General features: G+C 48.6%; 1 protein-coding gene and 1 long non-coding RNA gene across 3 annotated transcripts; one reads left to right on the forward strand and one right to left on the reverse strand.

Moving 5' to 3' along the window:
• The first annotated feature begins 28955 nt into the window (after window positions 1-28955).
• pstpip1a (proline-serine-threonine phosphatase interacting protein 1a) lies at window positions 28956-112639 on the forward strand. 2 transcript variants are annotated; one of them, XM_070869955.1, is made up of 16 exons: window positions 28956-29200; window positions 48028-48128; window positions 49005-49079; window positions 75802-75836; window positions 78842-78948; window positions 82102-82164; window positions 83484-83582; window positions 86363-86408; window positions 94591-94670; window positions 96304-96402; window positions 97277-97373; window positions 101058-101148; window positions 102914-102946; window positions 106460-106536; window positions 108534-108616; window positions 110666-112639. In XM_070869955.1, the coding sequence occupies exons 1-16, from the start codon at window positions 29168-29170 to the stop codon at window positions 110795-110797; spliced, it is 1251 nt and encodes a 416-aa protein (XP_070726056.1). In that variant the 5' UTR covers window positions 28956-29167; the 3' UTR covers window positions 110798-112639. The 2 variants fall into 2 exon arrangements, with proteins under 2 accessions (XP_070726056.1, XP_070726058.1); XM_070869957.1 differs by lacking the exon at window positions 102914-102946.
• On the reverse strand, window positions 87690-90620 carry LOC139241349 (uncharacterized). Its single transcript, XR_011588861.1, has 2 exons — window positions 90304-90620; window positions 87690-87844 (listed from the first exon to the last, which is right to left on the reverse strand). It is a non-coding gene; the product is annotated as an uncharacterized lncRNA (long non-coding RNA).
• Window positions 112640-122129: the final 9490 nt, after the last annotated feature.

A 122129-nucleotide genomic window follows, 5' to 3' on the forward strand; every position in this document is an offset into this window, starting at 1 on the left:
GCGGGCCGGGATGAGGGGCGTACACGTTCACGAGATGGAGCGTCACGTCCCCCAGGCGAACCGTTACGTGCAGCAAGCGGCCTGGCACGGGCTCCTCGACCCCCAAGATCTCCGGCTGAAAATGCGGGCCCAGCAAGATGGCCACCCCACTAGAAATGGCGGTGAGGTGGCTCATGCGGACCTCTCCTTGCCATTCCAGGAGCCACGTGGCTTCGTCTCCCGGAACGGTGTGGGTTTCTTGCAGGAAGCACACCGCATATTTCCCCTCCCGCAGGAGCGAAAAATTGTCAAATCTACGGCGTGCCCCTCTGCCGCCGTTGATGTTGAGGCTGGCTATGGTTATCTTCATGACAAAAGCATAGTGCAACCTCTACCTTAACCTATTGTGGGGGAGGGAGCGGAGTCTTTTGTTGAACTCCGCTCCCTCCGCAGCCCAGCGAGGAGTCCCTCGAGCTCGCGCAGCTCAAGGTGCTGCTCCTTTGTCAAGGGCCCGCCCGCGGCCAAGGTTTTAACGGCGGCGCGGACGGACCCCTTGATCAGCTCCGGCTCGGACCATTTTTCCAGGGCCAGTCGGGCTTGGTCGCGGCGACCCCGGCTCTGGGCCAAAAAGTCCCGGAGTTCCTTTGCAGGAACGAGGAGGGCCTCAGCGGCGGCCGCGAGCAGATCCACCGCCTCCCTGGCGGTGGTCTCTAGGTCTTCACCCGCGTCCCCACCGAGTCCCCGTCCTCCTCCGGGAGGTGGCCGCCAGCAGCCGGCCCATCGACCGCACAAGGTACGGCAAATGAACCGGCCGCTCCAACCGGCCCTGGCACTGCCCCGATCCCACCCCCAGGATCGTCGGCAGAGGAGTCCCCACTGGGCTCTTTTAAAAATGGTGCTGGGTCGGGAAATGACAGCGGAAGGGGTTCCCCCTCCGCCCCAGGAACCGGAGAACAAGGAGAGACCCGGCCATAGGAAATCCCAGGCCCTCCAAGTGCTCCAGCTCCAAAGTAAGGGGCGAGGGTGGGTGTTCCTCCCCCTCCCCGCTGCCACCCCCCGGCCCAGCATCTACAGTATCATTAAAATCAATTGTTTCATTCTCTGCCGGGTCGAGCAAATCCCAGGGGAAGTTGGGTAATAGCTGGGCGGGCTCAGGTTCGGCCTTTTCGGCCTCGCCCGCCTCAGTCCCCGGGGACGCCCGGCCCGGCGGCTACGCATTCCTCCGCGGTCCCCACGCCCCCCACGACAGGCAGATCTTCCCACTCCATCCCCGGGAGGCAGAGGCTGGGCAGCCTCAACTGTCTCACCCTCCCCGGGGAAAGACTCCTCGCGCCTGCAGCGCAATTTGGGGGCGCTGGTGGGGGACGCGGGACACGCGGCGGGCACCGCCTCCTCCGCGGAGGGATGTTGTTCCCCCTCCGCCTCATTGGGGCGGTGCCTCTTTTTTGTTCCTGGGGGCGCGCGGAGTCAGGGAGACCTCCATGTCTGCCGAGACCTCCCGCTCCGCCCCCCCCTTTTCCTTTTCTTGCCCGCGCCTGGGCCCCTCTGTGGTGGTATTCAAGGGCCCGGGCACGGGCTCGGGGCACCCCGCGCTCGCCGGTGACTGGGTTGGGCTGAGCGCGGTGGTCAGACTTTCCGGCGCACCGAGGGGACCCGCCTCTAGATGTTTCTCCTTCTTCCGCGCCTTCTTTCCGCTCGGACGCTCTCCCTCCCCCCCGCCGGAGGCCCTGAAAACAAAGGCCTCCGACGATGCCCGCGCACCCATGGCTCCCGGCACGCGGACGCAACTAGGGGGAGGGGTGGCGGCAGCGCCAGCCTTGGCCGCCTTCGGTGGTTTGGCGGCCTTGGAGGCGGGGCAGTTCTTGCGAACATGCCCCACCTCCCTGCAGGCATGGCACCGCACGCCGTCCGACGTCCAGAAGACGCGGTAGGCAGTCCCCTCGTGCACCACATTAAAGTGCCCTTCTGTCACGTCCTCCCGCGCCAGCCGGACAAAGAGCTGGCGGCGGAAGGAGAACACGTGGCGCAGGCTGTTCTCCCTGAGGCCGAGCGGTATGGGGTTGATCCCTGACCTTACCTCCCCCAGTTGTTGTAGGTGAGGGAGGAGGAGCTCAGCGGGAACAAAGGGCGGGACGTTCGACACGATGACCCTCTGCGCGGTGGCCTCGAGAGGATCCACCGGCAGGAACGTCCCGCCCACCGTGAGCCCCTTTTCGAGGGCCAGGGACACCGCCCGCTCCGACCCCAGGAAGAAAACAGCCTTCCCAGACATCTTGGAGGCTGCGACAATGGCCGAGGGGCCGACTACCCCAGCCATCGCCCGCACGCACTCCTCAATGCTCATTGTGGGGTGAGTGTAGCTCTTGACCCCGTGTTTTCTAGTAATTAATCTAAATGGTGGCAGGGCAGCGGGTGGCGCAGGAGGTGCTGTGGAAGCGGTTGCCACCTGCGCATACGTCCTTGCTGGCCCTGCCACCGGCGTGGATGGGGTCGCCATCACGGGGTCCCTTTAAGGGCTACACCCACCCCAAAGTCACAGGCCTTAATGGTCTTTAATGGCCTCTTATGTTCACTGAGCAGAGGAGCCCTTAACGAGGCACCTCTCCCCTCGTTGACAATTGGGGAGAGGCCTTGCTCCCTCTGCTCAGTTGTCTTAATTGGTTTTTTTTTTTTTTTTTTTTGCAAATTTGGAAGGAAGAGGCCTCAGAGAGAGAGGGGAGAAACAGAGTAGCAGAGAAAGAGAGAGGGGGGTGGGAAGGGGGGGGGGGACTGCGAGGGCAGGTCTCCCCTCGCAGCTGTGGGTGGGTGCACTCCCCAGATGGCAAAAACACAAAAGTCCTTGGGGTGGTCTTCAGGTGGGGGGAGAAGATGTCTTCACCTGGGGTAGCTGGAGCCACCAGGCACTCCTAACGATCTTTAATTGGGTGAATAAGAAAAACAACAATCTTCAGCCTGGTAGCTCCAGCTATCCCAGGCTAGGCAAATGTGGGGGGGGGTGGGGGGGGTTCCAATTGTGGGGGGGGCCTAGTTGTAAGCAAGGCCCCCACACACACTTCCACACACACACACACCCCCCGCGATGTTCCGGCCCTCAGTGGTCTTCTTTCCTCCCCCCACCGATATAACAAAGTCTTTTTTGGGAAATGCACCCACACCCACCTGTAGAATGTTGAGTCTCCCTCCTTCCACACTGGATGTTGTTGGTTGTTCCCCCTCTCTCCAACTCTTTGCAGAAATGATAAAGATGTTTAAAAGTTTTCTTTTCTCCTCCTCTCCCTCTGGATAGAAGTTGGTGGTGAAGCCCCTTCCTTCCTTCTCTTCCTGGCTGGTCTCAGGGCTCTCCAGGCAGGAGCTCAAGTTGATAGCAGCTTCCCTCACTGCTCACAGCTCCAACTGAGCAGGACACGCCTCCACAGCTCCACAATTGGTCCTTGTGCATGAAACTCTTTTAGAGTCTACCTGTGAAAACATAAAACAATAACGGTGCCACCCAACCTGGGTGACACTCCAGACATTTACAAGGCCCTTTTTTTCCCCCCTATTTTTTTTGTTTTTTTTTTTGTGTTTTTCTTTTTTTTGGTTTTTTTTTTTTGGGCACTAAAATCACAATTTTCCTTAGTGCCCCCTATAAAAGGGAAGGGGGACACTAAAATCACCGGCAATTAAAACAAATTAAACTTAAAAAACGTAAAATCAAATTAAAATTTGGTTGCCGGGCGTGATGATGCACTCCAGTCCCTCCGGTGCCCACCTCTCGCGGAAGGCCGCGAGCGTACCGGTGGACACCGCGTGCTCCATCTCCAAGGACACCCTGGACCGGATGTAAGAGCGGAAGAGAGGCAGGCAGTCAGGTTGAACGACCCCCTTGACCGCCCGCTGCCTGGACCGGCTGATGGCACCCTTGGCCGTGCCCAGGAGCAGTCCTACGAGGAGGCCTTCGGACCTACCCGCTCCCCTCCGCACAGGGTGCCCAAAGATCAGGAGAGTGGGACTGAAGTGCAGCCAGAATTTCAGGAGCAGCCCCTTCAAATAATAAAACAGGGGCTGCAACCTCGTGCATTCCATAAAAACATGGAACACGGACTCCTCCAGACCGCAGAAATTGCAGGCGGCCTGGGAGTCCGTGAACCGGCTTAAAAATTTGTTGCACGGCACTGCTCCGTGCACCACCCTCCAGGCCAAGTCCCCGATGAATAGTGGGAGGACCCCTGCGTAGAGTGCCCTCCATCGGGGACCCCCGCCTCCTCCGGACGGCAAGATGGTACGCCATGGCGTGTCCGGACGGCCGGCGAGGATGGCAAAGTTGAGGGTGTGCAGGAGCAGCCCGTACAGGAAACCCCTCCGCGCGGAACTGAAAGGCACGGAGGGGATTTCCCCGAGGCGGCTCAAGTTGTGAGGCGCCGGCCCCCGAGGGAGGTTCCGGGGTTTGGCGCCGATGAGGAATTCCGTCCGGACGGGGGTCAGTTCGGACGGGATCTCCCCACGTGCTTGAGCCTCCTCGATACACCTAACGGAGTCAGGGCCCAGAGCTGTTTTTAGCGACTCGATGGCATCGGCCGCGCGGCGGACGTTGGCAGAATTTAGGCGCCGCGCCAGCGTGACTGGCGCCATCCAGCCCGCTCCTCCGCCATCGAGCAGGTCCCTGACCCTGGTCACCTCACCAGCCACAGCCCTCTCTTCCGACCGCCACATGAAGCCTCGGCCGTGGAGGTACGGATTCCCGAGCAGCGGTTCCTGCAGGACGGCCGCCACTCCAGCCGGCGGAGAGCTGCGCTTGGTGGAGACTTTGTTCCAGACCCTGATGAGTTCCCTGTAAAAGACAGGCAGCTCCCGGAGGGCGGTCCTGGCACCCCCCAAGTTCACAAACAGGAGCTGCGTGTCATAATTGAGGTCGAGCTGCTGGCGGAAGAAATACCTCGCCAGAGCACACCACCTAGGAGGGGGCTCGACGTAAAGGTATCTCTGCAGGGTCTGAAGACGGAAAGTCGCGAGCCGGGCGCTGACGCACACCAACGACTGACCGCCCTCCTCAAGCGGGAGACTCAAGACCGCGACAGAGACCCAGTGCTTCCTGTTGTTCCAGAAGAAGTCCACCAGCTTCTTCTGTATCTTGGCGACAAACGCAGGGGGAGGGGTCAAAGTGACCAGCCGGTACCACAGCATTGCGGCCACCAGCTGGTTTATGACTAGCGCTCGACCCCTGTAGGACAGCACTCGGAGCAGTCCTGTCCAGCACCCTAGGCGAGCGGCGACCTTGGCCTCCAGCTCCTGCCAGTTCGCCGGCCAGGCTTCCTCGTCGGGGCTAAGGTAGACTCCCAGATAGAGGAGATGGGTCGTGCTCCAGGCAAAAGGCCTGAGCTCCTCCGGCAGGGAGTCCACCCGCCACTGACCCACCAGGAGTCCGGAACATTTCTCCCAGTTGATCCTGGCGGAGGACGCGGCCGAGTAAATCTCCTGGCACTCACGCATCCTCCGCAGGTCAGCGGGATCCTCTACCGCGAGGAGCACGTCATCGGCGTAAGCCGAGAGGACGACCTCCACGCCCGGCCCTTGCAGAGCCAGTCCCGTCAACCTCGTCCGCAAGAGGCGCAGGAAAGGCTCCACGCAAACGGCGTATAACTGGCCGGACATGGGGCATCCCTGGCGCACCCCTCTCCTAAAGCGAAGGGGCGCCGTCAAGGACCCGTTAACCTTAATCAGACACTCCGCGGCGGCGTACAAAAGTCGGATCCGGGCGACGAAATGCGTCCCGAACCCGAAAGCGCGCAGAGTTCCGAGCAGATAGTCGTGATCCACCCTGTCGAACGCCTTCTCTTGGTCGAGGGATAGGAAGGCGACCGACAGACCAGCCTCCTGGGAGCAATGGATGAGGTCCCGGACCAGATGGATGTTGTCGTGGATTGTCCGGCCCGGGACCGTGTAGGACTGGTCGGGGTGGATCATGTGGTCCAGCACGGCACCAAGGCGAGCAGACATCGCCCTGGCGAAGATTTTGTAGTCCGTGCTGAGGAGGGAGACCGGGCGCCAGTTCTTAAGGAGGCGGAGATCGCCCTTCTTAGGCAGCAGGACGATGACTGCCCTGCGCCAAGAGAGGGGCATCTCCCCGGTCGCCAGACTTTCCCCCAGGACCCGCGCGTAGTCGCTCCCCAGGACGTCCCAGAACGCCCTGTGGAACTCCACGGTCAGCCCGTCCAGCCCCGGGGATTTTCCCCTCGAGAGCCGGGCGAGGGCACCGGTCAGCTCCGCCAGGCTTAGCGGAGCTTCCAGATTTTCGGCGCCCTCCGGGCTGACCTTCGGCAGGTCCTCCCACAAAACTCTACGCGCTTCCTCGCTGGACGGATCCGGAGAGAACAGAGCCCCGTAATATTCACGGACCCTGTTGTTGACGCCCTCCGGATCCGAGACGAGAGAGCCGTCGTCGGCCAGCAGCGTCAAGAGCTGCTTACGGACACTCTGCCTTTTTTCCAGCGAGTAGAAGAAGGGGGAGCCGCGGTCCAGATCCCGCAGGAACCGGATCCGCGACCTCACGAACGCGCCTCGGGACCCGACGAGCTGCAGGTCCTTCAGCGCGGCCTTCTTCGCTTCGTACACCGTCCGCAGGGCCGGGTCCTGGACGACTTGACCGAGACGGGCTTCCAGGTCGAGCACCTCTTTTTCTAGGCGCCCGACTCTGGCCGCCCGCCTCTTGGTCGACCCCCTCGCGTACTCTTGACAGAAGACGCGGACGTGAGCCTTGCCCACGTCCCACCATAGCCTCAAGGAGGGGAAGCCCCCCTGCTTCCTTCTCCAGTCGGACCAGAATCGACGGAACGAGTCCTGGAACCGCACGTCCTCCAGCAGCCGGTTGTTAAAGTGCCAGTACGCGGACCCCGTCCTCGCGCGGAGCGAAGCGAGCTCCGCCCACACCAGGTGGTGGTCCGAACACGGCACCGGCCGCATGGAGGCCGCCGGGACGCAGGAAACGTACGCCCGAGACACGTAAAGGCGGTCGACTCTAGACCATCCAACTCCAGGCCTCACCCAAGTAAAGGCGCTGGAGTCGGGGTGGAGATTTCGCCAGACGTCCACCAAGTCGAAGGACCCGACCAGGTCCCTCAACTTCTCCATCGCCGTCATGCACTGCGGGGCACCGGAGCGGTCCCTCGCCTCGAGGGTGCAGTTAAAATCCCCCCCGAGGACAATGCAGTCGCCGACGTCGACGGAGCCAAGAAGAGCGGACACCTCTTCAAAGAAGCGCGTTTGCTGCGGGCCGGGATGAGGGGCGTACACGTTCACGAGATGGAGCGGCACGTCCCCCAGGCGAACCGTTACGTGCAGCAAGCGGCCTGGCACGGGCTCCTCGACCCCCAAGATCTCCGGCTGAAAATGCGGGCCCAGCAAGATGGCCACCCCACTAGAAATGGCGGTGAGGTGGCTCATGCGGACCTCTCCTTGCCATTCCAGGAGCCACGTGGCTTCGTCTCCCGGAACGGTGTGGGTTTCTTGCAGGAAGCACACCGCATATTTCCCCTCCCGCAGGAGCGAAAAATTGTCAAATCTACGGCGTGCCCCTCTGCCGCCGTTGATGTTGAGGCTGGCTATGGTTATCTTCATGGCAAAAGCATAGTGCAACCTCTACCTTAACCTATTGTGGGGGAGGGAGCGGAGTCTTTTGTTGAACTCCGCTCCCCCCGCAGCCCAGCGAGGAGTCCCTCGAGCTCGCGCAGCTCAAGGTGCTGCTCCTTTGTCAAGGGCCCGCCCGCGGCCAAGGTTTTAACGGCGGCGCGGACGGACCCCTTGATCAACTCCGGCTCGGACCATTTTTCCAGGGCCAGTCGGGCTTGGTCGCGGCGACCCCGGCTCTGGGCCAAAAAGTCCCGGAGTTCCTTTGCAGGAACGAGGAGGGCCTCAGCGGCGGCCGCGAGCAGATCCACCGCCTCCCTGGCGGTGGTCTCTAGGTCTTCACCCGCGTCCCCCACCGAGTCCCCGTCCTCCTCCGGGAGGTGGCCGCCAGCAGCCGGCCCATCGACCGCACAAGGTACGGCAAATGAACCGGCCGCTCCAACCGGCCCTGGCACTGCCCCGATCCCACCCCCAGGATCGTCGGCAGAGGAGTCCCCACTGGGCTCTTTTAAAAATGGTGCTGGGTCGGGAAATGACAGCGGAAGGGGTTCCCCCTCCGCCCCAGGAACCGGAGAACAAGGAGAGACCCGGCCATAGGAAATCCCCAGGCCCTCCAAGTGCTCCAGCTCCAAAGTAAGGGGCGAGGGTGGGTGTTCCTCCCCCTCCCCGCTGCCACCCCCCGGCCCAGCATCTACAGTATCATTAAAATCAATTGTTTCATTCTCTGCCGGGTCGAGCAAATCCCGGGGGAAGTTGGGTAATAGCTGGGCGGGCTCAGGTTCGGCCTTTTCGGCCTCGCCCGCCTCAGTCCCCGGGACGCCCGGCCCGGCGGCTACGCATTCCTCCGCGGTCCCCACGCCCCCCACGACAGGCAGATCTTCCACTCCATCCCCGGGAGGCAGAGGCTGGGCAGCCTCAACTGTCTCACCCTCCCCGGGGAAAGACTCCTCGCGCCTGCAGCGCAATTTGGGGGCGCTGGTGGGGGACGCGGGACACGCGGCGGGCACCGCCTCCTCCGCGGAGGGATGTTGTTCCCCCTCCGCCTCATTGGGGCGGTGCCTCTTTTTGTTCCTGGGGGCGCGCGGAGTCAGGGAGACCTCCATGTCTGCCGAGGCCTCCCGCTCCGCCCCCCCCTTTTCCTTTTCTTGCCCGCGCCTGGGCCCCTCTGTGGTGGTATTCAAGGGCCCGGGCACGGGCTCGGGGCACCCCGCGCTCGCCGGTGACTGGGTTGGGCTGAGCGCGGTGGTCAGACTTTCCGGCGCACCGAGGGGACCCGCCTCTAGATGTTTCTCCTTCTTCCGCGCCTTCTTTCCGCTCGGACGCTCTCCCTCCCCCCCGCCGGAGGCCCTGAAAACAAAGGCCTCCGACGATGCCCGCGCACCCATGGCTCCCGGCACGCGGACGCAACTAGGGGGAGGGGTGGCGGCAGCGCCAGCCTTGGCCGCCTTCGGTGGTTTGGCGGCCTTGGAGGCGGGGCAGTTCTTACGAACATGCCCCACCTCCCTGCAGGCATGGCACCGCACGCCGTCCGACGTCCAGAAGACGCGGTAGGCAGTCCCCTCGTGCACCACATTAAAGTGCCCTTCTGTCACGTCCTCCCGCGCCAGCCGGACAAAGAGCTGGCGGCGGAAGGAGAACACGTGGCGCAGGCTGTTCTCCCTGAGGCCGAGCGGTATGGGGTTGATCCCTGACCTTACCTCCCCCAGTTGTTGTAGGTGAGGGAGGAGGAGCTCAGCGGGAACAAAGGGCGGGACGTTCGACACGATGACCCTCTGCGCGGTGGCCTCGAGAGGATCCACCGGCAGGAACGTCCCGCCCACCGTGAGCCCCTTTTCGAGGGCCAGGGACACCGCCCGCTCCGACCCCAGGAAGAAAACAGCCTTCCCAGACATCTTGGAGGCTGCGACAATGGCCGAGGGGCCGACTACCCCAGCCATCGCCCGCACGCACTCCTCAATGCTCATTGTGGGGTGAGTGTAGCTCTTGACCCCGTGTTTTCTAGTAATTAATCTAAATGGTGGCAGGGCAGCGGGTGGCGCAGGAGGTGCTGTGGAAGCGGTTGCCACCTGCGCATACGTCCTTGCTGGCCCTGCCACCGGCGTGGATGGGGTCGCCATCACGGGGTCCCTTTAAGGGCTACACCCACCCCAAAGTCACAGGCCTTAATGGTCTTTAATGGCCTCTTATGTTCACTGAGCAGAGGAGCCCTTAACGAGGCACCTCTCCCCTCGTTGACAATTGGGGAGAGGCCTTGCTCCCTCTGCTCAGTTGTCTTAATTGGTTTTTTTTTTTTTTTTTTTTGCAAATTTGGAAGGAAGAGGCCTCAGAGAGAGAGGGGAGAAACAGAGTAGCAGAGAAAGAGAGAGGGGGGTGGGAAGGGGGGGGGGGACTGCGAGGGCAGGTCTCCCCTCGCAGCTGTGGGTGGGTGCACTCCCCAGATGGCAAAAACACAAAAGTCCTTGGGGTGGTCTTCAGGTGGGGGGAGAAGATGTCTTCACCTGGGGTAGCTGGAGCCACCAGGCACTCCTAACGATCTTTAATTGGGTGAATAAGAAAAACAACAATCTTCAGCCTGGTAGCTCCAGCTATCCCAGGCTAGGCAAATGTGGGGGGGGGTGGGGGGGGTTCCAATTGTGGGGGGGGCCTAGTTGTAAGCAAGGCCCCCACACACACTTCCACACACACACACACCCCCCGCGATGTTCCGGCCCTCAGTGGTCTTCTTTCCTCCCCCCACCGATATAACAAAGTCTTTTTTGGGAAATGCACCCACACCCACCTGTAGAATGTTGAGTCTCCCTCCTTCCACACTGGATGTTGTTGGTTGTTCCCCCTCTCTCCAACTCTTTGCAGAAATGATAAAGATGTTTAAAAGTTTTCTTTTCTCCTCCTCTCCCTCTGGATAGAAGTTGGTGGTGAAGCCCCTTCCTTCCTTCTCTTCCTGGCTGGTCTCAGGGCTCTCCAGGCAGGAGCTCAAGTTGATAGCAGCTTCCCTCACTGCTCACAGCTCCAACTGAGCAGGACACGCCTCCACAGCTCCACAATTGGTCCTTGTGCATGAAACTCTTTTAGAGTCTACCTGCGAAAACATAAACATTAAACTGTGCCACCCGACCTGGGTGACACTCCAGACATTTACAAGGCCCATTTTTTTTTTTCCCCCCTTTTTTGTGTTTTTTTTTTGTTTTTTCTTTTTTTTTTTTTGTTTTTTTTTTTTGGGCACTAAAATCACAATTTTTCCCCAGTGCCCCCTATAAAAGGGAAGGGGACACTAAAAGCACCGGCAATTAAAACAAATTAACTTTAAAACGTAAAATCAAATTAAAATTTGGTTGCCGGGCGTGATGATGCACTCCAGTCCCTCCGGTGCCCACCTCTCGCGGAAGGCCGCGAGCGTACCGGTGGACACCGCGTGCTCCATCTCCAAGGACACCCTGGACCGGATGTAAGAGCGGAAGAGAGGCAGGCAGTCAGGTTGAACGTCCCCCTCGACCGCCCGCTGCCTGGACCGGCTGATGGCACCCTTGGCCGTGCCCAGGAGCAGTCCTACGAGGAGGCCTTCGGACCTACCCGCTCCCCTCCGCACAGGGTGCCCAAAGATCAGGAGAGTGGGACTGAAGTGCAGCCAGAATTTCAGGAGCAGCCCCTTCAAATAATGGAACAGGGGCTGCAACCTTGTGCATTCCATAAAAACATGGAACACGGACTCCTCCAGACCGCAGAAATTGCAGGCGGCCTGGGAGTCCGTGAACCGGCTTAAAAATTTGTTGCACGGCACTGCTCCGTGCACCACCCTCCAGGCCAAGTCCCCGATGAATAGTGGGAGGACCCCTGCGTAGAGTGCCCTCCATCGGGGACCCCCGCCTCCTCCGGACGGCAAGATGGTGCGCCATGGCGTGTCCGGACGGCCGGCGAGGATGGCAAAGTTGAGGGTGTGCAGGAGCAGCCCGTACAGGAAACCCCTCCGCGCGGAACTGAAAGGCACGGAGGGGATTTCCCCGAGGCGGCTCAAGTTGTGAGGCGCCGGCCCCCGAGGGAGGTTCCGGGGTTTGGCGCCGATGAGGAATTCCGTCCGGACGGGGGTCAGTTCGGACGGGATCTCCCCACGTGCTTGAGCCTCCTCGATACACCTAACGGAGTCAGGGCCCAGAGCTGTTTTTAGCGACTCGATGGCATCGGCCGCGCGGCGGACGTTGGCAGAATTTAGGCGCCGCGCCAGCGTGACTGGCGCCATCCAGCCCGCTCCTCCGCCATCGAGCAGGTCCCTGACCCTGGTCACCTCACCAGCCACAGCCCTCTCTTCCGACCGCCACATGAAGCCTCGGCCGTGGAGGTACGGATTCCCGAGCAGCGGCTCCTGCAGGACGGCCGCCACTCCAGCCGGCGGAGAGCTGCGCTTGGTGGAGACTTTGTTCCAGACCCTGATGAGTTCCCTGTAAAAGACAGGCAGCTCCCGGAGGGCGGTCCTGGCACCCCCCAAGTTCACAAACAGGAGCTGCGTGTCATAATTGAGGTCGAGCTGCTGGCGGAAGAAATACCTCGCCAGAGCACACCACCTAGGAGGGGGCTCGACGTAAAGGTATCTCTGCAGGGTCTGAAGACGGAAAGTCGCGAGCTGGGCGCTGACGCACACCAACGACTGACCGCCCTCCTCAAGCGGGAGACTCAAGACCGCGACAGAGACCCAGTGCTTCCTGTTGTTCCAGAAGAAGTCCACCAGCTTCTTCTGTATCTTGGCGACAAACGCAGGGGGAGGGGTCAAAGTGACCAGCCGGTACCACAGCATTGCGGCCACCAGCTGGTTTATGACTAGCGCTCGACCCCTGTAGGACAGCACTCGGAGCAGTCCTGTCCAGCGCCCTAGGCGAGCGGCGACCTTGGCCTCCAGCTCCTGCCAGTTCGCCGGCCAGGCTTCCTCGTCGGGGCTAAGGTAGACTCCCAGATAGAGGAGATGGGTCGTGCTCCAGGCAAAAGGCCTGAGCTCCTCCGGCAGGGAGTCCACCCGCCACTGACCCACCAGGAGTCCGGAACATTTCTCCCAGTTGATCCTGGCGGAGGACGCGGCCGAGTAAATCTCCTGGCACTCACGCATCCTCCGCAGGTCAGCGGGATCCTCTACCGCGAGGAGCACGTCATCGGCGTAAGCCGAGAGGACGACCTCCACGCCCGGCCCTTGCAGAGCCAGTCCCGTCAACCTCGTCCGCAAGAGGCGCAGGAAAGGCTCCACGCAAACGGCGTATAACTGGCCGGACATGGGGCATCCCTGGCGCACCCCTCTCCTAAAGCGAAGGGGCGCCGTCAAGGACCCGTTAACCTTAATCAGACACTCCGCGGCGGCGTACAAAAGTCGGATCCGGGCGACGAAATGCGTCCCGAACCCGAAAGCGCGCAGAGTTCCGAGCAGATAGTCGTGATCCACCCTGTCGAACGCCTTCTCTTGGTCGAGGGATAGGAAGGCGACCGACAGACCAGCCTCCTGGGAGCAATGGATGAGGTCCCGGACCAGATGGATGTTGTCGTGGATCGTCCGGCCCGGGACCGTGTATGACTGGTCGGGGTGAATCATGTGGTCCAGCACGGCACCAAGGCGAGCAGACATCGCCCTGGCGAAGATTTTGTAGTCCGTGCTGAGGAGGGAGACCGGGCGCCAGTTCTTAAGGAGGCGGAGATCGCCCTTCTTAGGCAGCAGGACGATGACTGCCCTGCGCCAAGAGAGGGGCATCTCCCCGGTCGCCAGACTTTCCCCCAGGACCCGCGCGTAGTCGCTCCCCAGGACGTCCCAGAACGCCCTGTGGAACTCCACGGTCAGCCCGTCCAGCCCCGGGGATTTTCCCCTCGAGAGCCGGGCGAGGGCACCGGTCAGCTCCGCCAGGCTTAGCGGAGCTTCCAGATTTTCGGCGCCCTCCGGGCCGACCTTCGGCAGGTCCTCCCACAAAACTCTACGCGCTTCCTCGCTGGACGGATCCGGAGAGAACAGAGCCCCGTAATATTCACGGACCCTGTTGTTGACGCCCTCCGGATCCGAGACGAGAGAGCCGTCGTCGGCCAGCAGCGTCAAGAGCTGCTTACGGACACTCTGCCTTTTTTCCAGCGAGTAGAAGAAGGGGGAGCCGCGGTCCAGATCCCGCAGGAACCGGATCCGCGACCTCACGAACGCGCCTCGGGACCCGACGAGCTGCAGGTCCTTCAGCGCGGCCTTCTTCGCTTCGTACACCGTCCGCAGGGCCGGGTCCTGGACGACTTGACCGAGACGGGCTTCCAGGTCGAGCACCTCTTTTTCTAGGCGCCCGACTCCGGCCGCCCGCCTCTTGGTCGACCCCCTCGCGTACTCTTGACAGAAGACGCGGACGTGAGCCTTGCCCACGTCCCACCATAGCCTCAAGGAGGGGAAGCCCCCCTGCTTCCTTCTCCAGTCGGACCAGAATCGACGGAACGAGTCCTGGAACCGCACGTCCTCCAGCAGCCGGTTGTTAAAGTGCCAGTACGCGGACCCCGTCCTCGCGCGGAGCGAAGCGAGCTCCGCCCACACCAGGTGGTGGTCCGAACACGGCACCGGCCGCATGGAGGCCGCCGGGACGCAGGAAACGTACGCCCGAGACACGTAAAGGCGGTCGACTCTAGACCATCCAACTCCAGGCCTCACCCAAGTAAAGGCGCTGGAGTCGGGGTGGAGATTTCGCCAGACGTCCACCAAGTCGAAGGACCCGACCAGGTCCCTCAACTTCTCCATCGCCGTCATGCACTGCGGGGCACCGGAGCGGTCCCTCGCCTCGAGGGTGCAGTTAAAATCCCCCCCGAGGACAATGCAGTCGCCGACGTCGACGGAGCCAAGAAGAGCGGACACCTCTTCAAAGAAGCGCGTTTGCTGCGGGCCGGGATGAGGGGCGTACACGTTCACGAGATGGAGCGGCACGTCCCCCAGGCGAACCGTTACGTGCAGCAAGCGGCCTGGCACGGGCTCCTCGACCCCCAAGATCTCCGGCTGAAAATGCGGGCCCAGCAAGATGGCCACCCCACTAGAAATGGCGGTGAGGTGGCTCATGCGGACCTCTCCTTGCCATTCCAGGAGCCACGTGGCTTCGTCTCCCGGAACGGTGTGGGTTTCTTGCAGGAAGCACACCGCATATTTCCCCTCCCGCAGGAGCGAAAAATTGTCAAATCTACGGCGTGCCCCTCTGCCGCCGTTGATGTTGAGGCTGGCTATGGTTATCTTCATGACAAAAGCATAGTGCAACCTCTACCTTAACCTATTGTGGGGGAGGGAGCGGAGTCTTTTGTTGAACTCCGCTCCCTCCGCAGCCCAGCGAGGAGTCCCTCGAGCTCGCGCAGCTCAAGGTGCTGCTCCTTTGTCAAGGGCCCGCCCGCGGCCAAGGTTTTAACGGCGGCGCGGACGGACCCCTTGATCAGCTCCGGCTCGGACCATTTTTCCAGGGCCAGTCGGGCTTGGTCGCGGCGACCCCGGCTCTGGGCCAAAAAGTCCCGGAGTTCCTTTGCAGGAACGAGGAGGGCCTCAGCGGCGGCCGCGAGCAGATCCACCGCCTCCCTGGCGGTGGTCTCTAGGTCTTCACCCGCGTCCCCCACCGAGTCCCCGTCCTCCTCCGGGAGGTGGCCGCCAGCAGCCGGCCCATCGACCGCACAAGGTACGGCAAATGAACCGGCCGCTCCAACCGGCCCTGGCACTGCCCCGATCCCACCCCCAGGATCGTCGGCAGAGGAGTCCCCACTGGGCTCTTTTAAAAATGGTGCTGGGTCGGGAAATGACAGCGGAAGGGGTTCCCCCTCCGCCCCAGGAACCGGAGAACAAGGAGAGACCCGGCCATAGGAAATCCCCAGGCCCTCCAAGTGCTCCAGCTCCAAAGTAAGGGGCGAGGGTGGGTGTTCCTCCCCCTCCCCGCTGCCACCCCCCGGCCCAGCATCTACAGTATCATTAAAATCAATTGTTTCATTCTCTGCCGGGTCGAGCAAATCCCGGGGGAAGTTGGGTAATAGCTGGGCGGGCTCAGGTTCGGCCTTTTCGGCCTCGCCCGCCTCGGTCCCCGGGACGCCCGGCCCGGCGGCTACGCATTCCTCCGCGGTCCCCACGCCCCCCACGACAGGCAGATCTTCCACTCCATCCCCGGGAGGCAGAGGCTGGGCAGCCTCAACTGTCTCACCCTCCCCGGGGAAAGACTCCTCGCGCCTGCAGCGCAATTTGGGGGCGCTGGTGGGGGACGCGGGACACGCGGCGGGCACCGCCTCCTCCGCGGAGGGATGTTGTTCCCCCTCCGCCTCATTGGGGCGGTGCCTCTTTTTGTTCCTGGGGGCGCGCGGAGTCAGGGAGACCTCCATGTCTGCCGAGACCTCCCGCTCCGCCCCCCCCTTTTCCTTTTCTTGCCCGCGCCTGGGCCCCTCTGTGGTGGTATTCAAGGGCCCGGGCACGGGCTCGGGGCACCCCGCGCTCGCCGGTGACTGGGTTGGGCTGAGCGCGGTGGTCAGACTTTCCGGCGCACCGAGGGGACCCGCCTCTAGATGTTTCTCCTTCTTCCGCGCCTTCTTTCCGCTCGGACGCTCTCCCTCCCCCCCGCCGGAGGCCCTGAAAACAAAGGCCTCCGACGATGCCCGCGCACCCATGGCTCCCGGCACGCGGACGCAACTAGGGGGAGGGGTGGCGGCAGCGCCAGCCTTGGCCGCCTTCGGTGGTTTGGCGGCCTTGGAGGCGGGGCAGTTCTTGCGAACATGCCCCACCTCCCTGCAGGCATGGCACCGCACGCCGTCCGACGTCCAGAAGACGCGGTAGGCAGTCCCCTCGTGCACCACATTAAAGTGCCCTTCTGTCACGTCCTCCCGCGCCAGCCGGACAAAGAGCTGGCGGCGGAAGGAGAACACGTGGCGCAGGCTGTTCTCCCTGAGGCCGAGCGGTATGGGGTTGATCCCTGACCTTACCTCCCCCAGTTGTTGTAGGTGAGGGAGGAGGAGCTCAGCGGGAACAAAGGGCGGGACGTTCGACACGATGACCCTCTGCGCGGTGGCCTCGAGAGGATCCACCGGCAGGAACGTCCCGCCCACCGTGAGCCCCTTTTCGAGGGCCAGGGACACCGCCCGCTCCGACCCCAGGAAGAAAACAGCCTTCCCAGACATCTTGGAGGCTGCGACAATGGCCGAGGGGCCGACTACCCCAGCCATCGCCCGCACGCACTCCTCAATGCTCATTGTGGGGTGAGTGTAGCTCTTGACCCCGTGTTTTCTAGTAATTAATCTAAATGGTGGCAGGGCAGCGGGTGGCGCAGGAGGTGCTGTGGAAGCGGTTGCCACCTGCGCATACGTCCTTGCTGGCCCTGCCACCGGCGTGGATGGGGTCGCCATCACGGGGTCCCTTTAAGGGCTACACCCACCCCAAAGTCACAGGCCTTAATGGTCTTTAATGGCCTCTTATGTTCACTGAGCAGAGGAGCCCTTAACGAGGCACCTCTCCCCTCGTTGACAATTGGGGAGAGGCCTTGCTCCCTCTGCTCAGTTGTCTTAATTGGTTTTTTTTTTTTTTTTTTTTGCAAATTTGGAAGGAAGAGGCCTCAGAGAGAGAGGGGAGAAACAGAGTAGCAGAGAAAGAGAGAGGGGGGTGGGAAGGGGGGGGGGGACTGCGAGGGCAGGTCTCCCCTCGCAGCTGTGGGTGGGTGCACTCCCCAGATGGCAAAAACACAAAAGTCCTTGGGGTGGTCTTCAGGTGGGGGGAGAAGATGTCTTCACCTGGGGTAGCTGGAGCCACCAGGCACTCCTAACGATCTTTAATTGGGTGAATAAGAAAAACAACAATCTTCAGCCTGGTAGCTCCAGCTATCCCAGGCTAGGCAAATGTGGGGGGGGGTGGGGGGGGTTCCAATTGTGGGGGGGGCCTAGTTGTAAGCAAGGCCCCCACACACACTTCCACACACACACACACCCCCCGCGATGTTCCGGCCCTCAGTGGTCTTCTTTCCTCCCCCCACCGATATAACAAAGTCTTTTTTGGGAAATGCACCCACACCCACCTGTAGAATGTTGAGTCTCCCTCCTTCCACACTGGATGTTGTTGGTTGTTCCCCCTCTCTCCAACTCTTTGCAGAAATGATAAAGATGTTTAAAAGTTTTCTTTTCTCCTCCTCTCCCTCTGGATAGAAGTTGGTGGTGAAGCCCCTTCCTTCCTTCTCTTCCTGGCTGGTCTCAGGGCTCTCCAGGCAGGAGCTCAAGTTGATAGCAGCTTCCCTCACTGCTCACAGCTCCAACTGAGCAGGACACGCCTCCACAGCTCCACAATTGGTCCTTGTGCATGAAACTCTTTTAGAGTCTACCTGCGAAAACATAAACATTAAACTGTGCCACCCGACCTGGGTGACACTCCAGACATTTACAAGGCCCATTTTTTTTTTTCCCCCCTTTTTTGTGTTTTTTTTTTTGTTTTTTTCTTTTTTTTTTTTGTTTTTTTTTGGGCACTAAAATCACAATTTTTCCCCAGTGCCCCCTATAAAAGGGAAGGGGACACTAAAAGCACCGGCAATTAAAACAAATTAACTTTAAAACGTAAAATCAAATTAAAATTTGGTTGCCGGGCGTGATGATGCACTCCAGTCCCTCCGGTGCCCACCTCTCGCGGAAGGCCGCGAGCGTACCGGTGGACACCGCGTGCTCCATCTCCAAGGACACCCTGGACCGGATGTAAGAGCGGAAGAGAGGCAGGCAGTCAGGTTGAACGACCCCCTCGACCGCCCGCTGCCTGGACCGGCTGATGGCACCCTTGGCCGTGCCCAGGAGCAGTCCTACGAGGAGGCCTTCGGACCTACCCGCTCCCCTCCGCACAGGGTGCCCAAAGATCAGGAGAGTGGGACTGAAGTGCAGCCAGAATTTCAGGAGCAGCCCCTTCAAATAATGGAACAGGGGCTGCAACCTCGTGCATTCCATAAAAACATGGAACACGGACTCCTCCAGACCGCAGAAATTGCAGGTGGCCTGGGAGTCCGTGAACCGGCTTAAAAATTTGTTGCACGGCACTGCTCCGTGCACCACCCTCCAGGCCAAGTCCCCGATGAATAGTGGGAGGACCCCTGCGTAGAGTGCCCTCCATCGGGGACCCCCGCCTCCTCCGGACGGCAAGATGGTACGCCATGGCGTGTCCGGACGGCCGGCGAGGATGGCAAAGTTGAGGGTGTGCAGGAGCAGCCCGTACAGGAAACCCCTCCGCGCGGAACTGAAAGGCACGGAGGGGATTTCCCCGAGGCGGCTCAAGTTGTGAGGCGCCGGCCCCCGAGGGAGGTTCCGGGGTTTGGCGCCGATGAGGAATTCCGTCCGGACGGGGGTCAGTTCGGACGGGATCTCCCCACGTGCTTGAGCCTCCTCGATACACCTAACGGAGTCAGGGCCCAGAGCTGTTTTTAGCGACTCGATGGCATCGGCCGCGCGGCGGACGTTGGCAGAATTTAGGCGCCGCGCCAGCGTGACTGGCGCCATCCAGCCCGCTCCTCCGCCATCGAGCAGGTCCCTGACCCTGGTCACCTCACCAGCCACAGCCCTCTCTTCCGACCGCCACATGAAGCCTCGGCCGTGGAGGTACGGATTCCCGAGCAGCGGCTCCTGCAGGACGGCCGCCACTCCAGCCGGCGGAGAGCTGCGCTTGGTGGAGACTTTGTTCCAGACCCTGATGAGTTCCCTGTAAAAGACAGGCAGCTCCCGGAGGGCGGTCCTGGCACCCCCCAAGTTCACAAACAGGAGCTGCGTGTCATAATTGAGGTCGAGCTGCTGGCGGAAGAAATACCTCGCCAGAGCACACCACCTAGGAGGGGGCTCGACGTAAAGGTATCTCTGCAGGGTCTGAAGACGGAAAGTCGCGAGCTGGGCGCTGACGCACACCAACGACTGACCGCCCTCCTCAAGCGGGAGACTCAAGACCGCGACAGAGACCCAGTGCTTCCTGTTGTTCCAGAAGAAGTCCACCAGCTTCTTCTGTATCTTGGCGACAAACGCAGGGGGAGGGGTCAAAGTGACCAGCCGGTACCACAGCATTGCGGCCACCAGCTGGTTTATGACTAGCGCTCGACCCCTGTAGGACAGCACTCGGAGCAGTCCTGTCCAGCGCCCTAGGCGAGCGGCGACCTTGGCCTCCAGCTCCTGCCAGTTCGCCGGCCAGGCTTCCTCGTCGGGGCTAAGGTAGACTCCCAGATAGAGGAGATGGGTCGTGCTCCAGGCAAAAGGCCTGAGCTCCTCCGGCAGGGAGTCCACCCGCCACTGACCCACCAGGAGTCCGGAACATTTCTCCCAGTTGATCCTGGCGGAGGACGCGGCCGAGTAAATCTCCTGGCACTCACGCATCCTCCGCAGGTCAGCGGGATCCTCTACCGCGAGGAGCACGTCATCGGCGTAAGCCGAGAGGACGACCTCCACGCCCGGCCCTTGCAGAGCCAGTCCCGTCAACCTCGTCCGCAAGAGGCGCAGGAAAGGCTCCACGCAAACGGCGTATAACTGGCCGGACATGGGGCATCCCTGGCGCACCCCTCTCCTAAAGCGAAGGGGCGCCGTCAAGGACCCGTTAACCTTAATCAGACACTCCGCGGCGGCGTACAAAAGTCGGATCCGGGCGACGAAATGCGTCCCGAACCCGAAAGCGCGCAGAGTTCCGAGCAGATAGTCGTGATCCACCCTGTCGAACGCCTTCTCTTGGTCGAGGGATAGGAAGGCGACCGACAGACCAGCCTCCTGGGAACAATGGATGAGGTCCCGGACCAGATGGATGTTGTCGTGGATTGTCCGGCCCGGGACCGTGTATGACTGGTCGGGGTGGATCATGTGGTCCAGCACGGCACCAAGGCGAGCAGACATCGCCCTGGCGAAGATTTTGTAGTCCGTGCTGAGGAGGGAGACCGGGCGCCAGTTCTTAAGGAGGCGGAGATCGCCCTTCTTAGGCAGCAGGACGATGACTGCCCTGCGCCAAGAGAGGGGCATCTCCCCGGTCGCCAGACTTTCCCCCAGGACCCGCGCGTAGTCGCTCCCCAGGACGTCCCAGAACGCCCTGTGGAACTCCACGGTCAGCCCGTCCAGCCCCGGGGATTTTCCCCTCGAGAGCCGGGCGAGGGCACCGGTCAGCTCCGCCAGGCTTAGCGGAGCTTCCAGATTTTCGGCGCCCTCCGGGCCGACCTTCGGCAGGTCCTCCCACAAAACTCTACGCGCTTCCTCGCTGGACGGATCCGGAGAGAACAGAGCCCCGTAATATTCACGGACCCTGTTGTTGACGCCCTCCGGATCCGAGACGAGAGAGCCGTCGTCGGCCAGCAGCGTCAAGAGCTGCTTACGGACACTCTGCCTTTTTTCCAGCGAGTAGAAGAAGGGGGAGCCGCGGTCCAGATCCCGCAGGAACCGGATCCGCGACCTCACGAACGCGCCTCGGGACCCGACGAGCTGCAGGTCCTTCAGCGCGGCCTTCTTCGCTTCGTACACCGTCCGCAGGGCCGGGTCCTGGACGACTTGACCGAGACGGGCTTCCAGGTCGAGCACCTCTTTTTCTAGGCGCCCGACTCTGGCCGCCCGCCTCTTGGTCGACCCCCTCGCGTACTCTTGACAGAAGACGCGGACGTGAGCCTTGCCCACGTCCCACCATAGCCTCAAGGAGGGGAAGCCCCCCTGCTTCCTTCTCCAGTCGGACCAGAATCGACGGAACGAGTCCTGGAACCGCACGTCCTCCAGCAGCCGGTTGTTAAAGTGCCAGTACGCGGACCCCGTCCTCGCGCGGAGCGAAGCGAGCTCCGCCCACACCAGGTGGTGGTCCGAACACGGCACCGGCCGCATGGAGGCCGCCGGGACGCAGGAAACGTACGCCCGAGACACGTAAAGGCGGTCGACTCTAGACCATCCAACTCCAGGCCTCACCCAAGTAAAGGCGCTGGAGTCGGGGTGGAGATTTCGCCAGACGTCCACCAAGTCGAAGGACCCGACCAGGTCCCTCAACTTCTCCATCGCCGTCATGCACTGCGGGGCACCGGAGCGGTCCCTCGCCTCGAGGGTGCAGTTAAAATCCCCCCCGAGGACAATGCAGTCGCCGACGTCGACGGAGCCAAGAAGAGCGGACACCTCTTCAAAGAAGCGCGTTTGCTGCGGGCCGGGATGAGGGGCGTACACGTTCACGAGATGGAGCGGCACGTCCCCCAGGCGAACCGTTACGTGCAGCAAGCGGCCTGGCACGGGCTCCTCGACCCCCAAGATCTCCGGCTGAAAATGCGGGCCCAGCAAGATGGCCACCCCACTAGAAATGGCGGTGAGGTGGCTCATGCGGACCTCTCCTTGCCATTCCAGGAGCCACGTGGCTTCGTCTCCCGGAACGGTGTGGGTTTCTTGCAGGAAGCACACCGCATATTTCCCCTCCCGCAGGAGCGAAAAATTGTCAAATCTACGGCGTGCCCCTCTGCCGCCGTTGATGTTGAGGCTGGCTATGGTTATCTTCATGACAAAAGCATAGTGCAACCTCTACCTTAACCTATTGTGGGGGAGGGAGCGGAGTCTTTTGTTGAACTCCGCTCCCTCCGCAGCCCAGCGAGGAGTCCCTCGAGCTCGCGCAGCTCAAGGTGCTGCTCCTTTGTCAAGGGCCCGCCCGCGGCCAAGGTTTTAACGGCGGCGCGGACGGACCCCTTGATCAGCTCCGGCTCGGACCATTTTTCCAGGGCCAGTCGGGCTTGGTCGCGGCGACCCCGGCTCTGGGCCAAAAAGTCCCGGAGTTCCTTTGCAGGAACGAGGAGGGCCTCAGCGGCGGCCGCGAGCAGATCCACCGCCTCCCTGGCGGTGGTCTCTAGGTCTTCACCCGCGTCCCCCACCGAGTCCCCGTCCTCCTCCGGGAGGTGGCCGCCAGCAGCCGGCCCATCGACCGCACAAGGTACGGCAAATGAACCGGCCGCTCCAACCGGCCCTGGCACTGCCCCGATCCCACCCCCAGGATCGTCGGCAGAGGAGTCCCCACTGGGCTCTTTTAAAAATGGTGCTGGGTCGGGAAATGACAGCGGAAGGGGTTCCCCCTCCGCCCCAGGAACCGGAGAACAAGGAGAGACCCGGCCATAGGAAATCCCCAGGCCCTCCAAGTGCTCCAGCTCCAAAGTAAGGGGCGAGGGTGGGTGTTCCTCCCCCTCCCCGCTGCCACCCCCCGGCCCAGCATCTACAGTATCATTAAAATCAATTGTTTCATTCTCTGCCGGGTCGAGCAAATCCCGGGGGAAGTTGGGTAATAGCTGGGCGGGCTCAGGTTCGGCCTTTTCGGCCTCGCCCGCCTCGGTCCCCGGGACGCCCGGCCCGGCGGCTACGCATTCCTCCGCGGTCCCCACGCCCCCCACGACAGGCAGATCTTCCACTCCATCCCCGGGAGGCAGAGGCTGGGCAGCCTCAACTGTCTCACCCTCCCCGGGGAAAGACTCCTCGCGCCTGCAGCGCAATTTGGGGGCGCTGGTGGGGGACGCGGGACACGCGGCGGGCACCGCCTCCTCCGCGGAGGGATGTTGTTCCCCCTCCGCCTCATTGGGGCGGTGCCTCTTTTTGTTCCTGGGGGCGCGCGGAGTCAGGGAGACCTCCATGTCTGCCGAGGCCTCCCGCTCCGCCCCCCCCTTTTCCTTTTCTTGCCCGCGCCTGGGCCCCTCTGTGGTGGTATTCAAGGGCCCGGGCACGGGCTCGGGGCACCCCGCGCTCGCCGGTGACTGGGTTGGGCTGAGCGCGGTGGTCAGACTTTCCGGCGCACCGAGGGGACCCGCCTCTAGATGTTTCTCCTTCTTCCGCGCCTTCTTTCCGCTCGGACGCTCTCCCTCCCCCCCGCCGGAGGCCCTGAAAACAAAGGCCTCCGACGATGCCCGCGCACCCATGGCTCCCGGCACGCGGACGCAACTAGGGGGAGGGGTGGCGGCAGCGCCAGCCTTGGCCGCCTTCGGTGGTTTGGCGGCCTTGGAGGCGGGGCAGTTCTTGCGAACATGCCCCACCTCCCTGCAGGCATGGCACCGCACGCCGTCCGACGTCCAGAAGACGCGGTAGGCAGTCCCCTCGTGCACCACATTAAAGTGCCCTTCTGTCACGTCCTCCCGCGCCAGCCGGACAAAGAGCTGGCGGCGGAAGGAGAACACGTGGCGCAGGCTGTTCTCCCTGAGGCCGAGCGGTATGGGGTTGATCCCTGACCTTACCTCCCCCAGTTGTTGTAGGTGAGGGAGGAGGAGCTCAGCGGGAACAAAGGGCGGGACGTTCGACACGATGACCCTCTGCGCGGTGGCCTCGAGAGGATCCACCGGCAGGAACGTCCCGCCCACCGTGAGCCCCTTTTCGAGGGCCAGGGACACCGCCCGCTCCGACCCCAGGAAGAAAACAGCCTTCCCAGACATCTTGGAGGCTGCGACAATGGCCGAGGGGCCGACTACCCCAGCCATCGCCCGCACGCACTCCTCAATGCTCATTGTGGGGTGAGTGTAGCTCTTGACCCCGTGTTTTCTAGTAATTAATCTAAATGGTGGCAGGGCAGCGGGTGGCGCAGGAGGTGCTGTGGAAGCGGTTGCCACCTGCGCATACGTCCTTGCTGGCCCTGCCACCGGCGTGGATGGGGTCGCCATCACGGGGTCCCTTTAAGGGCTACACCCACCCCAAAGTCACAGGCCTTAATGGTCTTTAATGGCCTCTTATGTTCACTGAGCAGAGGAGCCCTTAACGAGGCACCTCTCCCCTCGTTGACAATTGGGGAGAGGCCTTGCTCCCTCTGCTCAGTTGTCTTAATTGGTTTTTTTTTTTTTTTTTTTTGCAAATTTGGAAGGAAGAGGCCTCAGAGAGAGAGGGGAGAAACAGAGTAGCAGAGAAAGAGAGAGGGGGGTGGGAAGGGGGGGGGGGACTGCGAGGGCAGGTCTCCCCTCGCAGCTGTGGGTGGGTGCACTCCCCAGATGGCAAAAACACAAAAGTCCTTGGGGTGGTCTTCAGGTGGGGGGAGAAGATGTCTTCACCTGGGGTAGCTGGAGCCACCAGGCACTCCTAACGATCTTTAATTGGGTGAATAAGAAAAACAACAATCTTCAGCCTGGTAGCTCCAGCTATCCCAGGCTAGGCAAATGTGGGGGGGGGTGGGGGGGGTTCCAATTGTGGGGGGGGCCTAGTTGTAAGCAAGGCCCCCACACACACTTCCACACACACACACACCCCCCGCGATGTTCCGGCCCTCAGTGGTCTTCTTTCCTCCCCCCACCGATATAACAAAGTCTTTTTTGGGAAATGCACCCACACCCACCTGTAGAATGTTGAGTCTCCCTCCTTCCACACTGGATGTTGTTGGTTGTTCCCCCTCTCTCCAACTCTTTGCAGAAATGATAAAGATGTTTAAAAGTTTTCTTTTCTCCTCCTCTCCCTCTGGATAGAAGTTGGTGGTGAAGCCCCTTCCTTCCTTCTCTTCCTGGCTGGTCTCAGGGCTCTCCAGGCAGGAGCTCAAGTTGATAGCAGCTTCCCTCACTGCTCACAGCTCCAACTGAGCAGGACACGCCTCCACAGCTCCACAATTGGTCCTTGTGCATGAATGACAGAAGGATAGTTTGCAGGTGAAGCAGGCAATCAGGAAGGCGAATGGAATGTTGGCCTTCATTGCGAGAGGGATGGAGTACAAAAGCAGGGAGGTCCTGCTGCAAATGTATAGGGTGAGGCCGCACCTGGAGTACTGCGTGCAGTTTTGGTCAAGTTACTTAAGGAAGGATATACTGGCTTTGGAGCAGGTACAGAGACAATTCACTAGGCTGATTCCAGAGATGAGGGGGTTACCTTATGATGATAGACTGAGTAGACTGGGTCTTTACTTGTTGGAGTTCAGAAGGATGAGGGGTGATCTTATAGAAACATTTAAAATAATGAAAGGAATAAGCAAGATAGAGGCAGAGAGGTTGTTTCCACTGGTCGGGGAGACTAGAACTAGAGGGCACAGCCACAAAATACCGGGGAGCCAATTTAAAACCGAGTTGAGAAGGAATTTCTTCTCCCAGAGGGTTGTGAATCTGTGGAATTCTCTGCCCAAGGAAGCAGTTGAGGTTCGCTCATTGAATGTATTCAAATCACAGATAGATAGATTTTTAACCAATAAGGGAATTAAGGGTTACGGGGAGCGGGCGGGTAAGTGGAGCTGAGTCCACGGCCAGATCAGCCATGATCTTGTTGAATGGCGGAGCAGGCTCGAGGGGCTCGAGGGTCTACTCCTGTTCCGAATTCTTATGTTCTTATGTTCTTATGTACCACTCTGTCCATCTTCCCCCAATTTATTGATTCGTTCATGGGATGTGGGTATCGCTGGCAGGCCAACATTTATTGGCCATCTCTAATTGTCCTAGAGAAGGTGGTGAAGTGCTGCCTTCTTGAACCGCTGCAGTCTACCGTACGTAAACTAGAGGTGATCCAAAACTCGGCTACCCATGTCCTAACTTGCACCAAGTCCCTCTCATCCATCGCCCCTGTGCTCGCTGACCTACATTGGCTTCCGGTTAAGCAATGCCTCGATTTCAAAATTCTCATCTTTATTTTCAAATCCGTCCAAGGCCTCGCCCCTCCCTTTCTCTGTAATCTCCTCCAGCACCACAACCCCCTGAGATAGAAACACAGAAATCTACAGCTTAAAACCATGCCCACTTGTAATTACATAGAAACAAAGAAACATAGAAAATAGGTGCAGGAGTAGGCCATTCGGCCCTTCGAGCCTGCACCGCCATTCAATAAGATCATGGCTGATCATTCAATAAGACCTCCCCTGCTCCGATACTCAAATCCCCTAGCTATGAAGGCCAACATACCATTTGCCTTCTTCACCGCCTGCTATACCTGCATGCCAACTTTCAATGACTGATGTACCATGACACCCAGGTCTCATTGTACCTCCCGTTTTCCTTATCTGCAGCCATTCAGATAATATTCTGCCTGCGTGTTTTTGCCACCAAAGTGGATAACCTCACATTTATCCACATTATACTGCATCTGCCATGCATTTGCCCACTCGCCTAACCTGTCCAAGTCACCCTGCAGCCTCTTAGTGTCCTGCTCACAACTCACACCGCCACCCAGCTTAGTGTCATCTGCAAACTTGGAGATATTACACTCAATTCCCTCATCCAAATCATTAATGTATATTGTAAATAGCTGGGGTCCCAGCACTGAGCCCTGCGGCACCCCACTAGTCACTGCCTGCCATTCTGAAAAGAACCTGTTTATCCCGACTCTCTGCTTCCTGTCTGCCAACCAGTTCTCTATCCACATCAGTACATTACCCCCAATACCATGTGCTTTCATTTTGTATGCCAATCTCTTGTGTGGGACCTTGTCAAAAGCCTTTTGAAAGTCCAAATACACCACATCTACTGGTTCTCCCTTGTCCACTCTACCAGTTACATCCTCAAAAAATTCTAGAAGATTTGTCAAGCAGGATTTCCCCTTCATAAATCCATGCTAACTTGGACCGATCCCATCACTCCTTTCCAAATGTGCTGCTATTTCATCTTTAATAATTGATTCCAACATTTTCCCCACTACAGAAGTCAAGCTAACTGGTCTATAATTACCTGTTTTCTCTCTCCCTCCTTTCTTAAAAAGTGGTGTTACATTAGCTACCCTCCAGTCCATAGGAACCGATCCAAAGTCTGTTGGAAAATGACCACCAATGCATCCACTATTTCTAGGACCACTTCCTTAAGTACTCTGGGATGCAGACTATCAGGCCCCGGGGATTTATCAGCCTTCAATCCCATCAATTTCCCTTACACAATTTTCCGCCTAATAAGGATTTCCTTCAGTTCCCCCATCTCACTCGACCCTCGGCCTTTTCGTATTTCCGGAAGGTTATTTGTGTCTTCCTTCGTGAAGACAGAATCAAAGTATTTGTTTAACTGGTCCACCATTTCTTTGTTCCCCATTATAAATTCACCTGAATCTGACTGTAAGGGACCTACGTTTGTTTTCACTAATCTTTTTCTCTTCACATATTTATAGAAGCTTTTGCAGTCAGTTTTTATGTTCCCAGCAAGCTTCCTCTCATACTCTATTTTCCCCCTCCTAATTAAACCCTTTGTCCTCCTCTGCTGTATTCTAAATTTCTCCCAGTCCTCAGGTTTGCTGCTTTTTCTGGCCAATTTATATGCCTCTTCCTTGGATTTAACACTATCCTTAATTTCCCTTGTTATTCACGGTTGAGCCACCTTCCCCGTTTTATTTTTACTCCAGACAGAGATGTACAATTGTTGAAGTTCATCCATGTGATCTTTAAATGTTTGCCATTGCTTATCCACCGTCAACCCTTTAAGTATCAATTGCCAGTCTATTCTAGCTAATTCACGTCTCATACCATCAAAGTTACCTTTCCTTAAGTTCAGGACCCTAGTTTCCAAATTAACTTGTCACTCTCCATCTTGATAAAGAATTCTACCATATTGTGGTCACTCTTCCCCAAGGGGCCTCACACAAGATTGCTAATTAGTCCTTTCTCATTACACGTCACCCAGTCGCGGATGGCCAGCTCACTGGTTGGCTCCTCGACATATTGGTCTGGAAAACCCATCCCTAATACACTCCAGGAAATCCTCCTCCACCGCATTGCTACCAGTTTGGTTAGCCCAATCAATATGTAGATTAAAGTCGCCCATGATAACTGCTGTACCTTTATTGCACGCATCCCTAATTTCTTGTTTGATGCTGTCCCCAACCTCTACTACTGTTTGGTGGTCTGTACACAACTCCCACTAGCGTTTTCTGCCTTTTGTATTCCGTAGCTCCACTTATACCGATTCCACATCATCCAAGCTAATGTCCTTCCTTACTATTGCATTAATTTCCTGCAGAGTCAATAGCCCTAAATATTCTGGCTTCCCACGCCTGAGATGCAACTTGTCAACTAAACTTGCAGACGGATGAGCTAGGATGGGTCATATGACTTTCTTCATTCGCATCTTGCCTTGTGATCTTAAAAATATGTAGAAATTAAAAGGGAGGCAGAAATAAAACTGCAAAAAAAAACGAATAGAACGGTTTTGATATTTCAAGCTTCGCTTCTTCTTCCAATATCCTCTTCAGCACAGAAATCGCCTCCTTTCCCCTCCCCTTTTCCCCGACCTCGGTCCACCTGTCACTGTAACCCTCATTGCACTACAGGGGAAAAATAATTCTAGGCGAGGTGCACAGCTCGGCTGTTGTCACCTTACTTCCTCTTAGACACATTTGCTTTTAATATAAATCTGTTACTGCACATCTTATTTCATTTTTGCATCCTTCACGCGAAGCATCCCGAAATAAATTGTCTCTTGCTGTGATGTGTCAGTTTATAACGTCTGTGTGTGTTGCAAAAAAACCCACGTGTTAATTGTGGTTGCATCTGACATCACTCGAGTGAACAAAAGCTCCTTCCTCCTTCATGCTGAGAGGTTGCTAGCAACAAAGCTAGAGAGAACACCGCGTTTAACCCCCAGCCGCAGAAAGCACGTTGAAGATTGTATGCGTAAAAGAAAAATACACTGCCGGATTATAGCCCCAAAACGACTACTGCAATTTTTCAACTACCAGTTAAGGTCTTCGCTATATCGCAATATCAAACTTTCCAAGAGGGTTATACATTTTTTTTTACCCATTCGCTATGACTCGACTCCGGTTTAAGGATGCTTTTTGGGTGAGTAAATTTCACTTTAAAAGTTATGTCCCCCATTATTGGTGGCAAATTGCGCGGTGGAGTAGGTGCAAGTGGCTTCCAGTTACTGGCAGTGATGTTTAGTGGTCAAATATTGTCTATTCCTCTTCATTTCGCTTTACAGATAAAACCAAATCTAACGAGTTGGGAAGCCGATTATTTTCCGCTTTGAAATATGGAAATACTATGGGTCTTATTAACTGGTGGCCAATGAATCCTAGAAGGTCTAATCTCCAGGGGAGTTGGTCGCACTTGCCCCGTTCGGCAGAGTAACGCCGTTTCCGTTATAGTGAATCAGGTTTTTTTTGCCATAGTTTCCAGCCAAGCCTTGTATTGCATTTAATGCGAGCAAATAGCATTGATTCCCTCTGGTAATCAATAATCAAGGTCACTTCATCTGACTGAATGGTTTGCAGTGCAAGTAATCTCCACAGCGTCATCTGGGTGTTGTAGATGTGATTGTCCTTAAAGCACTGAATGAATACCTTTCTGTCGGTCCCCAATCTGTCTCTTGGGCGTAATTGCAGCTGATTTCTGCAGTTTCACTCAGTTCTGGTGTTTGGACTAATGAGAGGTGCGGGTCGTATTGCAGCAATGCAATGCTGGTAGTTGGCTGTTGTGTGAGGAGAGGGTGGGGTCGCTCGGTATCGGAAACTCGTGGACACCCATTATCTTGATTTCAGAGTCAAATTAATTTCTGTTTCCTGATGAGGTTAGACTCATAACAGCACCCACGCAATTTAAGCCCACAAAATAGTTAGGAAGGGTTAAAGCTTTGCTTCCTAAGTGTGTGCAAGGATACTGCCGAATTCAACCAGCTAAAAACAGCATTATTTTAATGTTTTACTCTGTTAAAGTCACTATATAAATAAAAGTTGTTGTATTATGGTGCTGGTAAACTTCCGTATTATCACCCTTTCAGAACAATTACAGTGTCAGACCAGGCCCTAACTCTAGATTTGGGTTGCATTTACACTTTAAGTTTGTAGTTTAACAGTTGTAGTTTCAATGAACCCAAAGTGAGTCACAGAATGCAAATCCATCTAAACGTATCATTTGTATTTTTATGAGCAAATTGGTTATGTTCAAACCAAAACTATCTCTGCCTCTGTGTGCTTGATGACAAGTCTGGATAAGAGACTGGAAGCTACTTGTGCTGAAGGTATGAGTCATTTGGAACAAATTATTCTTCTGTAGCATTTCATTATTCAGATACTGCACTCTATACCAGCAGTCAATTTACTGTAGAGCTAGATTAACTTTTTAAATAATTGTTTTAATTTACATCAGGATGCAAATATAGAGCTTTCTATATGGGAAAGGGTGGAATACTGAACACTCTCAGTGCAATTTTAGGAAATTGAAGTAGTTTCCATTTCAGTCACCTGAAATTGGTAGCAAGCACTCCAAGCTCTGGAGTAAAGCTTCTACCCCAACAACATGCCTCAACCTCCATCTTAAAGGAGCATCCTGCACTCTGCCTCAATGTCTAACTCTGGATTTTGGCTGCCTTTTATAAGAAATAGGAGCAGGAGTAGGCCATACGGCCCCTCGAGCTGTTCTGCCATTCAATGAGATCGTGACTGATCATTGACCTCAATTCCACTTTCCTGCCCGATCTCCATATCCCTTGATTTCCCTTAGACTCCAAAAATCTATTGATGTCAGCCTTGAATATATTCAGAGACTTGGCATCCACAGCTCTCATTGAAATATACAAGATTCTGAAGGAATTGACAGGGTAGATGCTGAGAGGTTGTTTCCCCTGTCTGGAGAGTCTAGAACTAGGGGACATAGTCTCAGGATAAGGGGTTGGCCATTTAAGACTGAGATGAGGAGAAACTTCTTCACTCAGAGGGTGGTGAATCTTTGGCATCTTCCATCCCAGAGGGCTGTGGCTGCTGAATTGTTGCGTATATTCAAGATCAATAGATTTTTGGACTCTAGGGGAGTCGAGGATATGGGGATCGGACAGGAAAGTGGAGTTGAGATTCAAAGTCAGCCATGATCTTATTGAATGGTGGAGCAGACTCGAGTGGCCTCCTGATCCTATTTCTCATGTTCTCCATTGAGTAGGTAGAGGTTTTATCTAAAACTCTCTCTGTATTTGAAATCCCACCGATGGCAATGTGTTTCACCTTCCTGAGGTGCTTGTGTACTGCAGGAACAGGTGTTTGAAAGTTATAATATATGTTGCATGGTCACTATTTGGGTATTGCTCATGACTGGTTCTCGTCTTGGACTGTTCAGCCACCTAAGGACATATATATTTTAAGAGTGGAAGCAAGTCTTCCTTGATTCCGAGGGACTGCCTATGATGATGATGATGCTCAGGAGTTTTGACATTCTTCAGCATGTCCTTTTGGGTTCGTTGTTAAATCTTAGGATAATTTTGTCAGCGAAATGCAATTTGATCCAATCAGTGGATACAAAGAATTTGACTTATTTATTAACACATGCAGCCCTGGACTGATATTTACACTGAACAGTATAAGCTTGACATGATTGATCTCCAATGCCACTCTCCTACCAGTTGGAGAGGTGTACAAATTCCAAATATGATGTGAGAAAAGGGCATTTGGCTTATCAAAGCTTCTTTTTCCATAGCTCAGGGACTCTCTGCTATCCATTTACCCTCCTGAGGTCTAGCTCTGCATACATATTCTCTTAATAGGAACAACAGTAGGCCATTCAGCCCTTAGAGCCTGTTTTTCCCCCAATTCAATTGGATCATGGCTGATCTGTATCTTAACCTCATCTACCTGCATTGATTCTGTAACCCTTAATACCCTGGCTGAACAAAAATCTATTCATTTCAGTTTTGAAATTTTCACTTGACCGAGCCTCTAGCTTTTTGGGGGAGAGTGTTCCAGATTTCCACTACCCTTTGCATGAAGAAGTGCTTCCTGACATCACCCTGAACAACTTCTTCTTAAAAATGTTGCCCTTCAAAAGAGACTCCCATGCATGGCACAACAACCAATGGAAAATGTCATCCAAGTTCATGATCAACTCATCATTACAGAATAAATACATAAGAAATAGGAGCAGGAGTAGGCCATTTGGGCCTTCAAGAATGCTCGGTCATTCAATAAAATCATGGCTGATCTTTGACCTCCACTCCACCTTCCTGCACTATCTCCATATCCCTTGATTCCCTTAATATCCAAAAATTTATCGATAGATTTCAGATATTAACTTTACAATACTGTGTTCTATCGTCTCACTAGGCAATTGTTTAACACAGTGGGAGGAACTGTGTTCTAATGCACAAATATTTCTTTACCATGATCAAGTTTTTTTTTAAAAGGAGAAAAAAAACACTCCAATCCTAAAAACCTGATTTTTTAAAAATAGAAATGTTAGAATGTGCAGTAGTTCAGTCAATATACGAAACAAATATAAGTTCATGTTCCTGGTGTTGCCTTCAACAGCTCTGGTGAATTGATCCTTCTGATGGAGGATCATACAAACAAACTGCTTTTTTAAAAATAAAATGGTTCACTTCAGATCCTAAATAACCTGCTGTGCAATTTCAGTAATTTCTGTTTTCATATATTTAATTGAACATTCATATTTATCATTTCTTTTTAAGTTAAATTCCCACATGATTAGTATATTTGAATAGTATAATGAGAGTAGAATAGTGTCTCTGAGGGAAAGATAATTTGAAAAAGTAGTATGAAGAGCACAGATATACTTACCTCGGTTGGAAACATTTTTGGTTGGACAGAGTGATTTCTGAGGCAGCTGTGAAACTTGGGTAGAGATGTGTATGATCCTGAAAGGATAAGGGAATTTAATTAACACGTAGTTAAAAATAGCGAAATAATTATAGCATCATTACTTTTAGTATCTTCAGCTCTCACATTATCCAGCCCACTGACTTTCAAGTTAGCTCTCCAATGATGTCGCCACATTTAACATCTATAATAAATAATGAAAGGAATAGTCGTCATGTCAGCTTAGTTCAGTTGGTGACGCCCTTGACTCCCAAGTCGGAAAGTTATGGATATGATTCCCACTCCAGAAGCTGAAATCTAGGCGAACATCAGAATAGGAGCAGGAGTAGGCTATTCAACCCTTCACGCCTGCTTTGCATTCAGTAAGATTATGGCTGATCTCTTTCCTCAACCCCCAACTTCATGCACTATCCCCATATCTCTTGATTCCCTTAGTATGCATAATACTATTGGCCTCTGTCTTGAATATACTCAACAACTGAGCATCCACAGCCCTCTTAGTTAGAGAATTCCAAAGATTCACAACCCTTTTGAGTGAAGAAATTTCTCCTCATGTCAGTCCTAAATGGCTGACCCTCTTATTCTGAGACTCTGACTCTGTGTTCTAGATTCCTAAGCCAGGGGAAGCATCTACCCTATCTAGCCTTTGAAATGTATAAAATTCTTAAATGAGATCACTTCTCATTCTTCTGAACTCTAGGGAATATAGGCCTAGTCTCCTCAATCTCTCCTCGTAGGATAACACCCCCCTCCCCTTCCCCATCCCAGGACTCAGTCTGCTGAACCTTTGTTGAACTCTCTCCAAAGACAAGTATATCCTTCCTTGGGTAAAGAGACCAAAACTTTGCACAGTACTCCAAGTGTGGTCTCACCAAGGCCCTATATAACAGCAGTAAGTAAATAATGTGCAGTAAGAGGAAATGGTACATTGTTGAATTGCTATTGGATATGACTATCTGCAGGCTTACCTGGACATTAACAATCCCTTGGCAGTCAACTGGCTACTTGCTGTGTGTTTGCTTACATTAGCAAGGCCTCAAAAGTAATTGACTAAGTAAGGCGCTTTCAGACGTTCCTGTGAGATGTGATGAATAATGTGCTATATTAATGCAAGGCGTTCTTTTTTTAGTACTGATGTAAATCTGATCATGAGACTAGAGGACGAATAAACAAAATAGCCAAGTCTCGTGTTTGGCTAAAGACTGATTTTACAAAATATATACATTTTACCACTGAGTGTGTGGAATAAATTCTGTCAAAGTAACTTATTTCTAAGCTAATGAACGCTTTAAGGAGTTGGATAATTATCTGCCTATAATATATAGATAATGATTTATAGAGCACGGAGGCATGCTATTCATGATATGGGAATATTGTCTGAAAGAAGTTTTATAATTTTGATTTCCTCACTGTTTTTGATTCGGTTGCCCAAATGAGGTGGTGAAATGTAAATTTAAGTCAAGAGATTATGCCAATGTAGTCCATTCAAAGGAAGAGGGTTGATGAGACAAATGACCTATTGTTTGCTTTAAAAAATGTTTTGAATATTCCAAATGCAGAAATAAACTGTCAATTATAGACATTCAGCAAAAGATACTGGGGGCGATTTTTAACCCCACCCTGGTATGGGCAGTTAATTGTCCAAGTTACTTGCATGCTGCAAAGCTGCCAGGAACTGACTATTCCAAATTTTGAATCTGCTGTACTGACCAAATGGCAAGAACACCTGCCCAAAGCTGGCAGAGTCCAACTTTACATACGCATGTCAGGATTTAAGAGGCCAAGGAGTTAAAATAGCCAGGTCTCGGAGTGGGCTGGTTCCCTTTTTATAATGTTGGTATGCAGAGGGACCTCGGTGTCCTTGTACTCTCATCACTGGAAATTAACACGCTGTTACAGCAAGCAATTAGGAAAGCGAATGGTATGTTAGCCTTTCACAAAATGATTGGAGTATAAGATTAAAGACGTCTTGATGCAATTATATAGGACCTTGGTGAGACCACACCTGGAGTACAGTCTTGGTTTCCTTACCCAAGGAAGGATATATTAGTCTTGGAGGGTGTGCGATGAAGGTTCACCAGACTGATTCCGGGTATGGGTGGATTGTCCTAATGAGGATAGACGAGACTAGGTCAATATTCCCTAGAATTTAGAAGTAAGAGAGGTGACCTCATTGCAACATATACATTTCTTAGAGGGCTTGACCAAGTAAATGCTATGGGGATGTTTCCCTTGGCTGGGGAGGCTAGAACTAGGGGTCACCGTCTCTGAATAAGGGGTCAGCTATTTAGGACTGAGATGTAGTTGTGAATCTTTGGAATTCTCTACCTGAGGGCTGTGGATGCTCATTCGTTGAGTATATTCGACCGAGATCAATTAGATTTTTGGATATTAAGAGAATCAAGGGATATGGGTATTGGGCAGGAAAGTGGAGTTGAGGTAGATGATCAGCCATGACCTTATTGAATGTCAAAGCAGGCTCGAAGGGCTGAATGGCCTACCCTGCTCCTATTTCCTAAGTTCTTATAATTGTGCCATTGGAGTGTTTGAGCCACAAATTCCCAATGTGTTACTATGATATGACTACAATGTGACTAGATTTAGTACATTTACATTGGTGTCGCCACTGGCTGAACAAGACCAATGCTTTAGGAATCATTGGCGCTACCAGCCCATTGACACCAATATAGAAGGGACTGGAAATTGCCAATTTAGATGTGGGCAGATAAAGGAGACTTCAAGCCCAGGCCTCCATGGTGAAAGGAGTGTTCTTATCCAGTGCCCTCCTCATTTGCACAAAACTAGAATCTGAACTTTGTGAAGCCAACCTCGATTTGCATATTGTGCATGTTTGTGAAGCTCCTACATATTTGCATTGATGTTCTCGGCACGACATAGACACTTTCTCCAAATGCAGACTGCAGGAGGTTGTGACCAAAGTTCCAATAAAACCAGTATGATGATGATTTTGATTTCCAACCATCCTGATGATCCTGAAAGTTTTGAAGAGTAATTTACATAGGTTGTCACGATTTCCTGTTGTGAAACAGTGTTATTCAATTAGGCCTGATGCCTAATAAAAACAGCACATCGGAAAAATACTTCTGAAAAACTGTGTGCTGACTAATGACTGACATGAGTGCTGGCTTTAAGTGAGGTAAATAGTTATTCATTACCCACATATAACTCTCATTACAGAAATTGTTCTATTTTCTCTCTTTGACTTGTTTGTCTTCAATCTCTCCATTTTATTTTGTTTTATTCTGCCTTGTGATCCTATCCCTCTGCATCACAGTTCGAATATTAAGAAATTGAATTTGGTTTGCATCTCGATCCCTTTTCCATCTGTTTACATTCACATCCCTGTTGCTCACTGGGGTGAGGGTGGACAATTTTAGACGATGGGGGAAATTCATACACCAAATTATACATTCCTAAAAGTTAATAACACGATGGAAATAGCAATCCATCCGAATGTGCCTGGACAGGAGAATAACATGCTCTAAACCAAGGATCGTAGCGTGCAGGAAATACAAATACAAAAAAAGACTTGGAAAAATTAGGGCTGTTTTTATTAGAACAGAGAAGATTAAGGGGTGATTTGATGGATGTGTTTAAAATTTTGAAGTGATGGGACAGAGTAGCGAGCAATAGACTGTTTCCAGTGTTTGAGGAGTCTAGAACGAGGAGACAGATATGATTTACTTTGTAAGCAAGTTAGGATAGAGAGCAGGAAAAATTTATTTTTACATAATGCATTGTGCTGCCTCACACCCCTTTAACAGAGTTGATGATTGAAGCAGACAGCATTTCAGAATTGGCTAGATGAAGGTCGAAGGAAAGTGAATGATGTGGATGATAAACACCAAAATGGACTGGCTAGGCCAAACGGCCTGTTTTCTTATAATTTCTATGCAATCCTAGGAGTCTCTTTCCTACGACGGGAAGGAGGAAGGAGGAAGGAGAGTGGATATTGAGGACTGGCAACAGAAGAAGGGGCAAGTGGTCGGGTGGAATAGGCCTTAGCAAAGAAAAATCTTTGCTTCAATGATGAGTCTGGGAATAGGCTCGGTTCCAAAGAACACATTCTGAAACTTTCTACAATATTGCTAACCTGGCTTGCAAATCCTGTCTACACTGCAGCAGATGCGATATCTGTCGAAGATGTCAGTATTGATGCATTTTTACAATGGTACTAAGTCATCAGCGAGATCCGGTATAGCACCGATGTGCTGTAGATTAAGTGTCGGCTGTGGCTCAGTGGGCAGTGAGTCAGAAGGTTGTGGGTTTACATTCCACTCCAGAGACTTGAGCACAAAATTGTAGGCTGACCCTCTAGTGCTGCACTGTCTTTTAGATGAGACGTTAACCCGAGGCCCCGTCTGCTCTTTAAGATGGATGTAAAAGATCCCATGGCATGATTCCGAAGAAGAGCAGAGGAGTTCTCCATGGTGTCATGGCCAATATTTATCCCTCAGTCAACATCACTAAAACAGATTATCTGGTCATTATCACATTGCTGTGTGTGGGAGCTTGCTGTGTGCAAATTAGCTGCCGCGTTTCCCACATTACAACAGTGACTACACTCCAAAAATACTTAATTGGCTGTAAAGCGCTTTGGGACCTCCAGTGGTTGTGAAAAGCGTTATAGAAATGCAAGTATTTCTTTGTTAGATTAAAGGTCTTTCTTGCCTTTATGTGGTTAAGCTCCAACCATTTGAAGAGCTTCCCCACCGGTTCAATTTTTCTATTTCCGCACCAATCAACCTTGTCTCCTCTCTGAGTGGGACTGGTAGTTTTGTGCCAATGGGGTAGATCTTGACATTGTGCGATTAGTGTAAGATAGGTGACTTCAACGAATATAAAAGATTGGGAGAGATGTGAAATGGGCTGCCGACTCGCTATCGCCTGTTTTACACTTTGGGACAAAGTGGGTTAAATTCTGGGCTTTTCTATGATATCGACCTGCATTGAATCAATTCAGTAGAGGTTTATTTACCATATTATAAGACAACTTGTATTGGGCTGACTTTCAGTTGCAACTTCCACCTTCTAACCCCTCTCTCTGGGTAATTAAGTTTCTCCTGAATTTGCTATTGGATTTATTAGTAATCATCTTCTATTGATGGCCCCTAGTTCTGGTCTCCTCTGCAAGTGGAAACATCTTCTCTACATGTAACCTATCAAACCCTTTCATAATGACCTCTTATCAGGTCACCCCTCAGACTTCTCTTTTTTTTTTCTAGAACAAGAGCCCCAACCTGCACAATCTTTCCTGATGGTCACAAACCTGTCAGTTCTTGTATCATTCTAGTAAATCTTTTTTGCACCTTCTCCAGTGCCCCTTATCCTTTTTATAATATGGCAACCAGAACTGTTCACTGGACTGCAAGTCTGATCTAACCAAGATTCTATACAAGTTTAATGTATTCTTGTGTTATCTAGCAGCTGAAAACCACTTGCGTGTGCTCTTTTCTTTTATTCTCCCCTCTTCTCTCACAGCCTCATTGCACTGTTCCTTTGGCCAGTCTCTCTCCTCCACCATGCTCATAGAAACATAGAAAACAGGCCATTCGGTCCTTCGAACCTGCACCACCATTCAATAAGATCATGGCTGATCATTCCCTCAGTACCCTTTTCCTGCTTCTCTCCATACCCCTTGATCCCTTTAGCCATAAGGGCCATATCTAACTCCCTCTTGAATATATCCAATGAACTGGCATCAACAACTCTCTGCGGCAGGGAATTCCATAGGTTAACAACTCTGAGTGAAGAAGTTTCTCCTCATCTCAGTCCTAAAGGGCCTACCCTTTATCCTAAGATTGTGTCCCCTGGTTCTGGACTTCCCCAACATTGGACGCATTCTACTTGCATCTAACGTGTCCCGTCCCGTCAGAATCTTGTATGTTTCTATGAGATCCCCTCCCATTCTTCTAAACTCCAATGTATAAAGGCCCAGTTGATCCAGTCTCTCCTCGTGTTAGTCCAGCCATCCCAGGTATCAATCTGGTGAACCTTCACTGCACTCCCTCAATAGCAAGAACGTCCTTCCTCAGATTAGGAGACCAAAACTGAACACAATATTCCAGGTGAGGCCTCACCAAGGCCCTATACAACTGCAGTAAGACTTCCCTGCTCCTATACTCAAATCCTCTCGCTATGAAGGCCAACATGCCATTTGCCGCCTTCACCGCCTGCTGTACCTGTATGCCAACTTTCAATGACTGATGAACCATGATATCCAGATCTCGTTGCACCTCCCCTTTTCCTACTCTGCCGCCATTCAGATAATATTCTGTCTTCATGTTTTTGCCCCCAAAGTGGATAACCTCACATTTATCCACATTATACTGCATCTGCCATGCATTTGCCCACTCACCTAACCTGTCCAAGTCACCCTGCAGCCTCTTAGCGTCCCCCTCACAGCTCACACCGCCACCCAGTTTAGTGTCATCTGCAAACTTGGAGATATTACACTCAATTCCTTCATCTAAATCATTGATGTATATTTGTAAAGAGCTGGGGTCCCAGCACTGAGCCCTGCGGCACTCCACTAGTCACTGCCTGTCATTCTGAAAAGGACCCGTTTATCCCGACTCTCTGCTTCCTGTCTGCCAACCAGTTCTCTACCCACGTCAGTATATTGCCCCCAATACCATGTGCTTTGATTTTGCACACCAATCTCTTGTGTGGAACCTTGTCAAAAGCCTTTTGAAAGTCCAAATACACCACATCCACTGGTTCTCCCTTGTCCACTCTACTAGTTACATCCTCATGGTGCAACTCTCTCAGTTGATCCTCCTTCTCTGAATGGGTCCTCTGTGACCAGATCTATTTAAAAACTAATAGAAAAAGTGGTACCTTTATACAGTAGCAAATAATGTCTTCAGCACAGTGACATAGTGTTGCAGGAGCTCCGAATGTCTGCAACCGCACCACCCCCCCCCCCCCCCCCATTTAATATGCTGAAACATATGATTACAATACCTCTGCTGCTCTGTCAACTGATTAGGTCCCTTACTATCCCTTGGCAGTCACAATTACAACTATTCCTATATGGTGGGAAGGCCATATGAGGAAAATCCATTCATATTCAGTTGAAGTGCCAGCCCCCGAACTGTTCAATTTACTTACCACAATGTAATGACTGAATTATGAACTGGTGCATATGTTCTGGAGAAGTCTGGAATAAATGAATAATGAACTTTGTCAAACAAATTGTAAGTCACAAAGGAACCATTATACACTATATACTTAACATTCTGTTAAAATATCTACCAGATGCTTGTACTGTATCCCTTTTTTTTTCTCAATTTAAAACTGTAGATTGGATCTCCTAGATCTGTAGGATAACATCCTTTTTGGATATAATTTTTGGTACTTAATTCTGTCCAATTATGGACATGAGGCTAATAGAAATGGCCTAGTAGATGTTTACAAGGTGACACAATATGTTGGTGGTTTGTAGACCATTCACTGTTGGGACCTAGGTTTGAATTCAATTCAGTCCAATGTGATAAAAGTCTTCTCTGTCTGCTAGCTCTACATTAAAATTAGTTTGGTCAATAGCAACATGTTTCTTGGGCTGAGTGCACTGCCCAAAATGACCACAAATTTGCACTAACTTGGTAGCCTTACTCAGACCAACAAGGCTGGTTAATGTGGGAAATTGAAATGTTTTATTCATTCAGTAAGTGTTTCTCTTGAGAGATTGAAATTAAAACTGAGGGATGGATTATTGTTTCCCGTGTCAGCTGCAGCTCAGATGGTAGCGCTCTCGTTCCGAGAGGTTGTGGATTCACGTCCTACTCCAGAGATTTGAGCTCAAAAATCTAGGCTGACACTACAGTGTCGTGCTGAGGGAGTGCTGCACTGTCAGAGGTGCCGTCTTTTGGATGAGACGTTAAACCGAGGTCCCGTCTGCTCTCTCAGATGGACGGAAAAGATCCCATGCTACTATTCGAAGAGCAGGGGAGTTATCCCTCGTGTCCTGGCCAATATTTATCCCTCATTCAATATAACAAAAACAGATTATCTGGTCATTATCACATTGCTGTTTGTGAGAGCTTGCCATGTGCTGTGCAAATTGGCTGCTGCGTTTCCTACATTACAACAGTGGCTACACTTGAAAAGTGTATTGAATTGGCTGTAAAGTGTTTTGCTGTAAAGGGCCAAAGACCGCCCTAAGTGGAGGAAGTGCATCTGGGAGGGCGCTGAGCACCTCGAGTCTCATCGCCGAGAGCATGCAGAAACCAAGCGCAGGCAGCGGAAGGAGCTTGCAACAAACCAGTCCCACCCATCTCTTCCCTCAACGACTGTCTGTCCCACCTGTGACCGAGACTGTAATTCTCATTGGACTGTTCAGTCACTTGAGAACTCACTTTTAGAGTGGAAGCAAGTCTTGCTCGATTCCGAGGGACTGCCTATGATGATGATGCAAGTGCTTTAGGATGTTCTGAGGTCATGAAAGGTGCGATAGAAATGTGTCTGCTCACAATTGATTAAGACAGACAGTCAGCCACTCACATTAGGTATTGTCCATTAGGTACAAGATAAAGCCTTTTCTACTGTGCCCCACAAGATATATGAAGCTCAGGCTTGGAAAAACACCCTTTCTACTGCACCAGTGGGACACTAGCATCCTTTTATAGGCTGCTTGTAGCTTGAGTGCTGGATTATCAACATATTTGTGTTGTGGACTCGCCCATGAGGAACTAACTTGAAGTCAGCAACAAGTCAAAGTTTGGCTGAATTCCGACTAAAGTCTCCAAAGTAAGAAGACCATGTCTTAACTCGCTGTGAATTAATCTCAACAAACTTATTTGAAAATAACTGTTGTGATTTATTTCCACAGAGGAGTATTCTCAATGCTGTGCCATGTGCTTTTCTGGTCTTATTGCACCATGTTCACTGTGCAGCTCACCAGAAGATCCGAGATTCAATTCATGGTCTGTGTTGAGTTATCTGATCTCAGTCAGGTAGCTTTGGGAATACTACAATTGATTTCAGCATCCTTCAGCTAGGCTGGGGAGGGGGAAAACAATCAGCCAGCATTCTCTCTCCTGATTGCCATCTAGTTACTGCTGGGGAGAACAAGTTGAGGCTTAACTACGATGCCTTCTATGGGCTGAATAGCTTGAGGACACATGAATGATGGCAAGGTGCCCAAGTGTGTTTAGTGTCCATGGAACCATACTCAAGGAAGGATTCTGCCTTCCAAGAGAATGGGGAGATCAAGACAAACCTAAATTGGATATTAAATTGTTTGTATTCTGTTGAATCTCAGAGCAATTTAGTACTGCAAGGGTTAATGACCACAGTGCTATTTCTCCAGCGGGGTTGTCCCTGTACCTCTTCACTGACTTGCACTATCTTGGAAATGTCTCCTTGACTAGGTTTGACGGGTTGGTGAGTCAGGATGTTAGAACTTTAAATTTCACTCTGGTTTGCACTTTCTAAATCCGTTAACCTAAAACAAACCAAATCTACCATTTAGGGAGTTTTGTCAGTGAAATTCTTCCTGTATTTTAATCTTTTATAATGCTTGCTGAATCTCTGACTTTCCATGGAGACTTCTACTAAACTGTTTGTACTTCAGAGAGGTCTTTTTAACTTTCACTGCCTGGCCAGTAATCTGGTGAAGCAGATCGCCCGCTCATTGCAGTACCTGCCTGATTTTTCATCCCATTGACAGTAATAGATCCTCTGCCATATTCCAAAATGTACCTTAAAAAGGGATAAACTTGTTGGGCCCAACAGTCTCTTGTGTTCCTTTTTTTTTAATGTCCTTCTATTGACAGCCCCCCCCCCACTGCATCTCTCTCTCTCTCTCTCTCTGTCTGTGTCTTCTTACCCTTCTTCTCCTTCTCCTTCTCCCTCCTCCTCCTCTCTCTCGCACCTCCCCCCTTGGCCCCAAACCTTTTGTTTCCGTGGTCTGATTAGCTACGTGCCTCAGGTGCACGATTACAGAGCAGCAACTTCCATCAGTGCGAAAGAATGTTCCTCACAAACAAAGCCGCAAACTAACTGGCTGCCGGAGCCTGAGCGGGCAGAGAAAGTTGGGGCCTCAGCAGAGATACTCTGGCTTCAGGTCCTGCTTCTTGGCACCCATGGAGGGAATGATTGGGGTAGGGGGACTTGACAGACACATATCTGTTTAAAAAGTGCAGTACAAATAGTTACAGTGAAAGAAGATTAGAATGACTTGTGAAGTTGGATCGTGCCGTTGTAGAATGCTAAGGGTCAGTGATTTCGGAGTTAAACCATTATTGGGCTGTATTTATAGTGAAACTCCGGGTTCAGGTAGACTCGTTTTATAAGCTTTGATCCTAAACGGTGGTTCCCAGTTAAAGGGTGTCTTTGGCCATTTTTCCTCTTAATGGTGTAGCTGGACAAACATACAATTGTTCAGCGGTGTGACTATCGAAGTTAAGCTATGGCATTGTGCATCATTGCTTCCATGCCCTTCCTGCTCATTGAGTAGGCCTTGTGCAACAGTCTTGGATACAAAAAAAATTTCTGATGCAATTTCAAAACCACAGTTACAAGAAAAAGTAAATTTCTGTGACTCAGAAACTTGCTGCAATGACCTTCCTGTAAGTTTCTGCACAGCTGTATTTTCCAAATTGAGCGCACTTTGCAACAATCAGATATTTGGCATGATATTGTGTTCATGGATCTCGCAACATGCAAGCTGCGATCCTGACCAACGGATCCACCACAGACCCAATACACGTCTGGACCGGGGTCAAGCAGGGCTGCATCATTGCTCCAACCCTCTTCTCAATCTTCCTCGCTGCAATGCTCCATCTCGCGCTCAACAAGCTCCCCGCTGGAGTGGAACTAAACTATAGAACCAATGGGAACCTGTTCAACCTTCGTCGCCTCCAGGCTAGATCCAAGACCGTCCCATCTTCTATCGTCGAACTACAGTATGCGGATGACGCTTGTGTCTGCGCACATTAACAGGCTGAACTCCAAGCCATCATCCACATCTTCACCGAGGCGTACAAAAGCATAGGCCTTACACTAAACATCCATAAGACAAAGGTCCTCCACCAACCTGACCCCTCCACACAACACTGCCGCCCCCCCGGGTCATCAAAATCCACGGCGCGGCCTTGGACAATGTGAACCACTTTTCATACCTTGGGAGCCGATTATCAGCAAGGGCAGACATCACCAACAAGGTCCAACACTGCCTCCAGTGCGCCAGCGCAGCCTTCAGTCACATGAGGAAGAGAGTGTTCGAGGATCAGGCCCTCCAATCTGGCACCAAGCTTATGGTCTACAGGGCAATAGTGATACCCGCCCTCCTGTAGGGCTCAGAGACGTGGACCATAAACAGCAGACACCTCAAATCGTTGGAGAAATACCACCAACGATGTCTCCGCAAGATCCTGCAAATCTTCTGGGAAGATAGGGGCACCAACATCGGTGTTCTTGATCAGGCCCATCATTGAAGCACTAACCCCACACGACCAGCTCCGTTGTCCGCATGCCCGACACAAGACTCTCAAAGCAAGCGCTCTACTCTGAACTCTTGCATGGAAAGCGAGCCCCAGGTGGGCAGAGGAAATGTTACAAGGACACCCTCAAAGCCTCCCTGATAAAGTGCAACATCCCCGCCGACATCTGGGAGTTCCTGGCCAAAGACTGCCCTAAGTGGAGGAAGAGCATCCGGGAGGGCGCTGAACACCTCGAGTCTCGTCGCCGAGAGCATGCAGAAAACAAGGGCAGGCAGCGGAAGGAGCGTGCGGCAAACCGGACTCCCCACCCACCCTTTCCTTTACCTGTGACAGACTGTAATTCCCATATTGGACTGTACAGTCACCTAAGAACTCGATTTTTTTTTTTTAAAAGCGTGAAAGCAAGTCTTTCTCGATTTCAAGCAACTGCCTATCATTGACTGACTGGATCTCAAGAATGCAAAGATATATCCTCCCTCCCTCCTCTCGCAGAGAATTTAGTCATGGGACCATTCTGTTCTATTTGCTGATTTTCAGAGGTTCTCCCTGCTGGCTTAGTAGTTTAAAAAGAAAGACTTGCAGTTCTATGCCGCCTTTCACGTCTTCCAGACATCTCAAACCGCTTTTTTTGAAGTGTAGGAAACACAGCAGCCAATTTGCACACAGCAAGCTCCCACAAGAAGCAATGTAATAAAACAGAAAATGCTGGCAATCTCAGTGGCTCAGGCAGCATCTGTGGAGAGAAGCAGAGCCAATGCCTCGAGTCGACGACTCCTCGTCAGAACTGGGTTCACGCATCTATGGTCACTCCCCTAACCCTCGCCCTCCACTGCACTTCCCCGACCTGCGAGGGAGCACCATCGCCGCAAGTCGCGGCTATAAGAGGAGCACACCACTGCCGGGTGCAGCGCGAGCTGTCCCAGAAGGGTGACTGATCTGAGGAGGTTGACTGGATTGACCATCAAAATCCAGGTCACCGATTTGGAGCGCGGGCAGGACCACCGGCGGGGCCCAGGTACAACAGAGACGTGGGGCGGAGGAGCGACGAATGACCGTGGCGGAGGAGCGGCGAGAGTTCGGGGCCCAAAAAAGGCGAGGGCCCAGCGGCAGCACTGGCCAGTCCACACTTTGATCTATGGATAGTATGAGTATGTGTGCACACTAGACCCGTGCAGCAGAGCTTGGTCTCCAGTTGTCTTGGTTAACCCTTACACACTGGACCAAGACCTTGCTCTGTCAAGCCCGTGTAATGGCTGGTGTGTAACAGCCATCCCATGTTAAAAGAATCCACGCACAGGCATCTTCCACCCTTCAAGATGCAGTTTGGGACCTGGAATGTCAGGTCCCTCAATGAAACATCTGTGAACTCATCCCTTTTTGGTGTGGAAGCAAGTCATCCTCGATACGAGGGACTGCCTAATACTATACTATATACTAACAATAACCAGATAATCTGTCTTCAGTGATGTTGGTTGAGGGCTAAATATTGGCCATGACACCGGGGATAACTCCCCTGCACTTCTTCGAAACAGTGCCATGGGATCTTTTACATCCACCTGAGAGTGGCCTCAGTTTAACTGCCTCTCCAGCAGTACAGCACTCTCTCCAGCACTGCACTGGATTGTCAGCCTAGTGTTTTTTTTAAATGCTCCAGCCTCTGGAGTGGGACTTGCACTCTCGCTTCAGAAGGTTGTGGGTTCTAGTCACAGAGCCACGGCTGACACACTACCCAGAAGCCATACAAACGAGGAAGGACTCTGCCTTCATCTCCATTTTGAGTTACTCCGAGTGCCTGGTGCTGATCAATAGCCCAGTAACCCCTACTGGAAGGTAGGCTTGTGTGGACACCAGGCAAAGACAGACATGGGCTCGGCAGTCATGTAGCACGAGAACACCACCGCAGGTCGGGGCTATAAATAGAGCTGGAGCGCCAGGCCCTGGAACATCGTGGGTGAAAGTGCGGTGAATGAGGGTATAGGGCCCAGAGGCAGCACGGGCCAGCCCACACTACGATATATGTGTGCGCACTAGGTCCATGCAGCAGAGCAGGTCTCCAGTCATCCTGGTTTAACCCTTGCCATTGGATAAAGGCCTAGCTGTTGTTAAGCCCATGTGGTGGCTGATGTGCAACGGTCACCACATGCTAAAAAAATCCACGCACAGACATCTTCCACCCCCTCAATTGGAGTTCAGGACTGGAATATCGGGTCCTTCATTGAAACATGTGCGAATTCTTGTGGAAGCAAATCATCCTCGTTCGAGGGACTGTCTACGATGGCTATGAGTTGAATAGCCTGCCAACACTCGCTCGTTTGTAGCAGAGGTTTACCAACACTCAGAGCTGCACCATCACTTTCAGGCGAGGAGGGGGAGAAATTGTGCGGAAAATGTAATTCTGGTTAACTTCAACATTTCTTTTTCCTTTTTTTGGGCTGTTGATGCTGATGACTGAAATGCTTTGGTGCAAACACTGCTAGAGGGTGAACAAGTGGGAGAGGTTAGGTTATGTGCAGGTCAGTAAGGCATTTCTGATGGTTAATGCACAAAAATAGCTAATTGGTCATGCACATGATATTCTAAGTATCGCTGGATGCAATTTAATAAGTTAGATGAATCAGTGTTAAATGTACATTTGTTGGTGCCATCTTTCAGGTGAGACATTTAAACCGAGGTCCAATTTGCTTCAAAAGTAATTCGTTGTATGAAGTACTTTATGTTGTTTCAATAGCATGACGAGATCTTTTTTTAAACCACCTATATGAACGAAGAGAACCACTTGTTCTTTTAAGGCTCTTGGTCAGTTGCCACTGGTGGTTACGAAGGGGAAAGTAGCTCACTGGACCAAGCTGGTGGTATTGAAAGGAGCTCCTCAAATCTGATGTATGACTTCCTTAATTCTGCTTTCCCTTCCCCTTCCCCAATTGGGTTAGATAGGATGCCCTATGTGGAACTGAACCATGCCGAGCTGAAGCAGGAAGGCTGTCCTAAGCTGAGTTGCCTGATCTCTGCCAGGATGGTGGCGGGATTTACAAGTAGTTTTGGCATTCCTGAACTAGAAAAGTGGAAAACGAAAGGACAAACTAGCTTGCTTTTTTAATAGCACATTTTAACACCACTATCGGGACATCCCCAAAGTACTTCATGTGTGCTGATTAATTTTGAAGTGCAGTGACTGTTGCTGTGTGCAAGATGGCTACTGTATTTGTCTACATGGCAAGATCCAACTAATAGCAATGCTTTCAATTTTAATCTGAGCCTTGTTTCTTTTTCAATGCCATGCCATCAACTTGTACCATGTTAATATTTTAACATTTAATTCAAAATATGGTTCTTCCCGGAGAATGTGTGCTATTGGCAACATTGCAATCCAGCCTGAAGATTATTGGTGTTGTCTAGCTTGCCTGGCAGAGGGAAGGAAGCTGGTTCTGAAAGAATCCTCATCTCTTGCACTTGGGGTGGATCAACTGAAAAGCAGTGTGGGCGAGAGGCTGGATTGCATTGCTGTCCCAAGTATGGATGTGGGTGCGTGGTGACTTGGGAGGGGAAAAATGAACTTTTAGTAGTGTTGTAAGTCCTATTCTTTGAATTGCTTTCACAGTGCCCAGAATTTACAAGTTATGTTGGGCATGAGGTCTTATTGGAGCGATTACAGGAGGGCCGAAAAATGTGCAAAGATATGGAGGAACTGTTAAAATTGAGGTAAGAGTCAACAGAGTTCCTGAATTTTGTGAGGCAACTATTATAATCAGGCAAATGTTATGAACAAAGGGCTGCAGCATAGAGGAACATGAACTCTTCCATTGTGTTCCCCCTGACTCCGTATATTAAGTATTTACTTTAAAGTTAAATTTTCCCTACGCCCCTCAAGGTATTGATTCCTGATGGGGTCCAGTTCCCCAGATGCTAAGAGCTGTCCATTTGCATTACCTCACCCCAGGTACCTATTCTTCAATCTGAGCCTAAGCAGAGAATGTCTGCAGGCTACTTGACCCATGAAGCATATCACCATGGCCCCACCTAACATCCACCCACATACTTTCCAGCAGAGGTCACTCGATAGTGATGACCAGAAGGAACCCAATTTTTTTTTTTCTTCCTCCGGTCATTGTCCTTGATGTGGCACACATCCTTGCTCCAAGCGACGTACGTGGATTTGACCGTTTATGGCGCACGATTGGTTTAGCCATTCATCGCAAGATCTGGTTGGACCACATCAAGCACTATGGGGCCCAGCTCTCCTCGGCCAAAATTGCTCTCGACCCTAGGATCATCCTGGAATGCGAATCTATCCTGTTGTATTTTCTCCATTACCAACTCCTTAAACCTTCCCCTCCAACCACAAGTAGGAGGAACTCATGGAATTCTTTGTCGCCAAGATTGAGACTATCCATTCAGCTGTCTCTGCCACATCCTTTGTCTCCTCCCTTTTTGGCTCGGTGTCAAATTTTGTCTTGCTCTCCTGTGAAGCACCTCCAGGACATTTTATTGCATTAAAGGTGCTATATAAATGCAAGTAGTTACTGTTGTTATGGATTGTTTGGAGTGAGTGTGAAAATATTTTCTGTGTTTGCGCAGGGCATTGGCAGAAGAAAAATACGGGAAGGAGCTGATGCATATTGCACGCAAGGCTGGTGGTCTGATGGAGATAAAGTAAGTGGTCTATCCTTGAGTTGACACACAATCCTAATGGGAAATATCTGTGCAATTATTGGTGTCTCTCCTCTATCCCTTGTCTGCCACTTTATGCTTTACATAGAAACATGGAAAGTAGGTGCAGGAGTAGGCCATTCAGCCCTTCGAGCCTGCACCACCATTCAATATGATCATGGCTGATCATGCAACTTCAGTACCCCACTCCTGCTTTCTCTCCATACCCCTTGATCCCTTTAGCCGTAAGGGCCACATCGAACTCCCTTTTGGAATGAACTGGCCTCAACAACTTTCTGTGGTAGAGAATTCCACAGGTTCACAATTCTCTGAGTGAAGAAGTTTCTCCTCATCTCGGTCCTAAAAGGCTTACCCCTTATCCTTAGACTGTGACCCCTGGTTCTGGACTTCCCCAACATCAGGAACATTCTTCCTGCATCTAACCTGTCCAATCCCATCAGAACTTTATATGTTTCTATGAGATCCCCTCTCATTCTTCTAAATTCCAGTGAATATAAGCCTAGTCAATCCAGTCTTTCTTCATATGTCAGTCCTGTCATCCCGGGAATCAGTCTGGTGAACCTTCGCTGCACTCGCTCAATAGCAAGAATGTCCTTCCTCAGATTAGGAGACCAAAACTGTATACAATATTCAAGGTGTGGCCTCAGCAAGGCACTGTACAACTGCAATAAGACCTCCATGCTCTTATACTCAAATCTTCTCGCTATGAAGGCCAGCATGCCATTTGCTTTCTTTACTGCCTGCTGTACCTGCATGCCTACCTTCAATGACTGATGTACCATGACACCTAGGTCTCATACCTCTCTTTTACTAATGTCACCATTCAGATGATAATCTGCCTTCCTGTTTTTGCCACCAAAGTGGATAACCTCACATTTATCCACATTACACTGCATCTACCCATTCACCTAACCTGTCCAAGTCCCCCTGCAGCCTCCTAGCTTCCTCCTCGCAGCTCGCACTGCCACCCAGCTTCGTGTCATCTGCAAACTTGCCGATATTACATTCAATACTTCGTCTAAATCATTAATGTATATTGTAAATAGCTGGGGTCCCAGTACTGAACCCTGCGGCACCCCACTAGTCACTGCCTGCCATTCTGATAAACCCGTTTATTCCCACTCTTTGCTTGCTGTCTGCCAATCAGTTCTCTATCCACGTCAAAACATTACCCCCAATACCATGTGCCTTAATTTTGCACATTAATCTCTTGTATGGGACCTTGTCAAAAGCCTTTTGAAAGTCCAAATACACCACATCCACTGGTTCTCCCTTATCCACTCTACTAGTTACATCCTCAAAAAAATTCTAGAAGATTTGTCAAGCATGATTTCCCTTTCATAAATCCGATCCTGTCACTGCTTTCCAAATGCGCTGCTATTACGTCTTTAATAATTGATTCCAGCATTTTCCCCACCACTGATGTCAGGCTAACCGGCCTATAATTTCCTGTTTTCTCTCTCTCCCTCCTTTTTTTTAAAAAGTGGGGTTACATTACCTACCCTCCAATCCATAGGAACTGAACCAGAGTCCATGGAATGTTGGAAAATGACCAGCAATGCATCTACTATTTCTAGGGCCACTTCCTTAAGGACTCTGGGATGCAGACTATCAGGCCCTGGGGATTTATTGGCCTTCAATTTCCCTAACACCATTTCCTGACTAATAAGGATTTCCCTCCGTTCCCCCTTCTCGCTAGACCTTTGGTCCCCTAGTATTTTCGGGAGGTTGTTCGTGTCTTCCTTAGTGAAGACAGAATCAAAATATTTGTTCAATTGGTCTGCCATTTCCTTGTTCCCCATTTTTAATTCACCTGATTCTGACTGCAAGGGACCTACATTAGTCTTCACTAATCTTTTTCTGTATATCTGTAGAAGTTTTTGCAGTCAGTTTTATGTTCCCAGCAAGCTTCCTCTCATATTCTATTTTCCCCCTCCTAATTAAACCCTTAGTCCTTCTCTGCTGAATTCTAAATTTCTCTCGATCCTCAGGTTTGCTGCTTTTTCTGGCCAATTTATATGCCTCTTCCTTGGTTTTAACACTATCCTTAATTTCTGTTGTTAGCCATGGTTCAGCCACCTTCTCAGTTTTATTTTTACTCCAGAGAGGGATGTACAATTGCTGAAGTTCATCCATGTGATCTTTAAATGTTTGCTATTGCTTATCCACCGTTAACCTTTTAAGTATCCTTTGCCAGTCTATTCTAGCCAATTCACGCCTCATACCGTCGAAGTTACCTTTCCTTAAGTTCAGGACCCTAGTTTCCGAATTAACTGTGTCACTCTCCATCTTATTCCAGGTGAGGCCTCACTAAGGCCCTGTGCAACTGCAGTAAGACCTCCCTGCTCCTATACTCAAATCCCCTAGCTATGAAGGCCAACATATCATTTGCCTTCTTCACCGCATGTTGTACCTGCATGCCAACCTTCAATGACTGATGAACCATGACACCCAGGTCTCGTTGCACCTCCCCTTTTCCTAATTTGCCGCCATTCAGATAATATTCTGCCTTTGTGTTTTTGCCCGCAAAATGGATAACCTCACATTTATCAATATTATACTGTATCTGCCATGCATTTGCCCACTCACCTAACCTGTCCAAGTCATCCTGCAGCCTCTTAGCGTCCCCCTCACAGCTCACACCACCACCCAGTTTAGTGTCATCTGCAAACTTGGAGATATTACACTCAATTCCTTCATCCAAATCGCTAATGTATATTGTAAAGAGCTGGGGTCCCAGCACTGAGCCCTGCGGTACTCCACTAGCCACTGCCTGTCATTCTGAAAAGGACCCGTTTATCCCGACTCTCTGCTTCCTGTCTGCCAACCAGTTCTCTATCTACGTCAGTACATTACCCCCAATACCATGCGCCTTGACTTTGCACACCAATCTCTTATGCGGGACTTTGTCAAAAGCCTTTTGAAAATCCAAATACACCACATCGACTGGTTCTCCCTTGATCCATTTTGCTAGTTACATCCTCAAAAAATTCCAGAAGATTCGTCAAGCATGATTTCCCTTTCATAAATCCATGCTGACTTGGACCGATCCTGTAACTGCTTTCCAAATGCACTGCTATTTCATCCTTAATGATTGATTCCAACATTTTCCCCACTACTGATGTCAGGCTAACCGGTCTATAATTACCCGTTTTCTTTCTCTCTCCCTCCTTTTTAAAAAAAGTGGTGTTACATTAGCTGATCCAGAGTCGATAGACTGTTGGAAAATGATCACCAATGCATCCACTATTTCTAGGGTCACTTCCTTAAGTACTCTTGAATGCAGACTATCAGACCCCGGGGATTTATCAGCCTTCAATCCCATCAATTTCCCTAACACAATTTCCCGCCCAATATGGATATCCTTCAGTTCCTCCTTCTCACTAGACCCACTGTCCCCTAGTACATTCGGAAGATTATTTGTGTCTTCCTTCGTGAAGACCGAACCGAATTATTTGTTCAATTGGTCTGCCATTTTTTTGTTCCCCATTATAAATTCACCTGAATCCGACTGCAAGGGACCTACATTTGTCTTCACTAATCTTTTTCCCTTCACATATTTATAGAAGCTTTTGCAGTCAGTTTTTATGTTCCCTGCAAGCTTCCTCTCGTACTCTATTTCCCCCCTCTTAATTAAACCCTTAGTCCTCCTCGGTTGAATTCTAAATTTCTGCCAGTCCTCAGGTTTGTTACTTTTTCTAGCCAATTTATATGCCTCTTCCTTGGATTTACCGCTATCCCTAATTTCCCTTGTTAACCACGGTTGAGCCACCTTCCCTTTTTTATTCTTGTGCCAATCTCGGTGCGAGGACCAGATAAGTGGACTCTCCGAGAGTTCAGGAGGGTTAAAACTGTTTTATTGAAGAGATTTTTGTCGTCCTAGAGTGGAATTCCCCATAGAGAATATGACCAGTTGAGGAACCACTTCCACCTCATGTCTTTGGAGGGAAACTTCATGATGTCAGCAGAGGGATGAAGCACTGCATGAATCACGGCTTTGGATATAATAACAGGCATAGGCCATTTAGCCCCTCGAGCCTATTCCACCATTCAATTAAATTGGGGCTGATCTGTCTCTTATCTACCTGCATTGGTTTCATAACCCTAAATACCCTTACCTGACAATCTATTTATCTCTGTTTTGACATTTTCAATTCGGGGGAGAGTGTTCCCGATTTCTGCTATTCTTTGCAAGAAGAAATGCCTCCTGACATCGCCCCTGAACAGCCTAGCTCTAATTTTAAGGTGATGCCCTCTTGTGCTGGACTCTCCCACCAGAGGAAATAGTTTCTGTATCTACCCTATTGAATCTTTTAATCATCTTAAACACCTCAATTAGATCACCCCTTAATCTTCTATATTCAAGTGAATACAAGCCTAGTCGAGCTTAGCCAAGAAGGATTCTAGTTGGTTTAAATTGAACTATGATATTAGGTTAACATTTATGAAAATCCTTTGTTCAATATTTTATTTTAAAAGATTAATGCGTTCAGATGGTAGACTGAGGAATATCACATGCATTAACATGTTCTTTTAATAATGTAGAACAGAACAATTTCAACCCATCAGTTTTAGATTGTTCTGTGAAAAGACCTTGAAGTAAAAATGTTATTGTACAAATGCTTAATGCACTCTGATTAAACCCCCTCTCCGATGCCTCAACGGTAGAATTAACCCCTTTATTATATACTTGTTTCTTTTTAAATGGGTTAATGCCTCTGTTTAAAATAGCGGAGGTAAATTTTGAGTGTGTTAATTAATACCACAATATGGCTGATAATTTCTACCCTATTATCATCGGGTAAAGAGCATATGAAACAAAATTTAACCGCCTATTTTACACTTTTTATGAAAAACGCCTGCTCTCTCAGGTGGACATAAAAGATCCTATGGCACTATTTCGAAGAAGAGCAGGGGAGTTATCCCCGGTGTCCTGGGGTGAATATTTATCCCTCAATCAACATAACAAAAACACATGATCTGGTCATTATCGCATTGCTGTTTGTGGGAGCTTGCTGTGCACAAATTGGCTGCTGCGTTTCCTACATTTCAACAGTGACTACACTTCAAAAAGTACTGCATTGGCTGTAAAGTGCTTTGAGACATCCAATGGTCGTGAAAGGCGCTATAGAAATGCAAGTCACTTTCTTTCTTTCTCTCTCTCTCTCTCTCTCTCTCGCGCGCTCTTTTTCCAGACATATAACAGTAAATGCTAGAAATTAGAAATACAAAAATAAAACTGGGACTATGTGTCAAGTCAGTTGGCAGTAGCAAAGATTAATATCTCATGTGAAACTCCACTCAGAACTAGCTCGACAGTTTAAGGGTTGCACCCGACCTGTTGCAGCTCATTTTGTTACAATTCTTGTCACAATTAGTCACTGTCTGCAGACCAGGTCTTTGGAGTATAGGGCTGAACTATTTAATACATGTGGGATTAGCTGAAGTGCTCTTGTAGAAAGCCGGCATGGGCTGAATGACCGCCTTCTGTGCTGTAACCATTGTATGATTTGTTCAAATATTTCTTGGATTGGTAGCTCTTTTTGAATTTGAGTTCTGTTCAGCCTCTGCCACTTTTATTGATCAGCCCATCTCTTTCAAATTAGTTTGTTGGTCTGAATCTTTAAGACTTCAAAGAGACTATCATGCCAGGTAGCTTTCATAGATGGTACGCAGAGGAAAGGAGCCAGTAATAAGAAACATTGTTTATATGATCATTTAGTCCAACAGCTACAAACTAGTGAGCTAGTGAAACTTGGTCTCCCACATTCTACACTATGTAAACTTGAGGTCATCCAAAACTCAGCTGCCCTTGACCTAACTCGCACCAAGTCTCGATCACCCATCACCCCTGTGCTCGCTGACCTACACTGGCTCCCAGTTAAGCAAGTCTCAATTTCAAAATTCTCATCCTTGTCTCCAAATCCATCCATCACCTCACCCCTCCCTATCTCTGTAATCTCCTTCAACCCCACAACCCCCGAAGATATCTGCCCTCTTGAGTATCCCTGATTATAATCGCTCAACCATTGGTGGCCATGCTTTCCGCTGCCAAGGCCCTAAGCTCTGGAATTCCCTCCCTAAACCTCTCCGCGCCCCTCTCTTCCTTTTAAAGACACTCCTTAAAACCTACCTCTTGGACCAAACTTTTAGTCATCTACACTATCTGTGTCTCGGTTTTACTTTTTGTTTTATAACACTCCTGTGAAGCGCTTTGGGGTGTTTTACTACGTTTAAAGGTGCTATATAAATACAAATTGTTTAAATACATTTTTACTACTACTATTCACTTGTTTAATTTAGTTTATATAATTTTTTTACAGTTAAAGCCAAAATCCAAGTCTAGTGTAGTGGCATATGATAAAACCAGTAAATTAAAAGAAGAGAATTTTCTTTTAATTCACTGGGCAGGCTATAACTTTTCTCTGTGTATCTGAGAAGATGAAAGCTCTCTCTCTGGTTGCAATGAGTACAAGCTCCCTAACAGCCTAATCTGAGACACGGAAGCCAAAAAATTAATAGATTAAATAAACCCCGAGCACTTGACACAGTCCAAAATAGCTGGTAACCAGTCCACCACAATGCTTTACAATGTGGCGTTACCTTTTGTTATAGTTAATGAATAGTTTGTTAACCCTTCTATTACCTGTTCATGCTCCGCCACATGTCTGAGTGCGTATGTTCAAATTGAACTGCTTTCAATTTTTTAATATATTCATTTTTATTCGATATGGGCATCGCCAGTAAGGCCAGCAATTTATTGTCCAGCTATCATTGCCCTCCTTGAGAAGAACTGCTCTTTTTGTAATGGTTTGGTACAATAGAGGGCCATTAGGAGTCAACCACAGTGCTGTGGGTCTGGAGTCACATGTAGGCTAGACCAAGTAAGGAAGGCAGATTTCCTTCCCCAAAGGATATTGGGGAACCAGATGGGTTCTTATGACAATCTGGTGGTTTCATGGTCCCCATTAATAAGTTCCAAATTTATTTTAAAAACGGATTTTAAATTCCCCAGCTACCGTGGTGGGATTTGAACTCATGACACCAGATCATTAGTCCAGGCCTCTGGATTACTGGTCCAGTAACATAACAACTATGCTGCTGTTCCCAATTGCTACAGAACCTATAATTTGGCACTAATTGAATAAAAACGAGGCAATTTTACTGGCACAACCCCAAGGCGGGCCTGTGTGAGGTCTGTCACACTAGCAGAGTAGAGGCAGTTCCTCTGCAGTCAGGCTTAAGGCATCGTGTTGCACTTTGATTCAGGAAGCTGTACTCTGCACCGGCCCTACTTGGCCTGTGAGTGCTTGATGATGGCACTGGTTCCTGAAGTGAAAAAATGTTTGATTCTTCAGCAGTGACACCTTGAACGTCAATTTTCTTTTGTGGAAATATTGAAAGTTAAGTTTCATGTCACAGACCGAGATAGCTGGGTATTTTATAATGGTTGGAGGGAGTGGGGACGGGATGGGTGGATTATTTTAGAAAGGGAAGTAGATGATTGCCAGCTAATGAGACTGTGCCATACAGGGGTCAGTGCTTTCAGCAGAGAATACCAAAGATGGTAAAAATGAGTGATACTCTGTCGTAATGAACCTTGTGGGGAGGGGAGGGGACGGGTGGGTGGGTGGAAGGAAGAGTTGAACATTAGCAAAATTCAGCCAACTCTGGATCTCCAGCGCAAAGTCCCAAAGTTAACATTTAGCAGCTCGTGATGACTAACTAGCGGATAATTGTCTTTGCTTAATGTTTAGAACGGGCGGTCCATTCCATAAACTTGTAAACCTCTCCATGCATAACACACAGCATGTTTGGAATAGAGGAGACTGAGGGGAGATTTAATTGAGGTGTATACAATTATAAGGGGCCTGATAGAGTGGATAGGAAGGAACTATTTTCCCTTAACAGAGGAATCACTATCTAGAGGGCATAGATTTAAAGTAATTGGTAGAAGGATTAGAGGTGAGTTGAGAACTTTTTTCACCCAAAGGGTGGTTGAGGTGTGGAATGCACTGCCTGAAAGGGTGGTAGAGACACAAACCCTCATTATACTTGGATATGCACTTGAAGTGCTGTAATCTACAAGGCCGGGGACCAAGAGCTGGAAAGTGGGATTAGTCCAGATAGCTATTTTTCAGCCGGTGCGGACACAATGGCCCAATTGGCCTCTTTCTGTGCCGTAAACGTCTATGATTCTAGGTACAGAAGCCACCATGCATTAAACAGAGCCCCAATGAACAGTTGGTGCATTTCAAATATAGTTGTACAACCTGTCTACATCCACCTTTTTTTTAAATTAGGGTATATAGTGTTCCTGGGGTCCACTTCTCACTACACAGCAAACATTTTAGAAAGACGCAAGTGAATTTGTAGTAGAGGATTTTCAAATGATGCATTCCAGCTGTGCTTCAACCAGCTGATACCTGGGCAAGTCTAATCTCGCAGATCTATATACATTGCCACGTACAGAGGTGTGTGTCATTTGAGGCAAAAATACATGGGATTTTCAAGACTTGTGGTGATGACGCACAGTGCACTTAAATACTGGGCCTAAAATTCCGTTGGCGGCTTCCTTCGGACAAATGCCTCAGACCCGAAATTTTTTAACGAAAATACCTGGTATTCCCGAAGGCGCCTTCGATTCTCGTCAAAAGCGTTCATTCGATGTGTAGCGTACGGGGAGAGGACTTCCTCGTACATACGAAAAGGCTGGAGTCACGTGGGCCCGGACCACCAATCACTGCCTAGTTTTCTCATTGATAATGGGAACTCCGTTTTTACGAGTTCCCAATATTATCAATGAGAATAAACCCCCCAAAAAAACAAGAAACTCAACATAATAAATAAAAAAACCTCATATTTAAAATTAATTGAAGTTAAAGTTAATTAAATGTTTTAGAAAAAAATATCTTTTGGGAATTTTTTTTTGAAAATGTGTTTTAATAGGGTTTAAAATAAACTTGCCTTAATGGACAGGGTTTTTAACTAAAAATGTGTATTTAAATTAATTTTTTATGTTTTAAAACTCTTACAGGCATAAGTGTTTGAAGGTCATTCGCTGGGCATGAGTTGGGCACAGGAGGATCTGTCAAAAGAAATCTTGACAGATCGGAAAAGCCAGTTTTCGGCGCCTGCGCATCGCGCCCTGAAAACCGGCTTTTGCAAGGCCTCACCAGGTCCATACACACTTCGTACGGACCCGGTGAGGCCGGAATTTTAGCCCCGTTATGTTTCTAGGTGCAGTGGGTGGGAAGGGGGAAGAGCTGCTCTGGTTGCAATGTGTAGTAACATCACAAAACCTGTTTATGATGATACACATGGCAACCAGACCAAATCTTGCCCTATTTAAAAATAAATAAAAAAAATATGATTTGTCGAGCAGACACCAAATGTCACACTTTGTTACAGTTGCACAATTTTAAAATGCTGGGTGCTTCTGAGGTGGAGCCTAAAAGTGGTGCGCATATTCCAAGCTGCAAAGTTTCCTAATCAAGCAAAGATTGCCTGTATTTATTTAACCACAATTAGATTTTATGGCTTTAAAGGGATGTGTGCACAACCATTGGAGAGCAATAGTACACTGTGCATCCCAGAGGGTGGTGGGGGTCTGGAACTCACGGCCTGAAAGGGTGGTAGAGGCAGAAACCCTCACCATATTTAAAAAGGACTTGGATATGCACTTGAAGTGTCGTAACCTAGAGGGCTACGGACCGAGAGCTGGAAAGTGGGTGGATAGCTCTTTGTTGGCTGGCACAAACACAATGGGTCAAATGGGCTCCTTCTGTGCTGTAAATTTGTATGATGCATTACATGGTGTAGCACTCATGTCGTTTTATAAAAAAACAGGTGGTCAGACTTGTCATGAATAGTGCCATGAATAGTTTAGTGATGATAAAATAAGACATGTTCTAAGATTGCAATAAACAATTATATTTTTGTATGCACATGTTCAGATTATCAGAAACTTTATGAAAGCATTTTTTAGTTCAAGTCCCTCCTACTGAGCAATCATAAAGCTTGAATTAACATGATCATCGCACTGCTAAAAAATGACTCATTTGCTGCAGAACATTTCTCTAGCTGGGTATGTGTTCATTTCCTGCCCTATGTGCTACAAAAACGACTGATAAAGCAGCTTGTGGTTAATGCTAAAGCAAAATAGGAAGTGACGTCATTGATGAGCAAATGTGCTCGTTAGCACCAAAATTGTTTTGAGTATATACTATAGGAACTGGGGCACAGCTCTTGTATCCCAACCCCACTTTTTCTCTTGGCAGCTTCTTCAGTTCTGCCCTTTTTTTTTGTGTCTTGTCCATGCAGAACAGCAAATAACAATGGAAACAGAATTTGGAGCTGTATTGTTAAATCAGAGTTGAAGAAGCCTGAGTGTATTGTGTGGAAACTGTACGCTCTGGCTAGGCTGCATCTTGAATACTGCGTCAGTTCTGGCCATGGCACAAGGGCACACGTGTTCAAAATATGGTACTGATGTCTGTAACAGCACTAAAACCCTTGTGACGTGCTACGTTTCAGCGCATGAGAATGGGCAGATGAGCTGCTCCCATTTCAATGACAATCAGTAATGCCAGTCTGCTAACGTTGTACCATCAGCAGGCCAGGGCCATTGGAGGGAGCAGCGTGCGGCGGCAGGCCACTGCAGGGAGCAACGCGTGCTGTTGCAGGAGGGCAATGGCTGACTGCAGTGAGGGCAGGAGCGGCGAGGTCAGGGCGAAGGTGCGGCGAGAGATTGTAGAGGGATGTGATCAGGGGCCCAGGAGTGGCGCGAGTTCGGAACCCAGCAGAGGTGAGGGCCTAGGGGCAGCACGTGGCAGCCCACACTGCGATATGTGTGCGCACTAGGTCCGTGCAGCAGAGCAGGTCTCCAGTCGTCCTGGTTAACCCTTGCCAATGAACCAAGACCTGGCTCTGTCAAGCCCGTGTGGTGGCTGGTGTGCAACGGCCAACACACGTTTTTAAAAAAAAAAAAATCTACGCACAGTCATCTTCCACCCTTCAGGATGTAGTACGGGACCTGGAATATTGGGTCTTTCATTGAAACACCTGTGAACTCATCCCTTTTCGGCGTGGAAGAAAGTCATCCTCGATACGAGGGACCGCCTAGGGGTCTTCAACTCACTGCCATGAAATGTTTGAGGCCAAACCTAGGCTTAACACCCAACACCAATATTTTTAATTTATTTTATTTTTATGAGGAAATTGCCAGTCCGTGCTCAACACCTGCTGCTGATAAAATGCAACATAAAAGTCTTTTGTTTCTTGTTATCACCTCTTTCAGACACCTCCTTGAAGCATTTGACATACAATGGGTTAGTTTGAATTGCAGTGACTGTTGCCAGCCATTTTGCATACAGCAAGTTCCCACAAACATCAATGCCCAATTGAACTGGTGTTGCTTGGGAGTGGAATGTTGGCCAGAACACTGGGAAAACTACCTGCACTTTAAAAGTTCCACGAGATTCTCAATATCTGAGTGTCATCTGCGGCTCAGTTGGGCCGTGCACTCGCCTCTGATTCAGAAGACTGTGGGTTCAAGTCACACTCCAGGGAATTGAGCGCACAAATCTAGGCTGACACTCCAGTGCAGTGTTGAGGGAGTGCTGCACTGTCAGAGGTGCCGTCTTTCAGATAAGACGTCAAACCGTCTGTTGGTTCAGGTGGACATAAAAGATCCCATGTGTTATATATGTGAACCTGTATCTACTCTGTACAGCCACCAGAGGGCTCATCCCCTGGAGTCCCAAGGGATCCCATAATCCCTTGGGAGCACAGGTATTTAAGGAGGCTTCACAGGTTGGAGAGGCACTCTGGAGACCTGCAATAAAAGACTAAGATCACACTTTACTTTGAGCTCACACTGTTCCGTCTGACTCTTTCTCCATACACAACACCATGGCACTATTTAGAAGAGGAGCAGTGGGAGTTATCGCCAGTGTCCAGGCCAATATTTCTCAATCAACATCACTTAAAAACAAATAATCTGGTCATTATCGCATTGTTGTGCGGCATGTTTGTGGTATTTGCGCATTACAACAGTGACTACATTCCAAAAGTACTTCATTGACTAAAGCACTTTGGGATGTCCAGTGGCCATGAAAGTTGCTCTATAAATGCAAGTCTTTCTTTTATCTACCAGAACAGGCAGAAGATAGAGAGCCTTGGTCGAACATTTCATTCCAAAGGACAGTACCTTCAGTACTGCATTGTGGTGTCAGCCAAAGACTGTGTGGTCAAGGCTAGGCTTGCATCCACAGCCTTCAGAAGCATCAGTGTTAACAACTTGCCATGGTGACACTTCAGCTGGTTGGGTTCAATTTACTTCTGTGGGCCAATCCTCTTTTTTTTTTTGTAAATAAATTGTGCATTTTGCTTTTTAAAATGTTGTATTCTTTTCCGTTTCCTATTATCTGGCAGATGCACTAACCTTTTGGGTGTAGAAATTGCCATGTGATTCACCCGTTCTTTAGGCAAAAAAAACAGTGCAGGAATAACAAATCCAGCAGTAGAAAAACCTGCGCCTGCACTGTTTTGCATTCAGGCCTTTGTGGGGCCCCGTTTTTTTTTTAAGATGTCCCTGGCAGCTGCTTAAAACACAAATTAGACCTCTTGCGTTAATGATGGGACGAAGGGCTAGTCGCTGGAGAAATACCACTAACGATGTCTCCAAGATCCTGCAAATCCCCTGGGAGGACAGACGCACCAACGTTGGCGTCCTCGACCAGGCCAACATCCACAGCATTGAAACACTGACCACACTTGATCAGCTCCGCTGGGCGGGCCACACTGTTCGCATGCCAGACACGAGATTCCCAAAGCAAGCGCTCTACTCTGAACTCCTTCACGACAAATGAGCCAAAATTGGGCAGAGGAAACTATTGTGTTCCTAACACAGATGAGGCTGCACACAGGGAGGTTAAAATAACAGTGACTTCAGTCTTTAATAAGACACTCCAGAGTGAGGAACAGGCCTTAGGGGCCGGCTTATATACAGTGCTCCCAAGGGATGCTGGGATCCCTTGGGACTTCAGGGGATGAGCTCCCTGTTGGCGAACATGGGAGTGCATGCTTTACAGATACACAACAGAAACGTTACAAGGACACCCTCAAAGCCTCCCTGATAAAATGCAACATCCTCACTGACACCTGGGTGACCCTGGCCAAAGACCGCCTTAAGTGGTGGAAATGCATCCGGGAGGGCGCTGAGCACCTCGAGTCTCATCGCATAGAGCATGCAGAAATCAAGCGCAGGCAGCGGAAAGAGCGCGAGGCAAACCTGTCCCGTTCTCCCTTACCCTCAACGACTATCTGCCCCACCTGTGACAGGGACTGTGGTTCTCTTATTGGACTGTTCAGCCACCTAAGGACTCATTTCAAGAATGGAAGCAAGTCTTCCTTGATTCCGAGGGACTGTCTATGATGATGATTTTTAGGACTCCTCTTCCAAATTGGGCTGCCTTGGATTTCAACCAGCCATTACCAAATTTGCACGATTTTGGAGCCAGGGGGAGCATGAGTGTTCTTCCGGGCTCCGTAGCGTTCCTGAGGACCGCTGCTGGCCTGCGATCAGCCTCCCACCCAAGTGTAAATCAGATGTGACTATCTGGGCAAGATTCTAAAATGTTTGCAACATGGACAAATTTGCAGTCATCGTAACGGTGGACGTTTAAGACTTGTCTTTAAAAATAAATCGTACAGTGATAGAGCCACAATTTTTAAATATAGTGAACTTGCTGATCATCTCCATTAACTACAATTTAAATGCAAGAAATTTTGAAACCTTGCCCACTTATTGTTTCGCCCTTGCTCTTCCCCCCCGTCTCTCGTGCGCTCTCTCTCTCTCGTGCGCTCTCTCTCTCTCGTGCGCTCTCTCTCTCTCGCGCTCTCTCTCTCTCGTCTGCTGTCCCTCATACCTTGCTTTCATTCCCGGCCTCTCTTCTGTCTCTCTCCTTTTTAGAAAAACTACTTTAATTAAACATTCAGAGTGGGGTGGGGAACCTTTTGGTTAACAAATGTGTGTATTTTGTAAAAAATCTAGCTTCAATCAAGAAGAGAAAAGCTTCCATTTTTAATAAAGAAAAAGCTCAAATTTAGGATATATCTTTACTGGCAATGCAACATAGATGAGAAGGACACTAGTGCTTGCTGCATATCCAGCAGCAATTACGATTAATTCAAAATGCATGGGTCAGAATGGAAGGAAGGCTATCTATTTTGTTATAGCCGATTTTGTCCTTTGTTCTCGACCCCTCACATTGCAACAAGTGTAGGGGCAGAGCAGAAAAGTGAACATTCAAAATGTTGTGTATCTGTAAAGCATGCACTCCCATGTTCCACCACCAGGGGGTGCATCCCCGAAGTCCCAAGGGATCCCAGCATCCCTTGGGAGCACTGTATATAAGCCGGCCCCGAAGGCTTGTTTCTCACTCTGGAGTGTCTCATTAAAGACTGAGGTCACTGTTACTTTAACCTCCCTGTGTGCAGACTCATCTGTGTTAGGAACACAATAACTGGCGATGAGAATACGAATCCAACGCAAAGATGCAGCAAACTGTGGGCATCCTGGAGAAGTTCTCGGAGGGTGAGGACTGGGAAGCCTATGCCGAACGGCTAGACCAGTACTTTGAGTTGGACGGAGAAGGAAGCGCTGCAAAAAGGAGAGCGGTCCTCCTCACGGTCTGCGGGGCACCAACCTACAACCTCATGAAGAATCTTCTGGCTCCGGTGAAACCCACAGATAAGTCGTATAAGACGCTGTGTACACTGGTTCGGGAGCATCTTAACCCGAGGGAGAGAGTGCCTATGGCGAGTTATCGGTTCGACACGTGCCAGCGATCTGAAGGTCAGGAAATGGCAAGCTATGTCACTGAGCTAAGGCGACTTGCAGGACAATGAGTTTGATGGTTACCTGGAGCAAATGCTCAGAGACTTTTTTTGTACTGGACATTGGCCACGAGACCATCCTACGAAAACTTTTGACTGTAGAGACACCGACCCTCAGTAAGGCCATTGCAATAGCACAGGCGTTTATGTCCACCAGTGATAACACCAAACAAATCTCTCGGCACACAAGTGCTAGCAATGTTCATAAATTAACTGGAACTGTGTTTGCGAGCAGAAATGTATAGGGCAGAACCCACACGAGTCTGCAACTGCCAGCAGGACTCAAGTGACCCAGATGACTGAGTCCCCAACAAAGGATGAATGCAAGGCAATTCACACCTTGTTGGTGTTGTGGAGGCTCCCATTCAGCCTATTCATGTCACTTCAAAGGGTATGTTTGCAAGAGCTGTGGAACAATGGGGCACCTCCAATGAGCTTGCAAACAAGCTGCAAGCTCTGCAAAACCTGCTAACCACCACGTGGCAGAGGAAGATTGGTCCATGGTGGATCAAAGCAATTTCGAGCCTCAGAGAGGAGGCAGATGCTGAAGTACATGGGGGAGCACACATTTTCAACAAAATGTCCACCTATAATGCTGAATGTAAAATTGAATGGCTTACCCATAGCCATGGAACTGGACACCTGGTGCTAGCCAATCCATCATGAGTGAAAAGATGTTTGAGAGACTGTGGTGCAACAAGGCATTCAAACCAGCCCTGAGCCCCATCCACACGAAACTGAGAACGTACACCAAGGAGCTTATCACTGTCCTGGGCAGCGCCATGGTCAAGGTCATTACGAGGGCACGGTGCACGAACTGCCACTCTGGATTGTCCCGGGCGATGGCCCCACACTGCTTGGAAGGAGCTGGCTGGGCAAAATCCGCTGGAACTGGGGTGACATCCAAGCGCTATCACATGTTGATGAGGCCTCATGTACCCAGGTTCTTAACAAATTTCCTTCCCTTTTTGAGCCAGGCATTGGAAACTTTTCCGGGGCAAAGGTGCGGATCCACTTGGTCCCAGAGGCACGACCCATTCACCACAAGGCGTGAGCGGTACCTCACATGATGAGGGAGAGAGTGGAAATCGAGCTGGACAGGCTGCAACACGAGGGCATCATCTCCCCAGTGAAATTCAGCGAGTGGGCCAGCCCGATTGTTCCATTACTCAAAAGTGATGGCACGGTCAGTATTTGCGGCGATTATAAAGTAACTATTAATCGTTTCTCGCTACAGAACCAATACCCGCTACCTAAGGCAGACGACCTATTTGCGACGCTGGCAAGAGGCAAGACGTTCACCAAGCTCAACCTGACTTCGGTCTACGTGACGCAGAAGCTGGTGGAGTCTTTGAAGGGCCTCACCTGCATCAACACACACAAGGGACTGTTCATCTACAACAGATGCCCGTTTGGAATCTGGTCGGCTGCAGCGATCTTCCAGAGAAACATGGAGAGCCTACTCAAGTTGGTACCATGCACGGTGGTTTTTCAGGACGACATATTGGTCACGGGTCGAGCACCTACAAAACCTGGAGGAGGTCCTCCATCGACTGGAGCGCATAGGGCTGCGGCTGAAGAGGTTGAAATGCGACTTCATGGCAACAGAAGTGGGTTTTTTGGGGAGAAAGATCGCAGTGGACGGCATTCGGCCCACAGCCTCTGTCTTGACGTCTATCAGGAACGCGCCCAGGCCACAGAACGTCACGGAGCTGCGGTCGTTCCTGTGACTGCTCAACTATTTTGGTAACTTTCTACCGGGCTTAAGCACCCTCTTAGAGCCGCTACATGTGTTATTGCGCAAAGGTGAGAACTGAGTATGGGGAAAAAAAACAAGTAATTGCTTTTGAGAAAGCAGCTTGTTGGAACATTTTATGCTCCAACAAGCTGCTTGTGTTGTATAACCTGTGTAAAAGACTTGTGCTAGCATGTGATGCGTCGTCGTATGGAGTCAGCTGTGTATTACAACAAGTTAATGTTGCGGGGAAGTTGCAAGCTGTCGCCTATGCCTCCAGGAGCTTGCCGAAGGCCGAGAGGGCCTGCAGCATGATTGAGAAAGAGGCATTAGCGTGTGTGTTCGGGGTAAAGAAAATGCATCAGTACCTGTTTGGCCTCAAATTTGAGCTGGAAACTGATCACAAGCCCCTCATATCCCTGTTCGCTGAAAACAACGGGATAAATACTAATGCCTCAGCCCGCATACAAAGGTGGGCACTCGCATTATCAGTGTATAACTATACCATCCGCCACAGGCCAGGCACCGAGAACTGTGCGGATGCTCTGTCAGCTACCATTGCCCACCACTGGGGTGGAAATGGCGCAGCCTGCAAACTTGTTGATGGTGGCGCAGCCCGCAGACTTGTTGATGGTCATGGAAGCGTTTGAAAATGATAAATCACCTGTCACGCCCGCCAGATTAGGACTTGGACCAGCCAAGATCCTCTGCTATCTCTAGTTTAAAAAAAAACTGGGCCAGCATCCCCGTTGAAATGCAAGAGCTAATCTAGCCGTTCCAGCAGTGAAAGGACAAGCTGTCCATTCAGGCAGACTGTCTGATGTGGGGTAACTGCGTAGTGCTACCCAAAAAGGGCAGGGAGACGTTCATCTCGGATCTCCACAGCACACACCCGGGTATAGTAATGATGAAAGCGATAGCCAGATCCCACGTGTGGTGACCCGGTATCGACTCTGACTGTGTACGGCAATGCAGCGTGTGTGCTCAGTTGAGCAACGCGCCCAGAGAGGCACCACTAAGTTTGTGGTCCTGGCCCTCCAGACCATGGTCGAGGATCCATGTCGACTATGCAGGCCCGTTTCTCGGTAAAATGTTCCTGGTGGTGGTGGATGCTTTTTCAAAATGGATTGAAAGTGAAATAATGTCGGGAAGCACCGCCACCATTGAAAGCCTGAGGGCCATGTTTGCCACCCACGGCCTACCTGACATACTGGTCAGTGACAATAGGCCATGTTTCACCAGTGCCGAATTTAAAGAATTCATGACCCACAATGGGATCAAGTATGTCACTTCGGCCCCGTTTAAACCAGCCTCCAATGGGCAGGCAGAGCGGGCAGTACAAACCATTAAACAGAGCCTTAAACGAGTCACAGAAGGCTCACTCCAAACCCGCCTGTCCAGCGTACTGCTCAGCTACCGCACGAGACCCCACTCGCTCACAGGGAGTCTTGGCTGAGCTACTCATGAAAAGGATACTAAAAACCAGACTCTCGCTGATTCATCCCAACCTGCATGATCAGGTAGAGAGCAGGCGGCAGCAACAAAATGTAAACGATGGTCGCGCCACTGTGTCAAGGGAAATTGATCTGAATGACCCTGTGTATGTGCTAAACTATGGACATGGTCCCAAGTGGATCGCGGGCACGGTGATTGCTAAAGAAGGGAGTAGGGTGTTTGTAGTCAAACTAGCCAATGGACAAATTTGCAGAAAGCACCTGGACCAAACGAGGCTGCGGTTCACAGACTGTCCTGAACAACCCACAGCACACACCACCTTTTACGAGTCCACAACACACACCCAAAGGATCAACGACACCACCCCGGACCAGGAAATCGAACCCATCACGCCCAATAGCCCAGCAAGGCCAGGCTCACCCAGCAGCCCTGCAGGGCCAACAACACGCCAGCCCAGCGAGGGCACAGCCAACACACCAGAACAGACATTTGTACCGAGGCGGTCCACCAGGGAAAGAAAGGCTCCCGACCGCCTCACCTTGTAAATAGTTTTCACTTTGACTTTGGCTGGAGTGATGATGTGTATCTGTAAAGCATGCACTCCCATGTTCCATCACCAGGGAGCTCATCCCCTGAAGTCTCAAGGGATCCCAGCATCCCTTGGGAACACTGTATATAAGCCGGCCCCTAAGGCCTGTTCCTCACTCTGGAGTGTCTTAATAAAGACTGAGGTCACTGTTACTTTAACCTCCGTGTGCAGTCTTATCTGTGTTAGGCACACAGCACAAAAAGTCAAAGAACTGTGCAGTTGACAAGATGCAGGTTGTCCACGACTATTTCTGTCGTGTCGTGGTGAATAAATAGCATCACAATCAATGGCTGAATTTTCGCCACAATTCTGCCCCGTTTTTTTGGCCTACGATGTTGTTTTTTTTTGGAACGGGCTAAAATCTGCAAGTTTCGCCAAAGTTTCTGCGCCATTCTAAAGTAGGTACGTGATATTTGTTTAGTTCCTGATTTTTTTTTTACGTCACAAGGGGTGGAACCTGCCAGGTGCGTCATTTCTGGCCATTTCAGTGAGTTTGGCCAAGTGCAATATTTTTGTAAAACGGCGCACTGCACCCTTCTGGAAAAACCTTACCTACACCTTGAGGAAATCGGCGCAGAGAAGAGAAAATCGGCAGAGAGAAGACCCCATTGTTTAGCAGAGCTGAAGACACCGCACCTGGGAGGCGGGGGCATTTCGGCCCCGGATAATAGCAGGCCGGTGCGGGGGCATTTCGGCCCCGGATAATAGCAGGCTGGTGTGGGGGCATTTCGGCCCCAGATAATCGCGGACCAGTGCGGGGCCTTTCGGCGCGGGATAGTGCTTTTTGAATAGTACATAGGATCTTCAGCATTCATCTGAACCAGTGGAACATGTATCCGTTGTGTCCTTACACACTACAGCAAATCAACACGAGGCACATTCTGGAGACGAGGTCACTCTGTGACCTGTACCTTTATTCACAGGACCAAAAAGTGATGACTCTGCGTGGGACCTCCCTTTATATACCTGGATGGCTAGGTGAGGAGTGTCTCCCACAATTTCACCCCCTGTGGTCAAGGTGTGCATTTCTCGGGTGTATACAGTGTTATTACATAAAGATTACAGTTATGTGAGGGTTACAAACATGACCGTATCAATGGATTTGGTGGAACATGCTGACAATGCAACACCTCTGACATTACAGCACTCCCTCAGCAACAAAGTGTCTGGCTAGATTATGTGCCCAAGCCCCGGAGTGGGCTTTGAACCTGCAATCTTGTGACTTAGAGGGCAAGGTGCTACCAAGCCACCCTGACAATCAAATGGCCAGATTGCTGCTGCGCATGGAATTGTGCCCTTCAAAAGAGGGGCAAGGGGAAATTGCTTTTTTTTTTAAAAAATGAATCTGCTGGAAAAGCACAACCGGTTGATCAGTATCAGAGAGCGTGCGAGCGAGAATATGTCGAGTGGAGCCCTTTGTCAGAAATGATGCTAAAACAAATGTAGGTTAATGAGATCCAGCTGCCTTTTATTCCAGTGTAGATGTAGCTTTTGTGCTGGAGATAAATCTGTACAGGAATCCCAAAAGGCAGATTCTTGTTACAACATCCGATAAAGCAAAAAGCCCAGTGGCAGACGATTGTAGATATTGGAAATAAGACCTGAGCAGGCTTACAGTGTAATTTAATTAGTATTAGTTAATTAGTAGCTTAATGAACCTATTAGTAGGTTAATAGTGGGAGTTGGGTGGGGGTAGTGGATATAACCAAGCAATTCCTTCCTTCCCGCCCCCACTCCCTGCCTATGTTTCCCCCCCCTCCTGTACTGTCTAATGTGCATATTAATGAAAGCCCAGGTACTAGTTTTGTTTTGTAGTTGGTAAGCTGAAAGGGAATGGTGGCCTAGTGGTAATGCCTCGTAATCCAGACGCTTGGACTAATAATCCAGAGATGAGAGTTCAAATCCCACCACGGAAGCTGGGGAATTTAAATTCAGTTAATTAAATAATTCTGGAATAGAAAATAGGAGTAGGCCATTCGGCCCTTCGAACCCGCACCACCATTCAATAAGATCATGGCTGATCATTCCCTCAGTACTCCTTTCCTGCTTTTTCTCCATACCCCTTGATCCCTTTAACTTGTATAAAAGGCTTGTAATGGTGACCATTAAAAAAAAAGGTTCACTAATGTCCTCCTGAAGTGGCCTAGCAAGCCACTCTGTTGAGGGCAATTTGGGATGGGCAATAAATGCCGGCCATACCAGCGACGCCCACGTCCAGTGAATGAATTCAATAAAAAACATAAAGCTCGAACATGTCTAGCCTGGAATATCCTCGATGTGCTGGGCTAGTTAATCTCAACTGAGACTGAACTAGGGGTATGACAACTAGCCACAGTCTCTCCTGGGGAGGGGAAATTCAGCAAGATTCCTGTTCCTGATCCCCGCTGAAAAGTTTGGATGTCAGGTAAGGACAGAAGAATACACCCATGAAGAATGGCCAATTGTCTGGGCTCAGAGGTCTGTCAGTGCCCTTGGAGCTGTACCCCAGCAACAGTCAGTGGTCAGGTCATGAATGATTGTACCATGGAGTGGTAGAATGTAGGCCTGTGCGTGCCTGGAATTACTGATCGCGGCCTTGCCGCGAGGGGAAGCACTGAGCTGAGGTCTGTAATTCCTCACCAGGAAGGAGGACAACTCAACTTGGGTAGCCAGAAGCACTCTGGTTCCTTCAAAAGCACCATTGATGGATCGTTGGCAACAGCCTGGCTGCCTAGTCGTTGATCTGGAGGACATCACGAGAACACTTAAGCGGAATAAACACTTTTTGGAAAAATGGAGTGCGTTATTCATCATGGATTTAGAGTATCTTGCATCATAGGAATGGGCAAGAAGTGGTACAGGGAAGGCCAGTCCCTGATCCCATCACTGGGGCATGCACCCAAATCCAGCTCGGGTGGACGGGGTGAAGTCTTCTCTTTGCTGACTCTGTAAGCACCCCATGTGAAATGAGTTTGGACCTATGTTCCCTGTAAGCTGCGCTTTGTTCTATGTGGCCTGTTTCATTTAATGCATGGTCCCTTTTAAATTTCTGTACATGCGCGGTATTTACAATGTAAAAGCTGGTGAGCGGTCTGCGTTGGACCTTGCAGATTATTGCGTGGCTGCGCACACTGTAGCAGGAACCTTGATCTGGACAGTTTAAATCCACTTTTTAAGTGGGCAGCCTATAACCGCTTATAATTTGCCATTCATTCACCACTATGCTAATTACATCAGAGAGGCCACAAGAGAACTGGCCATGGGGGAAATATGTCACGCTGGTGCAATAGGAGGCACCTTTCATTATCGGAGCCAAGTGGAGAGAATTTTACTGTGGACCTAATCTGTATTGTACTTAACCTTTCGATGTTGATTCGGTGCCTGAAATTAGAACAGTTCTACTCCCCCCCCCCCCAGCATGGCAACATACCATTGCAAGGTACAGCACGAGTTGGTGCAGGAGGGTGACTGCAGCAAAGTGGGCAGGTACAGCAAGAGCGGTGAGGTCGGGCGATCGTGGAGCACCGTGAGTTTGGGGCCTAGCGGCAGCACGGGTCAGCCCACATACTGCGATATGTGTGAGTACTATGTCCGTGCAGCAGAGCTGGTCTCCAGTCGTCTTGGTTAATCCTTGCCACTGGACCAAAACCCAGCTCTGTCAAGCCCGTGTGGTGGCTGGTGTGCAACAGTCACCCCGCGTTTTTTTTTAAAATTCTACACACGGTCATCTTTCACCCTTCAGGATGTAGTTCGGGACCTGGAATGTCCGGTCCTTCATTGAAACACCTGTGAACTTATCCCTTTTTGGCAAGTCATCCTCGATATGAGGGACTGCCTATGATGAGGTAGAAAATGTAGCAGCCACTTTGCACACAGCTAGCTTCCCACAAACAGCAATGTGATAATGACCAGATAATCTGTTTGTGATGTTGATTTGAGGGATAAATATCGGCCAGGACCACCAAAGATAATTCCCCTGCTCTTCTTTGAAATAGTGCCATGGGATCTTTTACATCCAGCTGAGAGAGCAGACAGAGTTTCGGTTTAACATCTCATCCGAAAGATGGCACCTCCAACAGTGCAGCGTTGTCTCAGCACTGCACTGGGAGTGTCGGCCTAGATTTTAGTGCTCAAATCTCTGGAGTGGGTCTTGAACCCACAACCTTTTGATTCAGAGGCGAGGGTGCTACCCACTGAGCCATGGCTGACACAAAATTAAGATGGTCGGTGATCAGTCCTATTCCCCCATGAGGTGCCTTATTCACTGCCTTTTTTTTAAAAAAAGACAAAGGCGTTGGTCAATTTCAGGAAAAAATTCTGGGAAATCGTACCCTAATTCCATAAGGTAATCGAGCAAACTCTTTGAACAGACAATTGTCATCCTAGATCTTTTGTAAAACCTATGAAATTTACTATTTGAAATTATTTATTGAATAGGAAATGTATAAAATAAATGTCCTGTTTATAACAGGGCAAACTCGGGTTCATGGAAAAACTTAATTTAAAAACTTGTTTGTGCAGAGAACGAACACTGTCCCAGTCACTTCCTTCTACCTCCCCTTTGAAGCACAGTCAATGGAAATTTCACTGTAGTTAAGCCTGTATTTAAATGACTGGTTGTTTCCAACTTAGTTTGTGGTTTTTGTAAATATGATGCAAATCCCTTCTCAAAAAAAAAACCTAACTATTTACAGTTAAAGATTTTGCTACGCCCAAAGGATAGTGCCGAACATTACCTTGTAATACATCTTGAGGAGGAGAGAGAGGTGGAGAGATTTAGGGAGGGAGTTTCGGAGCTTGGGGTGTAGACAACAGAAGGCACGGCCGCCAATAGTGGAGCAATTTAAAATTCGAGGGTGCTCAAGGGCAGAATTTGAGGAGCGCAGATATCTCCTGGATATGGGTTCGGTTGGGGGGGGTTGTGGGACTGAAGGAGATTAGAGCTAGGGAGGGGTGAGACCATGGAGGGATTTGGAGACACACATTTTGAAATCGAAGCATTGCTTAATCAGGAGCCAATGTAGGCCAGTGAGCACGGGTGGGTGAATGTGACTCGGTGCGAGTTGGGACATGTGCAGCTGGAATTTTGGATGACCTCAAGATTATATCGGGTTGAATGTGAGAGGCCAGTTAGGAGTGTGTTGGAATAGTCAAGCCTAGAGGTAACAAAGGCATGGATGAGGGTTTCAGCAGCAGATGAGCTGAGGCAGGGGTGGAGATGGACGATGTTACGGAGGTGGAAATAGGCATTCTTAGTTATGCTACGGATATGTGGTCGGAAGTTCATTTCGGAGTCAAATATGACACCAAGGTTCAGCGTCCGACAGATGCTCGGGAGAGGGAAGGAGCAGGTGGCAAGGGAACGGAGTTTGTGGCAACGCCTGAAGATAATGGCTTCAGTCTTTTCAATATCTAATTGAAAATTTCTGCTCATCCAGAACTGAATGTCGGACAAGAAGTCTGACAATTTCGAGACCGAGATCATCAACATTTTGGATAAAGATCTATTGTTGACCTGTCTCCTCCTTTTTTTCCTGATGTTGGGGGATCTACTCTGCATATTCAGCATTTCTATGTTTATTTCAGAGTTTTTTCCCCCTCTTGTTTGTGCCATACAGATGGGGTTGAAAAGAGGTTGGCGAGTGTGAAGTGCCGCTATTGTGTGCCACTGCTGGAACAAATTCCTTGAATCATAGAAGTTTACGGCATGGAAGGAGGCCATGCGGCCCATGTGTCTGTGCCAGCTGAAAAAGTGCTTTCCAGCCTACTCCAACTTTTCAGCTCGTGGTCCGTAGACTTGAAGGTTACGGCACTTCAAAGGCAGATTGAAGTACTTTTAAAATGTGATGAGGGTTTCTGCCTCTACCACCCTTTCAGGCAGTGAGTTCCAGACCCCCACCACCCTCTAGGTGAGGAAAAAGTTATCCTCAACTCCCCTTTAATCCTTCTACCAACTACTTTAAATCTATGCCCCCTGGTTATTGGTCTCTCTGCTAAGGGAAATGGGTCCTTCCCATCCACTCTATCTAGGCCCTCATAATTTTAGAAACCTTAATTAAATTTCCCCTCAGCCTCCTCTGTTCCCTAGTTGTTTTGAAACTGAATTTTCAGGTGTTGATGTAGAGACTTATTTTGTGAAGTCATTGTAAATTTTGACCGCACAGTCGCTGTGGGAGGGCTCCTTTGACAGTAAGGTTTCTTGGCATGATTGTTTCTGAACTGGGAGCAATTCAACTTTTAGGATTGAGCTAGTTTCTTTAGTTGGGGAGAGGGAGATGGAGTGGGGGATTCTACCCAGCTGTTGGATGGTGCCATTGTCAGCGCCTTGTCTTGGCAGTTGACGGTCGACTGTGGGAAGAGATTTGGGCTAATGCTAAATGAGACGATTTGTCATACAGAGCCATCTCCTGCTCTCCCCCCTGCCCTGACAGTACAGGTTTACCTGCTAACTGTCGCTGCATATTCCTATCTCCTGGCTTTCCCTCCTCGATTTTACTTTCAGATTTCAGTTTTCCATCTTGAAATAGATTGGCATTGTAGTGGATTGATCCATTCCGTATTTGGCATCTGACACTTGCACAGACTGATCAAAGACTCTTTTGATAGACTAGAAATGCAAGTTTCCAAAATAGGATCCCCAGAGATCCCAGTGAGTCCCCAAGGATATTGCATTTCCGTCCAAGTCTTTCATTTAGATTTCTGTATTTGTTGACTTACTGGTACATTGCTTCAGTTGCCCTGTACTAATAAAACTGTTTTTTGCAATGATACCACTGTTTGTGGATCATTGACACTCTCTAGGAGAGGGGTCCCCAGTGGTGCATCAATATTTTGGAGGGACCCCTGGGAGAAGCTCAGTATTTAGAGGGGGCCCCTCCCACAGCGAGGTTTGAAAACTACTGGATTGGAGACAGCAGGCAAGCAAATGTGTCCAAGAGATCAAAAGTCAGAAATAAGGAAGCTCTGCAGGATCTGGTTGCGTCCAGGCTGTTTCCAAATGACACTAGCACTTTTATTTAAAAAAAAATCTGTTAAATTGAAACCAGCTATCTGTTTCTCTGCTTCAGCAGAACAATTGATTAACTCTCCTAATGATAACTGAGGCTAAAACAATCCAAGAATCAGTACTCCTTAATGCTTCGGATTTTCTTAACCAGAATTCAAAACCTGCACAATTGTGGTGCTCCAATACACAATATCTGCCCTTGGGCTGTTGGGTAAATCTCCCTTTATGATCTCCCATCAATGTGCCTTGAGCTTGACTGGACAATAAAAAGAAATCCTTACTGCAGCAAAGTTGATTTTTTTTTTTAAGCCCCCACCCAATCCTCCTTCTGGCTTCTTTGAATAAAATTGTTGATTCAACTAGTGCAATATTGTCAACTAGGCATAGAATCATAGGAATTTACAGCACGGAAGGGGGCTATTTTGGCCCATCGTGTCCGCGTCGGCCGACCAAGAGCTATCCAGCCTAATCCCACTTTTCAGCTTGGTCCCTAGTCCTGTAATGGGTGTAGGCTGCCCACAACTAATTTAATTTAGAACCCTATAGCCATCAGCAGGGAAGAGATGGAGAAATGTCATCCCAGTCCCGGAGGTGTCACAAGATGGGTTCAGATGAAATAGGACCTTCTGCCCATCTGATCTCGCCTTTCTTGTACACCAACTATCTTTCCATTACAGATTAATGTCCATGGAGCAGGCAGATAGGATCTCTCCTTAACTTCTCCTGAAGGGCAGCACTTCCAACAATGCAGCAATACCTATGCCCTGCATGCAAGTGTGAGCTTTGATGATGTGCTCAAGTTCAAACCCAGAGTCAAGAGTGTTACCAACTGAGGGAATTTTTGCATTACAAAGTCGTATTACACCCACCGCATGGACTGTGTTTAATCTCCATGTTCCTAGTTCCGAAAAAGAAAAATTCCCAATAAGGAGAAAGGTTCCCTCATTAGGGGAAAAAGTAGAGAGGATTTTATGGTGAAAATTCCTTGAAAATCTTGCTAAATATGTATATTTATTGTCTACTCTGGTTTCTTTTTCAGTACTCTACGAATAGCCTTTGACAGCCTAAAACAACGTAAGTAGCAGATATTTGACTCTGTTTATGTCATATACAGCAAATCCATATTGCCTTTTGAGGAATTCTTCTGATGGTGCATGTAAATCATAAATGAAAATAGTACTTAGATTTATATATCTCTCATTTTAAAACAAATTACTTCTAGACTGCAGGGATTGTTGTGATGGTAGCAAACAGGAAGCATCTAGTTAAACCTTTTTTTTTGATTTGAGGAAGGAGTGCTAGCCACAATGCTCTACCTCAAATAGTGTCGTGCAATCTTTAACACCCATCTCAGACAGATGGGACATCAGTTTAAGACCTCATCTGAAGAATGGCACTTCTAACAACAAATGCATTAGTCTTAGTGACTAAAGTCCTGGTGTGGGGGCTTGAACCCACAATTTCCTGACCCAGAAACAAGAGAGCAATCGAGTAAGCCAAGCTGCACCATATAGTGTGATATTAGTCCTTACAAACCAGAAGATCACAAATTTTGTTTTGTAGTCTGTATTTAATTAGTTTGTCTCAGTCAAGGGGTGTTGTTGAGGTGTGAATATTGCTCTCCAGATCCTTGGTGTACAGAAGACATAAATCACGCGCTCCGCTCGAATGGGCTATGGATATTATCTGAACCTTGAAACTAACATAAGAACAGAGATTTTAGGAACTGTAAAAGCCTATTAACTCTAAAGGTCCATCTCTTTTCAATAGATCTCAAACCCACTTTCCTCGATTCCTTTTCTCCAAAAATGCATCTAATTCTGAACCCAATTATAATGTCCGCTTCAATGGCCTGCACCAGTAACAATCTAGAAACATAGAAAATAGGTGCAGGAGTAGGCCATTCGGCCCATCGAGCCTGCACCACCATTCAATAAGATCATGGCTGATCATGCAACTTCAGTACCCCATTCCTGTTTTCTCTCTATATCCCTTGATCCCTTTAGCCATAAGGCCCACATCTAACTCCCTTTTGAATATATCTACCGAAGTGGTCTCAACAACTTTCTGTGGTAGAGAATTCCACAGGTTTACCACTCTCTGGGTGAAGAAGTTTCTCCTCATCTCGGTCCTAAATGACTTACCCCTTATCCTTAGACTGTGACCCCTGGTTCTGGACTTCCCCAACATCGGGAACATTCTTCCCGCATCTAACCTGTCCAATCCTGTCAGAGTTTTATATGTTTCTATGAGATGCCCTCTCATTCATCTAAATTCCAGTGAATATAAGCCCAGTCGATCCAATCTTTCTTCATATGTCAGTCCTGTCATCCTGGGAATCAGTCTGGTGAACCTTCGCTGCATTCCCTCAATAGTAAGAATGTCCTTCTTCAGATTAGGAGACCAAAACTGTACACAATATTCAAGGTGTGGTCTCACCAAGGCCCTGTACAACTGCAGTGAGACCTCCCTGCTCCTATACTCAAATCCTCTCACTATGAAGGCCAACATGCCATTTGCCTTCTTCACTGCCTGCTGTACCTGCATGCCAACTTTCAATGACTGATGTACCATGACACCCAGGTCTCGTTACACCTCCCCTTTTACTAATCTGTCTCCATTCAGATAATATTCTGCCTTCCTGTTTTTGCCACCAAAGTGGATAACCTCACATTTATCTACATTATACTGCATCTGCCATGCATTTGCCCACTCACCTAACCTGTCCAAGTCACCCTGCAGCCTCTTAGCATCCTCCTCACAGCTCCCACTGCCACCCAGCTTAGTGTCATCTGCAAACTTGGAGATATTACATTCAATTCCTTCGTCTAAATCATTAATGTATATTGTAAATAGCTGGTGTCCCAGCACTGAATCTTGCGGTACCCCACTAGTCACTGCCTGATAAATCTACAAATTTGTCTACCCAGTTTTACTGTTGCCCCTAATTTTTAACTTTGAGCCCGCCCCCCCCCCCCCCCCCCCCCGGTTGAAATTAGTGTTTTCCCACTCTTAATATCATCGGTCACTTTTTTTTCTTCCCCTCATTTTCAAATTTTTCCGCTGAGTTTCTGTCGGTGGCCTCAAGGAGGCTCCTCCGAATTAAAATTTGGAACCAAATAACCCTCTGTGGTAAACCTGTTGATCCAATAGCTGAACCAGGCAGGTTGCACTACTGCAGGACATTATCTGATTCACTAAGAAAACCTTGGAGTGGTAGATCTGTCATTAGAGGTTGGGATTTCTCCCAAACTGCTCCAAATAACACTCTTTAAGCATTTGCATGAGTACATAGAGTGGTCCTAGCTGGGTAAGCAGCTATTCAACTGTGGCAAAGAGAGTCCCGGCCTGCTGTCACCCGATTTTCACACGTGCTGTTCTCACCAGGTGTTGCTGGACAGCAGTGAGGGGCAGGAACTCCAGCTGCCTAAGTGAAGGGGCACTGAGGCCAACTGCAACACAGCAACAGCTGACCTAGCTAAATGCCGAACAGACCAGACCAGGGATCAAACTTGGGCCCTTATGTTCTGTGCTTCTCAGTATAACGCTGGACACTGACTTTACCACTGAAGCACCAAATACACACCATCCACACAAGCGCACGCCCACACGCATTGCCCCTCCATGCACATTCTTTCCCTGCCCCCCCTCCCCCCACCGCGCGCGTGCACATTCTCTATTCCCCACCACCACCCCCTGCCGCAAGTGCACACACATTCCTCTCTCTTCTCTTCCCCCCCCGCCACCTGCATGAATGAACATTCTCTCCCACCCACTCCTCTGTGCGCGCACACATTGATCCTTTCCCTCCACGCGCATGCATTTTTACCCACACACACTCACATCCCCTCTGCCCCACCCCCTCCCCCAAGAGTGCACATGTGCACAAACCTTGCACACGCGCACAGCTCTCCCCTCCTCTCCGCCCCCCCACCAACACAGTCTACACAGAGGAAACCATGGTATGACGAGAGTATTTTTTATTGCCTAGATTTTCTTTTTGAGATAGGGTAGGCAACCTATTAATGTGGCAGAAATGTACATAGACAGATTAGATTACACACTTTTGGCTGTTTCAGAAATGGAGAACATAGGAAACCTACACATTCAGCTGGCAGGCATGTTAAAAGAGGAGGTAAAACGCCTGGAAGATTTCAGGGAGAGGCAGAAGGAGACGAGGAAGAAGGTAAGAATGCTGAGTGTGTGATAATTTAGAGACTACACAACAGTACTCCTTTTAATACAAAAGCGCAATACTGCGGATGCTGGAAATCTAAAATTAAAAACAAAACAGTGGAAACGCTCCACTGGTCAGTCAGCATCTGTGGAGAGAGAAACAGAATTAATGTTTCAGGACAATGACCATTCATCAGAACTGGAAAAAGTTAGAGATGTAACAGCTTTTATACAAGGGCAAGGAAAAGGCGGGTGTGGGGGGAGCGGAGGGAAGAACTAAGGAGAGGGTCTGTGATGGGGTGGGAGGCAAGAATGATTAAATGTCTCTACGCTTGCTTCAAATCTGTTACATCTCTAAATTTTTCCAGTTCTGACGGAAGGTCAGGGACCTGAAAAGTTAACTCTGTTTCTCTCTCCAGATGCTGTCTGATCTGCTGAGTATTTGCAGCATTTTCAATTGCTACTATTCCTTTTAATGACACTGTACTTGTGTAGCGGGTGGCCTGTTTAATGTTGACAGATGGTGCTATGTTAGGAATTGTTTTTTTTTTAAAAAGCCTCCCCTTGTTCCAATAGTTTTTAAGTACAAGTATTGCAAGATTTTTTTTTAGATCTGCGCTGCCCTTCCTCAAAGCAACATTTGCAAATGTTTATTTAAATTTCTGTTGGTCAGTGCAACGGGGAAGAAACTGAACTGAACTGTACTGTACAATGAGTCACTGTTCTTGCAGGAAAGTAACATTGGTAAAGCTATTAAGTTTCATATTATGCAAAATGTTAACCTTTTTGAGGCCTGAAGCAGTGTTTGTATTGAACCCTGACGACCCGAAATGTTAACTCTGCTTCCTCTCCACAGATGTTGCCTGACCTGAGATTTCCAGCGTTTTCTGTTTTTATTCCAGATTCCAGCATCGCAGTATTTTGCTTTTGAATCCTATTTAGGAGTGGTGGAAGTTCAAGCCAATTTTTTTGCAGCACTGGGAATGTTTGAAGCTCTTAAATGCTTTGGTACTCAGTTGATCTACAATTGGTGGACACCGGAAGTATCAGTTCCACCCAGTTAAGGTTCAGAATCGCTCTAGTAGCAGCAGTTGTCTCAGAAAATGCTTTGCACTTCCTCTAAAAATCACTGCTGGGCCAAATGATCTGATGTTTTAGAAAGATTCTTGATAACTATTCTTAGGGTACATCCACACTGCATCAGGTTGCTATAAAGTGGTTTCTCCTTCCGAGACACTATAACTTTAGAGCAGGGGTCCAAGCCAACTTTGGAGAGACCTCCTGGAGGAGACCGTCTCTTCCCCCCCCATTTTGAATTTGACTCCACATGGTATGTAATGCCACTGCTGTTATGTATGTAACAACTCGATAGTTTACAGTATTCAGTCTAACACAGGTACAAACCTGGCTCTGCTTTATTAAGGCCCAAAGTGATTGCATTACATGCTGGCTTGCCTTTTATACCTGGGCCGCACATACAACCCAATGACCTCCGACATTGGCGCCACCTGGTGGCTAGTAACACCAAGCATACATACATGACAACTGCTTTGTGAAACATGGTTTCAAAAGTGTTCGGGGGCACTTTTGAAACCATGGGTCATCGACCATCCTGAACCCTTTGTAAAGTTACTTGGAGTGGATTTCAATGGGCCTGGATTTGAAGTCGGAAGCTTCCCACAAGGAAATGTCTCCGATCCACTAATAAAATCCGCGTCTACCTTCTGCCTCAAGATCCACGGAGATTCGTGCTCCTGGGCCTTTACACACAGACGTGTGTAGGGGCCCACGTATCCCAGGGGAACAGGTGGTTTGCAAGCGCCCATGGGATCACGTGGGCCGGCCCAACCAATGAAAGAAGGGGATCCCCATTCATGCTTATAGGGATTCAGTACGTACGGATTCTCCATAAGCATGAATGGAGATCACATGAGAACACATTTGCATAACAATTAAATTAAAAATTACATTAATTAAATTGCATTTTAATTAATTAAACATTTAAAACACACATTTAGATGTTTGAAAAATGAACTCCAATGTTTTAAAGGAGCTAAAAAATAACCTGAACTTATTTTACAGGTGCTTTAATGCTCAAGTATTTGAGAGAAAATTATTTTTATATTCATTTAAACACTTACACACCAGGCGTAAGAATTTCTGATAGCCCAACTCTCTGCCCGTGGATGTCCATTTCCCGGGGATGCGTTGGATCGGTCGAGAAGATTATTGACTGATCGCAAGTTCTGAATTTTCGCGCACATGCTTCCTGCGCGAAAACCCGGAACTTGCTGGATCCTTATGGAGGCATACGCACCGGAAAATACGGGCCAATATTTCTGGAGTGCAAAGAATCTCGTATGCACTGCCTAAGATTTAAACGGGAACTGCTGGGGGGGTGGTGGGGGAACTCTACATGCACTTAACTTCAGCCTAAAATTAACCAAGGTTTGATAGACAGCTGCACTCACCAACATGAATTTCCAAAGTAGAGCCTGGGGTGGTTTAGACTCTCCAAAGAAAATTTGCATTCAGAAATTTTTTGACAAGTAAAAGAATTAATTATAAACAAAAGAGAGGACTGAATGGTGGTTGAAATAGGAAACAGCTTCTGCTTCTGTGTCAGACTCGGATGGTTCAACAAAAGATCATTTACTGGTTGCCTCATTCTCGGAAGACCTTTTGAATGGGGCACTGTGAAGAACATGGACGGTGGAGGTGTGAAGCTGAAGTCATGTGCCTAATGCATACATTAATTGGATTGCCCAAGAATCGTGGTATCCTGTCGAGAGGTGACGGAGTTTGGGTCTCTCTCTCTTTATACTACCTGTAGTAAAGATCCACCAGGGCTACCAAAGGTTTTGATTCTGAGATCCTTTTGGATGTTCATATTATAAGATGAATGTTGCTCTCACTATGTATGTGTGTGTGTCTCTCTCTCTCTCTCTCTCTACACAAGATGAATAGTGCTGGTTTGATAATGAATTAACGATTGTTAAGAAGTGAAAGAATGTGTTGGTTTGATAAGAGGATGGGTTCATATGGACCTGAGTCCTCTAATAATTTGTCTGGGTGGTTGTTGATTCGATTTAAGGCCAGTGTATTGGAAAGGTGGCTTTTTTTTTTACAAGCTATACTAACATAGGCACATTTTTCTCAACAGTATGAGAGTGCCATGGACCATGTTCAGAAGAGCAAGGTGGCATTATACAAGAAGACGCTTGATGTAAGCAAAGAATTGAGAGATTATTGACAAAAAGCACACTGTCCAAAGCACCACCTCTGTAAATTCAACGTGCAGTTCATTAGTGTGTGTAAGCCTTACATTTAACAAAAATAACAAGCATTTGAAGAAAAATTACTCTGAAGTAATGACTCAATAGCAACTTTCAAAAGGGATTTGGATAAATAAAAAGACTTGGATTTATATAGCGCCTTTCATGACCACTGGACGTCTCAAAGCACTTTCAGCCAACGAAGTACTTTTTGGAGTGTAGTCACTGCTGTAATGTAGGAAACGCGGCAGCTAATTTGTGCACAGCAAGCTCCCACAAACAGCAATGTGATAATGACCAGATAATCTGTTTTTTGTATGTTGATTGAGGGATAAATATTGGCCCCAGGACACCGGGGATATAAGTCCCCTGCTCTTCTAAATAGTGTCATGGGATCTTTTATGTGCACTTGAGAGAGCAGATGGGGCCTTGGTTTAATGTCTCATCCGAAAGACGGCACCTCCGACAGTGCAGCGCTCCCTCAGCACTGCACTGGGAGTATTGGCCTGGATTTATATGCTTAAGTCGCTGGTGTGGGACTTGAACCTACAACCTTCTGACTTAGAGGCGAGAGTGCTTCCTACTGAGCCACGGCTGACATCTATAAATACTTGAAGGGGAGAAAATTGCAGGACTATGGGGAAAGAGCAGAGGAGTGTGACGAATTGAATAGCTCTTTCAAAGAGCAGGTATGATGTGCTGAATGGCGTCCTCCTGTGTTGTAAGATTCTGTAAGAAAGTGAATAGCTCCTATTCCCAGACTATTTTAAATTGAGAAACTGGTAGCCCTATCTTACAGTACTAGCTACCTTTCCATTACCCAAGCAACCATTCTTTAACTTTGAACTCCACAATGCTGCCAGCAAGCTAAATGATCACGTGGAACATCACAGTTGAGCTTGATCCTGTCCTCTTCCCACAGCCCCCTAACAGTCACATACGGGCACTTTCAGTGGTGATTGTTGGATAGCGACCACGAATCGGGGCTCGGGTCTATTTCCTCCTCCTTGCTCTAAACCAAGGGCACCAGAGCCAACTGCAACACCTGAATCCCAACCAAACCGATCTCAACGAATAGCACAGACCTAGGATCATTCTGCTCCCGACTCGCTGGTTAAACTTGCTGAGCGGTGGTGGTGGTGGTGTGTGGGTGGTGGGGGAACCTGCCCCAGTATTAATATCAAATTGAATTAATGGTATTTTCAGCCTCCCTGCTTATGCCAAGAATTCCGCTGTAGTGTCTCTTGATTTGTGCCATGTTGTTTTCCAGTCAAAGAAGTGCTATGAACAGAAGTGTAAAGAAGCAGATGAAGCCGACCAGAGCTCCGAACGTATAAATGCCACAGGAAATCCGAAGCAAATCGAAAAGGTATGAGTCACTGCAGAGAAATGAGCTTGATCTTCCTCGATTTGTGTTCCCTTTTACAAATTAATTTTTTTCCTTCCAGTTTTAGTGCTTGAATTTACTTCCCGTAAAATATCTCCTCCCTTTTTTTCCCTCTTGCTGTGTAATTATATCCCAGTGACCTTACCTGGGAGTTCTCTGTTCTATATTTTTGTTTCGGTCTCCTGTTTGGGATTTTAATTCTGTTCTGCTTGGGTGTCTTTACTCTGTTCTCTTCAGGCAACTGTGCTGTTTCCTCTTGTCTATCTGCTTTACTCTGGTCTTCCCTCTCGCCATCCTCCTCCTACTCTGAAGAAGAAAAGCACGTGGAAAAAGTCTAACGGAAGCACTAATTGAAGGGACAATGCAATTGCAACGTGTATTACCCCAGTTTTCTCTCCTGAAGGTGCTGACTCTTTACTGGTATATGGTGCCGTGACACTGGCAGGACTCTCAGAATAAGGGGTCAGCCATTTATGACAGATGAGGAGGAATTTCTTCACTGAGGGTTGTGAATCTTAGGCAGAGAATTCCAAAGAGGGCTGTGGATGCTGAGTCTCTGAATATATTCAAGGATGGAGTCTAGGGGAATCGAGGGATATGGGGATCGGGCAGGAAAGTGGAGTTGAAGTCGATGAGCAGCCATGATACCAAATGCGGAGCAGGCTCAGGCGGCCGTAGGACCTACTCCTATTTCTTATGCTAGCACACCAAGGTGGCCATTCTTTATGTTTAAGCCTAAACAGTGACTTTTGGCAGGCTGTTCTCCCATGAAGAGCATTGCAGCTGAGCCTAATCCTGTCCTCCTCCAATATCCACACATATGCACATTCCAGGGATCCTTTGCTGAATGAGCTGATCTCAGGGTTCCATTCAGCAGAGACCAGGGATCGAACATGTGAATTGTTGGCCTGCATAATGTAGTACCATACTTCGTCAAAGCGTAGCTCAATTAATTCTTCTTTAATTGCCGCACTTCTTAAATAAACAAGCATTCTGGGGGAGTGGACAGTGCAGTGTATTTGTACAGTGTCATTTCACCTCGGGTATAAGGGCTTGAATTCAGAGCAGTCTGATGTAATAAAAATCTCATTTGTCCCCATCCCTCTCTTGCTGTCCTATTTCTTGTTCCATCTTTCTCTCTGCTTCACCTCTCCTGTCTTGTATTCTATGTGTGTGTGTCTCTCTCATGTCTTTGAGGTTGAAACTATTTTAAAATAAAACGGTAAATGATTTTTTGTTAATAGATCTGGTACACTCATAATAAAGGATGAAACTGAGTACTGTGTACAATGAGCAAGTGTGACCTTAGCTCCTTTTAATAAGACTCCAGAGTGCAGGTAACTCGTGGGTGGCCTGCTTATATACTGTGCTCCCAAGGGATGCTGGGATCCCTTGGGATTCCAACAGGTAGGCCCTCTGGTGGTCAGGTGTCATGCAGGTTACAAAGGATTAAATACACAATACTAATCAGGGAAATTTCTAGCTGCAAGAGTTGTAAATAATATAAATTTGGGTTGTCACAATCCGGTATAATAGTCATATATAGACCCCTCAAAATCACGATGGGTCTAGACAGAGTAGATAGGGAGAAACTGTTCCCATTGGCAGAAGGATCGAGAACCAGAGGACACAGATTTAAGGTAATTGGCAGAAGAACCAAAGGCGACATGAGGAAAACTTTTTTAAACCTAGAATGGTTAGGATCTGGAATGCACGGCCTGAAAGGGTGGTGGAGGCAGACTCAATCGAGACTTTCAAAAGGGAATTGGATAAGTACTTGAAGGAGAGAAAAATTGCAGGGCTACGGAGAAAAGGCGGGTGAGTGGGACAAGCTGAAGGGCTCTTGGAGAGCCGGCACAGGCTCGACGGGCCAAATCGCTCCTTCTGTGCTATAACCATTCTATGGTTCGTGCAATGCACACAAGCATGCATAAGTTAGCACCACAATCAAACAAAATTGACATGAATTTTGTATCAATTATTGGGTAGGGAAAGAGAATGCAGTCAAATGAATAAAAAGGATTTGTTTAGCTGAATATTAAAGGAAGGCAGGGATTAATCTGTGCAGCCATGCAGTTTTAATACAAATCTCCAGATTGTGTGTGGCATCAGAGTCCCGAGTCTCAAAAATTGTTAATGCATAAACCCCAGACATAACCACATCAAGCATCATACCCTGGGGCTCTGGGTGTCTCTATTTATATTAAACACTGTTTGTGCACAGACTTGCCTCGCAGCCGGTCTGCCTTCCCTGTTTTTTGTGCCCCATGAGCCTTTCGGTGCCATCTGGAAATGTTGATATTTTTAACCTGTAATCCCCGTGTAGTGCTAGTTTCAGCCCACACAAAGCTATGAAGATGTCAAAGCTGTAGTCTGTAGCGAGGCACACAGCTGCTTTGTTGTGGCAGCGTTGTTGTGATCTCCCTCGATGGCTCAGTTGGTATGTACACTGCTCAGCTTGAACCACAGAATAAGGTGGTCCCAAACTCAATCACGAGTGTTTCCTGTGTGGGCCGATCTTAGCTGGGCTGTAAATTGACCTCGATCGAGGGGGAAGAATAGCTGGACAGAATTCCCCTTCTTCTGATTGCCATCCAGTGACTCCAGCGACAAAATGTGCTGGTATGGATGTTGGTGCTGAGGATGTGAGCGAACTTGGTTGTGCTGTCGCATGCAGTTGAACAGCTTGCTAACAAGTCGGGGGGGGAAATTGGGAGCAGTTGGTGAAATATTGCTAAGTGATGTTTGTGTCTGCTCCACAGAGTCAGACTAAGGCCAAGCAGTCCCGAGACACAGTGAATGATGCAGGTATGTGCCATTCAATCCCTACACCACAAGGTTTGACCAAGCTTTTTAAAGTTGTATATCATTGCCGGGATTTCTTAGGCTCTGACTGCTTGCCCAAAACTTGGCTTTATATTTATATAGCACCTTTCATGACCTCAGGATGTCCCAAATTGCTTTACAGCCAATGAAGTACTTTTTTAAAGTGTTGTAATGTACGAAACGCAGAAGCCAATTTGTGCACAGCAAGCTCTCACAAACAGCAATGTGATAATGACCAGATTATCTGATTTTACAATGTTGATTGAGGGATAAATATTGGCCAGGATACTGGGGGGGAAGCTCCCCTGCTCTTCTTCAGAATTGTGCCACGGGATCTTTTACGTCCACCTGAGAGAGCCTCGGTTTAACGTCTCATCCACAAGAGAGCACATCCGTCAGTGCAACATTACCTCAGTGTTGTACACTTGAACCCACAAGCTTCTGACTTGGAGGCGAGAGTGCTACACACTGAGCCACAGCTGACACGCTACCAAAACTGTTAAGTTCATAATAAAGTAATGTAACTGAGTACTGTAGACGTGAGTAAGTGTGACCTTAGCTCCTTTTATTCTAACTCGCATGTTGGCACAGCAATGGAGGCCTGCTTATATACAGTGCTCCCAAGGGATGCTGGGATCCCTTGGGACTCCAACAGGTACGCCATCTGGTGGCAGTATGATACTGGTTCCATAGGGTTGCATACATAACAAAAAACACTTGCTATCTCCCTCTATTGCCAAAACCCCTGGCTATGCCTCCAACACCAAGGTTTGACTGAATGCAGGGCCCTTTTGTTTTGTGCTACACCAGACTAGTTGCCTACCCACTCGACTCCCAATTTTTAATTCATTATTAAAATGTCCATTCATCAATTCCAACTTCCAACATTTATTTCTGAAAAGTCAATGATATAACAAAGAACTTATGGTTATATTGAAAAACAGAGATCCTCTTTTAATTGATTTACGTGATCTTTAAGTCATTTAATACAACTGAGAAAAACTGGCATTAGAATGGGAATAAAAACAGAAAATGCTGTTTTTATTTCAGATTTCCGGCATCCGCAGTATTTTCCTTTTTGAGAAAGGGAATCATTTTTTTTGAAGCTTCTCTGCACCTTGACTGCTGTAGTTTTAATTTTTGCAGCACCTTGTGCCTTTGTTCTTCAACCACTCAGTGGCCAAGGTGCTAGTAAGGTCTTGCAGAAAAGCTAATCTTCTTCCCATCCCCAACAATGGTACAAAATGCACTGTTACACTGATGTGGTCTAACTTTTTTATTTAATTTCCGTTAGTGATTTCTGTGATACTGCATGACCATGACTCTTTCAGACCTCCAGCAGTGGCAGTTTAATCTTTACGCCATTTTGTGCTTTTGTTCATCAAACCACATGTAATTGACAGCATTTAGGAAGCAGGCTAGAGAAGATAATAAAAACAGAAAATGCTGAAAATACTCAACAGGTTAGGCAGCATCTGTGGAGAGAGAAACAGTGATGATCTTTCGTCAGAACTGGAAAAAGTTACACATGTAACAGATTTTTAAGCAAGACAAAAGATCACCGACCTGAAATATTAACTCTGTTGGCTTACTCCTCTTATTTCTTTATGTTCTTAACTCCTGGTACGGTAAGTAGATCCATTATCAGGACTTTGAACTTTTTCATGTCCTAGAAACATAGAAAGTAGGTGCAGGAGTAGGCCATTCAGCCCTTCGAGCCTGCACCACCATTCAATAAGATCATGGCTGATCATTCATCTCAGGAATGGGGTACTGAAGTTGTATGTTCAGCCATGAACTCATTGAATGGTGGTGCAGGCTCAAAGGGCCGAATGGCCTACTCCTGCACCTATTTTCTATGTTTCTATCCTTTTCCTGCTTTCTCTCCATACCCCTTGATCCCTTTAGCCATAAGGGCCATCTCTAACTCCCTCTTGAATATATTCAACTGGCATCAACAACTCTCTGCGGTAGAAAATTCCACAGGTTAACAACTCTCTGAGTGAAGAAGTTTCTCCTCATCTCAGTCCTAAATGGCTTACCCCTTATCCTTAGACTGTGTCCCCCGGTTCTGGACTTCCCCAACATCGGGAACATTCTTCCTGCAACCCTGTTCTACAGGAAATGGATCATAATGGGGGCGGGCCTTCGACTCAAAGCCAGGCTGACTGGCTGAAAATGGGTTGGTCGGGACCTCTGCCGCTGTCAATCGGCGGTAAAGTCGTGGTGACATCACCACGCTCTCTCCCCTCCGTTAAAGGGGAGAGATTATATCATTTTTTAACTTTGGCCACTGGGCCATCAGGGAGGGTTTCGGCCGGGACAGCGGCCCAGCATCCAAGAGGGGTTGCCAAGCTGCCCATTGACGGCCCGATCGAACTCAGGGGCAGTATTTTGCTGGCCGATCAGTAAATCGGCCAGCAAAATGTTTTCTATTGCGGCCGCCGGTCCTCCCCTTCCAGGGCGGCCACACTGCCGGGCCGCACTCAGTGCAGAGATGGTGCACGGACAGGGAAACCTGTCGGGGGCACCGCGCGGTGGGGGGATCGATCTAATCTGCTGAAAATTGCTGGTAAGTATTTTTTTATTCTTTAACATTGGCAGTGCAACCACTAGGGTGGGATGGGGTCCAGGCTGTAACATCCCCGACCTGAATTTAGGTTGGGTCGGCCTGTTGACCCCAAAGCAGCGGCCATTCGATTTTTAGGAATGGCCGCTGCTAACGGGTCTCTGAGACCCTGAATTTCGGCCCCCTAGTTTCTAACTCCAGCACCATCTTTCCCCATTTCCAACATGTGTCTTCCCACAGCAAGTGCTGTCCATTGGCCAAGAAATTAGGCAGGTGACTCACCCTAGAACTCTGCTAATGTCTGTCCTTAGATAGCTGACAGGAAACGCACAAGATGGTTTCCAAGTATCAGCATCTGTCCTCTTGCTGGCTATGGAAATAATGAGTGCAAGGCCATAACCTATTTCCATCTCTTGCCCACATGATTTATTTTATAAGTATCAAGCAAATTGTTGGTGCATGTTGGACAATGTTGATACCTGCTCCATTTTGTGCAGTATGAAATAATGTACAGACCCAACACTGGTGATTATTGGTGTTCCTCCTTACCAAATCGGCATCTGTGAACTGGAATCACACTTTGCAATAATAGGTGTGCTGCATTTTTCAGGAAACTTTTCTGCTGCGTTAATAGTTAAAATAAGCAGATTATATGCTTTGTTAAAATAGGAGAATGGAGTTTCCATCACTAGTATGCACAGTGCAATTTGAACACTCAGTTTTCACAGATATGGTTTTAACTAGTTACTTAATTTTCTGAACAACAACAACTTTTATTTATATAGTGCCTTTAACATAGTAAAACGGCCCAAGGCGCTTCACAGTAGTGTTAGAAGACCAAACCGATAAATTTGATACCAAGCCACATAAGAAATTACGGTGGTTGAAAAGAGGCAGGTTTTAAGGAGCGTCTTAAAGGAGAAAAGAGATAGAGAAGCGGAGAGGTTTAGGGAGGGAGTTCCAGAGCTCGGGGGCGCTGGCAACTGAAGGCACGGCCACCGATGGTGGAGCGATTTATAATCAAGGATGCTCAAGAGGGCAGAATTTGAGGACTCCAGACATCTTGTGGGGTCGTGAGGCTGAAAGAGACAGAGATAGGGAGGGTGATCGATACAATGCATACAGAATTTCACATTACAAACGTAGCATGCAGATGGTGCTAAACCCGTTAATTATTCAGTGATGATTATAAACTGAAATATTCTTTCTGATACCAAAAGCTAAAATTATATTTAAATATTTGCCCCCTTCAGCTTACAATTCCCCCCTGTACACTTTTAGTTACTAAATGGTAACTTCAATGCTTACACAGGGGGCGAGCGGGAAAAGAGAGTCATTTCGCAATGGCCCAACCTGTCTTGCCGGCCTCGTTGTTATGCAGGTTTGTGGTTGCTAAGGCATCTTTTTCCTCCTCCTTCTCCCGAATCCGCCAGCCACCTGCAGCCCGCCGCCTGACCTGGAGCTCGAGCCACCGGGAAGCGCGCGGGATTTGGTTGCGCGCGCACAAGACCAACGGCCAGCCGCACGAGCCTGGTTGTCAACGCGAGACGCTCCCGCCAAACGCAACAACAACGACGACGGGGGAAAAAATGCCGCGTGATCGGCTCCGGGTTCCTCGTCGTTTTGTCAGGGTGGTAAAGCATTTCTTTCTTTACACTTCTAAAACACAGCGAGAATCAGTTTAGCGAGAGTCAAGACGTGAGATGTGCGTGGGTGAGAAAGAAAACAACTTTGCGGTTGGCCAGTTAATGAGCCCCAGCCATGCAATCAGCAGGTCTGCCAAGTTTAATTTAGTTGGTGCACCCTCCAAGATGCTACCAGAGAGCAAGGGTTGCTAACTCTGGTGGGACATATTCCTGGAGGTGCCATCACATTGACCTCCTGACTCTTGGTAACCTACCTTCCATCCTCGTGGTGCACCGCCATCTCACGGCTAATCAAAAAGCGAACAGACTCTTCATTACCTGATTATAAAAACATAAGAAGTAGGAGTAGGCCATTTGGCCCTTCCAGCCTGCTCCGTCATTCAACAAGATCACGGCTGATCTTCTACCTCAACTCCACTTACCCGCCCGATCCCCATATCCTTTGATTCCCTTAGCATCCAAAAATCTATTGACCTCTGCCTTGAATATACTCAAAGAACATCCACAGCCCTCTGGGTTAGAGAATCCAAAGATTCACCAACCCCCGGAGTGAAGAAATTTCTCATCTCAGTCCTAAATGGCCGACCCCTTATTCTGAGACTGACATCTGGTTCTAGACTCCCCAGCTAGGGGGAAACATCCTCTCTCCATCTACCCTGTCAAGCCTGTAAGAATCATCCGGTCAAGAATCATCCAATCAGCTTTCCCCCGCCTCCATGTCCAATATTTTTATAACTAGTAAACAAAACCACAATTTTTTAATTTTTTAAATTACCCCTATGATTTCTCTCCTGGGTTTTGTTCATAGCAGTGTCCTGGAGATTGGTGTTTCATTCCTGGAGACTCCAGGGCAATCTTGGAGATTTGGTAACGCTAGCTGAGTGTGTGGGGGTTGGGTAGTGCTTTTGGTACTAGACTATCAATCAATGTTCCCCTTTAAGCTGCTTGGCCGTGTGGCACGCTGGAGCTCCCACAAAGCCAGCTCTCCAGCCTTTAAATAAAAAAATATTGCGCGTGTGCGGAATTTTAAACGGGCCAGAGAAAAATTAGAAGGAATATTGCTAGCAACTCGTAAATTGTGAAACTGAATTCAGTAAATCTGGCACTAGCACTATAGAGCGGGAAAAAAATTGATAGATGGTCATAAAAATCCAAATGGATCGATCACTAATGTTCTTCAGGGAAGAGAACTTTCCCAGTCTACCCTACATGTGACTCTAGTCCCATACTACATGGCTTACTCCAAAGGCCTTCTGAAGTGACCTAACAAGCCACTTGTTTGTTAAAAACAATTGCTACCAAATATGAAGGCTTTCTCAGTAACTAGGAATAGATAATGAAACACTCTCTCACCCACAACTCTCAAATTTTTTTTTAAATACTCCCCAGCTCCAGTCAGAAATTATATTCAAACTTTGGTCTCACAGGTGGAATAACAGGATATAACAAACGTGTAGTTAGGATTGGATGAAATTCCATGGTTTTGTATTAAATTAGCAGAAGAGCTTCATACCAACACCCTTACAGCTAATATCACACCGTGCAACTTGTTTGTCAGTCCATTAATAAGCTGTTTCCATCATGAGGTAACTGACACAAAAAAAGTGTAAGCCATCTGTTCCAGTCATAAATAGTTCTTGTTGCTTATTCATATTTACATCTCCTGTGTGATTTTCAAACTGTTAAACTGGTCACATTTAGTATGTGCAAGGTAGAATCATGCTTTCAATTTGCATTCCGGATATTTGATGAAGAAATGTGCATGCACAAAATCTTACACTGCCCAAGCTTTTTGAATTTGCTTATCAAGTCGTTCTTTGCTGCATGTGTTTCCTGTTGGCGTGTGTGTGTGGCTTGTCAGTACCAAGCCAAGAAAGCTTGATCTGCAGTGCAGAGGTAGAAATAGTCTTGAGCTACTTTTATACTGGGTAAGGTGTCACCAGTGCCACTGGATCCCGGTCATGCTGATCTTGCGCAGCAAAAAACTCGCTGTGGCCAGGAAAGCCTTTTGTTTTAAACAATGTATTCCTGGAAGCACAAAGTGAATCGGCAATTTTCCCTTGAGGTTGTTGGCTGTGCCAGACCCAGCATTGGTGACTGGTGCCACCAAACGTGAGTCTCGTGTAGGATTGCTAACCCTTCCCGATTGCCCTGGAATGGACCGTGAATCTCCCTGGCACTGCTGCTGAAAACCCGGGAGAGAAATATCTTTGCAGATTAGACGCCGGTCTAATTTCTGCAATCTGGATTAAAATCCAGTCCAGACTGGTGGGGCAAGTCTGTTTTCTGCAAAGGATTGAGTTTGGACTGTTTCAATCCAATTTCTACTGGGCTTCGACTAATCCAACAAAAATTGCTGATTTCCCTCAGAGGTCATAGGTTGGCAGATACAGGAAATGTATAAATACCACAGAAGTGGAGGAAGAGCGTCCAGGAGGACGCTGAGCACCTCTCGTCCCATCGCCGAAAACAAGCATAAACAGTCGAAGCAGCGTGCATCAACCCAGGCTCCCCACCCACCCTTTCCTTCAATCACTGTCTGCCCCACCTGTGATACAGACTGTAGATCCCGCATTGGACTCCTCAGTCACCTGAGAACTCATTTTTAGAGTGGAAGCAAGTCATCATCGACTCAGAGGGACTGCCTATGATGATGCCTCTCTGGTGGTTAGGCATATTATTGGGGCATAGTAAATGGAGTTGCTCTTTATGTTAGACGCAGAGTAAATTCTCTTTGCAATTGGAATTGGAATGTCATTGATTATATCAAGTTTATCATCAGTTGGCTTTGGAAAGTGGTTGGCTGAATTTGGAATACCGTGTTTTAAAAAAAAAAAATTGTTCCTGGGATGTGGGCATCACTGGCAAGGCCGGCATTTATTGCCCATCCCTAATTGCCCTTGAGAAGGTGGTGGTGAGCCGCTGCCTTGATCCACTGCAGTCCATGTGGTGAAGGTGCTCCAACATTGCTGTTAGGGAGGGAGTTCCAGGATTTTGTCCCAGCGGATATGAAGGAACGGCCGATCTATTTCCAAGTCAGGATGAGGTGGTGGTGTTCCCATGCGCTTGCTGCCCTTGTCCTTCTAGGTGGTAGAGGTTGCGGGTTTGGGAAGTGCTGTTGAAGAAGCCTTGGCGAGTTGCTGCAGTGCATCTTGTAGATGGTCCCCAGTGTGCTGGTGATGGAGGGAGTGAATGTTTAAGGTGGTGGATGGTTGGTGTCGAGCTTCTTGAGTGTTGTTGGAGCTGCACTCATCCACGCAAGTGGAGAGTATTCCAGCACACTCTGACTTGTGCCTTGTAGATAGTGGAAAGTCTTTGGAGAGTCAGGAGGTGAGACACTCGCCGCAGAATACCCAGCCTCTTACTTGCTCTTATTGCCACAATATTTATGTTTGAGTTTGGATTTATATTCCACTCCCAATTTTCTGCAGCGCAATTTTGATGTTTTTTAGTTACTCCTTCCTAGGCTAGTGCCCATGGAACAATACCCTAATGGGTGTCCGTACCTTCAGCAAAGCGGAGGAGAGAATGGGAATAAAAAGACACTGGATACCACGATAGTTTCCTGTGGCATCACTAAGCTGTATTGATGAGCTTTTGAAGCACTAGTATATTGCAACAATTGTCACTTTGCGCTATGTTATTTATTATATATGAACATGGGAATGTACAGGACCAGAAAAGACCATTGATCCATCTGATCAGCCAGAGTTCAAAAACAGAATACAGAGTTCACTACCTCTATCCCTCAACTGATTTATCTCACCAAATGCTGTCTAACTCCCTCCTTAAACTGTTACTGATGTTAACTAGCCTCTACTGCCTCCCTGGGCAGTTCACTCTCTATGTGAAGTGGTTTTCTATAAGTCACATTTCAAGTCAAACCTTTTGGTGTTTTTTTTAACCTAGAAACCTATCTCCGATTAAAAGGAATCCTTTTGTTTTTCAGAACGTGTTTATCAACAGAATGTGGAACAGCTGGACAAGATTCGACAAGAGTGGGAACAGGAACATATCAATACCTGTGAGGTACCTATGAACACATTGAAATACATACTAGCTCTGGAGTACTGGAATATGATGTGCTCCTTTAATGGGAGAGTGCCCCCTTCAAATGTCACTTTTTAAAAAAATTACTGGGACTCGTGCTATCCGTCTCCCTGTTAAGGACCGAATATCAATGCCAAGCCTTCTATTTTTTTTCCTTCCATCAATTCCATCTTCTCTCTCCTCTCCTCGAAGTGCTGTCTCTTCCATGCACGCTCCAGTACCTTGTCCAATTGGCCATTTATAATGTACAAACCTAAACTGAGCAGGGAGGCTAGTCAACAATCGGAGCCAAACTCGATGCTGATCACATATGTAGACAGGAGTGGGCCACCAATGGTCATTGGATAATGATCGGGAGTGGGAACAAAGATTTGCCTTGCTTAACTCCGCAGCATTGTGGCCAATTGTCATTGTCCCTAAGTCAACGCGATCATCAAGTAACGCAGACAAGGACTTCCCTATTCTGTGTGTCTCATCTACTCGTTAAATAAACTCTCTCAGCCATCGGGGAGCAGTGCCTCCTTTTTAAAAAGAGTCTCATTGTTGGTGGGCCTTTGAAAAGGGAGTCTACCCATTGATGAATCAAATCATTGACCCAGCCAAGTTCAAACTCATCAGCCCCACCTCATCAGAATTCATAATTAATATTTTTAAAAATTTAGAAGAAATTGTAATGCAAATACTGGTTGAGAAATCTTGCTATGGTTAGAAAACACAGTGAATGGAGTAGAGCGAGTGTTTTGTCTTGAACGACATGGCTAAAAATTGTTATGGCAATTCCAGAGTCGGTCAGGCCAGATCTTGCCGTTTTGGTGTCTCCCTTCCCCTCCTAACACTTGCTGTCTTGCACAATCTATGCTGGTCTTTGTCTGCTGTTCCTACTCATTCTTGACACTGCCTGCTAACCGTGCTGATGCTGTAGTTACTCTGATTCAGTCGGTACTTACTGCCTCTGGGATTCTTGAACCTAAATTGTGTTGCTCAGGTGGTAATTCACACTTTGCGATCACACATTGTACCCTACGTAAACTTGAAGTCATCCAAAACTTGGCTGCTCGTGACCTAACTTGCACCAAGTCCCGCTCACCCGTCACTGCCTGCGCTCGCTGACCGACACCGGCTCCCGGTTAAGCAATGCCTCAATTTCAAAATTTTCATCCTTGTTTACCAATCCCTCCATGGCCCTCGCCCCTTCCCTATCTCTGTAATCTCCTCCAACATCACAACCCCCCCCCGAGATGTCTGCGCTTCTCTAATTCTGCCCTCTTGAGCATCCCTGATTTAAAGTTACTCAGCCTTAGGCCCCAAGCTCTGGAACTCCCTCCCTAAACCTCTCCACCTCTCTACCTCTCTTTCCTCCTTTTAAGATGCTCCTTAAAACATATCTTTGACTAAGCTTTTGGTCACCTGCGCTAATTTCTACTTGTGCGGCTTGGTGTCATTTTTTTGTTTTGTCTTAAAACACTCCTGTGTCTTGTGACATTTTACTACGTTAAAGGTGCTATATTAATACAAGTTGTTGTTGTACCGTGGAAGTTCACTTGCTGTAGCGATGGAGATAGCTCATTCCTGACTTGGCTTTCCCCCCTTTTATTTTCTCTCTTGGCTTCAGGCCTTTCATCAACAGGAAAGTGATCGAATCAACAACCTGCGGAACTCGCTGTGGATGCATTGCAACCAGCTCTCCCTGCAGTGCGTGAAGGACGATGAGGTACGTCACTTATTTATAAGTACGCCATCTGGCTCTAACCCCCGATATGGCTTCTTCAAACTAATCCTTGGGGACTATTCAATGTCTGCAGTGGCTCCGTGGGTAACACCCTCGCCTCTGAGTCGAAAGGTTGTAGGTTCAAGTCCCATTCCAGGGACTTGAGCACAAAAAAAAAATCTAGGCTGACACTCCAGTGCAGTGCTGAGGGAGTGCTGCACTGTCGGAGGTGCCATCTTTTGGATGATCTGTGTTTTCAAGTGGACGTAAAAGAATGGCCACTATTTTGAAGAAGAGCAGGGAAGTTATCCCCAGTGTCCTGAAGCCAGTGTCCTCAATCAACATAACAAAAAAACAGATTATCTGGTCATTATCACATTGCTGTTTGTGGCAGCTGCCGTGTTTCTCACATTACAACAGTGACGACACTCCGAAAGTACTTCTTTGGCTGTAAAGCGCTTTGAGACGTCCGGTAGTTGTGAAAGGTGCTATATAAATCAAAATCTTTTATTCTAGGTTTTTTTTTGTCCTCCAAATCTGCCCCCATACAAGCCTTATCCTGGAGGCACCACCTGGTTCACTAATATCCTTTTAGGGAAGGAAATCTGTCGTCCTTAGTTGGTCTGGCCTATGTGACTCCAGACACACAGCAATGTGGTTGACTCTTAACTGCCTAAAACACTACGGACTGCAGCGGTTCAAGAAGGCAGCTCACCACCACCTTCTCTAGGGCAATTGAGGATGGTCAATAAATGCTGGCCTTGCCAGCGACGCCACATCCCTTGAATTAAAAAAAAACTTAGCAGCACATACTGGATGTTTCAGAGTGCAAAAGCCCACATGATGTAGCTTAATACAACCTTTAATGTCTCGACAGCTGTATGAAGAGACTCGGAAGGTTCTGGAGCTGTGCGACATTGATGCCGATATGGATTGCTTCATTCAGAAGAAAATGACAGGACTGACTCCACCCGGTAAGACTCTGCTGCTTTCTTTTGCTCCATCCCAAGCACATCTGACATGCGATTTTAGAGAGGCTAATGGATATCCCACGAGGGATTGCAAGACTGAGGGATTTAGATAAGTTACAAACCAGAAGATGTTTTCTTTCCTTACTCTCCTTCCCTCTCCTGAGCTCTTGCTGGGGGAGCTGATTTTCCTCCCACAAATGGCCATGTGTATGTCAGCAGGCTATCTGACTGTAGGGTGCGTCGCAGAAAACCCGCTGCTGTTGTCACCTGATCTCCGCACCTGTACACTTATTGGCTGGATTTTGCTCCGTGGTTTACTGAGTTGATCCAATGAGCACAGGGATCATTCAGACAAGGAAATTCCCAGACTTGATCCTGAGTATGAGCTCATTTAGCCAGGAGGTGCGCATGGTGGTAGTGAGGGGGGTTGGCACGGCTTTGGTAGTTGGGTTATGGAAGGGAAATTGTCCAGCAGCCCCATTCCTGATTGCTGTGCCAGCAAGCAATGTTCCCTCTAATTTACTTTTGGTGTGCAGTCTCTTTAAATTTGCGGGGTATCTTTTCCAGTGATGGTAGCTGTGTGGGACCTCCCGATTGGTGCAAGACCATGCACCTTGTGGCAACAATACCAGAAAGCCCTGTGCAATGTGTTTGCCTCATGGGTTCTTTGCTGAAGAATTCATAGCAACACATTGCTGTTAAGAACCAGTTGGTTTATTAGCAAAAGGTTTAACAATCACACTACCTGCCTCATCGAGGATCCCCTGAACCCAACTGACTGGGGTTTTATTGAGTCTTATGAACATCATGTGACTGGCTTAGCCACTCACAACTCAACAGCTCTACAAACCTGTGAGCATGCTCACCGGTGCATACATTACACCCTGCTGGAGTGTGTGTGAGAGAGAATCGGATCAAGCTTGACTGTGATACCCACATGGGCAAATAGCCTACTGATGCTCCCCATCAAGGATTATACATAAAGAATGGTTACTTGGCCAAGCTATTGGAGAGTGCTTAGTCCCCTGACGTAGTCCCTCAGGCAGGATCTCCACACCGAGGAGAAAAGAGAAAGAGTGATGATTGCTAACACTGGGGGGTGGGGGGTCACTGAATCCAATTGTAGCAGAACCTCTAGCTCCTTTTGATGAGATTGGCTCGCTCGGTGAAGATTGGGGATTAAACCTGAGACTCTGGGTGGGGCGTCCAAAACTAGAGATCATAAATATAAGATAGTTACTAATAAATCCAATAGTGAATTTGGGAGAAACTTCTTTACCCAGAGAGTGGTGAGAATGTGGAATGTAATGCCACAAGGAGTAGCTGAGGCGAATAGAACAGATACATTTAAGAGGAAGCTAGATAAGTACATGAAGGAGAAAGGAATAGAAGGATATGCTGCTGGGATGGGATGAGATGAAGAAGGGTGGGAGGAGGAGCATAGACTAGTTGGGTCAAATGGTCTGATTCTGTGCTGGAGGCGTGATGTAGCCTTCATGAACTCCGCCTCTACCACGTTTAGTCACTAAGATATTGAGGGAGCGCCTTTTAGAGATTTATGGCATTCTCTGGTATCGATTGTTTTGATATACTGTGAGCTTCGCAGATTTATTCAGGAAGTGTTTAAGGCTGATTCCTGAATGGGTGCTCCCCATTGGGAATGGCGCTGACTAGAAGTGCTGGTCTGGAAATTGTGGGTCCACAGCCTTTGATATTCCAACTAATAAAATAAATGGATTAATCCAAGGTTCCAGCTTTCACAACCAATGCTCCCAGCATTCACCACTGCTGACCGGGAGTGCCCCATCAGGCAATTGACCCTTGGAATTGGACTTTTTGGGGGCAAAATGGGCCCAAGTTTCGGTCCGCGCCTAAAACGGCGCAGCCCGGACCTGGGCTCCCGTTTTTCACGCCAGAAAGTGCGCCTAAAAAAAACTTACCTATTCTCCGGCTCCCTGCAGGTCCTCTGCAGCCGGGCGCGGCGCAGCACGAGCTGTAGGGGGCAGAGCCAGGTCCCTGCGCTGAAAACAGTGCCGGGACCTCTGCACATGCACTCTACAGTGGGCGCACATGTGCAGTAGCTCCAAGCACACAAAACTGTGGAGGGGCCCTGAAGCACGCAGCCCCTAGCCCTGGCCGAATGGCCTCACTGGGGCTGCGTGAATAAGGCTCCTTCCACCCGACCGGACCCGACCCCTGGTCTCCTCCCCTCCCACCACCTCCTCCCCGGACCTCCGTGACCCTGACGCCACCTACCTGTAAATCCAGCCCGAGGTCTTGGGGCCCGGCCGTTCAGCCTCCTTCTCTCCCTGCCCTTCCCCTCCCCTCCCCTCCCTCTCTCCCTTCCCCTTCTCTCCCCTCCCCTCCCCCCCTCTCTCCCTTCCCCTCCACTCCCCCCCCTCCCTCCTCCCTCCCTTCTCCCTCCCTTCTCCCTCCCTTCTCCCTCCCTTCTCCCTCCCTTCTCCCTCTCTCCCCCTCTCCCCCTCTCCCCCTCCCCCCTTCTCCCCCTCCCCCCTTCTCCCCCTCCCCTCGCTGTCAGAAACAGACAGACAGAGAGTGAGAGACACACTGTGGGGGTGGGGGGGGGGGGGGGGAGGACTCCCGGTGCTGCAGTCGGTAAGTAGAAAATGTTTTGTTTTATTGATTTTTTTTTAATGTATTTTTTATTAATTTTTTTTTTTGGATTGATTTATTGGTTGATTTATTGATGTATTTATCATTTATTATTGATGATGGCTCTTTATTTGTAAAACTGAAGTGTTTAAAATGTTTGTAAACTTCCCTTTAAACCCCCCCCCCCCCCCATTCCTACGCCTAATTTGTAACCTACGCCTGATTTTCTAAAGTGTAGACAAGGTTTTTTTCGAACGTACAAAAATCTTCACTTACTCCATTCTAAGTTAGTTTGGAGTAAGTTTTCACTGCCTAAACTTTGAAAACAGGCGTAAGTGGCCGGACACGCCCCCTTTTGAAAAAAAAAATTCTGTTCCAAAGTGAAACTGTTCTAACTGACTAGAACTGGAGCAAACTAAATGCCGAGAATTCAAGTTTCTAAGATACTCCATTCTAAACCAGTTGCTCCAAAAAAACAGGAGCAACTCAGGCCGAAACTTGGCCCCAATATTGCCAGCATCGATAGGGTGAAATTGTCCAAATATATTTTTTTCCTCATTCATTCATGGGATGTGGGCATTGTTGGCGAGGCTGGCATTTATTGCCCGTCGTTAATTGTTCTCGAGAATGTGGTGGAGAACTGCCGCCTTGAACCATTGCAGCCCTCATGGTGAAAGTCTTATTATAGTTTCTTGTAGTAGTTTGTTACGAGTCAACCACATTGTTGTGGGTCTGGCGTCATATAGGTCAGAATGACAGATTTCCTTCCCTAAAGGACATTAGTGAACCAGTTGGATTTTTAACGACACTCCGGTAGTTTCATGATCATCAATACCGATACTAGCTTTTTATTACAGATTTATTTAATTAACTGAATTTAAATTCTCCAACTGTCGTAGTGGGATTTGAGCTTGTCTCATTAGTCCAGGCCCTGGATTACTATCCCAGTAATATAACCGCTATGCTAACATACCCAATGTTTAATGATATTTGCTTTCTAAAAGTTTAATGAAAGATTTCCGACTCTGAATTTGCTCGAAACCAAGTAAGCAAGCCCCGTGTCTCTCTTCCCAGCTCCCATAGAGTACGAGAATTATTACGACAAGTTATCTGCTGCAGCAAATCGCACCGTGGTCTCTTCCAAGAATGGAGGGATGATGAAAAGGTAAAGAGCGCAAATGTGGTTTAAACTTTCTCCAGTCGTGTCCATTAGATTTTGCTCTTTAGATCAGAACGTGCTGCGCTCATGAATCCAATGGGGATTAGCAGGAATTCAGGGAGCCTAAATTTAACTCTGCTAGAGCCAGACTTGGACATACACACCTGTGGTGATTAATGGTGAAGGCAGAAAGTCTGAGCGGAAACACATTTCTTATTGGAATTGTAGTGGAAATGGAGCATTCGTTGTTCAATAGGAATTCAGTTGAGTTGTACCAATGCTGGTGTCTTCATCCCAAATATCAGGATAAGAGTTGGTCAGGAATGCAGAGATGTGCAAAGACCTCCAGCCTCTGACACCAGCAAGAGTTAAGGATTGAGGTCCAAGAGATAGGGAGGAGTTGGGCGTTTGGGTCGCGGCGACCAGGGGGAGTTGGGCAATTGGGTCTGGGTGACCAGGGGGAGTTGGGCAATTGGGTCTGGGAGACCAGGGGGAGTCTGGGCTTTGGGTCTGGGAGACCAGGGGGAATTGGGGCTTTGGGCCTGGGAGACCAGGGGGAATTGGGGCTTTGGGTCTGGGAGACCAGGGGGAGTCTGGGCTTTGGGTCTGGGAGACCAGGGGGAATTGGGGCTTTGGGTCTGGGAGACCAGGGGGAATTGGGGCTTTGGGCCTGGGAGACCAGGGGGAATTGGGGCTTTGGGCCTGGGAGACCAGGGAGAATTGGGGCTTTGGGTCTGGGAGACCAGGGGGAATTGGGGCTTTGGGCCTGGGAGACCAGGGGGAATTTGGGGCTTTGGGCCTGGGAGACCAGGAGGAGTTGGGGCTTTGGGTCTGGGAGACCAGGGGGAGTCCGGGCTTTGGGTCTGGGAGACCAGGGGGAGTCCGGGGCTTTGGGTCTGGGAGACCAGGGGGAGTCCGGGCTTTGGGTCTGGGAGACCAGGGGGAATTGGGGCTTTGGGTCTGGGAGACCAGGGGGAGTCCGGGCTTTGGGTCTGGGAGACCAGGGGGAATTGGGGCTTTGGGTCTGGGAGACCAGGGGGAGTCTGGGGCTTTGGGTCTGGGAGACCAGGGGCAGTTGGGGCTTTGGGTCTGGGAGACCAGAGGGAGTTTGGGGCTTTGGGTCTTGGAGATCAAGGAGAGTTGGGGCTTTGGATCTGGGAGACCAGAGGGAGCTGGGCGATTGGGTCAGGGGGAGCTGGGGCTTTGGGTCTGGGTGACCAGGGGAATCAGAAAGCTTTGGGTCTGAGAGAATTGGGGCTTTGAGTCTGGGAGACCGGAGGAGTTAGGCCACTACTAATATTTTGACTATCTGTTTTTAAATAGAAAAGATGGGTCCTCTGCATATACGAGGGACAGGATCAGGGAATCGAAGTAGAATAACCTAACGCTTAAAACCTCACTAGGATAGATCTTGATTTATTGCGATAGTGTCAAGTGGGTGATGGCAAGTTTTACATCTCTCCCCATTTTTATTTCTATTGACTGTTAAAGGTGCTATATAAATGCAAGCTGTTGTTGTGCAACAGAGAGCAATGAGGTGCAGTGTGGCTATGGAATAAACCACTGACATTTCCTTTTTAACAAGTGTAGCATTAACTGTAACTGCCCAAGGCCCTGAAGTGGATACATGTTGAGTGAACATTCCCATTGAATGAGCAGAGTATCCATCCGCTCTAAAAGGGAAGTTGTTGATGTTGCCATTAGTGATCATGCCCCATGCTTCTAGCCGTGTTTGTCATTAACCGCCATGTTTCAATCTTTTGTGTTTCAGATACTTTCCTAATTTTTTACATTTACCCAACAGGTATACCAATAAAATGACTGCTCGCTGACGCATTTTGTGTGTGTATTTTAGCACCGTGGCAACCAGTGAGCACAGACTGCGCCTCTTAACAGCATGCCTCACTCACCAGCAATTAACACCCCCGCTTTGCAATGCCTGACTAACATGTTTTAACACTAGCGATCAAACCTTCATGGATATTATCACCAGATACTTTATATTGTAGGCCATTTATATTGCCGTTGGCCAGAGTTTCCACCATCAGTTCTAGAAGCATGTACAACAACAATAGCAATGTGAACCTGTTGGATTTGCTAAACCTAGTTTTCAGGAGGAACCAGAATTTTTTTAGACCCAAGCAAAAGGGAATTGGAGCAACCCCTACTGGCAGAGAGCAGCTAACGCAGCACAAACTGGTGTTCCCAGTGTGCATATTTACCAAAACCAGTCGTTTGCACAAAATCCACGCTGCAGGAACTGGGGGTGCGAATACCGAAATAACTTTGTAAGCTAAACTTGCGGCCAGCTTTCACAAGCCTTGGTTAAGGGAGACAACAAAAAAATCAGCCAAGGCTCCTGCTTCTGGATGCTATCACGTGGCCCCCTCCTGGAAAGTGCGTGCATGTGAATGTCCGGTTAGGATGGGATCAGAGCAAAAGGTGAAACGCTGCAGATGCTGGAAATTCAAACAGAAAATGCTGGAAACACTCGCCTGCGGAGAGAGAGATGGTAGGGTCAACGCTTCAGTGGGTTCTCTGCCGAAAGGTCATCCGTCTGAATCATGAACCCTGCCTCCTCACCGCAGAAGATGGGGTCGGGTTTACCCATGCCCGAGCTGCTTTTCCAATGCTTTGCTGCCATGCTACAGCCAATAGTCATCGACACACGAGTCTTGTGCAGCCTGCAACACCACCAAAGCACCCCTTCTCCCAAATGACAAAGGACAGTGGCTGGGAAGTGTCATATCTGGGGCTCTGCTGACATCCTGCTTGTTTAATCGGGTGCTGCCACCAACAGCGGGAGACTTGGGAGCTGAGGGCCCTAAACTCCACTCCAGAGATCTTCAGATTCCCTGTTTAAAACTATGGGCTAGAATTTACAGTGGGTAATAACGGCAAATGAAGAGCACCCGCCGTCATCGCCCCTTTAAAACTGACCGCAACTTCAGGATTTAGCGCATTGCGTATCTAAACTCAAACCCTGATGTTGCAGTCAGTCATTCACTGCTCTGACACTGGCTGCGCTGCCCCCCCCCCCCCCCCCCCCCAATAGCCGGTAGCAGGGAATTCAGTGAAACTGATAACTTGGGCTTTTCCGTGGTAATTATCACTGCTAAATACCCCATTAAATATTGGGCCTTGTTGGAATAGGGTATTGACTACTAAACAAATGTTCTGGCCCTGAAAAACACATTTTAATTTTGTCGATTGTCACATTTCTCCATTATGATTAAAAATTACAATTTTTAAGCAAGTTATAAAAAAATTGTTTTTATATTTTTTTTAAATTTGTTCATGATTATTTTAGATTCTGCCTTCACCCCATGTGAGAGCCCCAATCTTTGTTTTTGCTCTCTAACATTTTGAAAGTCAGGATAAAAGCAGGTTCTCATTTCCTGCTTCCCTGTCTGCAGAATTCACACAATGTGATTGGTTGCTCAGAGCTCGCAGCTCGCGCTAGGGAATCCCCACTACGCAGCACTGAAATCTCTTGCGTCTCAAAAAAGGCAAACTTCTCGTCATCGAGATTGGAGCCAGCGGCGAACACCTTTGCTTCATTGCTGACTGCAAATTCCTGTATCAAAATTTGTCCTGCTCGCTCGTCCGCGTGTGTGGATGTTGGACGAGAACAGAATAGTGATGCGCCGTGTCCCACACTGAAGGACTATGCGGCCGACCAGTACAGAAACTACATTCATAAAAACATTCCAGAGAAGGTGTCCTGTTGTGTTTCTGCTAACGCCATCAGTGTACAGTTAAAGCTCCTTTTTTAAAGAAGATTGTCAGCAGCTCGGGAAACAAAGGAGTTTAAAAATCCCTGTTAACACTGCCACAGGATCAATGCTGAAAGTCACAGTTTAAGAAAATTTAAATGCTCATAATCCAAAGCACTACTCCTCAAGGTTTGGAATTTTAGCTTATTCACAAGAACAATATAAGAAATAGGAGCTGGTATAGGACATTCGGCCCCTCGAGCCTGCTCCGCCATTCAATAAGATCATGGCTGATCTGATCCTGATCTGAGCTCCATTTCCCTGCCCGCTCCCCAAAACCCTTGACTCCCTTATCGTTCAAAAATCTGTCTATCTCCACCTTAAATATATTCAAAGACCCAGCCTCCACAGCTCTCTGGGTAGAGAATTCCAAAGATTCACGACCCTCTGAGAAAAGAAATTCCTCCTCATCTCCGTCTTAAATGAGCGGTCCCTTATTCTGAAACTATGCCCCCTAGTTCTAGATTCCCCCACAAGGGGAAACATCCTCTCTGCATCTACCTTGTCAAGACCCCTCAGAATCTTATACATTTCAATAAGATCATCTCTCATTCTTCCAAACGCCAAATATTATAGGCCCAACCTGCTGAACCATTCTTTACATGACAACCCCTTCATCTCCGGTTTATTCAGATTCATCATAAACTGCCCTAAGCTTGATTTAGATTCTGATTCACTTCTGTGTCTGTTCTTTTAAACATGAACAGCAGTGAACATTGACAGGAAGAAAAATGTGCTTTTGTTTCCAATGGAATATTATGGGAGGGGAAAATTGACCTCCAAAACAGGCCCTATGATTTTCCTGCACCGTGGTGTGGTACCTCCTAGATAGTAGAATATGTTACCTCTAGGTAGCTCCAATATGTTTTTATTACAAATGTGACTGCTCTTTGTTCAATAATTAACTGCACTTTACAGATCAGAAGGTCCCACATTTGACCCCCGGTCTGTACTGTGCTTGCTGATCTCAACCAGTACGGATTGTTCCACTACCCCTTTGCTAGAGACAGAGAATTCTTCCCGGTATTCCCCCTGCTGTTCATTGTCTGCTGACCCCTTTGCTGGATAGTGCACGTGAGCATACTGAGCGAGAACAGGATTAGGGGCTCAGCTGAGATGGCCTCGGTGGCCAAACGGCCTGCCCACCGTCGACTGTGCAAGGTCAGACATGAAGAATGACTGCTCGGGTGAGGTATTCTAGGCCAGCCCTACCGTAGATCCATATCCCAAGCCCGAGTCAGTGTTTTCAGGGAAGGAGGGGAGAACAGGAAATTTCAAATACTTTAAAATAAAGCAAAGTGTCTGGCTGCTCACCTGAAGCAACAGCATATTTTTTTAATAGAAAATCAGTAACTATACTAAAGTATATCATAAAAGTAACCAGTCATGGATGAATTCCAAAGATGTGTGCGAATGTTCGGCCAGTCTCACTATCAGGCTTTTATATATGTGTTTATAATTGTTTGTTGTTCTGAGTTCCCAGCTGGTGGTACTTGTGAATTAACCCATTTGATGACCTCTCTTTCTTTCTTGCTGTATAGGATTACCAGTCTATTACCTGGCAATAATTCCAAACCCAATAGCAGTAATTCAATCAATGTTATGGCGCCGCCTCCAGGTAAGGAACAGTATTGCAACCAAATCTGCTTCAAAAGACTCTGGAAAGAATATTAGTATTTTGAGTGTCTGTAGATTAAAACTCTGGTTCTCCCCAGGGCTGCAGTGGGCAATTGTACATTCCTGTATGGTTTCTGCTCCTCTATCTGGCTGCTAGCTAGCCCTGCTAGAAAGTGCATGCATGTGAATGTTCAGCTGATATTGGGGTCAGGCATTGAGCTGCCATTGCACAGGTATGCTGATTATAAACAGGCAGTGGACCCCAATATAAGTCCCAGTCATTGAATCCCCTCACTGTTGTTGTCACTTCGTAGCCATCCCGTTCGTTGCCCCAGCAACTTTTCAGTACCAACCTGATCCACTGCGCCTGCATCAGTTAGCCTGAAAGGCCAAATTTGTCCTGTACGCAAACTTTTCAACGAAACTTTGTCCACCTGTTCACTCTCAAAATGCAACAGCTTAAAATAAAAACAGAAATTGCTGGAAGACACTCAGTAGGTTAGGCAGCATCTGTGAAGAGAGAAACAGAGTTAACGTTTCAGCTCGATGACTTGTGGTCAGACCTGGAAGAAGTTCGAGATGTTGATTTATGAGGAAAGGTTGGGCCCATACCCTTTGGAGTTTAGAAGAATGAGAGGTAATCTTATTGAAACATATAAGATACCGAGGGGCTTCGACAAGGTAGATGCGGAGAAGATGTTTCCCCTCGTGGGGGAATCTAGAACTAGGGGGCATAGTTTAAGAATAAGGGGTCATCCATTTAGAACTGAGATGAGGAGGACTTTCTTCTCTGTTGTAAATCTGTCATTCTCTGCCCCACAAAGCTGTGGAGGCTGTCTCATTGAACATATTTAAGGTGGAGATAGACAGATTTTTGAGCGCTAGGGAATATGGAGAGCAGGCAGGGAAGTAGAGCTGAACTAAAGTTAAGATCAGTCATGATCTTATTAAATGGCAGAACAGGCTCGAGGGGCCGAATGGCCTACTCCTGCTCCAAATTATTATGTGCTTGTGTAGATGGAACAGTTTATGAGCAAGTGCAGAGCCAGGATAAAAGGTGCAGGAGTGGGAGGGATTAGGGAGAGACGGGGGAAAGAAAGACTTGCATTTCCATAGCGCCTTTCACGATCTCGGGACGTCACAATGTGCTTTACAGCCAATGAAGTACTTTTGAAATGTAATCACTGTTGTAATGTAGGAATCGCGGCAGATAATCTGTTTTAATGATGTTGATTGAGGTATAAATATTGGCCAGGATATCAGGGATAACTCCTTTTGAAATAGTTCCTGGGGATCCTTTATATCCACCTGGGAGAGCAGACGGGGCCTCTGTTTAACATCCCATCCGAACGACTGCACCTCCGACACTGCAGTACTCCCTCAGTTCTGCACTGGGAGTGTCAGCCTAGATTGTTGCGCCCAAGTCTCATGAAGTGGGATTTGAACCCCCTGAGTCAGAGACGAGAGTGCTGCCCACTGAGCCACGGCTGATACTGGGAGGAAAGAACACAAGTCTGTGATGATGCGGCAGGCTGAAATGCAGCAGCTTCGCATTCTCGAGTCTGTCACCATCTGTAAAGGGAAAAGAAAGGTTAATGTTTTGAGTGTCAGAGGTTCTGAGGAAAGCGACCAGACTTGCTCTCTGTTTCTGCCCTGGACAGGTCTTGCTAATTCTTAGTTGTGCCACTAGATGGCATTGTTGCCCTGTGTTATAACCAGAAACTCCACAATGGGCAGAATGAGCAAAATCTGGCCGCTCCGATCTTTCTCATCAATACCCAGCTCCTGCAAACCAATTTTAGTGATGTTGGTTAAGGGATAAATATTCTCCAGGTCACTGGGAGAACTCCCCTGCTATAAACCCTCAAAATAAATAGGTAAACTTTAAGTTATGGCTAGCCATAATTGATTGACAATCCTAACACAATAGATGTGGGAATTATAACGTCTAAAGTTATTGCAATGCTTATGCAGTTGTGTTTTTTCTGTGTTTATTAGCAGAGGCATTGTATGCCAGTGTTGCTGTTGCACAACATGAAAATCCAAACAACTACCGAGTGCTTTATGACTACACTGCTCAGGTAAGGCTGTGCTCTTCTGCAGAAATCATCTTTTGCCACATCCCACAGATGGCAGTCTTTTAACGTATATTTGTTCTCTGAATGTAGGCGACATTGGCAAGGCCGCATTTATTGCCCATCCTTTTGGCCCTGGGCAGGTGTTGGTGGACTGCCCTCTCCAAGAACGGGGTAGCAATTGTACAACTGAATCGCTTCTTTATTTTGACTCTCCCAGGAGATTACATGATGGGTAGGAACAAGGTTCCCATTAAGCTGCTCGGCCGCGCAGCAGTCTGGAGGTCACGCGCAGGCCGTTCACCGGTTTTACTGTAGGGGATAACTGCGCATACGCCAAGATTTGAATGGGCTGCGTAGCCGGTTAAAGGGCACGTGCACAGGAAAAAAAATGACAGGTGGGAAGTGTCTCATTACGGTGCTCTGCCCTTCATGAATGTGGGGCAGGCTTGTTGGATCAGTAAAGCCAGTGAGCGGCCTGCGTGTGACCTCCAGACCGCTGCGCGGCCGTGCAGCTTAATGGGAACCTTGTTCCTACCCACCAGGTAATCTCTTGGGAGAGTCAAAATAAAGAAGCGATTCAGTTGTACAACTGCTATCCCTTTTCTTGCCCGTCAGTTTTCCGATGTTCGTACTTCAGAGTGTAGACCGAGTTAACCACACGGTGTGGACTAAAGGATAGAGGTGGCAGATTCCATTAGTGATTGCAACAATTGTGGAGCTTTCTGCTAACATAATATTGAGATTAAATCTGGGGCCTCGCTGGTTTCTATGGGCCAGCTCTTGAGCTACAGAATGGAGCAATTAAAATCATTTTTAATGTAAGTTCTTGTTATCAGGTCTACAGGTATTAGTGCAGGGGAACAACATATTTTTCCCATTTCGAACCCCCAGTATAAGCATCATGCGTCAAGCATTCCCAGGTCAGGTATAGCACGGTCCTATGCAAAGTGAAACTGCCTTTACTCTTCCCCAACCGTACGTCTCGGCCCCATCCTCAGTGGAGTGCACCAGTGAGTCATTTTTCCATTTACCACTTAGACATTCTTTGGTATCTTTTGAATGAGATTGCCAATGGGTGTAGAATTCCGGCCAGTTTTGAGCTCTGGGGCCCTGGCTACAAACAACAGGACTGAAACTGCCCAACTTTAAAGGAATGGTAGCATAGTGGTTGTCACTGGACTAGTTAATCCAGAGGCCTGGAGTAATAGAAACATAGAAACATAGAAAATAGGTGCAGGAGTAGGCCATTCGGCCCTTCTAGCCTGCACTGCCATTCAATGAGTTCATGGCTGAACATTCAACTTCAGTACCCCATTCCTGCTTTCTCGCCATACCCCTTGATCCCCCTAGTAGAAAGGACCTCATCTAACTCCTTTTTGAATATATTTAGTGAATTGGCCTCAACAACTTTCTGTGGTAGAGAATTCCACAGGTTCACCACTCTCTGGGTGAAGAAGTTCCTCCGCATCTCGGTCCTAAATGGCTTACCCCTTATCGTTAGACTGTGACCTCTGGTTCTGGACTTCCCCAACATTGGGAACATTCTTCCTGCATCTAACCTGTCTAACCCCGTCAGAATTTTAAATGTTTCTATGAGGTCCCCTCTCATTCTTCTGAACTCCATGATCTGGAGACATGAGTTCAAATCTCCCCATGGCAGCTGGGGAATTTAACTTCAATTTTAAAAATAAATAAATCTGGAATAAAATGTCATTGTCAATAATGGTGACCATGTAAATACCGGATTGTTGTAAAAACCCAAATGGTTCGCTGATGTTCATTAGGGAAGGAAATCTGCCGCCCTTACCCGGTCTGGCCTATGTGACTCCAGACCCACAGCAATGTGGTTGACTCTTAACAGCTCTCTGAAATGGGACTAGCAAGCCACTCGGTTGTATTCAAGAAGGCGGCTCACCACCACCTTCTCAAGGGGCAATTAGGGATGGGCAATAAATGCCGGCCTTGCCAGCGACGCCCACATCCCGTGAATGTGGGAGTCTCGGGCATTACACCGAGGAGATCCAATTTTTAAAAACTTTTCTGTCTCGTCAGAACAACGACGAACTGGATATAACCGCCAACGACATAATCCAAATCACAGACGAGAGCGAGGATGGCTGGTGGACAGCGAGTAGGAATGGAAGGAGTGGCTTAGTCCCCAGCACCTACTTGGAGAAAGCCTAAGAGAACCAAAGCCCGACCGCGATATGAATCTAGCTGCACATTTCTTGGAATAAATTGAGGAACAGTAAGACCAATGGTCTTCAGAAATGTCCAGCAAGCTGCTTAAGTTTACGTGAAGTAGTTGGGTGGGAACCTACACAGTTTAATTAAATTTGATGTTCAACTGTTACACCTGTAGCTTTTATCTGTATATGTAGCCTCACTTATTGACTAGTTGTTGTGGTAAAGTCATGTGAAATGATGCTACAAAAGTCTATTTTAAGCTCTGTGCGTATTGCTACATGAATAATTTATTCATGCAGTACAAGAAATTCAATTTTTGCACTAATGAATCCCCCCCCGATCTTGAGATAGCTAATATTTTGAGCATTGCTAGTGTTGTGGTGAGGGAATACAGCATTTAGCATTTCCAGTTAAGGTGCAATCAATCAGATGCAGTGTAAAACTCCCTTTACTCTGTCCCAACAGTGTGCTTCAGCCAGAATAGTCCCTACTGCACCAGTGTGTCATTTTTCCATTTCCCACAGCAACCATCCCGTGGTCCAAGTTGGTTGAATTGCTAACTTGGAGCAGTGTGTGCCGTGGATCCATGTCCTCTTAAATGAGACAAATGGAGACTTGCACCTGGGCTCAGTTTGACACTCCCTGTCCCAGAAGTTAAAGGTCAGACAGTATTTTATTATTTACTCCTGTTCCTCTCCTTCCTTGCCCCTTCCTGCACTATGCTTGCTGAGTGGGCCGCAAGACCCCTGTAAATGCCCCTTTGTAACCAGTTGCTGGGGAAACTTGAGTGTGGCCTCGGTGACCCATATATATATATTTCTCCCGTCCCGCCCCCCTGCTCCTCTCCCATTATGTCCCCACCTTTCCTGAAGTCACTAACTCCTTTGTTGGGGGTCAGGTTGCAGAGGCAGCTCATTCGAATGGTCATTATTCATGGCTCGGCCACGACATGTAGTTCGAGCTGATCGACCACAGGAGGCATCACAGCCGCCCTCCATTCTGTCCTCACCCCAACATCCACATCCAGAAGGTTTTTCTGGACAGCAACCTGAAGCAAGAACCCGTAGAGGCTTATTTCCTTCCCTGACCGAGGGAAATCGAGCCTAGCTGTAACTGTGTATTTCCAATATTTTTTCTCTTCCTGGGTTGTGCGAGTACCCTTTTATACAGTAAATGATTCGTTTTAAATAATTTTAAGAGTTTTAAGTGATTTGGAGCAGTTGGTGTGTGTAACAAAATCTAAAGTCTGGATCACCTCCTGTCTACAAAGTCTTGTATATGTGCAAACCCCCAGCTCTCTTCCTGTTGTCACCATCTTTGGTCACACTTTTATGTCAACATTTAACATTAAAACTGTTTATATACAAGAATTCCAGTCTAAATCTTAAACAGCTACCTGTAGTGATGTAGTTGCACATTCTTGGCCATTAGATGGTGCTACGGTGTGCGTCTTCTCCCAACTTGTAGCATGTTCGATATCAAAGTTTGTATTCATCAACTGAGCGTGAACAACTCGCACATCTTAAATAAAAGTGTAATTGTGCTATTAAATACTTTGAATTTTGCATACATCTGTGTATGTGTCTGGTAACAGTTGCAGCACTGTGATCCTGTATTTAAAAAATAAAGTTACATATAATTTTATATATATATTTCATCATAGAGTTCAGGTGAGAGTGCCAGAGGAGTGTCAGCACAGTAATAGATTTCTAGTGATTTTAAAATATTAACCATGTAAATAGTTAAGGAAGCAAACTAATATATAGCCACAAGGCTCATTTGTGTAAACTGTGGCTTTTTCAGATCTGTGTAGACTTGTCTCATACAAAATTCTAAATAAAGTTGGTTTATAAATTTGTGTTTTGTCATGTGATTTTGTTTCTTTTCCCCAGTTTCTCTCTTCCTCTCTTGAAAGTGCTGACTCTTTACTGGAGGATAGTTGGACAAGCAGAAAGTACCCTCTGTCACCTCACCCAGGCTAATGGTAAAAGAAAAAAAGACATGCATTTATATAGCGCCTTTCACAACCACCACGCATCCCAAAACACTTTACAGCCAATGAAGTACTATTGGGAGTGTAGTCACTGTTGTAATGTGGGAAATGCGGCAGGCAATTTGTGCACAGCAAGCTCCCACAAACAGCAATGTGATGATGACCGGATATTCTGTTTTTGTTCTGTTGATTGAGGGATAAATATTGGCCCCGGGAGCGAGCAAACGGGTCCTTGCCCACTGAGCACATTGGGGAGCCCCAGACAATACTTTCGTGGCATCACTTTGGGATGGAATAGCGTCCATGCCCTAGAGGTTAAAGGTCAGTCTGACTACTGTGCCACTTCCTCCAGCTTGCTTCCTGTGCGTTTTTTTTTTAACTTACCGTACACAAGAAACCTTGCAATACATATTTAAGTCAATTGACATGCACACATGGTCAAGGTCATAAGTTTATGTGCTACAACTTGTATTTATATTGCGCTTTTAACATAGTAAAACATCCCAAGGTGCTTCACAGGAGCATTATGAAACAAAATTTGACACAGAGCCACATAAAGAGAAATTAGGACAGATGACCAAAAGCTTGGTCAAAGAGTAGGTTTTAAGGAGCACCTTAAAGGAGGAAAGAGAGGCTGCCAGATTTAATTAATGATTGGTACAGGACTGTCACTTCTGGGAATGCCACTGGGTGGGGATGAAACAGCCAAGTGAAAACCTTATACTTAGAGGCCATTTAGCCACAGTGAGCTTATGGTTAAGCCTTTACAACAAACCGTGCAGGAGCAGGGCTCGAACTATTGTTAAAACATTGTGTTGCCTGGTTGGTGATGCAGAACCATTGAGCGTGGGGAATGGACTGAGATTTAAGTCCCAACTGGTGCAACCAGGGGGGAAAAATGAGAATTTTATTTTACGCAGCGAGTTGTTACAATCTGAAACACACTGCCTGAAGGCATGGTGGAAGCAGACTCTTATAATAACTTTCAAAAGGGAATTGGATAAATACTTGAAAAGGAGAAATTTTCAGGACTATGGGGAAAGAGCATGGGGAGTGGGACTAATTGGATCGCTTTTTCAAAGCACCAGCACGATGAGCCGAATGACCTCCTTCTGTGCCATGTGATTCTAACCCTTTGTTCGTCCTTTGTGGCCAGACTGAGGAGGCTGGAACTCGAGTAACCCGTGATTAGAGTGTAGTTTGTATTTGTGAATCGCACCAATACACGCAACACAATGAGGCAGCCCGATGACCCTTCTGTTGAATGACTTGAGACATTCATGCATAGACCTTGGGAAGGTCTCTAATTTCTCAGTCGCAGTTCAAATTGATCTTTTAGTCGATACACTTGCAAAATTGGGGTGTTGGGGAGTTGGACTGCAGTCACCATTTTTCCACGTATTTAAATACATTCAAGAATACAGCATCATCATCATCATCATCGGCAGTCCCTTGAAACGAGGATGACTTGCTTCCACGCCAAAAAAGGTTGAGTTCACAGGTGTTTCAATGAAGGACCTAATATTCCAGATCCCGAGCTGCATCCCGAAGGGTGGAAGATGCCTGTGCGTGGATTGTTTTAACGTGTGGAGGCCATTGCACACCAGTCACCACACGGGCTTGGCAGAGCTAGGTCTTGGTCCAGTGGTAAGGGTTATCCACGACGACTGGAAACCTTCTCTGCTGCACGGGCACATCACAGTGTAGGCTGGCCCGTGTTGCCCCTGGCCCTGAACTCACGCCTTCCCCCTGGGCCCCGATCACATCCCTCCACAGTCTCTCACTGCTCCTGCTGTATCTGCCCACGCTCCAATCACCGACCTCGACCTTGATGATGTCACTCTTTGCTGCCGTCGCCCTCCTGCACCAGCTCGTGCTGCTCGCTGAAGTGACCTCCACGCTGTTCCCGGGGCCTCCAAGATCCAAGGATACAAGAAGCTTGATCAGCCAAGGCATTCAAAGATGCCCCCTCCACAGTAAGCATGATCACTGATGCTATGTGGGAACAGAGGGAATCAGATAGAGATGAACTGCAATTTGATAAAAGAGGGAAAGCCTCTTACAGCGACTAAAGGGCAGCATCTCTGAAACAAGATCTCGCAAAATTCTTCGGCAGACTTTACAAGTGGCCGCAGTAACATTGTCTACCCACAGGTGGTGCCACAGAGCTACTAGCTGTCACTAGTCCTGGCAGCACCACCAGCAAATAGTAGGAATTACACTACTTGCTGTTCTAAATTTTACTTTCTGTGCATTTTCTCCCTTTTAATCTTCCACTCCTGAAGGAAGTAGAGGAAGAAGGTGCAAAAAAAGGATTTTCAAGAATGCAGTCAAAATTGACAAGTTTTCTTTATCAATAGCGGTTGAACGGGCTGCGGCTCTTAAGAAATGAGAAGACTGAGGGATGACCTGATAGAGGTCGGTTAAGATTATGAAAGAGTTCAATAGGATAAACATACATAAGATATTTCTGCCTGTAGACCAGAGCTAGGGGCCATCAATACAAGATAGTCACCAATAAATCCAATAGAGAATTCAGGAGAAACATCTTTACCCAGAGAGTGGTGAGAATGTGGAACTCACTACCACAGGGAGTGGTTGCGGCGAATAGTACCAATGTATTTAAGGGGAAGCTACAGGAGAGAGCAAGGAATAGAGGGCTATGCTGATGAAGTTAGACGAAGAGGGGTGGGAGGAGGCTTGTGTGGAGCATAAACACCAGCATGGACTGGTTGTGTTTTTTTTAAACTCATGGGATCTAGGTGTCACTGGCAAGGCCAGCATTTATTGCCTGTCCCTAATTGTCCTCCAGAAGGTGGTGGTGAGCTGGTATTTCAGAGGGCAGTTAAGAGTCAACCACATAGCATTGGATCTGGAGTCACACATAGGCCAGGCCGGGGTTAGGTAGGCAGGTTTCCTTCCCTCAGGGGCATTAGTGAACCAAATGGGTTTAGTATGACAATTTCATGGTCACCATTAATGATACTAGCCTTTAATTCCAGATTTTTTTTTATAATCTGAATTTAAATTCCCCAGCTGCCGAGGTGAAATTTGAACTTGTGTGTCCAGATCATTAGTCCAGGCCTTTGGATTACCAGTCCAGTAACAGCACCAATGTGTTACCGTTCTCCATTGTACCAAATGGCCTGTTGCAGTGCTGTACATTGTATGGAATAATTCATGCTAGGCTGTAATTCGATAGATGCTTCCCGTACCTCACTCAACGGCCATTGCAGAACCGAGATGCCAATTTTAGTGATAGCCATACTTGGCCGTAAGGACCGTCACAGGCAAGTCTGATCCTATCCGCACTCTTCCAGCAGAAGTCCACTGGATGAGGATAGAGATAGGGATGAGGATAAGGAATGAGGAAGGACCCGGGCATGATATTTCCCTTTCCTATAATGAGACCACAGGATCACTGAGATCAATTGTCGCAGTCCCACCACCACTTCAGCTGAGTTTGTTGATCTGAGCCAAGGCAGCAATAGTAGGGTTGGGCACCACAATGGACCTAAGCACCTTGGTCCAGCAGGGGGGAGGGGGGGGGGGGGGGGAGGAGGGGAAACGAGAATTCCTGACTTTTGGCAGCTGGGCAATCCTGGAAAGGCCTCATTGAGGTTTTTGAAAGGAATTAAAGTTTTTTTTAAACTCATTCACAGGATATGGGTGTCGTTGGCTAGGCCAGCATTTATTGCCCTTGAGAAGGTGGTGGTGAGCTACCATTTTAGAGGGTAGTTAAGAGTCAACCACATTGCTGTAAGTCTGAAGTCACATATAGGCCAGACCGGGTAAAGACGGCAGATTTCCTTTCCAAAGGGAGATTAGTGAACCAGATGGGTTTTTACGACAAGCCGGTAATTTCAAGGTCACCATTACTGATAGTAGCTTCTTTTGTTAAATTCCAGATTTATTTATTTTATTTAATTAACTAAATTTAAATTCCCCAGCTGCCGTGATGGGATTTGAACTCTCCAGTTCATTAGTCCAGGCCACCTTTTGTAATGTAGGAAACGCGGCAGCCAATTTGCGCACAGCAAGCTCTCACAAACAGTAATGTGATAATGACCAGACAATCTGTTTTTTAGTGATGTTGGTTGAGGGATAAATAAATATTGGCCAGGACACCAGGGATAATTCCCTGCTCTTCTTCAAAATAGTGCCATGGGATCTTTTACATCCACCTGAGAACAGATGGGGCTTCGGTTTAACGTCTCCCTCAACACTGCACTGGAGTGTCAGTGCAAATTTTTGTGCTCAAGTCTCGAGTGGGTATAGTGGTGATCACAGTCATTGTTCTGACACTGACCCATAAATGACTAGAATTATTGAATTCAATTCCACATGGCTGGGATTTGAATGCACATCCTCGGAGTTGTAGACTATGACCATAACGATCATGCTATCAAGCCTTTGTTACCTCTAGACTTGACTATTCCAACACACGGCTGGCTGGCCTCCCACATTCTACCCTACGTAAACTTGAGGTCATCCAAAACTCAGCAACCCGTGTTCTAACTCACACCAAATCCCACTCACCAATCACCACTGTTCTCGCTGACATACATTGGCTCCCAGTTAAGCAACAATTTTAAAATTCTCATCTATGTTTACAAATCCCTCCATGGCTTCGCCCCTCCCTATCTTTGTAATCTCCTCCAGCCCCACAACCTCCCGAGCTGTCTACCCTCCTCAAATTCTGCCCTCTTGAGCATCCCTGATTATAATCGCTCAACCATTGGTGGCCGTGCCTTCAGCTGCCTAGGCCCGAAGCTCTGGAACTCCCTCCCTAAAGACGTTCCTTAAAACCTACCTCTTTGACCAAGCTTTTGGTCATCTGCCGTAATTTCTTATGTGGTTCAGTGTCAAATTGATTTGTTTTGTCTTATAACACTGCTGTGGAGCGCCTTGGGACATTTTACTACGTTAAAGGCGCTATATAAATACAAGTTGTTATTGCTGTTAGTGTACCGTCAGAAGCAGAGGTGTGAAAAATCTAGGGCAATAAATTTCACTCTTTTCAAACAAAAATATTTGCTTTAAATCCGGTGTCCTTAAATCTTTATAACTCATTTTTAAAATGGATTCTGCTGGAGAGTGTCACTGCTTTCAGCTGACACTCTATTAATGTTTCCTGTGCAAACTCGACTAGTGATGCTCAGCTTGTGATTTTTTTTCAAAACATGAATTTTGGTGACCATGAAAGTGAATTGTGAGGCTTGATCCTGGGAAACTCTTGAATGTTAACCTTTCTGGGTCACAGGATGACAATGATCCTGCCCTCAAGGTCAGCACTAATTAGAATAATTATCATGGATTTCCTCCGGAGCAGACATTCCCATGAAGCGTATAACGCTCACTCACAGCATAAGGCTGAAGCAACAGTAACCCTCTCCCCTTGCCCTGACTGTGCAGTGCTGTTTTACAAGCTGGATACATGAGCCTCTCAGACTCTTCGTAAAGGTGACCTCTGTCTTTCTTCTCTTGAAAGGCAGATCAATCCATTACCATGGTAACGAAATCTTCCAAGCACAGAAGAGTGATAGATTATCCTTCACAGGGAAGTTCCCCTTAAACGAATGTTTTGCAAATTATGCCGCCGCTCCCAAACAATACCAGTTATTAAAGAATTCCCAAATATTGGATGAAAATTAAACTTATATTTTATACAATGCTTTTCATGACCTCAGGACCAAAGCGCTCGACAGCCAATGAAGTATTTTTGGAGTGTAGTCACTGTTGTAATGTAGGAAACGCGACAGCCAATTTGCACACAGCAAGCTCCCACAAACAGCACTGTGATAATGACCAGATAATCTGTTTCACTGATAAATATTGGCCCAGGACACCAGGGAGAACTCCTATGATCATCTTCGAAATAGGGCCGCGGGATCTTCCGTGTCCACAAGCAGACGGGGCCTCAGTTTAACATCGCATGCGAAAGACGGCATCTCCGACAGTGCGGTGCTCCCTCAGCACTGCCCCTCCGACAGTGCGGCACTCCCTCAGCACTGCACTCCCTCAGCACTGCACTGGAGTGTCAGCCTAGATTTATGTGCTCAAGGCTCTGGAGTGGGTCTACGAACCCACAACTTTCTGACTCAGGCGAGAGTGCTGCCCAGTGAGCCGTGGGAAGAGAATGACTTGCAAAGTTTCAGAGGTGGGTTGGTATGGGTAGCCTGTGGAGATTGGCAGGGCTAGGAATAATGGGGGAAGCAAGACTTGATGCAGTCCACTTGGGCAAAATATCAGCATATGTGGAACTACCCCAAGGAGTCAGCGCATTCAGGGATAGAGCAAAATAGAAGAGAAATCATATTTCTGGCACCATTATGACCAATATTTGAGATCCGAAGAAGGAACCAGCGTGAAGAGTTCCGAGTGAGTGTATGCAGCAGGAAGAGTTACAGATCATCGTGTGGAATCTCCAAGACTCATTGAAAGAAGCGATGCCAATGAGGCAGTCACACACTCAACCCCAGTACAACAACCACTCACATATTGTCCCACTTGCAATCAATCTCTCGAGAACTGCTTTTTAAAAAATTAGTTGACAGGATGTGGGCGTCGCTGGCAAGGCCGGCATTTATTGTCCGTCCCTAATTGCCTTTAAGGTGGTGGTGATGAGCTGCCTTATACAACGGAGTGGCTTGCTGGGTCACTTCAGAGGGTAGTTAAAGAAAGACTTGGCTTCATACAGCAACCACGAGACGTCGCAAAGCGCTTTACAGCTAATGTACTTTAGGAGTGTTGTCATGGTTGTAATGTGGGAAACGTGGCAGCCAATTTGCGCACAGCAAGCTCTCACAAATGACCAGATAATCATTTTTTTTAATTAATGATGATTGAAGGACACCGGGGAGAACTCCCCTGCTCTTAGAAATAGTGCCGTGGGTTCTTTTACAGCCACCTGAGAGAGCAGCCGTAGATTAGCTGAGAATTTGTGTGCTGAAGTCCCTGGGCTGGGACTTGAACCCACAACCTTCTGACTCCGAGGCAAGAGTGCTACCCACTGAGCCACAGACAGTTAAGAGTCAACCACACTGCTATGGATCAGGCACATATAGGCCAGACTGCGTAAAGGCTGCAGATTTCCTTCCCTAAAGCTGCCATGGTGGGATTTGAACTCATTGCCTAAAGGGTATGGTAGCAAAATGGTTCGGTTACTAGCCTAGCAAAGAAGAACATAGGAGGTTAATAGCCCCGATAGCATCAAAATAAATTGTCGAAGGTTAATATATTCAATAATGTTTGTACACTCTTCACAGGCAGAAAATAAAGACCCCATATAAACAGTGCGCTTATAATAAAACAATTGGGCGAATTGCTTGCTCTGTCGTACAAGACATCTGTTATTTTACAATGCATTAATATCCTGTATCGGGTTGCTACAATGACATCAAAGTGGCTTTTAAGGGACGCTCTTAAAAGTTCTTACTCTGGCACCAAGCGTAGACTGTTGTACATTCTGGGTACAAGCTTTTTGTTGCTCAGATGACCCTATGAAGGTGCTAGGCACAGTCCCACTGGCAGCAGTCACCCTCCATTACCTTGCTCAAATCATTCTTCCAGTGTGAGCCTAGTGACTGGCTATTTGAGCAAGCGGTGCTTCACAGCAAAAGGCAGGCAGACTTTAGTGCTTTTCACGACCACAGAATGTGCCAAAGCGCTTTACAGCCAAGGCCGTATATTTTGAATTGTAGTCACTGTTGTAATGTAGGAAACATGGCAGCCAATTTGTACACAGCAAGCTCCCACAAACAGCAATGCTCAACATTGGCTGAGATGAGATCAATTAACTCAGTACAGAATGGCAAAGCTAGCAGCTCCTTGGTGTGAGGGAGGTGAGGGAGGTGAGGGGTGTGAGGGAGGTGAGGGAGGTGAGGGAGGTGAGGGAGGTGAGGGAGGTGAGGGAGGTGAGGGAGGTGAGGGAGGTGAGGGAGGTGAGGGAGGTGAGGGAGGTGAGGGAGGTGAGGGAGGTGAGGGAGGTGAGGGAGGTGAGGGAGGTGAGGGAGGTGAGGGAGGTGAGGGAGGTGAGGGAGGTGAGGGAGGTGAGGGAGGTGAGGGAGGTGAGGGAGGTGAGGGAGGTGAGGGAGGTGAGGGAGGTGAGGGAGGTGAGGGAGGTGAGGGAGGTGAGGGAGGTGAGGGAGGTGAGGGAGGTGAGGGAGGTGAGGGAGGTGAGGGAGGTGAGGGAGGTGAGGGAGGTGAGGGAGGTGAGGGAGGTGAGGGAGGTGAGGGAGGTGAGGGAGGTGAGGGAGGTGAGGGAGGTGAGGGAGGTGAGGGAGGTGAGGGAGGTGAGGGAGGTGAGGGAGGTGAGGGAGGTGAGGGAGGTGAGGGAGGTGAGGGAGGTGAGGGAGGTGAGGGAGGTGAGGGAGGTGAGGGAGGTGAGGGAGGTGAGGGAGGTGAGGGAGGTGAGGGAGGTGAGGGAGGTGAGGGAGGTGAGGGAGGTGAGGGAGGTGAGGGAGGTGAGGGAGGTGAGGGAGGTGAGGGAGGTGAGGGAGGTGAGGGAGGTGAGGGAGGTGAGGGAGGTGAGGGAGGTGAGGGAGGTGAGGGAGGTGAGGGAGGTGAGGGAGGTGAGGGAGGTGAGGGAGGTGAGGGAGGTGAGGGAGGTGAGGGAGGTGAGGGAGGTGAGGGAGGTGAGGGAGGTGAGGGAGGTGAGGGAGGTGAGGGAGGTGAGGGAGGTGAGGGAGGTGAGGGAGGTGAGGGAGGTGAGGGAGGTGAGGGAGGTGAGGGAGGTGAGGGAGGTGAGGGAGGTGAGGGAGGTGAGGGAGGTGAGGGAGGTGAGGGAGGTGAGGGAGGTGAGGGAGGTGAGGGAGGTGAGGGAGGTGAGGGAGGTGAGGGAGGTGAGGGAGGTGAGGGAGGTGAGGGAGGTGAGGGAGGTGAGGGAGGTGAGGGAGGTGAGGGAGGTGAGGGAGGTGAGGGAGGTGAGGGAGGTGAGGGAGGTGAGGGAGGTGAGGGAGGTGAGGGAGGTGAGGGAGGTGAGGGAGGTGAGGGAGGTGAGGGAGGTGAGGGAGGTGAGGGAGGTGAGGGAGGGTGAGGAGGTGTGGAGGTGAGGGAGGTGAGGGAGGTGAGGGAGGTGAGGGAGGTGAGGGAGGTGAGGGAGGTGAGGGAGGTGAGGGAGGTGAGGGAGGTGAGGGAGGTGAGGGAGGTGAGGGAGGTGAGGGGAGGTGAGGGAGGTGAGGGAGGTGAGGGGGTGGGGAGGTGAGGGAGGTGAGGGAGGTGAGGGAGGTGAGGGAGGTGAGGGAGGGAGGGAGGTGGGGAGGTGAGGGAGGTGAGGGAGTAGTGAGGGAGGTGGGGAGGGTGAGGGAGGTGGGGTGGGGAGGTGAGGGAGGTGAG

The sequence above is a fragment of the Pristiophorus japonicus genome, unplaced genomic scaffold (assembly GCF_044704955.1).
Source record: "Pristiophorus japonicus isolate sPriJap1 unplaced genomic scaffold, sPriJap1.hap1 HAP1_SCAFFOLD_1045, whole genome shotgun sequence".
Classification (NCBI taxonomy): domain Eukaryota; kingdom Metazoa; phylum Chordata; class Chondrichthyes; family Pristiophoridae; genus Pristiophorus; species Pristiophorus japonicus.

Coding starts and splice junctions, on each gene's coding strand:
- pstpip1a (XM_070869955.1), top strand. CDS start 29,168: ATGACTCGACTCCGGTTTAAGGATGCTTTTTGG. Junction 78,949..82,101: donor AGAAGGAGACGAGGAAGAAG/GTAAGAATGCTG, acceptor TTTTCTCAACAG/TATGAGAGTGCCATGGACCA. Junction 102,947..106,459: donor TTTTTACATTTACCCAACAG/GTATACCAATAA, acceptor CTTGCTGTATAG/GATTACCAGTCTATTACCTG.